A 144,179-nucleotide genomic window follows, 5' to 3' on the forward strand; every position below is an offset into this window, starting at 1 on the left:
TATTCTTTATGCCATGGTGAGTGTTACTGCTTGTTAAAGTCTCTTTGTGTGTGTGTGTATTTCAGTAATCAGTTTCTGTACCTTTACAGTTGATTCCTGTGATACATGGTGTCTCTCCATCCGCTGTATTTTCTATCCAGTTATTATTTCTACATAGGAAGCTTCTCTATTTATTCGTGTTAGGTTTAGATCCTTATACTTGACTCAACTCCTTTATTTTTTATAACAATATTTCTGTTAGTATTTTTGGTGGATAATTTCTAGATATACAATGATTTCTCCATAAAGAGAGAGAGATTCGCTTGGTCGTTTAGAAATTCTGGTATCTCATTGCTTTCTCTTGTCAATTTCCAGTTCAATGCTCAGTTATGGTGGAGGTGGTAGGAATCTTTTTCCTGTTGCTTTCCTTAGCAGGAATACCTCTATTGTTTCACATAATGTGCAATAATGACGTGGATGTGAATTTGTGTGTGTGTGATTGTATGTGTGTATATGTTAAGGAAGTTAAGAAGTCACTTCTTATTTTATTGAATGCTTTTAGCATGAAAGCATTTTGAATATTGTCAGGTGGCTTATAAGATCTGAAGAGATATCATATGCTTTTTCTCCTTAGGTCTATTATGACAATAGCTTAAATTTACGGCTTTATTAATATTGATTCATTCTTGCATTCTTGGAGTAAATCTCTCATGGTCTTTATTAATTTTTAACAAACTGTTGGATTTACTTTGCTAATATTTTAGATTTCTGCCTTGATATCAATGAGAAAGATTTGTCAGCAATATCATTTTTTTGTCCGATTTTGTCATGTTTTTGTGTTGATATTACATTATATTTGTCTCATAAAAATAATTTGAAAGTTTTTCTTCTGTTTCTATGCTATGGAACAGCTTAACATACAATGAAATTGTTCAGTTCGCAGTTCTGGCACAGCCGTGTGTATCTTCCACCCTCCTTTAGCCACTCTCTTGAGGGGTGGAGACACTGTTTTACAGCATTTTCTATTCTCTACTAGAAGTGTGCTGTATCTACGATTAATTTTTTAACCTTTTCTTCTTCCATGACTACAGTTTCTTCTCTATGAAAATTGTTGCTCTTTCATTGGATTCACAAGTAGTAATAATTATTATATTTTCATGGTGAATTATAGTCTTAGCTTTATAAAATGTCTTTTGTCATTTTTAATGTTTAATTTTTTGGTCTAAATTTTATTTTGTTGGATAGCAAAGTTGTGAGTTGTGACCCCAACTTTCTTTTTATTTGCCTTTATCATTTCTATCTATCAATCTATCTTTCTACCTATCATTTATCTATCTATCTTAAATACAGCATAGAATTGGACTTTGTTTTATTAGGCTATTGGAAAAACTTACTTGTTCTTTTAATAGGTGTTTTGTTACCTATTTACAATATATTTGCATACTATTTACAATACCTAATATTATTTACAATAACCTACCCAGTTACATATATTGGAATGATCAATATGTTTGCTCATACACACATATATTTGTAATAAAAGAGAGATATATACACACACACACGTATATGTATATATACATATATGTATACATATGGGAGGGCCATAATATTGTATGTATAGTTTTATAGTTTATTTTATTTGCACACTTTCACTTGCCCTCCCCACTCCCCCTTATTATATCTTTTGGTATTTAGAAAAATTTATATTTTTGTTCTAATGGAGTGTTTTTTTATACTAAGATCTTAACACCTTTCACTCATCATTTAGACACTCTTTCTTGGTTGTTTACTATGAATAGTATTGAAGTTATTAGTATTTTTTTCTTTCTATTCCTGAGTAATCTTTTCTTTACACTCCCTTTTCTTTGTGCCAGCACCTAACTGAAAGTAATGTTCTCTTAAAACTAATAACTATAGCAATCAGTGAGCTTGTTCAACTTTCTATATACACTTCTGCTTCCTTCCCATTTTGCAGGTATCCTACCTATTTTACTAGAGCAAATAAAATCACATAACCATCTGTCACATTTAACCCCAGCCATGTAGTCTTTATTTTATAGTTAAATATACTTAGGGCTCATAGCCAGTATTTATGAGAAACTTTTCTGCTCATTTCTTGGTTGTCAAAAGTATGTTCTCTGGTAGACTCCATAGGAAGGGATTCAGGAACATTGTTCCCTGATTTTTTAATGTTCATAGTTATTTGTGGGGTTTGTATGAAAATGTCAGTTTGGTTGGATGTAAAATTCTTGATGCACATTTTCTATTCCTTGAGTGTCTTAAAAATGTTAATTCATTTTTCTACTATAAAGTTTTGTTTTCAAAATCCAGTGTCCCTCTGATTTTCTTTCTCATATATGTGAATTAACCTTATTGTCTGCAAGCCTATAGTACTTTTTCTATTTATCTTTAAAGTTCAATAATTTTACTGGAATATATCCAGATACCGACCATTCTAAGTTTTTCTAGGTTCACAGTGTGTGTTTTTGGTGTTTAGTTCCAAGTCTCCAACTTCAGTTTTTTGAAACACAGATATTTTTCCTGCTCTATTGTAGTGTGGTCAATATTTATTGAATGTCTACTATATTGATCACTTTCTCTTGATTCAATTTCATCTCATTATTTCTGTTTTACTTTCTCATTTTTCTTCTTCTGTTTCTTAACTACACTTTCTATGGTGTCTGTTCGCTTTCATGACCTACTGTTTTAAACGGTTAACTCTGATTGCCAAGTTCAAAACAGATTTATAAGGGGCAAGGATAAGAGAAGACCTATTGGAAGGCAATTATAGTACTTCAGATCAGAGTTGATGAGGAATAATTCTAAGGGGGGAGTGAAATACATGGTGACAAGAGTTGGATTTAGGATATGTATATATTTCAAATCCAGTGTGTTATATTTGGATTATGAGAGAATGAGATGCGAAAAGGATGATTCAAAGGTGTTTGCACTGAGAAGCAGGATGAGGTTGATGCCATTTCCTGAGAAGGGGAGGACGTGAAATGTAGCAGATTTAGGAGTTAATCAGATATCAACTTTCAGGCATGCTAAGTGTTAGACCTCAATCGGAAATATTGAAGAAGTTGGATACATTACTTTGAAGTTTGGGGAGGAGCTAGTACTGAAGATATAAATTATTATGAAAAAATCATTTTTTTAACAAAAGAGATTCCATAGGGTTTAGGAAGAAACAATTTTATTCTTTCTTTGGTGTCTCTCTGTAACTCTGCTTAGTGGACTAGTTTTTTATTAATCACAGTTAAAATCCCTGGTAGGTCCCTACAATTTTCAAGTTACACTCATTTAAAAGTTTCCAGTGCCTTTCAGTCACAGGAGTGGTCTAATTTTAGTAATTAATATGACCAGTTTAATGTCATTAAAAAAAGCTATGAACTTAAAGTCTCTGCCTTCCAACAATTTTGTACTCCTTGAGGCTAGAAGATGATATGTTTATTTGACATGTGGTCAGCTTCTCTAAATCCTAGTCTTTGGGTCCTCTCTTCCTCCTGCTTGAGCTCTCTAGCCGTGGATTCTGATTTCTCCTATAGCTGGGAAGGGGTAGTTGAGGGAGAAAAAGAAAGAGATGAAAAGTCTTATTTTCTGTTGTGGTCCAGGTGGCTTTTTTTGATGTGTCATCTTGGCCTGTCTATAGTCCTCTGCTGTTCAATAAAACACTAATCAAAGTGTGTTATCATAAAGGGATTTTTGCAGATGTAATTAAAGTCCTGGATGAGTTGACTTTAAGTAAGTGAGATTGGTTTTGAGTAAGGGAGATAATACTCTCGGTGAGCCTGGCTTAGTTAGTTGGAAGGCCTTAAAAAGCAGGGCTAAGGCAACAGAGAGAGAGAGGAAAAGAGAAAGAAGGAAGAAGTGAGAAGGAAGAGGAGGAGGAAGAAGAATGTTATCTGTGGACTGCTGCTTCTTTCCGAGTCTATTTTATGATTTATATTCTTCCTCCCCCAAATTATCACTTTCACTTAGATTTTTAAAGTTTACAATGTTTCTAGACTACATCAATGTTTTGCTCTGTTTGCACAATTCTGCCTGGTACCCAGTGATTTTTCATAACTTTCTTTAGCTCAGAAACTTTTTTTCCTCCTACATCTTTAATTATTGCTTCTTCTTAATCCAATCAAATTGTCTCAGCACCCTCAGTAGCCATCTAGCCAATCACATCCTCATCCACAGACATTTTAAAAAGGTTCCCATTTCCCAGTTGAAGTAACACTTTGTAGAGTCCATCTTCTGAACCTGAGTTCTTAATGTTGTCTCTTAGTTGTTGCTGAGTCTGATTTGGACCTTGCTCTTTCTTGTACTTTTTTGGTTGTCTTGAAAGTCTGAATCCTCCTCTACTTCCTGTAACCCCCTTAATATAAGATGCAGATTTCAGTTCCCCCGAAATGGTCCTCATGTGGAATGAATTTTATGGTCTGTCGTGCCTGTTCCACTTCACACTTAGATTCCTGGTACAACCTTCATGTGCTGAACACCCAGGCTCACTGACTTTCAATCCCTGCCTTCTCTTCTTGCGATTCCTATTCTAAGTGGATTGAACCTATTCTTCATTTCTCATTTTTATTATTATTTTAATTTAGTTATTATTCTCTTTTGAGTTTTAAGAATGTTTTTGTGATTTATTTGAGCAGTTTATTTTCCTGAGTCTTCAATATTCTGCTTATTGTCTCTGACACAAATTTAAAATTAGTTATAATTTTTTCACCTTCATACTATCTTTACTGATCTCAATTTATGTTCTCTTCATAACTGCTGGCCTAATTCGACAGATGCAATGCCATCTTGAATCTTGTTGGAAACACTAAACAGAAATTTTCAAAATATATCTCCTGTTTTTCACCATTTATTTGTTTCAGAAGGACAGACTTCTCACAATACAGGCCCTTATTTGGAACCACACATCGTTTGTGGGTATGGTGACTTGTTTCCATTTCCACATCCTTAAAAAGAAAGATCTGAAGATTTACACATTCTCAGATTTAGCTGGAAGGAAAGTTGAAGTTGAAAGCTTTGCCTCAGATTGATGTGGATCTCAGTCTAAATCTAACAGGCCCAGAGGCACAGAGAGTGGACAATTTAGACTTATGTTACTTGCATTATAATACTTCAGAAACTTAGCTATTTGGGAAAACAGAGAAGTTTTCTGGTTCAGAATTTAAGTCAACAGCAGTTAATACAGGAGCTAATGTCCTTGTTGAAGCTTGTCACATTTGCCACAGTTTGAAATGGTGGTGCCTCTATTGCTAATGACAAAAATGCCTTTATGTCATGTGTAAGCCATAAAAAAATGCTGCCACGAAATCCTTTTTTTAAAAAATTTAGTTTTTCAGCCTCTGCTTTATTTTGAATTTGATTCATGTAATATCATTCTTAATTGGAAATGGAGAATGCTGTGGCAGGAAAATATCACCTATTTGAATTAACATCACAGGAGTGGGAGGGGCACTTTGAGAGAGTCAGTTTGTTTTATTTTATTTTATTGTTTTTGAGGAAGATTAGCCCTGAGCTAACATCTGCTGCCAATCCTCCTCTTTTTGCTGAGGAAGACTGGCCCTGAGCTAATACCCATGCCCATCTTCCTCTGCTTTATATGTGGGACGCCTGCCACAGCGTGGCTAGTCAAGCGGTGCCATTGTCCGTTCCTGGGATCCGGTCGGCGAACCCTGGGCTGCCAAAGTGGAACATGCGAACTTAACTGCGGAACCACTGGGCCGGCCCCAAGAGAGTCAGTTTGAATTAGTGAAAAGTTGCATTATAGGAATTTTTTAAAACAAAGTAATACATGTTTTCAAGTATATCAGCATTTAACTGTTAGAGTATTTTTAAGTAGAGGCTTCAATGTCCAGTTTTAACTAAAATTTTTCATTTCTGTGAGAATAATTTAATCTAAAATTATTAAAACAAAGTTTATCATTAGTAAACTTAAATTTGTGTAAAACATAAATTTGCCATATAAATTATTTGTCTTTGATAGTTAAATTTAATATAACTCATGGTAAATTACTATAGATTCTAAATTGTAGTTGGTTGACTAAAATATTTTCTATATCTATAAAATGTGTTCTGTATATTCCATGTCAAATGACTTTCATCAGTACAGTGAAGCCACATCATTTAATCTAATTAGCTTGCATTATGATTATAGAGCCTTAATCTTAAAATGGAATTTGATAACTTTTGTGGGCCAGCAGAGAACTGGCTCTTACTCCTCATGCATCCTATGGATTTTGTTTTATTTTTTAACCACTTTATTGAAGTACTCCTGACGTACAAAAAGCTGTACCTATTTAATGTATACAACTTGATGAGTTTGGAGCTAGGTAAACATCCGTGAAACCATTACCACAATCTATGCCATAAACATATATATCATCTCCAAAAGTTTTCTCCCACCCCCTTTATTTATGATATCTGGATTCAAAAATATTTATACAGTGGTCATGGGATTGATGGATTCCCCCAGCAAGTTCACTGCCCACCCTTGCCTCTTGCAATGCCTTCTTAAGTTTCGTGTGCCGGATCTGTGACAGTGTGTTCCACCTATTTCTGGGCAAGATGTTCTCTTACAGGATGGCAGTTGAATCACTCCTTCCTTTGGTCTGATCTCCTATGTCCTTTATCTCATGAGAATTCCTTGACATGTTTGCAAGTGGAATCCTTCTTCTCTAGTTTTTCTTGATGCTATAACTTTCCCCTAGTTTCTAGGGAGACAGAATTAGATTCTACATCTTGCTGAATGTTCTAACCCATGAGTTCAAAAAATTGCATTTGAAGTCAGTAATGGAAGATATGTGTATTAAGACATTTCCAAGTAGAAATATGTTCACTCTTTTAACTTTTCAAACTTTGAAATTAAGCTATGTCAACCAAACACTGTCAGATTTGTTGATGATAGTACATGTTTTTCTTTTGTCAATCAATGTGTAATGCTGTATCAGTGTCAATAGTCAAAGATGGTCAGTTCCTTCTAAACATTCAGGCATTTATTGCAAATGATAGTATCATTTATATAACTGAATTTATTGTCTAAATGTTTAATTCAGCCATATACTTCTACTCAATCAGTTAATTTGTTATTGAATATTGTTAAACCACCCCTGAAAAAAAAATAGAAAATATGCAACACACAGTTCATATCATCATATGTAAATATGATTATTATTAACTAATTCACTTTTTCTTTTCCCCAATATATGAGACTGCAAAAAGCTAAAAGTCTTGTATATCAACAAGATTCATATGGCACATGTATTTTCTATTCAAGGTTCTTTATGTTAATAAGCTATAGAAAAACAAAGAACACTCTTTATATTCTATAACTGATTTTCTTTCTGTAATTCTCAAACACAGGAACTTATTCTTTGCCTAGACCCAGAGAATTTGGGGTCAGAAGGGACCTTAGAAACCACGTCTTTTTATTTTATAAATGGGGATATTAAGGTTAAATGAGGAGTGGAATTTGGAGAGGAAATCATGTTTTTTGATTCAAAGCCCTAGGAACTCTCAATTCCTGAAGACTACGCAGCCTTATGTTAAAACACCCTTTGATCAGGGTTTCTTCTTTTGTGGTCCGAATGGGTTCACGGATGGGCTTCGGGATATGTATGAGCCCCTGGACATTGCAGGAAAGTGTCTATCTCTGTCTGTGTCTCTGTGTGTATTTGAGTGTATGTGTTTTTCTGGGAACGGCTTTCATTAGTTTCTTAAATGTGGTCCGTGATTCTCCCAAAGGTTAATAAATATTGCTGTATATTAATAAAAGATTCTACAGTAGATAGTAAAAGTTGTAACAAATTTATCACAGTATGGAGGGAGAGGATTTAAATAAAACAAGAAGTAAATTCAGAAGCCTCAGTAGTCGAATGTCACATACTTTTATGAGGAAAAATAAAGAGAAATGTCATACATACATAATATACTTCACAGGAACCAATAACGTTTTTTAGCAGATATTTCTGATGATAAGCTTAGTATTCAATTATCTACCTGAAAAAAATCCTTTTAACAGATATGAAACGAGCAAAACGTATTTATATATCTTCTTTATTAATATATGAATTCTGTCATCGTGTTTTTAATTTACTCATCTACAGCAGGGGACGGTGCTTCTTTAATCTTTTAAGAGGTGAGAGAGAGATGGGAGGGAGAGAGACAGAGAAGGAGAGATTTCCTATTTCTTGATCTCATTTAACTTTTGGTCTCTGTGAAAACCTCAGAGCTTAAGAGAAAACAACAAACAAATGATAAAAATACTTAGTGCATATTAATCCTTCTGGGCCAAAGGCTCACAACATATCTATTACTCACGGTAGATTTTAAACCAACGAAAAATAAACCCTCAGTCCCAAAGAGTAAACAAGAATTTCTTAGAGTCTTTTGAGTTATCTTATTCTGTAATTCATATTGTGATAGTCCGTTAACAATAACGCAAGCTAATGCACAGGCATTGGTCAGTATACACTCTCCATTGAAAATCACTTCCTGTTAATAGTCCTGACAGTTGACTTGCACTCAGTCATCCAAATGTTTGCAATATCTCATGTCCTTATGTGCATTCACTCAAATCCCTACTCTCCCGCGGTGAACATCATGCTAAATGTGTATATAGTAAAAATGATCAGATGAAGATGACTTGTCACCCTTCTCTGGGTGAATAATATATTATAATTTCCTTACAAAACACTTCTTAAAAACATTGACCTTGGGGCCGGCCCCCTGGCCGAGTGGTTAAGTTTGCGCACTCCACTTCGGCGGCCCAGGGTTTCGTCTGTTAGGATCCCGGGCGCGGACATGGCACCGCTCATCAGGCCATGCTGGGGCAGCATCCCACATGCTGGGGCACTGGAAGGACCCACAACTAAAAATGCACAACTATGTACCCGGGGGCTTTGGGGAGAAAAGAAGGAAAAATAAAATCTTAAAAAAAAAAAACATTGACCTTAACCTGTGAGCTCCAGTTAAAACCCAACAACACCTATCTGAAATATAAATAAATTTCATAATGAAAAAGACATAATCACAGAAAGTCTTCAGAATGATGGCATTGTGCTCTAGGGGCCATGGGATGCACTCATCCAATTGACATTTACATTGTCTTATTTTCAATTCCTCTCTTGAAAATTTACATAACTTCCTAAACTTTCTGTTTAAATTTCAGGCCAACGAAAATGTTGAGTGTATTCTTTCAAAATTATTGCTTTTTATATGTTTAATATGGCGATAAGAGCTAATACTTCTTTAGGAATTACATTGTGATTAGTGATTTGTGTAAATTGTCTCATTTAGTTGTTTGCTTTGAGGTAGGCACTATTATTTCTATCTTTCTTATTATTTCTACCAGATGGGGAAACTGAGGCTCACAGGGATGAAACAGTTTCCCAGTGTCACTCCTTAGGAAGAGGAGAGGCGCGACACTCTAACAGTGGAAACAGGAGGTCACGCTGAGGAGAATTACAAAATTAGTCTTAGCCACTTTAACATACAGGACAGAATTGTTTGTCTGTGATTAATTCATTAAATTGAGCTTGTTGGGGCCGGCTCTGTGGCCGAGTGGTTAAGTTCGCGTGCTCCGCTGCAGCGGCCCAGGGTTCGGATCCTGGGCGCGTACATTGCATCGCTTGTCAGGCCACGTTGAGGCGGCGTCCCACATCCCACAACTGGAAGGACATGCAACCCAGATATACAACCATGTACGGGGGGGGGGGGGGGGGGGGTGGGGGGGATAAAAGAAAAAAAAAAAAAAAAAGATTGGCAATAGTTGTTAGCCCAGGTGCAAATCTTTGGGGGAAAAAAAAATTGAGCTTGTTGGCAAAATTGGTACAATAGCAGTATGTCAAAAATGGGGAATTTGTTTTGCCTTGTGCCTAATTTTTCACTTCTGTTTATCTTCTAACAAAGATCATCAAGTGGCAAATAGGTCAAAAATGCCTTTATTTGCAAAAGCCTTATAAAGCATATTTCTACAAATTTTATGCTTGTAAAATTAACAACAAATCGAAATATCTTTAGTGTTGATTTAATTTATTCTTAATCTTGCTTGATGTTGACCCTATATTGGTGACTGGTATTAGAAGGCAAAAGCTAGCGTTCAGTAACTTTGTAGAAATATGGAAATCACACAGTATAATGTATGATTTTGTAAAATAATTTTACTTTTTAATTAGCGAGATCAGCTGAACTGAGCACGGTATTTGTATGGTACAGCTCCGGGGGCAGACGGTTTATCTATAATCTTTAGATCTTTTCAGTTATCTTGCAAATGCAGCTTGCAGGAATCAGTCAGAAGGGTGAATGAAACAACTTGAATTCATTACTATTCTTGGGGGAAAAAAGTGCTGGACCTGGTAACAGTGACTGAGAAACAGAAGATTTATAATCTGAAAGTATTTAATCTTTACTTTGGTTTTTAGTATTGTATGGGAATTCACTATTTTCTATTTATGAATGAGAAGGTAAGAAACCTTTTAAAATTATTGTACGTAATGTGTGTTCATAGGTATTATCTGACCAGTTTGAGCCAGTGGCTATAGTTCTGGATAAACACTAGCTTGTCCTGAGGGTCTCTAAGTGTGTTTCTTTGTTCTCTGTTGTGTTTGCCTTCTGAACAATGAAGACAAAATTTAATCGAGGTATTTTTATATGCGTGGCTAATTAGCATGTGGCTGAAGAACAGCAGTGTGCTGCCTGCAACATATATTAGTGCCTCTGCCTCTTTTCCAAACATTAATAAGCATTTTAATATTTCATAAGGCAAGCTCTAAATTATGAAAAATAAATCTGAACGCTATTAATACCCAATGGAACACATTAAAAAAGGAGGACAGCATGAACTACTGTGTAGCTGAGTACTTAACTCAAGAAATGATAATTTCTTGCTGATGTTGGAGACCTTGCTGAGGCTTAAGAGTGGGCTTGGGCTTTCTAGAAAAGAACTGGTAGGTCATGAATGAGTTTGAGCACTGTTGACAAGGATAAAAAGTCATGCTTAATTCAGCTCTCTGGTTTCTCAAAGAGAAGCAGTTGCGGAAGCTGTCTGAAAATCATAGAGTCTGACTAATTTTGTGCTTTAATCCATCACGTGTCAGGATTTTCTCTGAGCCTTAATACTTATCACTATTTTTAATCATATCTTGACAAGTGCCGGGAAGAAGGGCAGTACATGGACAGGAAAGCACTTCAACATACATTTGTTTCTAAACTGAAGGCAAAGAGCTGAATATAATGACTATGTGTCATGCATCTTCCAGCTCCCCTTTATATCGGGGATATTTATGCTGGGATATGTTTAGATCAGTGTGAGAATAATTCATAATCAGTGGGTTGAAATTGAATATTTAAGTGTGTGCCTGGGTACTTGAGTGTTGGGACTCATAAAGCTCAACTCAGTACAAGTATTTCACAGAAACTGATGAGAAGATTCTTCATTTTACCTACATTTAATCCAAAATAAAGGCAGGAAAAAAAAGTTTACAGATCTCGTACACTTCTGCTGGATCTAAAAAAACATCTTTCGTGGTTTAAAAAATAGCATAATATTCTAGTGAACATGGTTAGGTATGAAAATTATAGAGTGGATTTTAAAAATGTCTTCTTATTTATCTGTCTACCATTAGTCTAGTTAGAACATGTTTTACTGTATACTACTTTTCCCTTTAGTACCATTATTTATCTCATTGATAGTGATGTTTTATATAAAATATATTGATTTCCCATTGTTTTGTAACTCAAAACATTTAAGTAATATTCATCAGATTTGCACATAATCTAGTTAATTGCCTAACTAAAATACTGTGACTTGCAGATAGGTCATAACTGTAAGTGACCTTTCTTCCAAAGGCCTTTGCACATGCCACAACTCCTGCTTCCTATTCAGAAGCAAACTTTCTGAGATGCCCCTCCTGATTCCCAACACTGGAGGAAGAAGGGACCATGTGATTTACTTTTCCAGATTGCTCATGCACATGGATGACAATTTGGGCTTGGCAGTTGGCTGGAGCTCAGGCTGCGGCTCAGGGACATGGGCTCTTGTCTATGTAGATCTCTCCATGTGTTCATTGGGCTTCCTTACATTATGATAGCTGGAGTCTAAGAGTGAGAGTCTAATAGGAATCAGAAGCTGCCAGTTTCTTGAGGTTTGGCACAGTGTCACTCCTGCTGAGTTCTCCTATACGATGTCTCATGGCACCATGAATCTTTCCTACATAGCCCCTTTTACAATTCATCATTACACAGATATTTGTGCGATTTTTAAAATTTTCTGTCTCCCTGTTAAATTACGTATCATGTGGGTAGGGATCTTTGATTTTTCTCACTGCTTTATCTCCAGCATTTAAGTCAATGAGTAGCATATAAGGATGGTCAATAATATTTTTATGAATGAATGAAATACATTCAATATTTTGCTTATTTATTTGAGTGAGAAGCCATGCTTGTGTAGTGTTAAATTAATATCAGATTCTGACTTTTGATTGAATTCACTTCTTGATTAGAAAAACATTCTTAGTTTCGCCAAGTTGAATAGATCATTTCATTTAAAATTTTCTATACATCATTGAAGTTTTCTTTCTAGGAGAATTCATTTTCCTTAGTGTTAAGAAGATGTACTTAAAAGAGTATGTAGTCATATTTTATGTTAATTTAGACTGAATTGATAATGGGAATGCAAACAATTATTATATAGAACTTTTAATTTTTTCAAATCAGCTTTATTGAGGTATAATTCACATAACATACAATTCACTCATTTGAAGTGTATAATTCAGTAGCTTTTAGAATATTCCCAGTTGTGTATCTATTATTGCAATCAATTTTAGAACACTTTCATTTAATTTTTAAAAGTATTTCCCTATGTTATTATAGTATATGCAACCAATCAGATATTTTGGACAGTGGTTCTCAACTTGTCTGTACATTGGAAAAGTCTGGGAGCTTTAAAAGTACTGATGCGCGAATCCTGCCCCCAGAGATTCTGGTTTAATGGGCCTGCAATACAGCCTGGCAATTTGTATTTTAAAAGCTCCGCAAATGATTATAACGTTAAGCCAAGGTTGAGAATCACTGCTTTAACGAGTGGTCCTCATCCCTGCCTCCTTGGATGTTAATGCACATGCCTATTTGTATTTTTTTAAAAAACCCTATATGATTCTAATTTGGGGTGATCGCTGAGAGTCACTGTTTCAGACAGGATTATTTGCCTTTTATATTTACTTCACATCAAATGATCTTTCACTTTATATCTTTTGGAATACATTTTTTTACAAATAATATATGTGTGGTTTAAAAAATACCTACCTATTTCTTACTATATATTTTGCATGGTCATCTTGTTAATATTTGATGCTCAATAAATGGTTAGCAGCTATTGTTTATATTAAATATGAATGAAGCCACTAGTAACAGTCTTAAAATAATTTCTTTTCTCTGAAAATGTTATAAACACTTTGCTATACCTTTGTTACACTGATGGGTTATGCAAAACATGTAGAATAATTGTTGAGACCATAACTTTGATTTGCCTGGTTCAGTGACTGAGGTAATTGAGCCCCGGCTCAACTAGTGAGAATAGTCAACCAAAGTAAATAGTCACATACATGATCTAATTTGAAAAAGCAAACGTCCCAAGAGATGAGAAGAACATGTTACTATTTTCTTAAGGCCTGAGTCTGAAAACACTATGTCCCTTCCAGTGTATTTCACTGTTCAAGCCATCACAGGGCCCAGATTCAAGGAGTGGCGATGTGACTCCACTTCTCAGTGGGAGAACGGTGAAAGAATTCAGGGCCATTTAAAAAATTGCTACAGGAGCACACTGAAAACATGTGTGCAGTTACTTCCTTTTCTTGCACTATAATGAACTAGGTCCCAAGATTCAGCCTCTTACTAAAAGCAACTACAAATTTGGATCTCATAAAAAGGATGTCTTAAAGGCATCAGATTGCTGACAAGAAATGAAGGCATAGTCCGGCCAAAGCCTAAATGAAGGTGTATACTAAAAGGAACTGGAGAGACACTGAAGCTGTTTTTTTTGCCTTGAAGACATTTGCAAAACCAAGTTAATTTGAGTGTCATGGGCCTCAGGGGATAGGACATAAAAAACACAAGGTAAGAAGTCAAATAGGAGATTCCCTACAAAGCTGCAAGCACAAAGGACTTCACCCTGGATGTAAAGGCAAACTAGAAATAGCAACCACCCAAGGAATGCCAGAGAAAATTGCCCTGTTCTGAACATTGGTGCTGACTGGAGGTGTTAGAAACTTGCTCTGAGAATTAGCAAAAATAAGGTGATTTTAGCAGTACTGTGGTAATCCGAAAATGTTCTTAAGACTTCAACGGCTATTTCAATCATAGGATGGTCATACAACGGAGTGGTATACGGTAATTTTGAAAAAACAAAACAACCACTTGAAAAGGTGAATTGAGAGAAAGAAGCCAGATACAACATGATACATAGGCTGTCATACAATTAAGTGAATTTCAACAATAGGCAAAGCTAAACTGTATTGTTTAGGGATGTGTAATGAGGTAGGAAAACTAGAAATGAGGCTATAGGTAAATTCCACAAAAATGAGAACCGTCTCTATTTCTAGAGGGGTGGAGGAAGGTTTAAATTGGTCAAGACATATTAAAAAATTTACAATATTGAGTCCAACCTGGTGGCGTAGTGGTTAAGTTTGTGCACTCTTCTTCAGTGGCCCCGTGTTCCCGGGTTCAGATCCTGGGGGTGGACCTCTACACCACTCATCAAGCCACACTATGGTGGCATCCCACATACGAAATAGGGGAGGATTGGCACAGTTGTTAGCTCAGGGTCAATTTTCCTCAACAACAACAGAAAATTACAATATTGGTATGAGATTTTATTTTAACTCACCCTTTTCAGTACCTGATAAATCAAAAGATGAGAGGCATACAATTAACTGGTTTAATTAGAGAATTTAGAAAGTTTTTTGGGTAAAGAAATTCAGTATTTACAAATCAATCACATTTCTGTACACGAGAAAACACGTAGTTATAATACAAAACACAAAGAATGTAAAGTACCTGGGAATAATTTCAGAGAAGTTATGCATGCTTTTTATGGATAAAAAAACAACATTTTGAAAACTGAAAAAGTACCAAATAATGGAGACATATATCATGTTTATTGACTAAAAGTCACAGTATTAGATTAATAGATCCAAGAAATTCTAATAAAAATCTTAATAGGCTTCACACTTACAGTGTGTATGTGTGTGTGTGTAATTTGACAAACTTATTTGTAAATTTACACGGACGCACAAAGGGTAAAGAATAACCAATTTATCAGGAAGTAGAACAAACTGGGGAGACTTGCCTTTTCATATATCAAGAATTATTTTATTACTACAGTAACTCACACAGTGGTTTACTGGTGAAGGAATAGCCAAATTAACCAGTAAAATGAGAAAAGAACATAGAAACACATCTACAGAAATAGTAGCTTGATTTATACAAACTAGTGGAAAAACATTTCTGGTTAAATGAAGTTAGGACACAAAATTGTCTGTATGGACTGAAAATGAAGTTGGAATCCTACCCATTTTTAGGTACAAAAACCAATTCCAGTTGCCTCAAGAAGATAGATGTGAAAGGCAAACTGCAAACTTTTATAAAACTATATGGGAGAATATTTTTTAAGCTATCAAGGTAAAGAAAGTTTTCTTAGACACACACACACGCACACACACACACACAACAGAGACGATGTAAGGAAAGGTGGATAAATTTAATAATATTAAAGATAAGAATTTGTGTTAATTAAAAGACATCATAACTAGAGTGAAAAGAAAAACCACAAATTAGAAGAAAATGTTTGTAACGAATATATCTGACAAAGGACTGGTATCAAGAAATATTAAAAAGTCAAGAAATCAATTAGATAAAGATAAACAATAAAATTAAAAATAGGCAAAAGACTTGGGCATGTATTTCACAGAAAGGGAAACCAAAATTACCAACAAACACAAAATAAGACCACAATGACACACTTAACACTCAGTGGAGAAGCAAATATCAAAAGGCGGGAAAATACTAAGTGATGGTAATGAATATGGAACAAACAAAATCTTTATACCCTCGTATAACTACTTTGGAAAACAGGTTGAAACACCCTAGTAAAATTAAGCACGATCATTCTTATGGCATTGACTCACGATGTCATATATAACCTTCACTCAACTCTTATACAAGCACTAGGAAATATGTATGAGATGTTTAAAGCAGTAATGTTTCAAAAAAAAAAATCTCTGGAAATCAACCCATCAATCTTTCAACAGTCAATGATTAAATGGGTTTCGTTGTATTCACATAGTAGAACACTATGGAGTAGTAAAAAATGAATGAACTAGAGCTACATCCATCAATAAGGCTGAATTTACAAAAAAGCATAGTCTTAAGTAAAAGAAACAAGGGGAATACAAATAGCACAGTTCAATTAATATAAACTTCAAAAATCATGCAAAAATAAACAACGCAATGTTAGGAAAAACATAAATTCAGGATAGCTGTTCCTCTAAGAAGATAAGAAAATGAATGGCTCTAGGAAGGAATATATTACAGCCTTTGAAGTAATAATAAGTTTTTTCTTTCTTAATCTGGTTGGCATATACATGGGTGTGGTACATATTGTTTTCTTTATCCCTTATAAGTATCGTATAAGATTTATTTTAGATCTTTTCGACATTTAATAAATGTCTTTTTAAAGGGAGTGCTAGGTGAGCCACAAATGTATGCTTGAGAGATTTTACATATGACAGTTTTCTACCAATGGGAGAATTGCTCAAGTGTTAAAGGAATCATTATATTCCTGGTATTTTGAAGTCTAGCTACTATGGCTGGAGTTGTGTCACTCCCCAGCCCCCCACACACAAGTATATTGGAATCCTAACCCTCAGTACTTTAGAATGTGGTCTTATTTGAATATAGGGTAATTGCAGATGTAATTAGTTAAGACAAGGGCATACTTGAGCACCGTGGGCTTCTGTGCCAACATGACTAGTGTCGTCACAAGAAGACAGTCATGTGAAGACGTAGAATATGAGGAGAATGTCATGTGATGATGATTAGAGTTGTAGTTATGCAGCGAGTGCCAGAGATTGCCAGGAAAGCACCACAAACTAGGAAGAGGCAAAGGAGGTTTCCTTTATATTTCAGAGGAAGCTTGGTTCTGCCAGCAGCTTGACTTTGGACTTGTACCCTCCAGAACTTTGACATGATAAATTTCTGGAGTTTTGAGCCACCCAACTTGTGGTACTTTGTTATGGGAGCCCTAGGAATCGAGCACATGAGCAATTACTTATGGCATCCTTGCAGGAAGAAGGAGTTCCGGCCTCTCCAGGAAATAAGGATAGTCAGTAACTTATGCTCATTTTGCTTGGAGTTGAAGAGGAAGAAAGACAACTATGGTTTTGGCAGCCTCCAGAGTATAATAGATGCAGTGATAATGCATTTTTTTAAAGTTAACTCTTTAAATTTATTTTGAATAGGTAAAGTATGCATATGTTTAAAATTTCAAAAGGCAGAATATAGTATACAGTCTAAAGTCTCCCATCTCCATCAATTACCTATGTATCTTTCCAGAGATGCTTATGCATAATTAGCACATCAGTATACACACCATGATTATACTGCCCTTTTTTCACACAAAATCTATTGTACACTCTGTTCTGTATATTTCCTTTTCCACTTAACTTTTTATCCTGGAGATATTTTCGTATCAACACGTCAGTGTTTCCTTTTACTCATACTTATGGCTACGTGGGCATCCAACAATTTTTTAACCAGTGATATTTAGTTAGATTTTAAAAAGTATTCCAATTCTGCTTTTTTAAAAAAGAATTAAACTAATGGAAATTGTTAGGTAAAAATGATTGATGAGGCTTCATCACATACGTTAGCTCCCCTAGTGAATAACAGATAAGAGGTGGTAAAATCTTATGCTAAAAACTTTAAAAAAATTTGACCAAAGAAACAGAAGACTCTACATCAAAATAGTTCCTAATTCTGCTGCCATCCCGATCTCCATGCCAGAAGGGTCAGTGAGAATAGAAAGCCAGCTGACAAAATCCTGGGATTTCTCCCTGAGAGCCCCATTTGGGGAGATGCAGACTGATTGTGAGCAGGGTGGGTGGGGTAAACTCAAAATGACACCCTTGAGGGTGGGATCTCAGCAGAACTGAAAACGACCTCTAGGAAATTGCCTTTTCCAATGAGCAAAAGTCTTTTACAGAAGGAAATTCCTTTGGGTTGTGCTCTTTACAGGACATTTAAAAGAATACCAGAGACAACAGGAAACACTTTCCTTAGAAGATATGCATTTGTTTTCAGGCGTCCTCTTCCATTTTTCAACACTACAAACTCTCAGACTGTTGGTAAATGGAGAGGAAACAAGATCTTGTCCTCAAATTGCAGTTCGGATAGATGTGAGAGTGTCAAGAACTCACCCTCACTATGTCAGAGAAAATTAATGTTCAGGTAAGAGGTACATTCATTACCAATAGCAAGATTTTAAAAAATGGCCAAAAACTAAACAAACATATTATAGCAAAACAGTGAGTAAATGGAATATAGGAATGCAGACAGATAAGGGACCTAGTCAGGAAAATATATTGTCCAAGGAGAGGTAGAAAACTTTCCAAGTATGTTTTGAGCTATAAAGAACTTAATAAAATACAAAATCAATAAAACAACAGGTCAAAGACAAGGCAGTAAACAAGAGAATAAAATGAGAAGGGAAATTTCAGAGCTAGTAAAACAAATCAATTCAAAACATCAACATTTACAGCTCTAATAAATAAATTAGAAACAACAAGAGACAGGAAAGACAGAGTAAAATACTGAATTTCTGCCCTGGGGAGAAATACGTAAGATAATAAATTCAATGAACAAGAGTAAAGAGGATTTTAAAAATTACAGAAAATGAGAGATTTGCAGGCCAAAGAGGATCTAATATAAGGACAATTGTGCTTTAAGGAGAGAATCTAGTTAATGAAGAGAAAAACTACTAAGAGATATAAAAGGGGAAAGAATAAAAAGATATAGTTTAGAAAATTGAATCTACATCAAGAAAAGAAGAGCATTAGAAAAAGAATAAAGGTCAATAAAATCTTTTATTTTTCTTATCCTTAATTGATCTAAAATACATTTTGTTTAAAGTAATAATATAAAGAGTGTAGCAGATTATTGTGGCATACAGTTAAGTGAAATGAATGACAGCAATGTCATCAGAGATGAATGGGAGGAATTGGGAATACTGTTATAAGATACTTTTATTACATAGGAAGTGGTATAATGTTGTTTGAACAATGGACATAGATTAGCTAAAGATGTATACTGCAAACTCTAGAGCAACTGCTAAAAAATTAAAAAAAAAATTGTCATAATTACTAGGTGAAGAGAGGAGTGAATATGTAATCATATAAAATACTCAATTGAAGCCAGAAGATAAAAAACTAAGGGGCTAAAGAAAGAAGCAAAATGCAACAAATAGACAAACATTTATAAACATGGTAGCTATTAATCCAACTATATCAACAATCACCTTAAATGTCAATGGACGAAATGCGCAAGTCACAATACAGAGACTATCACAGTGGATAAAAAAAACTCAGCTATACGTGTCTTCAAGAAATCTGCTTTAAATTTAAAAACTTGGCTAGTTAAAAGTAAAAGGGCAGAGAAAGATAGCCCATGCTAACCTGCATCCAAAGCAAGCAGAAGGTACTATGTTGACTGCAGATAAATCAGGCTTTCTCAGCTGTGTCCATTCAGGAATGCCTGAAGCATGAAAGAAGTTAGTTATACGGAGAGTGCATCAACTTTGGGTTAAATATCCTGGTGCAAAGAAAACAGAATGTATAGAGGTCTTGAGGTGTTCAGGGTCTGAGAGAAGACCTTGTGGCTGGAATCAAGTGGAAAAAAAGAGACAGAGGGAAATAGGTGGGAGCTAAATTATGCAGGACTTTAAAGGTCAGAGTAAGATACTGAATTTTGATATAAGTGTAATGAGAAGAATTATTGAACCGTTAAAAGTAGGGGAATGGCAAGATCTGATTTATGCTTAAAGACGAGTCCTCTTGTTGCAGCAGAGAGAATATATTGTTAGAGGAACAAGAGAGGAAAGAGAAGGACAGTCAGTACACTGGGAAGTAAGCGAAAGAGTGAGGATGGTCGTTCCCACCAGAGAGACATCGAGGGAGCACATGGAGTTAAGATAGATAATGGACGCAGAATTTGCAAGACTTACCTTCAGATTTGATGTAAAACTTATTTGCAAGGAGGAGCACGTATGATTCCTAGGTTTCTAGAATTGACATCACATATTTGGAAAGATCCAGCAGAGGGGAAGAGAATGGATTAGAGGGGTGAAATATTGTTTAATATTACCTTCTAGCGCTCCCATTCCATGTGTGTTACAAAAAGTAATTGTCTCACAGCTCTTAGATGTTTTGGTTTTTTAAATTCCTTTTTCTCTTTGCATTTCAGTTTGGGAAATTTCTATTGATACATCTTCAAGCTCACTGGTTCTCTCCTGGGCTCCGTCCCGTCTACTGGTGAGCCCATCAAATGTATTCTTCATTTATGTCACAGTGTTTTAGTTTCCAGTATTTCTTTCTTTATTTTTTTAGAGTTTCCATCTTTCTGCTGACATTACCCACATGTTCTTGCATGTTGTCTCCTTTTTCCATTATAGCCCCTAACATATTAATCTTAGTGACTTTAAATTCCTGTTTGATAATCCCACCATTGGTGTCATTTCTGAGTCTGCTTTTCCAGCTTACGTTACCTCTTCAGACTGTGGTTTTTCCTGCCTTTTACCATGTCTTGCACTTTTTTTGTTAAGAATAGGACATAATGTATGGTGTAATAGGAAGTAAGGAAAATAGGACCTTTGTGTGAGTTTTTATGTTAATCCAGCTAGGAGTTTCACTGTGTTTTATGTTTGTGGTAGCTGGAAGAGCTTCAAATTCCTCTTGAATCCTTGTTTGTACTTTGTTTTTTGAGACTGAGTTTCCGTAAATACATCTCCTCAGAGAGAGTCTGTTCTTTGCAGTTCTAATCTACTGCTGTTTTACTAGAGCCCTGTTGACGTGGTGGTAAGGTGTTAGGGAGGGGAACCTCACTCTGAGTCTTAGGAATAAATCTCTGTCTTTTAGTGGGCCTGTGCTCCTGGGCTGTACCTTCACAAGCATTTCTTGCTTCCCACACCCCTCCCTTTGGGGAGACAGGAAAGCAAGAGGGGGCAAGATGGAGAGATGGCCCTTCTGCAAGTGGGATAAGACTCTGGTGATGCCCTTTCTCTTATAGAATAGGCCTTTGTTATAGAGACTACTCTACACCTATTTCGAAATGGTTATTTTTTTTTTAAAGATTTTATTTTTTTCCTTTTTCTCCCCAAAGCCCCCCAGTACATAGTTGTATAGTCTTCGTTGTGGGTCCTTCTAGTTGTGGCATGTGGGACGCTGCCTCAGTGTGGCCTGATGAGCAGTGCCATGTCCGCGCCCAGGATTCGAACCAACAAAACACTGGGCCAGCTACAGCGGAGCGTGCGAACTCAACCACTCGGCCACGGGGCCAGCCCCTCAAAATGGTTATTTTTATCTTCCCAATATCAAAGCCACAAAGGGTGCTTTGTTGGTTCTTCACCATGAGAACCACGTGGAATTTCCGAGGTAAAACTCACTGAAGTGTGGTGGCCTCTTTTATGACTGTAGCCCCTAGGAGTTTCTCATTCTCAAGCTTGTTCATTCTCAGCCTCCAGCGATTTGTCAGAATAAGCATTCAGCCATTACCACTATTTTATGCCTCCAGTGACTTCTGCTTTAGGTAGGCAGTTCTTGGCTGTCACTCTCTGAATTCACCTGTCCTTCCAGATTTTAGGATGGTAATTTGCCCTGAGACCTCAGTTTTTTAACAGGTTCAAGAAAAATTGTTGACTTTCACTTTGTTCAGCCTTTTCTTGTTGTAAGGAAGGGTATAACAGCTTCCAAACTCTTTACATATCACAACCGAACCAGGAAGCCCTCCTGCTTATTTTTAAGTCTTGGGCATAAATGAAATCACAAAAGGACAGATATAACACAGCAGGATATAAGAGGGCCTTAGACAATGTAATCAGCCACCCTGTTCTCTGAGGCAAGTTTCCTAGTAGCAGATAGAAGGAGAACTCTGACAGGGACATAGCCAAGGACGTGAGCACATGTGGCTAAGGTATTCACAACACTCTTTCTTGTACTTTCCTCCTAACTTTTCTCTTCTCATAAATACACTTTCTTAAGTTTTCTCTATGTCTACACATGGGCTTGAAATTCCTCTCACATAGTCCTTTCTTCCTATCTTAATATGTGTCAGGATACTCTCTTCGGATCTTTTATCCCCTAATGAATTTTTCAAAAAGAATTTTTCATGAGTAGTTGCTGATACTGCCATGCTCTTATTTTTCCTTTTCCTTTATTCATTTTTCTTAATTCTTCATGAGTGCTTTTACTTTGAATAATGATCATGAATAATAATGATAATAGCTTTCCTTTCACCACCTAAAAGTGAAAGAAACCAACACAAGCACTTATTTCTCAAGAAATGTTTCTGGTTTCTCTATGTAAACAATTCCTCAACTTAAAAACATAACTCTGAAACAAGGTATGTTTTATTTGACTGTGGATGCATATGAGGTAGAAGTCTCCACACAATTTTGTATAGAGGGTTATTCAAATTTTATCAGTAAAGAGCAGCAGCAGAGGTAAAACCAAGAACCCCCCAAGGAAAGCTTGGCAGCTTCAAGGCTGACCCACTGGGATGAAAGACAATTCATTCTGTTTTAAGGAAGTGGTCTATGCAGAATTTTTTTTACTTTTCACCACACTTTATTTGCTATTGCTTGCCCAGATTCCTTGGCATAGATCACACAGTCTCTTGGGAAATCTAATTCTTCTCTCTGACTATTCTAATATTCTCTCTGACTTGTATCTAGAGAGACATCGTGCTTTATGCCTTACACAGACATTTTCATCACTGAAATTTTAAAAATGAAAGAGCAAAGAGCTAAAATTCAAAACTAGGATTCACCTTGAGGAAAGAAAACTTAAGGAAGTGCAAGCAAAGGCACCCTAGTTTTAGCCTTTTTTTGGCTACCATTCATTTCTCATTTATGGAAAGGGGAGAATCAATATTTCATCAATACTTTTTGTAAAGATAAATTTTGAAAGGGGATTAAGAAACCTACTGACAACTTCTAAATGTAGCTATAAGTAGGCTTATCAAAAGATAGGTATCTCATTTAGGAAGTGAATTTGTGGAGAGAAATGATAAATGCTAGCAATAAATAATGTAGTTCTAATTTCACAATGCCGACAAGTGATATGAAAAACAAAAATGAAATTACACTTTTTTTATAGAGAGATAGGTAAACTAATTTCTCTCCAAAACATCTTCAGCCCAAATGCTCTTTGGTATTTAATAACATGACCTCAATATCAAAGCTTCTAGCAAGATGTTCATGTGCTGCATTTGTAAGGACATCAAGTTTTATCTTTACATTTCCAGGAGTTTATTTGTTGTATTACCCAGGATAACTAAGGGATATGAAAATAATCCATCTGTCCAACCTGATTTTTCATTTATTTATTTTTATAATTTTCTGTACCATGCCTGCAGTGTTGGAGTTCAGAGTTCAAAAAGGCTCTTATTTAACAAGACTGAGGTCCACAGAGGTTATGCTGCTGCAATCGATGAGCATCAGAGTGAGGATTAGGACCCAGTGAGCTTGGCTCTCGGGTCAGAGCGCTGTTCCATGTTCAGAATAGTTTGCTTCCTCATGAGGCATAAATAGATAAAAAGCATTTGCTAATAAAATACAGTAAGAAAGGGATAAAATTATATGCCCTCGCAAATTGACCTCAAATAATAGCTCTGCTGTGGTGCTTTTCTTGACATCCCTAGGCAAGGCAGACACTTCTTCACATTCCCAGAGCTTGTGTTATGTTGTAACATATTTTCTTATCTTTATATGTGTCCAACCAGACTGTGAGTTATTTGAAATAAAAAAAAAAAAATCTAATCCCAGAGATCAACATTGTTGAATGAATTCATAAATGCACAAATGTACAAATTAATAAATACTGTAGCGCAGGGAAAGAGAAAGCCAACCAGCATCTACTGACAGCCTGCCATGGACCAGGCTGTGTGATTTACATGTAATATCTTGTTTGTAATATCTTGTCTCTCATGGCAAACTTATGAAATTGGTTTTTATTATGCTTTTTGATAGATGAAATTTAGAAGGATTAATAATTAAAGGGATTAAATTTCTCTTTGAAAGTCATACAACCAGTAAACCAGTCTTTAACCCCGGGTCTGACTGATCCAAAGCTCATACATCCATCTCAGACATAATACCTTGGGGTAATAAGGATGGGTACTTATTCTCCCTAAACCACTAAATTAAGAATTGCCCATACAATACATCATTTATTCTTTACAACAATTCTAAAGACGTAGGTAAGGTACTATTAGCACCATTTTACAGATTATGAATGATTTAGAAAGATTAAGTAACTCCATATAGGTTTGTAAATGCCAAGCTGGGATTTAAATGCAGGTCTGGATGACTTTAAAATCAGCATATGTAGAAACTGAATGAAATATGTAAATACATGACTGTTGAAAACAACAAACAAACAAACAAACCAATGTGCCAGGCGCCTGTCCTGCCCTGCACTGTGTCCCCTGACCTCAGCATAGCTGTGGTGGACAGTTCCCTGTACACGCCAGCTCCTGTGTCAAGAGCACAGACTTCCCTTTGTCAGACACCAGAAACACCACTCTGCAGGGCAGGTGCAAGCTGTTAAATACAGATGATTTAACTCCCTCAGGGTCAAACCTTAACCAATGGGGCTCAAAATTCAGTGGATAACAGCTCCTATCCTATACTAGGACAATTCTGGGGCTCACTCTTCATGGTTCCTCGTTGAGTTCCTAGTGTGGTTGAGTCCAGCTGCCAGGGTGGTAAGTAGCTAATTAACACACCCTTGATTGATTTTTCTCCCTTACTCTCTCAGTTCCTCAGCTCCCTCACTTATGCTTCCTTGACCACCTCCCAGATAGATCACTTGTACTCACATCGTTGTCTCAGTGTTTGGTTTAGCGGAAACACAAACTAGAGCAGGGGATCTAACAGAAGGAGGGAAAAAGTAGTTCCACATTCAATGAGATAGGTTATATAGTTTACTTGAACATGAAAACATGGTGGGTACTACCAACTACTAAAAAGTGAATATATGCGTGTCCACATAGATAGATGTAGGCACAGGTGATATAGATATAGATGGTATTTCCCCTTTTCTTTCACTATGAATTCCTGGGAAGTTCTTCCCTTTGGTAAGGGTTAAAAATGAGATTAGAAGTTCTTATTTCTTTACCAAACACCATGGAGATGAAATTGACAATAAGATATGTTAAAAAAAAAATGAGAAAAAGATAACCTCTGCTTTTGAGCAAAATAAGACTTTGCTCAACTACCTGGATGGAAGAAGTTCTGCATGACTACTAGTACTGGCCTCAATACTAGTTTTGTAACCTGAATTATAAAACAAAGCCCAGTAATGGAAGAAATTGTTAACTGCCAGCGGCCTATTAATCTATTCACCTATTAAAACACAAAAGCATCTTAACAAAAGTTCTATCCTCTCTTAACCACTGCAGCTTTCTTCCTTCTACCTGTTCCCCACCCTGCCTACACCCAAATGCACAAGCACACAGAATCAAATTTTTTCAGTTATAATGAATCCATGCATACATATCTATAATTATAAGTAGAACCTATGATGCACTTCAAAAAATTTCTAACAAAAGTTTGGACATTCACAAACAATAAAAACACAATCAACTTCTTTTAGTTTTATAGTCTGCATATTCATAACGAATTTAGTCTGCTAAATTAAAAAAAAATTCCAACCTTCAGCTTTTCAGAAGAAAAATTCTTATGAGAATGAGTCTTCCTCTGCACTACTAAATTTGTGGGAGCTGAAATTTCTTGAATCAAATTTATTTTTAGTGCAAATATTTCAACATTCGGGTTTCAGACTTATAATCTCACCAATGTTCTAGAAGTTCAAGCAAGCCTTCCAGACAGTTTCAGTGACTTTAAGATGGTGTCTTACGAATGTTCCTGCCTCCAATACTGTTTTATGCCTCTCACCCTCCAAGGCTTTCCCACAACTTGATCGAGAAAAGGAACCCTAATTTATCTGTATGAGGTTAATATCCACTCACAGTTTATTCTCTTTTGGTGATATAGTTTTTTTGGTTTGTTTGTTTGGTTTTTTTTAAACAAGAATGCTTAAGGGCTATTCCAAGGTGAAGGGAATTATGTCTAAATTGTTGTCCTAATGCAGTTTTCTCATGTTTATTTCTTGGATGATTTCAAAATTCAAGGTCATGTTAAAGCACATTCAGTTTCATATATATAAAAAATGATGCAATGCACCAGACAATTGCATCAGATACTTTGAATTTCAAAGATGTTTCCTAGCAATTTGGGAATGTTAGATAAGAAATACAGTGACTTTTAGGGAGGATCATACTGTAAATGAAATGCTAAGAAAATGTCTAATGTTGAAAGAAGGAAGAAAGGATAGAAGGAGAGTTAGTTTTGATAGCTTTTAGTTTTCTTCACTGTTATTATAATCACCTTTATGTTGTATCTGAGTGCGTCCTCCATATAAAATATTGTAGATTCTATATGAAAACACACTGAAGGCATCATCTAGAAAACAGAAGAGGTTTACTTCCACCCTTTTTCTTTCCACCCATGTCACTCTTTCTCCAAAATAAAACTTCACTACATGCTATTAGAATCTCCTTTGTATTCAGAATTTTGAGGTTCTTTATAAACTGATTGCTTGTAACATAATTTTTTCCCCACAATTCATCAACATATATCCCCTACTCCTAGAATCTTCCCTGTCCTGTATATCAAACAGACACCTTTGTTTCTTCTTCCTTGTTTTGACTCTCCGTGGTATGAATTACTTCTCTCATATACCTACTTAGTACTTCTGGGCACTTTCTCCATGACCTCTTCCGTGAAGTCTCCCTTTCTGTGTTTTAACCCATAGTCATCTTGGCTGCCAATGGCAAAAAGTTATTTTACAAATGAAAACATGTAACTGATGTAATTTAGTTCTTATTTAAGAGTGAATAGTAGCTTGCTGCAGTGGCAAGAATACTTGCTATGCAATTCTTTTTTCAGTATACCTACTCTCTAATTCTCAACATGCACATTTGTAAAAGAAAAATAATAATACCTAGTATGGCTCATCATGTACTTATAGAAATGCTTGAACTATAGCAAAAATAGAAGGCACTTATATCCCTGTACTATTTTTTCGAAATACTTTATATATTTACATTTCATCCTAGGCTCTAGGAGAACAGATATGTGCCAATATATATTTGTTGAAAACTTACGCAGAATGTTGGAAGAAGCATGTGATAACAACAATAATAATGAAATAATAGCTAGCATTAGTGAACTGTTTATATGTGCCAGGCATTGTGTTAAGCACTTGGTACACATCAACTCTTTTAATTTGTCATTATCTTTATTTTGCTAATGAGGAAAGTAAATAGCTTAAGTTCACACATGTAGTTAGTAGATGGGAGGATTCTAACAAGGTTTTTTATACTTCAAAACTTATCCTTGCACATCTAAAGATGAGGAAAAACAGTTTTTGGGAAAAAATGGATGGTTTTGTAGATGAAACTTTCTATGGACTGAAAATATCTATGTTCGTGGCTGTAACTCTCTGAACTCAAGTAAGTTGCCAAAACTGGAAAAACAACTCAATTATGGCTGTGCTCATATAACAGATGGGCATGTAAACCTAGTACTTAGCTCAAGCACTGGGCTCCATAAACATTATTTTTAATGTTTACTGAAAGCAGCCCAATAGAGCAATTTGCTTTTCATTTGTATGGCCACACTGTCCAGTTAACACCTGAGCAGGCAGCAAATTCCGATGATGCAGTGAGTAGGAAGACAACCATGCTCAAAATACATATCGATCGGTCGAATATTCCAGCTGTTGGTTAAAAATGAACTTATAAACCAAGAGAATTATGGAGCTGGATTTAGCCAAGGCTGAAATTGAACATACTGAACACCAAATAAAATCACTAATTTTAGAGCTGGAATAATTCTTACTGTTTCTATATTTGTATTTAGACTTAATTTTTAAATCAAATAATAAAGCATCTCAGATTAAAATTTTAAAATTTCTAAGTAGTTTTATTCTAAAACGAAGGGTATTTTTACATTTTCATTAGAATTCATAGGAGGAATATTATGTATTTGTACATTTTTCTGAAATATAGGGATGTTCAAACTCAGTGTTCAATGAGAATGATCATTTGACAACTGCATAGATGACATGGGAATTTTGACTTCATGGAAGGGCAAACATGAGAGACTGTTGATCAGCAAAGTTAATTGTCATCCTATCTCTGTGCTGTGCGAAGAAATCATTTGCTCAAATATTGAGCAAAAAGTTTAGACAAAAAATCTGTGGCAACTTTGTTCAGTTTCAATAGATCAATGAAAGATTAAAAACTACAATAGCGTATTGCCTATGTTTTTCCAACCCTCATATGAAAAATGTAATTTAATATGCATTTATAAAAATAAATATGATAGTAAAGGAAATATCTTTTAAATGGGCTATGGTGAATTATTTATTTAATAGGAGCAGGTAAATCTTTGTATACTAAATATATTTAAAATAATATTTAAAATGCTAATGATAATTTTTACAATTGGAGAATTTATTTTCCATAGAGAGCTTAAATGAATTTTTCTCTTAAACTGATCTCTTGAAAAACACGTATTTTATATGTATATGTATATATGCACATATAAAATTTTATAAGAAACACTTTGTTATGAATTCTTATTTTTATAATAAACTTTGAAGATTTGTGTACTAAATACATTTAAAAAGTAATAATAAATTTAATAATTAAAATAAACTTATGAGCTAAATGATTTCCCTTTTTTATTAATGAGTTAAAAAAGTAGTGTTTGCCTGATAAGACACAGAGCAGGGATTAAAAAACTCCAAATTCATGCTCTTTCATGACAGCTTGTTACCTTCCAATGCCTCCACATTTGTCTTACCCTTTCTTTTCTTAAAAAAAAATTACCTTTGAATATTTACAAGTGTAGAGTTGAAAGGGAGCATAGAGATCATCTAAGGATCCTCAGCATTTATTCCCTCATTCGTCCTTCTCATGTCATGCTTCTTGAGATTACCTACAGAAAGTGCATAACCAGTGTTAGTATACTTCTATCTCTGTGAATGCTCCACTATTAATTTATTGTCGTATTCTAGGAGCACTGACGCCCACCAAATTCTGCATTCTTTCACCTGGATTGTTGGTATGCTTTTTTGGAAGAAAAATATGCTCCACTGACTTATATTTAAAGCCAATCATTTTCGTTACTCCTTTTATTTTGCTTTAACGTAAAGATACACGAGTTCATCCTGCTTTATAAAAGAATTCCAAACTCCTTGTCTTCTTAGTCTCTCTTGTAGGGAGACTCTTGTTGTCAATATTCCTTTTAAGATTAGGTACTTAGAACAAATGCAATAGTAGACCTGATGTTTCGCCTTTGCCTGTGATGATGGCACTGTATTTCAATATTTTAAATTCTTTCTTATTAGCAATACTAAGATTATGTTAGGAACCATATAACAAACTCATGTTGAATTTCAGGTCAGGTAAAACCACTAGAATCTTCTTCACACTAGCTATGGATACCCAGTTCTTATCTAACCTATATTAATCCCTCAGATATTTTTATATGAAAATAGGATTTTGTGGCTAGCCCAGTGGTGCAGTGGTTAAGTTCATGCACTCTACTTTGGAGGCCACGGGTTCATTGATTCAGATCCCAGGTGTGAACCTACACATCGCTTATCAAGCTATGCTGTGGCAGGTGTCCCACATATAAAATGGAGGAAGATGGGCACAGATGTTAGCTCAGGACCAATCTTCCTCAGGAAAAAGAGGAGAATTGGTGGTGGATGTTAGCTCAGGGCTAATCATTCTCAAAAAAAAAAAAAAGTCATTCTGTTAAAAAAAAAGAGAAAAAATAGGATTTTAATTTTTTCTATTTTATCTTGTAATTTTTATCAAGGTTTATATCATAACAGGTATGTGATAGCAGCAAACAATACTCTCAAAACTATGGTTTAGAACACAAGCTTACTTTTTTTTTCTCCAGGTTTATTGAGGTGTAGTTGACAAATAAAAAGTGTGTATATTTAAGATGTACAACTTGATGTTTTGTTATATGTATTTCTTGTGAAAACAGTACCTTAATCAAGCAAATTAATACATCTATCACCTCACATAGTTACTATTTTTCTTTTGTGGTGAAAACATTTGCGATTTACTCCCTTAGTAAATTTCAAGTATACAATGCAATATTATTAGGTATATTACCATACTGTACATTAGTTCTCCATAATTTTTTCATCCTGCATAACCGTAACTTTGTACACTTTGATCAACATTCTCCCATTTCTCCCACCCCTGCCCCTGGCAACTACCATTCTACTTTCTGCTTCTACGAGTTTGACGTTTTTTGATTCTACATATAAGTGAGATCATGCAGTACTTGGCTTTCTTACCTGGCTTATTTCACCTCGCATGATGTCCTCCGGGTTTATCCATGTTGTTGCAAATGATAGGTTTTCCTTCTTTTTAAGGCTGAATAATATTCCAGTGTGTGTGTGTATATATACATGTGATATAAATAACTTAGGTTATTTTCATATCTTGCCTCTTGTGAATAATGCTGCAGCAATGAACATGGGAGTGTGGATTTCTCTTCAAGATACTGATTTGATTTCCTTTGGATATATACCCAGAAGTGAGCTTGCTGGATCATATGGTATTTCTGTTTTTAATTTTTTGAGGAAGCTCCATAATGTTTTCTGCAATGGCTCTACCAATTTACATTCCAACCAACAGTGTATAAGGGTTGCAAATTCTCTTCATCTTTACCAACTCTTGTTATCTTTCATCTTTTTAATAATAGTCATTCGAACAAGTGTGAGGTGATATCTCTTTGCGGTTTTGATTTTGGTTTCCATGGAAATTAGTAGATGTTGAGCAGCTTTTCATATACTTGTTGGCCATTAGTATGTCTTCTTTCGAAAAATGTCTGTTCAGGTCCTTTGTCCATTTTAAATGAGATTATTTATTTTCTTGCTATTGAGTTGTATGAGTTCCTTGCATATTTTGGATATTAATCCCTTATCAGACACGTGATTTGCAAATATTTTCTCCTATCCCATAGGTTGTCTCTGCATGCTGTTGATATTTTCCTTTGCTTGCAGCAGCTTTTTAGTTTAATGCAACCTCATTTGTCTATTTTTGCTTCTGTTGTGTGTGCTTTTGGTGTTGAATCTAAAAGATTATCGCCTAGATCAATGTAAGGAAGCTTTCCTCCTATGTTTCTTATAACAGTTTTATAGTTTTATGTCTTACATTTAAGTCTTTAATCCATTTTGAATTGATTTTTGTATTTGGGTTGAAAAGGGTCCAATTTTATTCTTCTGCATACGGGTATCTAGTTTTCCCAACACCACTTATCGAAGAAGCTGTCCTTTCCCTAATGTGTGTTCTTGGCACCTTTGTTGAAGATCGTTCGACCATTATGCATGATTTATTTCTGGGGTCTAATTTCTGTTCCATTGGTTTATATGTCTGTTTTTACACCAGAATCATACTCTTAATTAATATAGCATTATAATATATTTTGAAATCAGATAATGTGATGCCTCCAGCTTTGTTCTTCTTGCTCAAGATTGCTTTGGCTGTTCAGGGACTTTTGTGGTTCCATATGAAATTTAGGATTGTTTTTTCTATTGCTGTGAAAAATATTATTGGAATTTTGATGATGGTTGCATCAAATATGTAGATCACTTTAGGTAGTATGGACATTTTAACAATATTAATTCTTCCAATTCATGAACATGGGATATGTTTCCATTTATTTGTGTCTTTGATTTTTTTCACCAATGTTTTATAGTTTTCAGTGTACACACTTTTCGCCTCTTAAATTTATTCCTAAGTATTCTTTTTTAATGCTATTGTAAGTAGGATTGTTTTCTTAATTTATTTTTTGGATAGTTTGTTGTTAGCGTATAGAAACACAACTGATTTTGTCACTGATTTTGTATCCTGCAACTTTACTGAATTGATTTATTAGTTTTTTGGTGAAGTTTTTAGGGTTTTCTGTATATAAAATCAGGTCATCTGAAATTTTACTTTTTTGTTTCCAATTTAGATGTCTTTTATTTCATTTTCTTGTTTAATTTCTCTGGCTAAGACTTCCAGTACTATAGTGACTAGAAATGGTGAGCCTTTCCTGGCCTGCAAGGTTTCTGATGAAAAATCCACTGACTGTCTTATGGGGTTCCCTTATATGTGATGAGTTGCTTTTCTCTTCCTGTTTTCAAGAATCTCTGTTTGTCTTTACCTTTTAAGAACTTAATTACAATATGCCTTAGTGAAGATCTCTTTATGTTTAATCTATTTGAAGTTCTTTGGGTGTCATGGATCTGGGCGTCATGTTCATTTCTCTTTGCAGATTTAAGAAGTTTTCTGTCAATATTTTTTTAAATAAGCTTTCTATTTCTTTCTCTTTTTCTGCTTCATCTGGGACTCCCATAATGCATCTTTGTTTTATTTGATAGTATACAATACATAAGTCCTCTAGACTTTCTTCACTCCTTTTTTGTTTATTTTTTGGGGGAGATTAGCCCTGAGCTAACACCTGCCACCAATCCTCTTCTTTTTTGCTGAGGAAGTCTGGCTCTGAGCCAACATCCAGGCCCATCTTCCTCTTCTTTATATGTGGGATGCCTACCACAGCATGGGTTGACAAGTGGTACGTAGGTCTGCACCTGGGATCCGAACCAGTGAACCCTAGGCTGCTGAAGTAGAACGCATAAACTTAACTGCTGTGCCACCGGGCCAGCACACTTTCTTCACTCTTTTTAATTCTTTTGTTTGTTCCTCTGACTGGTTAATTTCAAATGACTTGCCTTTGAGCTCACTCTTTCTTCTGCTTGATAGAGTCTGCTGTTGAAGCTTCCTGTGGAACTTTTTAGTTCACTCATTGTGTTCTTCAGCTCTAGAATTTCTGTTTGATTCTTTTCAATGGTTTCTCTATTGACCTTCTCATTTTGTTCATGTATAGTTTTTCTGACTTTGTTTAGCTGTCTGTTTGTGTTCTCTGGTAGCTTGCTCAGCTTCTTTAAGATAGTTTTACTGAATTTTTTGTCAGAAAGTTCATAGATCTTTTCTTTAGGGTCAATTACTGGTGCTTCATTTTGTTTCTTTGATGGTGTCATGTCTCATTGATCATTCATGATCCTTGTGGACTTGTCTTGTGTTTGTCCACTTGAAAAAGTGGGCACCTCTTCCAGTCTTTAGAGACTGGTTTTGGCAGGGAATACCCTTTGCCAATTAGCCTATACAGAGATTCTGGGTGGGCCATCTAGTGGAGTCCACAGATGGGCTTGCTCCTAGAGTCTTCAGGTGGCCTAGTTTGGTGCCCGAGTCGTTGGATGGATGGACCTGACATCTAGATACATAGAGGCTGGCCTGGCACATGTGTTCATGGGGGAAGACTTGGTTCCTGGGTCCACTGTGGTGGACCTGGATCTTGAGTCTGTGAGGGTAGGCCTGGAACCTGGGTCTGTAGCGGCTGATGTGGCACCAGAGTCTGCCGGGGAAGATCTGGCATCTGGGTCCATAGCAGTGCGCCTGGTTCCAGGGACTATGGATGCAGGCCTGATGCCAGAGTCCACTAGGGTGGACCTTTAGCCTGAGTCTGTGGGGACTGGCCTGGTGCTGGGGCAGACCTGGAGCCTGGATCCTTGGGAATGGACCTGATCCTGAGTGTACAGGAACTGGCCTGGCACTAGGGTCCACTAAGGTAGGTCTGGCACCTGGGTCCATGGGGTGGGACTGGTTCCTGGGACTGTGAAGGTAGGCCTGGAACCTGGGGTCACAGGAGTTGGCCTGGAACTGGAGTTTGCTTGGAACCTGAGCCTTAGAGATGAGCTTGGTCCTGAATTCACAGTGGCTGGCTTGGTATGGGGGCCCATTAGGGCAGGCCTGATATTTGGGACCATGGAGGTGGGCTGGAGCCTGGGACCATGGGAACTGGCTTAACACTGGGCATGCCTATAGCCTTGGGCAACAATGGTAGGCCTCTAGCCTGGAGTTGTAGGGCCAGCCTAACACTGGTGCAGAACTGGAGCCTGGGGCCCCAAGTTCAGCCTGGTTGTATAATGGGTCCGGAGCTGGGGTCCACGGGGGCTGGCCTGGAGGCTGGGTCTGTAGAGGCTGACCTGGTGCTGGGCAGGCCAAGATAATTCTCACATATTATATATAATCATGGTAATAGTCACTATTTATTGGGTACTAGATATTTTGCCAGCTGTTTTATTTATTTATTATCTTATCACTAGTTTTTAAAATCAAGAAAAGTTATCTCCATTTAATAGACATGAAAACTGAAACTCAGAATTTAAGTTACTGCTCCAAGCTTCAGCTGGCTAAGTGGTAGAATTCCAATTTCAACCCAGGACTATTTTCCTCCAAAGCTTATGTGGACTCCACTTCAAAAAAGACAAAAGTGCTTTAGTGTAGCAAGTAGGTCAGCAATCCAGTATTTTTAGACATTAGCTAAATTATACAATAATCAGTATTATATGAGCTTTAGAAGGAATGTTATTTTTGTTTTGGAGGATGCTTTGAGTAATTGAAGAAACTCTGATGTTACTTACCCAAATTTCTGAATTATGTCAATACCTATTTGATTAGAAAAGTATTGAGGGATGTACTACATCAGTTTAAATTCATTTTTCCTCAGCCATACACTGAGCCCACTTAAAGAGTGTAGAGAGTGGTTGTCTTTGAGAAATATGCTGTGTAAAAACCAAGTCCTTTCATCTAGTGTAATCTATATGTCAACATCTGGAGCATCATTCAAAAGAACTTTAAATCAAGTGATCCTTGTCATGTGTGCTGAAGTTCTGGTCAATAGTGGAGCTGATTGTTTCAAATTGCTGAGATTGTAACCCAAATCTCACAGCAGCTGTTGTACCCTCCAACTGGAACTGGTGAACTGCACACTTTCCAGGACACATATTAAGTGTTTTTGCTCAGCAAGCACTAAAGTGATTTCCCTGTACAACTTGAAACACAATTCCCACAAAGACCAAACCAAACATCCCTCAGTCAATAAAAAATGGTACGATTCACATTTCATAGAATAGTCTTGGGTTGAATAATAAATTTACAACTTTAAAGCATATTCTCTACCTGAAATTTAATTATAAAAATATAATTATAAAGCAAATGAGTTGCTTTCCAACTATATTTTGAGGGTATTTGGTGACTTCTAACTTTTCGAAGAGTTAAAAGAGGAGGAGGAGGAGATGGAGGGAAAGCACTAGAAGGGTAACCTTATTTGTCTCTTCACCACCATTTTATGAGGAGGAAAAATTACCTCTGATTTACTTTCTGGGCTATTCCATAACATAGTCATAAAAAACAATAGAGTTGTACTTGTCAGTGGTTTTACCTGTGGGACTTTGAAACTGATGTGAATATTAGGCTTGAATATCACCAATCTGAATCCAATTGGTTTCCAATACTAGTTACCTAATGAAAATTGTGACAGACTCAATCGCATCAAGCAACGAGGATATAAGAATTAATATTTCTTATTTTTTGTTCCTTACTTTGATGCACCTTAAACTTTGAATCAACTTTAAAGAAAACTCTAGTACTTACTTTTTACTTTAAAAGAAAAAGAGTATCTCCACAGGTTTTTATTTTATTAGAGACCTGGGCTGGATAGTGTGAATTTATAGACAAAGAGAGAGATTATGCTTAAAAGAACACTCTCTTAATCCTCTGTTGCACTCATAATTTTATTACTAAAGCTTCTTCATATTCTTGACGATTATTTATCTGGTGATAGTTTCTGTTCTGGTTGTCTGTTATTGCATAAATAAATCACAATTATTATTGCATAAAATTGCAATGCGGCAGGTTCTGCAGGGAAAGCTCACTGCTTTTCTGGATGATATTATCTGGGACCACTCAACTGGGCGCTGGAGGATTCATTTCTAAGTTGAGTTACTCTCATAGGTTGCAAGTTGGTGCAGGTTGATGATCACGAGTTCAGCTGGGGCTGAGGGGAGCCTTGGTTCCTGTCTACATGACTCACTGTGTGGACTTCTCCACAGGCTGCCATCCTTACAGACTCGTGGCTGGGTTATAAGAGCAAGTATCTCAAGCAACAGAAAGTGGCAGCTGCCAGTTTCTTAAGGCCAGAGACTGGCACTACATCAATTCCATTATATAATCTTGCTCAGACGCAGAGATCAGATTCAATATGATAGGATATGAATGCTGTGTCTTGATAGGAGGAATATCAAAGAATTTCTAAGCAGTGTTTTAAAATGACCAAAACTTATTTGCATTTCTCCCATATGCATGATGCATTCACTCCCTCCCAAGACCTCCCAGAAGTCTCATCTTATTAGAACAAGAAGTTAAGGCTTGAGATACAAAATCTCGATGTATCAACCAAATCTAGGTACAAATGAGCATCCTTGAATTCAGTTCTTTGCGTAGAGCTCCTGAAGATTCTTTCTTGATCTGAAGTCCTTGGAACTAAATAAAAAGTGATTTGCACCCCCACCACATACATACCCCATGAATAATGGTGAATCAGCATAGGCTAACTGCAATGGACATTATAATTCAAAAGGGAGAAAACAAAAGGCATACAGCAGTCACTGGTCCATAGCGATTCTGAAATCCAGCTAACTTTAATCCTTGCTTAGGCTTAGTGCTGCTTCCTGAGAATGATTCCTCATAGCTCTTGGCTCTGTCCTCTGGAGTCTTGGTTTCATTCTCTGACTTATCATTCCTTTTCCATAAAATATAGTCTATATTTGAATCTGAGTAGTTTCCTCAGCCTACTCTTACCCGCAGGAGCTTGGAAGTCCTAAGGTCTCTTTTCATTTTGAACTGATTCTATCCCTTGAAATTCATGTTGATGGTGTTTCCATCAGAACAATTATCTTTTAAAACTTTACGGAGCTTTTAGGAAACGTTTTAGAGTTCTGTTTTAGACAGCTCGGGCTGCTTCAGCAAAATACTATAAACTGGGTGACTTAAACAACATATCTTTATTTCTCACAGTTCTAGAGGCTGGGAAGTCCAAGATCAAGGTGCTAGCAGATTTGGGCTCTGATGGGAGTCCTCTTCCTGGCTTGTAGACATCCACCTTCTTGCGGTGTGTTCACATGGCCATTCCTCAGTGCATGCATTCACAGAGAGCTCTCATAGCGCTCTTTCTTCCTATAAGGGCATTAATCCCAACAGGAGGGCATCACCCTCATTACCTCATCTAAGCCTAATTACCTCTCAAAGGCTTCACCCAAATACCACCACACTAAGGGTTGGGTCTTTAACATATGTATTTGTGAGAGACATAAACATTGTCTAGAACAGAATCACTTCATTAGACAAACCTGTAAATCTCTTTGAGATAAGTCTGTCTCTACTTTGGGATTCCTGTGATCTTGCTATGAGACAACACCCTTAATGTTCTAAGAAGCCATACTGTTTAAAGGAGAGATATGTCCTTGGGATACTTAGAAATTCAGAGAAACTCCGTTATTAATGGAGAGGTACACTCAAAGCATGTCTTGTCTCACTGAAAGTTTCTATGAGACATGATTTTAGACCTTTATGAGATCTTAGCAAAGGATCTTATTGTCTCACCCTGAGTTTTACCTTTGACTTGAGATACTTTCTTACTTTGAGAATATTCTGCCACCAGAATGGTCTCTAAATGAAAAGAGTTTTATTTTTGACCCTAAAGAACTGTAATGGACTAAATGTTTGTATCCTCTCAAAATTTATATGTTGAAATCCTAACCCTCAACTGATGGTATTGGTGGGGGGCCCTTTAGGAGGTAATTAGGTCATGAGGGTGATGCTCTCATGAATGGGATTAGTGCCCTTTTAAAGGAGACCCTATAGAGCTCTCGAGCCCTCTTTCTGCCATGTGAGAATACAATGAAAAGTCAGCAGCCTGCAATCTGGAGGAATATTTTCGCAAGAGCCCAGTTGCGCTCACACCCTGAGCTTGGACTTCCAGCCTCCAGAACTGTGAAAAATAAATTCCTGCTGTTTATAAGTCATCCAGTCTATGATGGTTTGTTAAAGACTAAGATAAGAGCCCTGGATCCTTTATATTTGACACATGATTCTTTAGTTTATCCCCTCCTCCCACATTTTATCGTAGTCAGTAAGAAGAATCCACGAGGTAATTGAAATATTTTGTTTGAAAAGCTTCTCATGATTAGGTGTATTTCCTATATTATACATTATTGCATGTGACAGTTTTGCTAAAATTTCTGCCACTACATAATGAGGATCTATTTTCTAGTTTTCAATAACATTTCCTTACTTTTCTTTAAGCCTGCAATAACAACTTGTCCATTAAAACTATGCTCACAGCTTTTCAGCTTCTTTTAAAGGTAACTCTATCTAAGGCATTTCTAGTACACTTTTCACTACCAAGTCCCAAATTCATTGCCACGTATTCTAGATTTTTGTTAAGGAAGACCCCCTGCCCCTTACACACAAATACCAAAATACCTTTTGATTATTTCTTGCTGCATTAAAAACCAAAATATTTTAGTGGCTTAAAACAACTACGATCATATACTTTGCTGATGAATCTGCATTTGGACGGAGCTTGTCAGGGATGGCTTGTATCTGTGCCAGGATTTGTCTCTGGCCCAGGTTGATGGGGCCTGGAGAATCCACTTCTAAGCTCACTCCCGTAGCTGGTATGTTGGTAGTGATTGTGGGCTAGAAGCTCAGATGAGGTTGAGGGCTGAGCACTCCGTGTGGACTTTTCCGTGTAAGCCTCTCCATAGGCTGCTTGGAGACTCCCTTACAACGTGGTATCTGGGTTTTAAAAATGAATGTTTCAAGAGAAAACAAGTAAAAGCTTTCAGTTTCTTAAGGCCTGGCCTTGGTCTTGGGCATTGGCAAAGTGTCACTTCTGCTGAATTGTATTGATGAAGCAGTGGCAGAATGAAGAGTGTCTGTGAATTTGGGACCACATTTAAAACTGTTTAGAAAAAGAGAAATCTGAAGATAAATAGGTAAATAGAAAGAGCTTAGTTCTTTCTAACTATCTGAGCCATTCTTGGATAAATGTTGTGAAGGAAAGATGAACATAAAAAACAAAAGAACACTTTTACCTATATGAGATGAATGAACAGAAAAGGAGTTAGGTTTTTTATATTTCTTATTAATCCTTCTTATTGTTCATGTTGCTATTCAGAATTCTGATAATCAAGCTTATTATAGCTTGAAATCCAATTGCTAAAACATTGACTCACCATCAGCTACTGGTTTATAAGCTGATACAGTCTAGAAACTTCTTATTCTTGGAACAATCCTATTAAGTTCATTCCAAAATCTTTATTTATAAAAGCACACTAATGGGGTTAGTACCTTGATTGCTCACAAAGGTTGTATGAGCTCAAGAATAGTATCTCAGCTGTGCACTTTCTTCAGTTTCCTTGAACATTTATTTTCTGATCAGAAGTACAATTGGGTTACTTTTAGGGATATTTTCTATGGTGTTCAGAAATAGTTTTTTAACATTGTTAAATGCCAAACAGTTATGTATTAATGTATCTTAACTATAGCCATAGAAGTTTGAATATTTTCATAGTTTCCCATATCCTCATTGAAATATTGATTCAGTGAAACATCTATTATGTTACAGAATCAGATATTACTAGTCTTACCTCATTCAAAACTAAAACACTGAAAATTAAATCAATGACTGCTATAATTGCCATTGTGGCTAAATTGCATATTGAAAGACATAAAATGACCTGGTGCACAAGTCAACTTGCATTATGAGCTTCTAAATTTCCAGGTTTTGACAGTTATTTACCAGGATTTTCGGCCTCAGCCTTGATGCTGCTTTCAACAGATGCAGTTGTAGTTACCCGGACCACTGCTAGCAGATGAAGATTACCCCTGCCTTTCCCCTCTCTTCAATCTGCTCATTAACTAATTAGAAAGAGGAATACTATATTTTATTTAGCTGAATTTTCAGTGAACCAGGATTTAAAGGGTTTATGGTGAGATTAGGGCCACCACACAAGTACATTTTAAATTTGAGAGACACAGTCTTAATCTTAAAAGGCCAAATTTATGAGTTGTTATATAGAAAGCAATGATGATGATTACAAGCATAAAATAGTGTTCTTTCTCTTCAGGAGAATATTTTGAAGAAATCACAGGGCCTCTTTCTAGCTGTGTTTTTTTTTAATCTTGTCTGTGTTTGGGGAAAATATTTGAATACTTGAATTTACGAAACTTTTCACCACAATAGAGGATAATAATATCATACAAAATTCAAAAGAATTATAAATGAAGCAGGAATGATTTTGAGAAAACCACTATTATTTTTTTAAATGTTGCACTGTGTGTTTTATCCTAGAACCTATAAAAGTGCCTTTCTGGCAGTTAACAGATGCCAATATGTATTTTTCATTAACTAAAATGATCTCTAATTATCACTGTCTTCATTTGGCTACTCTTAAACACTATTTGAGTGAAATACTACATCCCTGACTTCATTTTCTTAAAAGATTAATAGTCAGAGTTCTTGTGTATAACCATAAACACACGTTCCTTTTAGTATTGACCTCAGTATATACTTTGTTTCTTTCTTTAACTCAATGTTTTGTCTGAAGGAAATCACCATAACAACTCGTGTCTTCAGTTAATACACTTATAAAAAGTATTACATGCTGGTTAAAATATGCCAGCACGCCCAGGATGTGTTCACAACAACTCAGAGCATTGTGACACAATGGCTGAAGAATCCTCGCTCTAGAGAATATCTCAACAAAGCCAGAATGTGAGGAAAAAATTCTTCCATTCCACTAGACCTAATATTTTCCAAGTACAGATTGAGTGGAGTTATTTTCTCAAATGTAGAAGCTCCTCTTTCTCCTTTTTGGAATCTGTTGTCCATCACTTTAACTACGCTTGCCAAAACCCAAATTCCATTATCCTTACAAGCCTATCAAAACATCAATTCCTGGAGGGTCCCACATATAGACTCTCCGTGCCTGCAGCCTTAGTGGATGAACTTGTTATTCTTAAATAGTCACTTCTGTTGCTTTCTAAAGTTCCAAGTCAAAGACCCCTTTCCAGCATTGTTCTGTAGACGTTGCTATTCAGACTGAATTTGCAGTAAAAATTCTGGTGCCTACAGATGAAGTAAATGCACTACTTGTAGAATTGCCTTTTAGTGAGGCATATTTCTTTTTGTATGTGTTTTCGCTATATTCTCACATTAGGATATGGTGTATAATTTAAGCATTGATTAGATAAAACTCCACTGAGATTCTCTCTCCTCCTCCCTCCACCAAAACACACAACTGCAATGATTCTAGATTTTATAGTAATTCTAGTAACTGGTTAGATTTGTGGTAGGTAACTTCTTTAGATTAATGTGAAATGGAGAAATAATGCAACATTTATTTCAATTTTTCAATTTTCGGTGCTTTTCATATATGAATTCTTACATCATTTACTTATTTATTATTTACTTACTGACATTATTCATATTTTGCTCTTTGAGAGTTAGCATTATTTCCTATGCCCAAATTTTTACCCTACCTTGGGCACTTGTGTTTGTTTCATTATTTACACTGCTATTTGTCATACAAATGTAATATACTTTGAACTCAATTTTCAGCTTGAAGAATGCTTTGTTATAGGGAAGGCAAAAGTGGTCTTGCTAAATATGTAGCATTTCCTTCTTTTGCTTTCACACTTTCCAAATTCTTTATTTTTTTTTTTTGTGGAAGATTAGCCCTGAGCTAACTGCTGCCAATCCTCCTCTTTTCGCTGAGGAAGACCAGCCCTGAGCTAACATCTGTGCCCGTCATCCTCTACTTTATGTGTGGGACACCTACCACAGCATGGCTTGCCAAGCGGTGCCATGTCCGCACCTGGGATCCGAACTCGGTGAACCCCAGGCCGCTGAACCAGAACGTGCGCACTTCACCGGTGCGCCACTGGGCCGGCCCCGACACTTTCCTAATTCTTTAAATTCACAAGGTCATCAATTAGCTGCTGAGGCACCTAACTCTCAGATTATTATTAACATTAAACTCATTCTTATTGGATGCACTAATTTTCTAATGAATTACATTTTTACTCGTGGATAAAAGTGCTTAATTATTAGAGACACCGCTAGAAATATTTTGAAATGAGGAGAAATGGCCATTTTCTCTGGCTCATTTGGTTCCATTTATTTATTTATTTCATTTAATACTCATCTCACCCTTATTATATGCTAGACCTCGTCTTAGCACTTTATAAATGGTAACTTATTAATCTTCATAGCAATTGCATGAGGTAAGTATTGCTTTTATACCCATTTTACAGATGAAGACACTGGCTAAGAGGCTTTAAATGACTTCGCAGAGACTCACACAACTAAGTGCTGGAACTTAGATTGCATGCTTTTCCCCTGTGCTAACAACATAATTTTCCCTTCCCATTATAAATCCTTTTTATGACCAATATTCCTCATTGATTTTGTGACATAACTATAAAATATAGATTTGTGATATGAATTATTAATATGAAATATTAATATGAATTCAATATTGCACACACAGTATGCTATTCTTTGAATTTTATCTCACAAAAGGCAGCAGGTTTACTAACATGTTATGTTTGAAAAAGAGCCCTAGAATTATTAAAACCAAAGTCAGTTTCAGTTAAATGGGGTTTTGTGTCTTGTATATTCTTTCAACCTATACGAAGATGGGCAATGGCTAGAGATTCAGTTCCCTTTATCATTTTACTCTTCTCAGAAAATTCCTTTAGGAGAAATTATAATTTCACCTAGGTAGATATGGCCATCCAGTCTTGGTTTTCCTGGAAATTTTCTTTCTCACCAAAATTGTTAATAAAAGAAAAAGCATTATTTTAGCTGATGTTATACTGAAAATTTTTGTGACTTTAGAATTTGTCTCTTTCTATGTTTTTGAAAGCAGTTATTTTGGAAATATTTTTGAAATCAATTTTGTGTTTGATTAACATGACAGCAAAAACTCAACCCAACCAATAGAAATGTATGCTATAAATAAACCATGGCCACATTATCATTTTCATTATAAGTTTGATGAAATATTGTCTTAAGGAGAGATACACTACTGACAGCAATGAAAAACAAGACATCAGAAATTCCATTTAAGTGCAGGTGGCAGTGTTATTTACTGCCATCCACTTAGGTTACCGGCAGGCTTCTTAAATTTACACAGAGGAAATATATCCTCTCAGCTTGTGACAGCTGGAGGGGAAATCACTCTGGTGAAAATACATTCTCATAAATGGCTAAAGAAGACTTGCTTTTCTTCTGTTCAACTTGTACTTAATCGGAAAGGCAGAATACCAAGGATTATAACAAATAAAAATTTAAAAATTCCAAAAAAGCTTTCTTTTTCAATTTTTGCTTTCCAGATTAAATTTTCCCTTCCTTATCATCTTTCCTTTCTTAAGGTTAAAAATGACCACCACCACCACAAAACTAATCCAAATAAAATTTTCCATTATCACCTTTCTTCCTTATATTTTTCTAATCTTTACCAGTTATCTTTCTTAACTCAAATTTAAGTTTAGGGTTCTTTCCTCTTTTATAAAATTTGGTCTCCTCATCCTTCTTGCTTAACTAATTCGCCTTTCTCCCCTAATCTCTAGGATGCTAGACTACTTCCAGAGCAGTTCAGAACAACAAGGTGGCCTACAGAGAAGAATCATGGGGCTTTTCTGAACCATTTCTTAGATGAAAGATAGGAAAAAGACTATTTGCACATAAGGAAACAGTAGTTTGATCTGTCATTTGTCTTAGAGTAGGGACAGAGGCAGCATTAGGATGTACCATGTCCATTTAAGCTATAAATACTTCCTAGAGATACAAAATCAAAGCAGAAGTGTAAGTGACTAAATCCTCTACAGGGAGAGCCATTGCACAGCCTGTTGCTATGAGGCTAAGGCAGGAAATGGGTGTCACTGCGGGGCATCGGGAAGAGTTGATGATCAAGTAACAGAATAATTTGAAACTTAGGGTGCTTAAGGTTTGATAATGCTCACAGTAAAACTCCGTAAAAACATAAAACATAAAAAAAAAGTAAAAGATGGGGGCAGAGGGGGCATTTAAATTCTCAGGAGCTGAGGATTCTCAGCTGGGCCACCGGATTGGATTAGAGCAGTGGTTCTTATTTGTCAACAAGGCATCGGAATCACCAGGAGAGCTTGTGTAAACAGCTTGTGAAGCCCCACCTACAGAGTTTCTGATTCCGTGGGTCTGAGGTGGGGCCTGAGAATTTGCGTTTCTACAAGGTTCCTGGTGGTGCTGATGCTGCTGGGCCAGAAACAGCCTTTGAGAAGCACTGGATTAGAACTATTTTCCCATAGTGCTGTCCAATGGACTCACTTCCACAGATCTGGGAAAAAAACAAACCAAAGGGAAAAAATAAGTTTTGTGCGCCTATAAAAATCTATGAAATTCTGAATAGTAATGATTTATTTTTGCATAATTTATCAGGTTAATTAATATGCTAATATAATCATATGAATTTTTAATCTCAAAACAGGGACTATAGTAGACAGTGTTTTACAAATCTATTTGACCATGAGATCTCTCTGAAAGCCCTCTATCTATATCTTCCTTATCTTGCATTTTATGGAACACACTTGAGGGTATTCTTGAAAAGACGGTTTTAAGGTGGCTTTCAGCTCTTACATCCTAATGAGATTCATAATTTCTTCATAGTCTTAGAAGATGTCCAATAAGCACATCATGAGGTTCAGTAGGAAATTACAGACTCTCAAGGGAGCACCTGAGTCTGTTACATCAACGGGCACTCATTAATTGCTGACTGATGGACATGCACAGTGTGATTATCTCAAGGGATAATTATAGTGGCTCCAGCCAAATGGAACTATTCCTTTCCCCTGAACAGCCCATACTCTTAAATCTTGTCGGGCTTTGCACGTGCTCCTTCCTTTCCCTTAGTCTGCAAGCTTCTTCCTCCTGTCTGCTTTATCTGCTGGGGACTCTGTATTCCTTTAGTCCTTCGGCCTTCCAAGAGTCATCTATTCTCTGAAGCTTTCCCTGACCAAATCTATTTAGCTCCTCTCCACAATATATTGTACAGTAAATATTTGTCTCTTTGTCTCCAAGAGTTCCTTAAGGGCAGTGAAAGAAAGCGTTCTGTCACCCTATGTCCTTCACAGCTAGCACACTGCCCAATAGTAAGAGATGAATGATACTACAATTTCTGGTGGTGTAGCCTGTTACAAATTTATTATTGGAAAAACATGAAATTTGAGAATTTATTCAAACTGGCCTGAATTTATTTACTAGTTGTAGTAGGCCGAATAATGGCCCCACAATGAGGCCAGTGCCCAAATCCCCAGGACCTGTAAATATTACAGGTAAAAATGTTACACGGTAAGACAGACTTTGAAGATGTGACTAAGTTAAGGATATTGAGATGGGGAAATTGTTTACCCAGCGGGCCCAATGTAATCACAGGGGTCCTTATCAGAGGAAGGAAGAGAGAGATTTGACTATAGTAGTCGTAGGTCAGAGTGATGCAACTTGAGAAAGATGTGACCAACCATTGCTGACTTTGAAGATGGAGAAAGAGGCCACAAGCCAAGGAATGCAGGCAAATGAAAGGCAAAGAAAAGGATTATCACCTAATGCCTGCAAAAGGAATGCAGCCTTGTAGATCCATTTTAGTCTTCTGAACCTCAGAAGTGTAAGATAATAAATTTGTGTTACTTTAAGCCACTAAGTTTATAGCAATGTTACAGCAGCAATAGGAAACTAGTAAACTATATTACAAAACATATGAATAAATCTTCTAAAGAATTTGTGTCCCAAAAAGAATTACATATTCTAAATTCCATCATCAAAAATTATTGTAAATAATAGTACCAGAAGACAATATTTATTCATTGCTTACTATGTGTCAAGTGCTATACTGAGTGCTTTACATGCTTAACTTAATGAGTTGTTACACAACCATATGAGGTAACTTATATTTAGGATCTCTATTTATGGATAGAGAAAAGGAAGCAGTGATTTTAAGTAATTTGTACCCGACCACTCATTACTAAGTGGTTGAAAACGGCTTTGAATCAGGTCTGTCTCTTCCAAAATGTTATGCTGTTTACCACTGCAGCAGATGACATTCATCCACAGTTAAGGACAAGGTGATGTCACGTCTGGTTGGAAGTACTATGGTTCTGTGCAATGCTCAACAGAAGTATGGGACAACTTTTAAGGCAATTGGTTCCTTTTTATTATGGTCCAGCTAGAAAGCCAACACTTCTGTTAGTAACACCTATAAAAACTTGATATGCATCCATCTGTAAAATTTGCATCATGCGCCTTGATATAGGAATTTGTTTTAGGGATTTTGTATAGTGCAGTCTTGATAAGCTTAATGAATTCTACGTGCCTGCAGCACTGACTTGTTTAGAATATAGTCTTGCCATTTTTCTTGAATGACCTGTATAACCAAATTTCAGCACTCCTCAAGGCATAAGTTCTGTGATGAACCATGATGATATTTAGGACTAGAAAACATATATTTATAAATAAATATTTTTAAGTGACTGAAGAAGTCCAGTTGTTGAAAGCATTAAAATGAAATCATCACCTAGCACACTGTCGGGAACATAATAGGCATTAAAATAAGTTATTAATTAAGTAAAACCATTTGAAATATCAAAGTGAAATGATTGCTCTTCCTTCCCCCATTTGAAATGCACACTTGCGGCTTCCCCAAGCATATTTGTGCTACCAGAATGGACTGCTTTATAGATTATTCTATAATTTTTTTGTATGTTTTTCATTTGTTTGTTGCTTGTTTATTTGCATTTTGGGGTTGTCTTTTCCTTAAGAGTAAGTATGAACTTTCTTTTTCTTAGTACATCCAGGTGTACTTTATTTTTTACAGCATTGCTTTATAGTCTGTGCTATGAATATACCATTATTTAACCAGTCTCATCTGATGAATGTTCAGATTGACTTCATTTTTATTGCTAATAAAAGTAATGCTGTTATGAAATGCTGTGATATATCTTTATTTGCTTGAGTGATAATATTCGTAGACTACATTCCTTGAAGTGGAATTCTTGACTCAAATGTATGCACACTTAAAAATTTTGACAGATAATGACAAAATGCCTCCATGAAAGGTTGCAACAATTTATATTCACACCAAATCTATGAGATTTTCTTTTCCCCTGTACTCCCTCTGGTTCTGGGTGTGAAAAAAATCTTTAAAGTTTTCCAATGAGATAAATTTCACATAGACTAGAGAGTGTTTTCTGTGTTTCCAGACTCATGCAGAGTAATATAAAGAATACTGAAGAGGTGGAAGATATAGTACTTTCTTTCATACTCTTATTCTTATTAGGGAAAGAATCTCTAGTAAGATTCCCTATATATTCCCAATTTATTGTACTTATACAGTATATTGTATGTATAAGTACAATATATTCTATGTATAACACACAGGGTAAGGCTGTAGGACTCAAATATTGGGCACTTTCAGAATCCAGTAGGCAAAGCAATCGTCATGGGTGAATTTGGTGAGAGGTCCTAGCCATCATGAGAAGTAAGCTGGCTCTAGGGGAGATGGAGAAGAAGACAGTAAACATTTCAGAAACATGCCTGATGGTAGAAATGAATAAGCTTGTGTGGCTTACGTACTGTGTTATAAAGGAGTTTACTTCTGTTGCCACAAAAATGCTGTCATTTGCCAGTGAACTCCCGTGAAGATGATAAAGGAGCAGCCTCTCTGGTGACTTAAATCTGGGTTTCAAAACTTCAGTATTTACATTTTGGGCCTGACACTTCATTAATTCATAAGAATGCAGGAGGGAAGTCAGAGGCATTGGAGGCCACCACTAGCTGTAAATGAGATCTTAGGTGATAGGCAGCCAACACACATCTGTCATGTTGTAGCCTCAAGCCAAGACCACTGCGGCTTCTCCGAAGCAGCTGTAATACTCCTGTTCTTATGAATGCCTAAAAGCAAACAACAACAAAAAAGTCCAAGAACAACTAATGTGTGGAGAAACATAACCACAGGCAGCTACTGAATGCAGAAAGCGTATTTGGAAGACGAATTTGGAAATTATACCTGGGAGTCACTAGTTCTGAGGGAAGGCTCAAAGCAAAGTGCATCAAAACTCTGAGGGAAAGTGTGGTGGGAAATGCCCAGAGAGAAAAGCATAAAGACATCCCACCCTCAGGCACCAAACAAATCAGCAAAAGACACACCCTGTATCATAAAGAGGACAGATGCCCCGAACTCCAAGAAAAACAAACGTGAATAAGAATTGTAGCTTCCACAATCACCTTCTGTATGCCTGTCTCAATTGAAAAAGGGAGACATGTAATGCGATGGTTGGATAGAATATTTAAAATGAAATCATCCTAAAGCAGCCCCATATGTTTAAGATGTGCATATATACATATTTATATACATACGTATATGATCTCCTCACTGGTGCTCTTTCTAATGAAATACTGATAGATCTGCTGGTGCAATGATCAATCAGCTGCTCAAGGCCAGTATGTGAGTTCTTCATGTTTCCTTTGAGGAATGTGTCATTACATCCCTTCAAGAGTCCACCACCATTTTCTTATTCTTGTGGCATTTACGCCACAAACATAAGAGTAGGTTTGAAATACTCTACAAACCTCGCAGAAATCCCTAGTTGAATGATGTTTCTTTATCTTGCAGAATTCTACTAAAGTTGTCAAAGGGCAACACAATTCAATTATGTTTTTGTTGAGGATCTGCTATGTTGAGGATGTGTCTTGCTTCAGAAGACTCTGAAAAGGAAACGTTATCTGCCCTGAAATTAGATAAAATCACATGGAGACAAATCAGATGACATAGTAAAGGAGTAAAAAGACATAACACAGGCTGCAGTTCAGTGCCAAAAACATACAGTGCCCTGTGATTACTTGAGGTATGTCCGAAAAGGGTGGAAAAAACATGAAAGATAGACACACACTCAATTTTGAACTCTCACAGTTGAGACTTGTGAGTCGTCAGTCAGGTTTAGCTAGTGTAGTTCTAAAATCTTAGACCATTAGCATTTTTAAAGAATATTACTTTTTTTTTTTTAATGAAGATAAGAAAACTAATGCAGAAGGATATAAAGAGCATGTCTCAAGGGGACATGGCATGTCAGTGGCCGAATGAGGTCACACACCCAGGTTTCTTGATTCGTAGTTCCACACAAATATACTAGTTAACATACCCTGAACACAATTACAGTTGCTATTCCTATTTTTCCTGTGATGTTAAAATGTAGCAGATTAAAGAAGAAAAAGCACAGAAAACCTCTACCTAACAGGCAGACAGAGAATAGGTTGGGTCTGCCTTCCTGGTTCTTGTCCAGTTGTGCCACTTACTGTGTGGCACCAGACAAGAGGCAATCTGCCCGGTGCATCCCATCTATAAACTTGAGATAATAATAATCCTCCTTCATAGTCTTTTGGGAAGGATAAAATGAAAGAATATAAGTAAATATTTTAGAACAAGGCCTAGCATGGAGTGATCGCTCAATGAACTATTATTATTATTCTTGTCAGTATAGTCTTCCAGCCACGAAGCTTTCACCAGCTGTAGGTCTGTGAATACAAATAGGAAAACTTAATCCAAAACAGTGACTTTCTTCCAAACCTATGGCAAAGTTTACTTCTCATTCAGATTAGAAAACAGAGCTCTGCAGTTTTAGAATTGCAGATAGCTTTTACTGACTGTAAATCATCTAGAATGGATGGCTTGGCCAACCCCCAACCTTAACAAGCCGTTTCGGTTGAAGATTCTTTTTACCATTTGCGATTTTGCTGGGTCAGCTGTATGGAACATTTACTTTTTTGCTTTTTCCTTTCAAAATGTAGGGTCTATTTAATTTTGTGCCATGAAATCAGAAAGGTTATTAAAAAAATGACATAAAGCTGCTTTTAGCATTCTCCTATTGTCAATATTTTCCTAAAAAATATCATCTGCTAGAAAGGAGATATATTTATCTATATATTACTCACTAAAACCCTTGCCTGCCCTTAAAGTTTTCTGAATTAACCTGTGTGAACCAACCACTTTCCACCCATTTCTTTCCATGATTACTTTCTAGGAGTAAATTCTACCAAATGACTTGGATTTCCTTTGTTCTCCTTTGGTCCCTCGAGGTGCCTCCATCCCCCAGGACCACAGGACTTCACTATCCTCTTGCCTTCCTCATGGACCCCCTGGGGTCTACCTCCTCACATCGGCCATCCGCTCTGTTCCTTTCCTTCAGGCTCTGAGAGTCTCTGCTTCTTGTTGCTCTAATAAAGTCATCCTTCTTTGTCGGTAAAAAAGGCTTGACTCTGCCAGGGCTTTGTTTTGAAGATGCAGCCAGGAGCACTATGGCAGGTCAGTGAGGTAGATGGTCCTTGGCAAGTGAGTCTATAAGTTGCCTACTGTAATCATATATTCATTTACCTGCTATATATGTTACTTGTTATACTTGTTCCTTTACTTCTCATCATCAGACTGTGAGGGGTATTCTGTTCCAATCTCTTGAACAAAACCTGGTTCAGATTAAATACTTAACTGATGTTTGACAACAGAACAATAGTTTCAAGGACATATTAAGGGTTTCATTTTTATATAGATAGTTGTCTTATTTTTTTTTTAATTTTTTTCCTGAGAAACAAATAATAAAACAAACTGTTTTACACAGGGGTTTGGGATCATCATACACAGGTTTGAAAAGGAACTACAATTGTGATTGGAGATTAAAATGAGAATTTTGAGACCTTCTGTGGAAAGTTAACGAAAAGTCTCCAGATGGCACTCCAAGTCCCTGGCTTTCAGTCTTTGTCTTACCTTAGAGTGGATGGGTGAACTCTTTGGAACCAGACGTTAACCAGTTGGTATGTATTAAGGTCCTCGTATAAATTAGGATACTTTCAATTGCAAACAAGAGAAAACTCAGCTCAAGCTGACTTAAATCACAAAGGGACATTTTTCTGCTCATGTACGAGAGGGCTTAGGTGAGGGGCTGCGCAGAGGCTTAGAATGCCAGCAGGACTTGTCTGTCCAGATTTCCAGCTCTAACTTTCAGTATGGTGGCTCTCATCAGAGTTTTAGGATGGGTCCCAACAGTCGCCTGGGCTACCTGCTTCCTTGTTCACCTTTCTTCCCATAATCATCAACAAATTCTCTGCTTCCCTCTGATTAGTCCAACTTGCATCATGTGTCAGCTGTCAACTCCTGAAACAATCATTGTGGATTGAGATAGGTTAATAACTTTTACAAATATATATATAATATATTTATTAAAATTGATTGGCTTGCATCATCAGGGCCCTCACTTGGATCTGGGTGTATGGGTCAATTCTACTAAAATTCCATAGTTACTGAACAATGGCCAAGGGCTGGAAACAGATGTAGAGGGTACTGCAATGGTCAAAATATTCCCATACAACTCTAAAACACTATAACATATAAACTGTTACAAAATAGAAAGCATTATATATTTTATATTGGAGCACATAGTCTGGGAACATGTCTGCTATAATTCTCTCATATTAAATATAGAGCAACCCAAATTACTAAGCACCTGAGAATTATTGGAAGTCTCCAAAGTTAGAATGTCCATTACCTCCTAGGAGGAAATGCTGTCTCTACTTGAAGACATTATACCTTTTTTCTACATAGATTTGGAATGCTTTGGAAGTATCTAAAATCACAGGACCTAGGGATATTAGAGGTCAAGTTAAGGAAATTTTTAAGATATTAAAAAGAGGTTGGTAGGAGGAAAGATGGGAGGAATACTTTAAAATTCTTTCAATTTGGCATGGTTAGATGGCATGGGCCTCAAGAGCCTTAGAAAGACTTGGATTTATCAGTCTATTATACACACTTCTAGTATGTATACAGTTCTCAGACTAGCAAATTCCATTACTGAGACCAGAATTATGGTTTACACGATATTGCACTCAAGGAATCCAAGGGACAGTGACTTTGCTTTGGTAGGCTAAGACCAAACTTTAAGTCAACACTTATTTTAAAAGGACATGTGGAGAAAAGATATACATCTCCAAAATTACTGCCATATTATTAATAAAAGGAATTTATTTCCTCTAGCACACATATTAAATATAGGTCATTCAGGAAGAGTCATAAATTCAGAAAGAATATATTTGTCTCCCCTCTTCTCCCTCAATCTCACCTAAGATACGATTTCTGTTTCTATTGATGTGCCCAGCATTCGTTACTTACAGACCACAGAATTTCAAATCAGAAGACTTGAAGCTGACTCTATTTTGCCTAGTAATAATTTTGTCAAAATCGTGGCAGTGCTATCAATGGTGGAAAAGATAGATGTTGAATAAGGGATTGAGGTACATGGGATTTCTTATTTTTTTCTTGAGGTAACATTGATTTATAACATTCTATAAATTTCAGGTGTACATGATTATATTTCGTTTTCTGTGTAGACTACATCATGTTCGCCATCCAAAGACTAATCACCATCCATCACCATACACGTGTGCCCAGTCACTCCTTTCGCCTTCCTCCCTCCTCCCTCCCCCTCTGGTCATCACCAATCTAATCTTTGTATCTATGTGTATTTTTGTTATTCTTGTTGTTGTCTTTACCTTCTGTTTATGAGTGAGATACAGTATTTGACTTTCTTCTTCTGACTGACTTCAATTAGCATAGTACCATCAAGGTCTATCCATGTCCTCTCAAATGGCAAGACTTCATCTTTATCTTTATAGCTGGGTAGTATTCCATAGTGTATATATGCCACATTTTCTTTATCTATTTGTCTCTTAATAGGCACTTAGCTTGTTTCCAAGTCTTGGCTACTGTCAATAATGCCGCAATGAACATAGGGGTGCATGTATCTTTACACGTTAGTGTTTTCTTGTTCTTTAGATAAATACTCAACAGTGGAATAGCTGGATCCTATGGTAGTTCTACTCTTAATTTTTTGAGGAACCTCCATACTGTCTTCCATAATGGCTGCACCAGTTTGCATTCCCACCAGCAGTGTATGAGAGTTCCCTTTACTCCACATCCTCTCCAACACTTGCTATTTCCTGTCTTGTTAATTATAGCCATTCTGACGAGCATGAGGTGGTATCTCACTGTAGTTTTGATTTGCATTTCCCTAATAATTAGTGATGTTCAAAATCTTTTCATGTGCCTGTTGATCATCTCTATATCTTCTTTGGAAAAATGTTCAGATCTTTTGCCCATTTTTTAATTGGGTTGTTTTTTTGTTGTTGAGATGTCTGAGTTCTTCGTATATTTTGGATATTAACCCCTTGTCAGATATATGGTTTGCAAATAACTTCTCCCAGTTGTCAGGTTGTCCTTTCATTTTTTGATGGTTTCCTTTGCTGTGCAGAAGCTTTTTAGTTTGATGTAGTCCCATTTGTTTATTTTCTCTATTTTCTCTATTGTTTTCCTCTCCTGGTCAGATATGGTATTTGAAAATATGCTAATAAGACTGATGTTGAATAGCGTACTGCCTATGTTTTCTTCTAGAATTTTATGGTTTCAGGTCTTACATTCAAGTCGTTAATCAATTTTGAGTAAATGTTTGTGTATGGTGTAAGATGATGGTCTGCTTTGATTCTTTTGCTTGTGACTGTCCAGTTTTCCCAAGCCCATTTATTGAAGAGAGTTTCCTCTCTCCTTTGTATGTTCTTGGCTCCCTTGTAGAAAATTAGCTGTCCAGATGTGTGGTATTTTGTATTCTGTTAGCTTTTTGACATATTTACATATTTTTATATCAAGGCTTAAAACTTTTAATTTGATTGAATGCTGAATTATTTTTGCATAGTTTTTCTATATGATTGATCACACCATTCTTACAGATATTAAAATGAAAGAAATTGAATTCAGGAATTTCGTGTGGATTTTTTAGTTATTCCAGTGACATGTCAGCTGAACTACCATGCATTTCCATGGATGAAAAAACTGAGACTTTTAGAGACAAGTTTATTTTTCCCAAGACAACGCTCCTTGTCCTTAATAGACAGGGTATTTACACTAGGTCTTCTGACATTTTCACTACTGTTCCTGACATGGAAATGGAACATTCCAGAGGCTAAGTTTATGACTTACTCTCTTCGGTTGGTGTGATGGTTAATCTTAGGTGTCAACTCGACTGAGCCATAGGGTACCCAGATATTTGATCAAACCTTATTCTGAGTGTTTTTAGATGAGATTAACATACAGATTGCTAGACTTAGGAAAGTCAATTGCCCTCCATAATGTGGGTGTGCCTCATTCAATAAGTTGGAAGCTTGACTAGAACAAAGGATTGACCCTCCCTGCAAATTACCCCAGCTCGATGGCCTTCGAACTGGAACATTTGTTCTTCCTAGTTCTACAGCAATGTGCCAGCCTTTGGACTCGAACTGGAACATTGGCTCTGCAGATTTTGGACTTGCCAGACTCCAATATAAAGAGCAAATCTCTCTCTCCCTCTCTCTCTCTCTTTCCCTAATGTTATATATATTATGTATATGTGTTCGTGTGTGTGTGTGTGTGTGTGTGTGTATTCTCCTATTGGTTCTATTTCTCTGGGGAACTCTGACTAATACAGGCGGTATGCAGCCTGTGTTTGTTCATTATTTGGAACTCAGACTCATTTCTTGTGGTAAGAATGCAATTAATGGTGGATAGGAGCTGACACCATTCCATAAACACTTGTTTAATAAGTACTGCAATATGAGTAACATCTAACCACGACTTAGTATGATGTTTCTATAATAAAATATGCTCTGAGTTTGGGTTCCACAAACATTTTTATCCCTTTTCTCAGTGCAGGAGTGGGAGAAGCTTTTCTTAATTTTCATTTATTTGTCCATTTATTGAATAGCTACTGAGCGTGTGCCCTATAGAGCGCTCAGTTCTGTGGCTGTCTTATCTCTGCCTAGACCATCTTTTGATTCTGTTATTGTTCCTTCCATAAAGCCTTACTCATGGTTAACAGAGGCAGTGCTGAGGGAAGGGTATTTTCCTTTTATAGAGTAGAGCAGAACTCTGGTTTTCCCTGTTCAAATAAAAGCATCTGAAGCTGCAGTGAATGCTAAACCCTGGCGGTGGAGTCGGGGTGGGTGGGAAGATAAATGTTTCCTACTTTGGCGAGTAAAAAATATATTGTTATAGCAAAAAGGGCAAGGAAGCCCCTAAAACCAAGACGAGATCCTGTTTAGTGTATAAGAGAATTACATAAATGAAGGTAAATTAGAGACTTCCTACTGGGTAAATTGTTTTATGAGATATTTACATTAAGCAGACATTCTAGAATAATGTAGGAACTCAATTGGAGTTTTGCTTTAGTGACAGGTAAATATGGACCAAACTTAGAAATAAGACAGCAAAATCAGGTTAATGACAAGATACTGGAAAGGTTAATCTCTCAGAAATACAAATTACTGAATTATACCAGTTCTAGTCGTTTTAAAAAGCATTTCAAGAAAAAAGCTACCTTGTCTTCTAGGTCGAGTATTGCTTCTATGATATTACTTTCTCTCTTGCAAAGGAAAGTAATCTCAGGTATTAGAAGAGTTGTACATAATTCTTAGATTGTTATTGTTTTAAAACTATTTCCCCTTTAAAAGGTTCTACTTAACTTAGTTAATGCACTTTAAATTTCTTTCATGTTTTAAAATTCCCGTCCTCCATATATTTCTTTGTTTTTAATATGGAGTGAGAAAGAATGATAAGCTAAGGCGTTAGTGATCTGGTTCTCATTTTTACTATTGATCAATAACAGCTGTAGAGAATGTTTCTAATTCATACAGATTTTTAAAAGTGCATTCAAAGTAGATAAGGGCAGACCTAATAATTTACTTTTATCTTTTAGTTAAATTCTGGATTTCCAAAGTTTTAGGTTAATCTTTTAAGGAATAATCCTTTACTAATTAATGTGGTCAGAACAGTATTTTCTCTATGCTTTTTAGTAGTCATCACACATATTCCTTTTGAACATAAGCTATAATTTTTAATGAAAGGTAATCTGTCATTAATACAGCTACGTTGATATCATAAGAAGCATTTAGAAAAAAGACAAGCATTATTTTCTTTTCTAACCCCTCTGGGGAGAAATATGTCTGATCTTTTAGCTATCTTTCCAGCAATCTAATATTCTTTGGAGACTTAAGATTGTCCAGACACTTGAATTCAGGAACATACTGAAAGGCTGGGTCATGATGCTTTTTGAAATTCTTACATTTCTGCCCATTAAAGAAAAAAATCTTTTAACCTGTGTCCTCAAGTTGCTCATATAGAACACATAAAATGACAACTGACACTTGTCCCATCAATTCAACTGATCTCTTTAAAAATGTCTAACTCATTTAGCTCACCAGTTCATATAACGGGCTTTCAGAAGGTGTTAAATCATATCCATTCAGTCACAGTTAGTCCCGAGTTTGAAAACTTTCAGTTCACACCCTTTTTACTCAAAATAACTGTAAAGAAACTTATCCAAACTATTGCTGGGTCAGTTAATGCGTTTTTTTTCAATCTAAAATTCTCTGAAATAGCTACAATATCTGTGTTTTAGTTTCTTTAACAAAAAATACACACACATGCATTTTAAACACATATTTTTTATAACTATAAAGGGAGATAAACCAATTCTTCTTATGCTTGTCTCTAGCATCTGCTTGTCTCTCCAGTGAATTATGACTTAGTCAAGGTCGCTGGAAGTTTTAACCATGGTGAGTGGAGTCCAAAGTACTGAAATCTCTTTGAATTCCCAGGGGACCTACTGCTTTCTCTAATAGGTATGACATTGACCCAGCCATGAAACTTAGCTCTTACCTTTACTTCTGCAAAATGATCTACTCACCTGAAGCACATTGTCTCTAACAGACACTACTCAAAATACATGGGTGTTTGAGAAGGGTCACGTTGTGTGCTGCTCAACCAATAACTAAAAATTTCATGAAAGGTAATTCTGTTCTTTAAATTCCTTTTCTTGACCCAGCCAGCCTCCAGCTGTTTTTGGCTTTTTCGTCTTCTCTCTCCTCTGCCCTGTCTTTTTCCATTTCCTCAATTCCCCACACAATTTTTGAACCATGTGAAAATGGAGGATTCATTTACTGACAATTGAGAGGAGGTTCTGTAGAGGTAAGAGCAAAAATATTTAAACTTAATGGGAATAAAGATGAGGTAATTGAGTGTAGACACTATCATACTATAAAAGTTTGTGCAGCAAACTTTTGTTAGGTAATTAGAGGGAATATTTGCCCCTCTAATAATCTTAGAATGGGAGAGTAAATTGAACCTGCCATCAGAAAGTCTTATTAAAATATTTTATTATGAGGACTGGCCCCGTGGCCGAGTGGTTAAGTTCACATGCTCCGCTGCAGGCGGTCCAGTATTTCGTTGGTTTGAATCCTGGGCGCGGACATGGCACTGCTCATCAAGCCATGCTGAGGCAGCATCCCACATGCCACAACTAGAAGGACCCACAATGAAGAATATACAACTATGTAGCAGGGGGCTTTGGGGAGAAAAAAAAGGAAAAAAATAAAAATCTTTATAAAAACATATTTTATTATGTTTGGGGGATAGTTTTGAGTCTGAGCTTCTCCAACCTTCTAAACAGATATCTTTTCCTTTTCTAAGTTGTACAACTATTTCTAAAAACAGCAACTGGGAAATTAAAATGAGATGAGAAATTTCAGTGGCAGTTATTTTACTGAGATGATGTAGATCTTTTTAGTGTCCTGGTTCTTCTTGGACCATTCATGGTGACTATGATTGCCAGCAATATCGATTCTTTAAGGCTATCTTTGTCAAAACACATTTTCGTAGAATAATCTTCTTAATGACACTTATTACAAGGGGCTCAGTGTTCAGAACAGGGGCAGAGTCACCTGGCAGCATTGCTTATTTCCAGACTTGATGGCAGGGCAATCCTGTGTTTCTCCACCTGAGGGTTGACTCTATCCATTTCTGAGAGAGCTATTGTGGAATCAAAGGCAAAATGCTGACCCGAACCAAGCATTAGGATCAGATACTGCCAAGACTGTGTGTTAGAAGCTCTTTCCCCAATTTCAATCAAGACCTCCAAGTAGCTGTCTTAGAAGACTGCATGAAAAATAAATCTGTTAAACCCCTTTGGCTATATTACTGTGGATAAAATTATCCATTTTGACAAAAAGAATGTGGAGTCAGTTAAATCAAGTAAGAGAGGATGTGTACTAAGTAAGCTTGAATTTCATATCAGGACACTAACCTCCCCCCTCCCCCGACTTAGTTTTGATAGCAATTACTGTTGAATCCACAGGCCAAATCAGTGCAGAGAAGATTGTATCAGTTAGGGATTCATTGAGCTGCCTCTAACTGAAATGAGACTTCAGTGGCCAATTCATAGGGAGCTTTATTTATATTATGGAGGTGTATGGTAGCCATCTATGGCTAGTGCAGTGGTTCCCCAATGTCATTTAGGAACCAGACCCCTCCTAACGTCCAGAGCTACAGCCTGGTGATGATGGCTACAACTCTCACCTCTTGTATCTATTCCAGGAAAGAAGGAAAAGGAAGAAGAAGATGCAGAACCCTGTCATTTGTGTTTATATTTCATTGCAAGAACTGAGTCACATGACTACTTCTCCTAGTAAGGGGCACTACAACGTTGAATATTTTATTTTTTTAGACTATATTATTGAGGACGGAGGGAAAGGGAATTGATGTTAAGTGACATATAGCATTTGCCACAAATTTGTACGTAACATTTTGATAAGCCAATTATATATATATATTCTTTAAAAATGTCTTTTAAAATAACAGACTATATGGGGACGGCCCCATGGCCTAGTGGTTAAGTTCTGCACTCTCCACTTCAGCGGCCTGGGTTTGGTGCCCGGGCATAGACCTACACCACTCCTTAGCGGCCATGCTGTGCCGGCAACCCACATACAAAAAGAGGAAGATTGGCAGTGGATGTTAGCTCAGGGTGAATCTCCCTCAACAACAACAACAGAAATAACAGACTATATGATGCCATTAATTATTACAGTATTTATATTACTTAGATAATAACTATAACATATCTTGTTTAAATAGATATGTCTAAATATTTCCTAAATGTAGCATTAAGAAAAACTTGGAAATTTAAATAATGGGATAAAGTAGAAGGAGCATACCCTTTGTAATTCAAGTCATGGAATCCTCATTTACTAGCTGCATAATTTGAGGCGTGTTTCTTAACCTTTCTGTGCTTCAATTTCCTCATGTTGGAAATAGGAATAATGGCACCCATACGATAAGCTGTGGTACAGAGTAACCAAGATAATATATGGAAGCCTCTAAAATAAAGTCTGGCAAATAGTTGGAGCTCAATCACCCACTTACCCACTTTCCTTTTGTGAAGATACTGTTTATTTAAATGTCATTGTCTAATTTTAAATGTGCTTATATCTAAATTGGGAAGATACCAAAACAAGGTTTACAAAAATGACGCTGATGATTTTCATAAAACTACAAACTTGTTTTAAATCTACAGGAACCAACAACACATGTGAGCGTGTTTCAATGATAGATTTTCTTCTCTATCTACTTGAAAATAAATTCAATACTCTTATTGTATAGCCTTATAGTTCAAAGTATATGGCCAGCTGAATTTTAGTATGTATTACTGAGTCTTAATCTAATTAAACAAAAGATATCTGAAAATTTGTCATAGCCTATAGAGAAATTTCAGGGGGTCATTTACATAAACCATTTATTTTTACAAAATATGGAACGCCTAAAGAAAAACCAAGCAGTGAGACACAGGGCATGAGTTTTTAAAAAACATTTTCCCTTCTCTAGGAAGCTGTGATTCACGAGTTCTGGCTGTTTATGGAACACCAAATATGCGTTCTTTGACCTCTGTGTAATTTATTTAAACTCAAGCTCAATAACTTTAAATGCAGTTATCATCACAAGGCTTCAAACAATGGTCAGCGATCTGTGAAGATGCACTGCACTGTCTCATTAAACCAAGAAACTCCGACAGTCTGAAATAAGCACAGTCTAACTGCCTAACAATTAGATATGGTAACTCACAAAAATATGTGCAGCACAGCCGTGACCTTTGTGATAATTAAACCTCCCTGGCAGCCGACTCTTCTTCCACACACACCTCTTAAATAGTCTTGAATGTCAAATATCTTATTATTTACAAAGGCAGCCCTGTCAAATACCCACTAGTATGCGATTTTCTTCCCAGAAGATCTGGCTGTCTTCCATGGCAGGCTTTGTGTTCTCACAGCTTTGAATCTTTAAGGAAGATGTCAAAGTCAAGTAGAAGACAAGATATGGGAATCCCAGAGGAGCCACTGAGTCAGAGAATGCAAAAGAGGGAGCGTGCCAGGGAGTGGCATCTTACATGTGGCCATGCAGGCCTGTGAGCCAAAATGGAGCTGTGTGACGTGAGGATGTGGAGGTATGAGCTGGGAAAGAGATGGGATTGGAATACTTAGAAATGATTCACACCAGTTCTAAGATTATTCTTTGATTTATGTACTGGTAGATATTTATTAAATATGTAACCAAGTACCAGGCACGCTGCTAGCTGCTGAGAACACTGGGGTAAGCAAGACAGACATGTTCACTCCCCTAACAGAGATCTCTGTTAAGAGCATCTAAGAGCAGGAGTGAGGGAGGTTATCAGTCCAAGTCCAGCAAGGTAAATGGGGACATGCTATAACTGGAGTGACTTCCTACAATGGGGATGCCAGAGATGGGCATGAATACTAGGCAGGGAGCTCAGTAACAGGGTAGATAACTGGTATATAAATGAGAAGCTTTCTTAGAGGATTCAGTCCATATTTTCTATTACTCTGGTTTGCCTCTGATGTTATAATGTTATACTTCTCTCTCTCTTTTTTTAATGCATTGTGATTCCTTGTCTCTCTTCCTAATGGATTGTGAACAGTACTTGGCCCACAGAAGGTGTGCAATGAATAAAGTCTGTTGAATAACTGAATGAGTTAAGGTCCAAGTTGGATCCTAACAAAACAACGTCACTGTCAGTGATGAGCTAGTAAAAAAATCCTGTAGCTTCCTTGCCTTGGACAGAGGGGTTTTAGGGTCTGGGGGAAAATTGGCCTGCGTGGAGAGCCTGTCACCCAGCAGCCATATGAGATAACAGCAGCTGTACCATTAATAAGTACATGTGATGGCTCTTTTTCAGAGAGAAGCAAAGTAAGTAAGGAAATAATTTTTTTGTGTGTTGTACTGATTGTTTTTTTCCTTTCTTTTTCAGCAGTAGGCCCAATCCAAATTAGGTCTGAAAGGCTGCAAACAGAAGGTCAGATAAAGGTAAATAAGTGTCAAAATTATTTAAATGGACCTTGTGCTGTGGTATGTGCATGGCTGCTGAAAAGAGTCAATCTAGGCGACTCGGGGGCTCTTGCAATCATGAATCAGGTCTAATCTAAACATGGAATTAAAAATGAAAGAAAAGAAAAAGAAAAGAGCTCTTCTAGTTCCATGGGATTTGGGCTTTGGAGCAGCTTCCTGAGAAGTATCGTTTGAGGCTCTGATATCAAACCAGCAGTTTCATAAATGGCTGAGATGGTAGGTTAAATAAAGGAGTTGAATTTCTGATGAGTTTCACACCAGGGGACTGTCCCTGTCACCCTTAGCAGTTTCAAAAATAGCAACACACACATGTTCTTCCTATCTAAGAGGTGCCAGGGTGCAGACAGGCTGACCTGGAGTGCTCACCAACAACAGCTGGAAATGGAAGAAATCATGTGCACGTCTAACAGAGATTTAAAACCATTAATTTTTCCTTCAATTTCAAAGCTGTTCTGCTTTCAGAGTGCACCATTTATAAGAAAGAAAGTACAAGAAAGAAAATACCTTCAAAAGATTCCTTTGTTTTTCTATTTATCATTTAATATATATTAGAACATCTATCACATACTAATGCCAGGTGTGGTCTGACGACGCTCCAGAATTTAATGGAGATATTGGGGATAATACATAGGAAGCTCTTAGTACAGTAGCTGCACAACTGGTTATGAATCAATGTTTGTGGTTATTATTAAAGACAACAGGGGATTTTAAATCAGGTGACCTGGTTCTGAGTTTGGCTCAGTCCCTTCCTATTTGGGTGACCTTAGATACACAGCTATACTCTTTCAGACTTGCCTTGGTATACTTATGTAAAATATAACACAAAACATTTAAAAGTGAAAAATGTAAACCAAGAAAATACAAACCAAGATAAAGCTATGTGGCTAGTCTTGTTTTTGTTTTGTTTTGTTTTTAGCTAAATATCTAATAAGACAAAAAAGAACTGGTTAGAAAAATTGGTCAGTAAAATAAAAGATTCAACTCAGTTGGAAGACATGGCAATTGTAAACATATACATATCGAATAAAATACTCTCAGCATAAATAAAGCAGAAAGGAATAGAACTGCAGGAAGAAACTAGTAAATGCACCACTGTAGCGGGAAATTTCAACAAATGTCTCGAGTTTATCAGGCAATCAAATGCCCCCAAAATTAGTCAAGATGCTGAAGACTTGAATTTCACAATTGACAAGGCTGAGTTAATATTTGATTTGATAATAATTAATGCTTATAACCAAAAAATTTACGGCACACTTCTGTGAGTGGGAGGAGAGCTATAAATGATTACATCGGGCTAATAAGCATAAACTAGGATTCACCCAGCCAACTGGTCATATGGGAATCCTGCTTATATAGAACCTACTATCTAACAATTACAGAGCAATCATTAACAAAAATGACCATTTACTTGGCTATAAATCAAGTATCATCATATGTTTATAAACATATTATAATACTAAACCTTGTTTTCTGAACATAGTACAATTAGTTCAGAAATCAATGACAAAATATAAATTTGCCCCTGCCCCCCAAGTTTTGGCATTAAAGTGCACACTCATTTCTAAACTACTCCTAGGTAAAAGGAGAAAGCATAATGAAATTTAAAAATAATTAATGGCACCGCTCATTAGGCCATGTTGAGGCAGCATCCCACATGCCACAACTAGAGGGACGCGCAACTAAAATGTACAACTATGTGCTGGGGGAATTTGGCAAGGAAAAAAAAAAGCAGAAAAAAAAACATTGGCAACAGTTGTTAGCTCAGGTGCCAATCTTTAAAAACAAAGAAAAAAAAAGAGAAAAAGAAATTAAAGGTTAAACAGCCAAATAAATCCAGAGAAAGTAGAAGAAAGAAGACATAAAAGGAACACCTGTGATTAATGAAATAGGAAACAGAATTTAAAAAGTATGAAAAAAGCTGAAAGTCGATTCTTTAAAAAATTTAAAAACAGACAAACTTTGTGATATTGTTCAAGAGAAAAAGAGAAAAAATGAATGAGCAAAACATTAAGAATAACAAAAGGGACGGAAATACAGAGATAGAAGAAATTAGAACATAGTAGGAATATTATGATCAACTTCATGACAAAGAGTTTGAAAACAACAAAAATTATATGTGAATGTATATATATATATAAGTTTAAATCTACATATCTATATATGAAAATACTTTTAAAATAACAAATCACCACACTACTGTTAGCTTAAAAGATAAGCACTAGATGATAATGGAGCAACAAAGGTGGATCACAGAATCTCCCCTTATCCAACACTTGACACAATGAACAGAAATTAGTAAAACTAGCATATTATTTAAGATTGTTTAACTCCATGTGGTAGAAAGCCCCCAAATAGTAGTAGATTTAACAATGCATTGTTTATTTTCTCCCACTTAAAAGAATTTTAGTGGGTTCATGGAACTGCCAGTGAACCGTTATTCCAGCTTTTGACTCCTTCATCTCTAGCGTGTGACTGTTGTTCCCAGGTTCTAAATTGGCGGCTAGAGTTCCGTCCATCGCCTCCTTGTACTAGGCCAGGAGCAGGATGAAGAGGAAAGAAAACAGCAAAGAGAGTATGCCTGCTGTCTTCTAAGGAGGTTTCGTAGAAAGTGCTAGAAAATATCTCTGCCTGCATTTAATTGACCAAAACTTAGTTACATGCCTACACTTAGCTACAGCAGATGCCAGCATGATTTCTATTCTGAGCAGCCATGTACACAACAATAGAACAAATGTTCTACTACTAGGGAAGAAAGGAAGAAGATATAATGAGGGTAGACAGCCACCACTCTCTGACACAACCAGCAACGAATTCACTTGCAGCATCCAAATATGCAAAGTGATTCAACCTCATAGTATAAATTTTGAAAAGTGATTCTGGTATGATGCTTAATTCTTACCCATCTTTCCAGCTCTCAAATGCCATAAAGAGGAAAGAAGATGAATTAAAAGCATTCTAAAAGTTCTCAGAAAAGCAGATAGAGGGGATAATTAAATAGCCTAGAGAAAATTTAAGAAAGGCTCCTTAAGAACAGACTCTTCTCTACGCCACCGGCAGGATCTCAGGCTCTCAGCAGAGGCAGGAAAACCCACCAGGGGTCACTGTGTTCCAGGAGAATGTTCAAAAATCTAAGTGGATCATTCCACAGGAATAATATACACCCGAACACTGTGAAATGAATTTTGCTAAAGACACTTAACAAAATCTCAAAAGAAAGACCAGAGCCCTGGCTGTTCAAAAAAGATTGCACTCAAACGAACAGAGCTTTTTTTCTCTAACCTGCCAGCATCTTTAAAATACCAAAAGTACATATAATAGCAAAACTCCATTTCTTAAACTGTGGCTCAAGAGAGGGTACCAACCAGTTTACATTTTATCATATAAAGTGTGAGCAGTGTCAAGGAAATTTCCCCTTATTATGTAGGAGAAAATAGAAGTTCTGGACAAAGCTGCCAATCGTAAGCATGAGAAAGAAGAAAATATATAGCCTAGCAGCTAAACAAACTTTCTAGAAAAAGATAAAGAAAAGGAAAAGACAACAAAGATCCCAGAGGGTGAATAAACATTACCCAAAGAAAAGAGAAAAAACAGTGATTTTTGCTACAGAAGTTATAAAACTTGTTTTAGTATAATAAATCACTGATGTAATAATATCATATCAGAATTACCTGATTGTAGGTCGTTATATATATATATAGATAGATATACACGCAATAGTCTATAATATTGCTTAAAATTGAATTCCCAATTCAGAGCAAAGATGTGGTCTAATTAGAATAAAAGAAGAAGAGAGGCAAAGAGATTACAGCAGTTAAAAAGAAGATAGAAGAACCAATAATTGTTATCAGAGTCCCCAAGATAGCAAATCCAACAAACTAAGAAGAACTATTCACAAAAATATAACAATAATTTCCCTGAAATAAAGGGAGAACTGAGTTTGAAAATCAAAGGCACTTGTATTATTCTAGGAAATCTTGGTATGGAATGGTCAGCATTAAGACATATCCTTCTTAGGTTATTGAACCACATTGATAAAGAGCTCTTCAGGCATTCAGGTAGAATAAAGCAAGTCACTTAATGAGGAGACAAATGAGGAGCAACTGAGTCAATGCCAGAAGACAACTGAGTTATTTCTACATCGAGGGAAAGAGAGCCAATTTCTTGTTCAATTATAGATATAAGACCATCCAAAATATGAAAGAATGAGAGAATAGACTGCCCATGATCTCTTCTTGATAAAATAACTGGAAGTGATGGCTGTAATCCAGGCAAGAGATGATGGTAGATTGGATCAAGGAGGGAACAGTGGACATGGTGGAAGAAGTCAAATTCTGGATATATTGTAAATGTAGGGCTAGTAGGACTTTTCTGATAGGATGGATGAGAGAGAAGAGTTAAAAAGATCCCAGGATTGTTTTGCCTGAATAACTGAAAGGATCGTGTTCCCATCAACTGAGATGTAAAAGGCAACAGATAGAGCATGTGCTTTATTTATTTGCTTATCCATTCATTTATTTATTAGTCAGTTTATTGTCTATTGAAATTTTGGTTTGGGACGTGTTAGATTGGAAGTCTCTATTAGGCATCTGCATGGAAGTTCAAGTAAACACTTAGATATATGAGTTTGAAGTTCAGGAAAGACCACAGGGCATGAGTTATTAGGGAGTCCGTATACGCTTGGTTTTAAAGCTATGTAAGTGGATGTGAGTGTAAATAGAAAAAAGGTGCAGAGACTTGAGTCTAGGAATTCTACAATATTGAAAGATCAAAGTGAAGTTACAAGCACAGGAGACAGAAAAGGAGCGACTTGTGAAGTCTGATGTCCTTGAAGCCAAGTGAAGCAAGTATTTCCAGGAGGGGAGGATCAATTGTGTTAAATGCTGCTGTTGGTTCATGTAAAATAAAGACAAATAATTGAGCGTGGGATTTGGCAATGTGGAGATCATTAGCAAAATGATTTCAGTAGAGTGGTTGGAGTGAAAGCATGATTAAAGTACATTTAAGAAGAACTGTGGGAAGAGCATTTGGAGACTAAGTGCAGTAAAAATAGTAATATAATATATTTGAGAGGTAGATGCATTTCTTCATTTTTTCTTCCTAAGTAGAAGGTCAATAAATACTCTCTAAAATTGAGAAATCATGTTAAAACACAAAGATTCCATTTATTAATGGTTTTACTAAGCTTTTTAGATCTTTTAGGAAAAACTCTTTTGCTAAAGAATTATTATTACTTCTGTCTAAACCATTATCTGAATGTTAGCAGTTTTCTTAGCTTCACTTAAGATTTTTCTTCCACCACGAAACTCAAGTGAAGTTAAAAGCCTTATATAACATGATACCATTTACAAAGTTTTACAGCTTATCTGTTTATTTTCTCTCTCTATATATATATGCATAAAGAGATCTATGGAATAATGTTCTCTTAATGTTCACTCTTCTTTGTGATTTACTATGTTACTCCAAATTTAATAAAGAATGTATATTATTTTTATACAATTAGTACATTGTTCTTTAGAAAATTCTTGAAAAGAAGGCAACATGGCAACCATTACGTCATGATGGCATAACACATACATGTTAAATCCTGCTACAAGGACCGTTAGATGAAGTTCGACTGGCTGCCCTCCCAACTCTTTTCCTGCATCCACGTCTGTTTGCTAACTACTGGTGCCCAGTTCAAAGCACAGGCAGGGCTGTGCTCTTGAGTCATCACCACTACATTTTCACTCTTTATCTAAGACTTGCTGGCTAGTAGGAGATGATGGCTAGCTTCTGAAGTTGCCAGAGCTCGTTTCTGAAAACAGAATTTATTTAAGTAAGTCACATTAAGTTTTGAATCCTTTATAAGTGGTACGTTATATTTCCAGTTAAAAGAAGAGTTTGTTAATGACAAATAAATATCTCTGAAGGTGAAATTTCAGCAGAGATATTTTGAAAAAAGATACCCTGGGTGAGGTGGGGGATGCATTGTTCGAATGTATTATTGTTGTATAAAATCAGCCTGGAGTCTCCTTCAATCTGTTGTGTTTATGAAAGTGTACTGAACTCTTGACACATTTTCAGGCTGAAGAACCTGGGTGTGTCTAGAGTGAATATAAATGTCATTGTAGTTATAATTTCCTATACTGAATATGAATATAGATTGTAGGGATGATTAAATATATGGGCAATTTAATAATATTATTTTGATATAAGGGAGAACTGCCATCAAGGTGAATATAATAAGGAAGTATACTGCAACCTTTGAAAATTCAACACCAGTAAATTTTTAAGGAGAAAGAAAATAAAGTTACATACAAAATTCATTTTTAAAATTTCTTAGAAAATCACTAATTAAAAATGTATCCATTATTACTCATAGTTTACTCACTTTCTTAGCTTCATGAGAACAATTTGTGAAAAAAAGAAAGAATTCCTGAAAAACAAGATTCCACTAAGGAAACATCATCTTTTTCTCCTGTTCTTTGAATTCATTCAGCTTATGTGACATTAAAATACACTAGTAATTCAAAAGGTGACACTTTTAGTTGTGAGTGTGTGATAAGTTATTATGGGGATGGAGAGGTTCTATGATTTGACACAAATGAACTCTAGATGAGCAGTGCTCTAAACGGCAGAGAAGATGCTGGAAGATTTAAAGAAACACAACTTTTTATAACAATTTTAAAATATTTCATACATTTTTCTAAACTCCACTAAATCTGTTTTCTGCGTTTCTCTTCTATTTTTAATTCAAAATTAAGAGGTTAATCTCAAACTTAATATTAAAAATCCCAGTTTTATCTAACATATACCTATTTATTCTTTCTTTTGTTCATATGAGCTAAGAAAATATTATCTGGACTAAGAAAACAATATCTGACAAAAAATTTCTGCAGAACTTTATTAAATGGTTGAAATGAATGGTCAGAAAAAGAGTTGACTGACTTGCTGTTTGAAATCAAGGTTAAACACAATATAGATGAAGAGATGGGATCCTTTGCCAATGGAGAACCAAAAGTTGCCTTTTGAGGAAGCATTATCTGAAGAAAGAAGGTTGAAAAAATACAAATGAACATGTGGGTGGCATTTCTAACACTTTAGAAATTGATGAAGATAATTTTTTTTTCAGCCTACTGTGGAGAATAAATTATTTAGTCTCAATGTCATAAAGACATTGTGGTGTGCTGGAACTGAATTATGACTCTAAGCTCCACTCATGCTGAACTTTTGTGTATTCTTTATCTGCCCAGGCTGGCCATTAAACCCCTTTCCCATCAGGTTAGGTAGGCTATAAACAACGGAAGTAAGCTACTGACAAGCTTCAATAAATTTTTCAAATGAAGAGCACATTCCCATATGCCATACATAATCAAATAAATGTACGTTCCCTCTCAGCCCCAAATCCAATGCCTCACATATTTCATGTACTTTAGATTAAAGACAACCCAAATTCCCAAATATAGCAACGAAAGAACTCTCAAAGATTTACTTGTTTTTGTGTATCAGTATTGTAGAAACTGGATGTGCATTGTTGAAATAACAGAGGTACCAATGTTATCTCAGACATACGTGCAAAATTCTTAAAAGTACTAGCAGACTATAGTTTGATCAGTGGGTTCTATCTTTTCTAACAACTTATTTTATTCCTGTGTTCTTCCCAGGTTAAAAGTCTAAGATTGCTATTTCTTGTTGAAAATGAAAACTATTGTTCTTTCCTAATCTAATTTATTCACACGATAGTACCTCATAAACTTCACTTTGGATAGTCACATCCCAAATAGATGCATTCTGGTCAATGATTAAGATCTATGGATTCCAACATTAAAAATTTAATAGCCACATTATCAGGCTAGTTAAGAGAAATTCAGCACAAATTTTTACAATCGTAGGAAAGAATGCCTTGCTTTAAAAAGAGTGAATTGCTTTTGTAGTATCAGTTAGAGTATTGAAGAATATAGTTTCCTCATTACATATTTCTTATGCATGAAGTTTTTCTCTTTTTTTTAGTCAAAAGATTGAATGCAAATTTACAATGATTTGCAATGTAGTTTTTCTTTCTAATTGAATTCTCAAAGAGATTTTAGGTTTCCAGAGGAGGATTTTTCTAAGCTATTCCTGTTAGAACCTTTTTGTGTCTCATGATAATAAACTTATTTTCCTTGGTTTTAAAATTAAGAAAAATGAAAGATATTCCTACTCTGTTCTCGTCTTCTTTTATAAGGCCACTGTGGTTTGACATCACTTGGCTACATAAAATTTTAATAGTTTCAATGAAATCTTTTAATCCATTTAAGTCTTGATAATACTATTTGTTTGTTTCTGAGATAATGGAAATTGCTGAGGCTGATTTAGTAGATCCACTTTTTTTCTCCAAAAAATGACTATCAAAGAAAGGGTACATGAAGGCAATTCTTTGTTCACCGAAAATGTAAAACTTTATGTAATGATTATGTGAACATGCTTACTTATCAGTTTGTATTCACTAAAAGTTTAAGCACTAATTGACATCTCAAAAAATTATCTAAATATTGCAGAGAGCAATTAAAATTCATCAGAAATATCTATGGAATCTCCAAAGGGCAAGATTAAAAAAAGATAAAAAGAAGTTATCTAAATTGGCAACCCAACTCCACTAAACCTTGTTCTCTGTCAAACATCCTTATTTACTTTTTCTTTCATAAGAGATTTATGAATTAATTGCATCTATTTATCATTTTTTCCTGATGTGAATATTTAAATTACATCACATTCCCAACGTTCATTGTGATTATAGGAGAATAAAAACTTTGAACCAACCTCTATATCTGATGTCCTTTCATTATAAACAAATAATATTTACAAAGCATTGTCAAAAGTTGTATGGATAAAATGATGTTTATACACAATTCCTGCATTAGGGAGATTTAAACTTGAGTTTCAAAAGCAAGACAAAAATAAAACAAGAAAAATAACGACGAGGGTCATCTGATATGGTAACATGATAAGTGAAAAACAAATAATAAATGTTGAAAGAGTTTTAATAAGGCATTAATCTTTTGGTTGTGGAAAATTGAAAAATGGGTCACAAAGAAGGAATTAGAAAATGATCCTTGAAAGACACCTAGGTCTGAAATATCCTGTCATTGGAGAGCATTCTAGCCCAGAAAAACATGCGAAAATTTTGGGGATCCAGAATGATTTTGGGTAGTATAAAAGGCTTCTTTGAGTCTGTGATTCTTTAGTACAAAATGGAGCTTGTGTTAAATTAGATAATGTATCTGAAATGCTTAAAAGTACTGAATACAGAGTAAATGCTCAATACATGGAGATTTTTATCTACATTGTGCAAGAAGATTGTAGAGGTAGTTTGTGATTTCATTAGAGAGAGCATCCAACATCAAGCTCTAGAGTTTCAATTTTATTCTTTAGGAAGCACAAAACCATTATCGCTTTTTGATAAGGAGTAGATGCGTTAAAAACAGGTATCAGGAAGATCAAGTATCCTACCCTGGTGTTGGCCAATACTCTAGTGAAGTGAAAACATGACCAAGGTTAATATTCAGCAACAAGTAGTGGGTTATTGGACAGGGACAAGGGTTAGTGGACAGAGACGAGCAAGGATAGCCAGTTTAAGAAGTACTTATGGAGTGCCCTCTTGAGGCCAAATCCTTTCTATATCCTGGGGACAAAATGGTGAGAATAATAGCTTTCTTCTCAGAAGGCCCATGATACTAGAATTATGTGTTTCCTAGGACAAATTACTTTTCTGTGCCTAAGTTTCTCCATCAGAAAAATGGGGATAATGATGGACTCTTTCTCATAGGGTTACTATGAGGATTGAAAAGTATTACACTATAAAAGCACTTTGGACATTGCCAGACATGTATAAGTGTATGTGGCTATTACTGTTATTACTGTACAGAAAATGAGAAAGCAGACAAGGTACAGAGTCCCTACAAGAGGAAATTATAAGTGGTTAGGACTTGGGCATAGTGGGTGGGAAAGGAAAGACTTCACTGGGACAGGAAAAGGAAGGGCTTCACTGAAGAGGGTATAAACAAGCCCTGTGGGGTCAGGATAGCTCAGTACAACTTTGGGATCAAGCCGAAATGAAATTGGAATCTTAACTCTACCAATATTTAGTGAGTTTCTTAGTCTCTTTGTGCCAAAGTTTCCATATTTATAAGATGGGAATGATGACAGCACCTATTTCAACAGATTGTGGTGAGAATTTAATGGGTTAGTGAATGCACGTGGTGCCAAGCCCTTAGCATGTACTTCAAAATGAGGGAGCCATTCTTACTAATAACAAGATTTTGAAGGGTTACTAGGCTTTTTCTAGGCACACCAGTAGGGAAGCATGTTCTGAGCAGAGGAACAGCATGTGCGAAAGCAGAGTTATGAAAGGTATGGAGGATGTGTAGCATTGCTTACAGGCTGTAAGGCTGGCGGCTAATAGCAGGGGAATCTGGTTGCATGGTTTACTTTGGAGAAGGGACTCTGCTTATGAAGGATGTTCTTCGGTATGTGCTCAATGTCTTGGTTCATCCAGAGGCAATGGAGAGGGTGTTTGATGGACAGTGATGTGATATGTGCAAACATCAATTTGCTGGCACATACTGAGTGCATTGCAAATGGTGAGGGTGGGTACTAAGTGCAAGAAAGATTTGAAGATAGGAAAATGGGTATTAGATAAGATGATTTTTAGAGGGTTTTTTTTGTTTTTTGTTTGTTTGTTTATTTAGTATTCCAGGTGTGAGACGATGAACACTGGAATTAAGGTCGAGATGGATGAGATTGACATTAAGGAAGTAACATAGATGAGTCAAGGATAGGCAGGGGCAGAAGATAATATGGTTTCTGGTTTTAGAGGTTGGGTGGGTGGTGGCCTCATCAATGAATTAGGGAATATGAAAAGATTTGCAAGCTTATAGGAAGGTGGGATGACAGATTTATAAATGCTGAGTTTGAAATTCCTCTAGGGCATTCTCTAGGCCAGGTGGCAATAAAAAACAGGCAAGTTTTTAACATGAATCTGGTTAGTAGTATAGGTGATTGGTTTGTCTGAGACACTGAATATATCGCAAATATTTACAGCAAGCATTTGGTGATATAAAACTGCAGTTTAGGAGAGAGTATAAAGGTATAGTTTCAGCTGGACCATGAGAAGTTTTACATCCCTACAGGAGAGAAAACATAGAGAATAAGTGACATCTGAGGACTGAGTCTGGGATGTGGCCTAATATAAGGATGAAGTGGACTCACCAAGAAAAGTGTAAATGGAATGGAGTAAGCAAATGGTAGGACAGAATATAGATAGTGCAGCATCACAAAAGTGGAGAGAAAAGTGAGGACTAGTCAGAGTGCAAACTCCTGTGAGTTCCATTTCTATTTAATGTCTAGTTTATCTCTAAGGGCTAAGAGACACTTGATTATTTGCTAAGTTGTTGAGTATGTAGATAATGGTTTGGAGATCGAAATTACCATGCTTACTGTGTGTCATATATGAGTTAGTTAGGGGTTTTACTTAGGTTATGCTGTAATCCCAACCACAATCTTCTGAATGTGGCCACAGCTATTTCCATTTCACACATAAGAAAACTGTAATGAAGAGAATTTAAGGTATAAGTGGGCATTAGAATGAGAAATTGCTTCTAATTACAGAGCTCAGGTCCTATCCACTGAACCATGCTATCTCAACAGCGTGGCATAATGACAGTAGCACTGGACCAAGAATCAACAGACACAGACAGTCATTAGTCATGTGATTTTGCAATCTTGCTTTTAAAAGTACAATGAAATTAGATTCTGCAAGTGAGAGCACTTCAAATAAGGAAAAGTTTTGTCCTAATAGAAGATATCATAAGGAAGAGGTGGCTGAGAAGCTGTGCCACATGCTATAGAGAGCGCCAAGAGATAAGATCTAAGAAAAGGTCATTGCATTTCAACATCTGGAAGTCACTGGTGGTCTCTAAAAGGGCAGTTTGATAGAAGAATGGAGACAAACTTCTGAAGCAGTGGATTAAAGAATGTGCATGGGAGGGATGAGGTGGTGGGGGCAGTGAATGTGGTGTACATTGTAAGAGTTTTAGTGTAAAAACAAGATAAACAAGATAGAAGTTTGTGGGCAGGCAACAAGCTTAAGTCAAAGTTTGGAAGATCAGGGAATTCTGAGTAGATTTATAGATGGAAGGGAGGCAGACTAGAGCAACTGAATCAGCAGAAAAAAATGGGAGCAGTGTGATAGAAAAGATTTTGGCATTTACCTCAAATATGCGGAACGGGACTATGGTCTTTGACTCTAGAAGAAAAAAATAAAGGTAGAGTGAAAAGGAGAATTTTGACAGTGAGGAGAAAGGAGCATAATGATGTGCTTCCCATCTTCTGTCACTTAACTAAAACGAAACGATTTTAGGTTGAAAATGTGCCAATCTCTTAGTGTTATTCCAATTATATTATCATTCCATGTGGTATCCATGCATTTTGAGGGTCAACTATGATATCAATGAGTTGCTGAAAATCTCTTTTTTCTCACTTTGCATTAATGCTATCAATTCTATGCTGGTGCTTTAATTTCTGCGACAAATGGACATAGCCTTTCAAATATAAACATAATGCTTTTGCCAGGGGTCAGCCCAAATTGCTTTGATTTTCACTAGCTTTTCCTTCTGTTCACCAACTTTACTTGTCCGTCAACCCGCAAAATCAATTCCTGATTTCGTATTTCTATAGAGACCAGTTGCACTGATTGTAGTCTTGGTGTAATGACCAAACCTTGGAAACAGCTCACAAGTTTATTGTAGGGGTGGCCAAAGAGAAAGAACGGTGGAAGCTTTCTGTAATTAGCTGCATATCTCAGATCTGGGGATTCAAATGCAAAAATGCAAATGCCGAAGCTAGAGTGGTGGTAAGGGTGAGTGGGGAGGAGACTTGTTGTGGGGACAGGGCATGGAAAATTAGGCCAAAGGTGGAACTGAAGCTCTCATAATGCCATTGGTAACTGGCCACTTTTTGAAAATGCATTTTCAGGCTGTTGGCCCAACCAAAATTTTGAAACATACTCAGGAACTCTGACTTATAATTGCCTACAATCTATCATCATTATCTTCATAGAGGCATGAGCCTATTCTTAGAAAACATTTGAGTTTGTTAGGATGGCTCCCTGGTCAAAGACCAATGATTAAAATTTCTCTCCTTAGGTCCTTACATTTTATGCTAAAATCTCTGGCACTAGGACTTACCAAGACAACCTAAATGTTCCCCTTGGCCTGACTAAACTTTAGACAGCATTCTTCTTGACTTTAGGCCGCCACCTCCCCTTTTTTAGAGCATTGATTTTAGGAAACTTGTAATTGCAAATTCTCTCTCTGCCCCTTTGAGATGTATACAAATCTCATGTAACGTATATAAACCTCTTGATAGTTTAACTATCTCCCAGCTTCTATGGGAAGGTAAGAACCTAACCTCAGTGGGCACCTTGCTCCAGGTGGTAAAACTACCTCCTCTCATAAAGATACAAGAAAGTTTACTTTTCCGTTGGGTAAAGCCAATTAGCAAACACACCTGACTTGTGTTCTTCCTCTCACCCAGTGCTTAAAAATCTTCCTGCTGTTGGTTTCAGCACAGTTGAGTTCAGACTTTAGTTCTGGTCTCTCTCCTCTATTGCAATAGCCTTCAATAAAGTCTTTCCTACCTAAGGAACTTTGGTAAGCCTTACTAACTTACGAAACTTTTGGTTTACCTTACTGACTTTGTTCAATGTAACTTTTGTCTTGACAGAATTTATGGGCCCTCATCTGATATCTAATATCACCTAATGTCCTTGTAGTTGGTTACTCAAGACCCTTTGAGGTTGAACACTATAAACAATTCTTATTCAAGACCATTGAATTAGTAACTTTTTAGGCAGAACTTCACCAACAAGAATTGGTGGAAAAAAACTCTGAGTCCTAGATCACTGAGCCTTTGGGAAAATTCTGAAATTTAGACAACAAAATTATTTCTTAAGATCTGGTACCCTCAAATTTATTTATTACAATCATACTTTCTTCAAACCTATCTTTCTATTGTCCGGTTCTTTATACCATACCTTTATACAAGCACACTCACAGAGAAAACATACTTTTCCCTATTTTTCTTGTCTTTATTTTTGTTTAACTAATATCTTATTAAACCTAGTATTGGGCATCATGTAGACTGAAAACTTATCAATTAACTGAATTTTTAGTTTTCATCCAGATGTTTGAAGTAACAGCTATATTTTTCTACCTGTCTGTCAGAAAGTCGATGGTTAATATTGTTAGATTGACTTCAAAATATTATTTGCTTGCAATTTGCTCATTTCCTTTGAAATCACAGAGGTATACGAATTTAATGGATTGTAAAACGCAAGTCTATCATGAACATACTGGATCTAGTCTGCACACTCTAGTTAAATATTTTTGATCCTTACACAGCATGATTAGTGGATTTTCAGAGGTTGTCCTTTCCTTTTAGTTTTTATAGTGCAATGTTTTCTGCTTTTAAGTTTAAGCTATTTGCACATTTATGTTTTTTACTGCAGCATTTGCATTTTGAAGAGTGTGTCTTAGTCTCTGAATATGTGTGCCCTGGTTTGCAGTCTTCTTTTTTTTGAGAATGATTAGCCCTGAGCTAACATCTGCTGCCAATCCTCCTCTTTTTGCTGAGGAAGACTGGCCCTGAGCTAACATCCATGCCCATCTTCCTCTACTTTATATGTGGGACACCTGCCACAGCATGGCTTGCCAAGCAGTGCCATGTCCACACCAGGGATCTGAACTGACGAACCTCAGGCCACTGTAGCAGAATGTGCGCACCAACCGCTAAGCCAACTGGGCCAGCCCCAACAGTCATTTTTTCAAGCAACAAAGATTAGGCTTTTCTAAACTTGCATGAAGAAAAGACACAGTAAACATTTCTAAACACACTCACTGATAGACTTTTTCTTCAAATGTGTGTTTTTCTTTCAGAATCTTTGCTCTATAAGTGGCTCATTCAGGAAGATTTTTTTTTTTTTCCACCTAATTTAAAGGAAGAAAAGAGCAGTAGTTGGTGTTAGAAAGTTTGGATTTTAAAAAGCTCTGGACTTAATTCCTGACCTCCAATACCTATTAGCTGTGTGATCTCGGACAACTTTAAACTTCTTGAGTATGTTTCTTTATTTGTAAAAGGGAAAATTGATGGGGCCATTTATGTTTAGCAGTTATAAATGGGACTAGGCTCTCAGCAAATGTTAATTCCTCCTCTCCTTGGGAAGAAGATACCTAGCACCTCTGAGAAAATTAACTGATTTGATCTCCAAATTGCCCATCCATCTCTTGCCCGGAATTAATAATGAAAGCTGTCACATTTGCAGGAATGAAGAGTTGGTCACCCAAATTTAAGAGTATGTTGAATGGTAGAGGTGTGTTTACTTCACTTCCACCCAACAAGTATACAACTTGTAATACAGCTCTGGATTGATGTCTTTGTCACCGTTAAATATCAGTTGTCACAATGAGCTCATTAGACAATTTCCCGGGGAGTTCCTGAAGCTGCTAGACCTTTGGCAGGTCAGAAGTAGCCCTCTCAAGGAAGCTTTTGGCTGAGGGAGAGGAAACACTGTCACTCCTCTGAATAGAAATGACACACAGTGAATTACTTAAACGGAGACTGCCAGGCCAGCATAATCTAGTGCAGTGAGGGGTCATTGTCGCTCCTGGAAAATTAACCACAGCTCCACACTTCTGTGATCAAGAACAGAGGCTGGGTCTCTCTCCAGAGGCTACTCACTCTCCAGAAAATATTTTGGAAAACATAATTGCCTCTCCAACTATTGTAACCATTTTTTTTTCCAGAAGGAGAAACAAAACAGAATAAAAGTTTAGTAAGTTTGTGGAAGAGATAATGGACATTTAAAATACAATGTTAGTAACCACTTGCTTTTTCCTTTTATTTTCTTATGTGCTTTTGTTCCCAAAAGAATATATTTTCTTCCTTTTTTACATTTTTGTGTAGTGAAATAAATTCAGAAAAGTAGAAATAACACCTATGAACCAAACTGAAAGAGATTTACAATTATGAATTTGGAAAATCTTTGTAATATAAATCTTTAAATTGAGATTAGAGCCCAGACTCCCTTCAAAACTGTCCTGCCTAGGTCAGGGTGGGGAACTCTTGGTTCCCTGAAACAGCTGGTTTTTAACAGATGAGTATTCACTATTGAATGAAAGTTTGCATCCTAGCACACCTCATTCATCTGGATTTTCAAATCAATGTTAAAAAATTGGCATTATTATGATGATAAAAGAGTTCTTGTATAAGTCTTTTTTTGCGGATATGTGTTTCCATTTGTCTTTGGTAAATATCTAGGAATGGAATTGCTGGGTCTTATGATAGAGGTATGCTTAATTTTTTAAGAAATTGCAAAACCTTTTTCCAAAGTGGTTGTTCCATTTCACATTCCCACTCACAACATATGAGATTTTCAGTTGGATCACATCCTTTTAACATTTGGAGTTGTCAATCTTTTTCATTTTAGCAATTCTAGTGTTTGTGTAATGGTATTTCACTGTGGTTTTAATATGCATTTCCCTAATGATATTGAACACCTTTTCATGTGATTATCAATTACTTATACACTTTCTTTTGTGAAGTATACGTTCCAGTTCCTGACCGTTTTAAAAAACTGTATATTATTATTCACTTGTAGGATTTTTTCGTATGTTCCAGAAACAAATCCTGTGCCAAATATATCTTTTGTGAAAATTTTTCTCCAGTCCTTTGTTTGCCTATTTATTTTCTTAACGATTTCTTTTGATGAACACAAGTTTTTAATTTTGATCAAGTCTATCAAATTCCTATTCTTTTCTTTTATAGTTATTTCTGTTTGTGATGTGGCAAAACAATCTGTGGCTATACTTACATCATGAAGATATAATTCTGTGTCTTCTAGACATTTTATAGTTTTAGTTTTTATATTTGGTCTGTGATCCATGTCAAGTCGATTTTCATGTATACTGTACGGTAAGTGTTGAAGTTCATTTTCTTTCTATATAACTATTTACTTGTTTCAGCATCCTTAATGAAAAGACTTCCCTTTCTCTAATAAATTGCATTGGCATCCGTGTTAAAATTAAGTGAACATGTCTTCTAAAATGTTTCATTGATCTATTTATCTATCTTTATGCTAATACCACCCTGTCTTGATTACTGTAGTTTTATAACAATTATTGATAGATAGTATAAGTCCTAAAACTTTTTTTGCCTTATGAAGACTTTTTTTCTACTCTACGTCTTTTGCATTATCGTATAAATTTTAGAATTGATTGTTACTTTGTGTAAAATAGTACAGGGATTATGATCAGAATTGCAATACATCTGTCTATCAATATGGGAATATCTTAACAATATTGAGTGTGTCTCTTCCTGGACGTATTCTCTCTCTCAATTTATTTTGGTGTTCTTTAATTTGTTTTCAGACTATATTGATTATTTTGGTTTAGAAGTCTTACACAACTTTTATTAAATTTATTTATAAATTTTTTTGTGGTGATGCTATTACAAATGGGGTCTTTTACGTCCTTTTTCATTTGTTTGATATGCCTACATAGAAACAAATAATTTTGTATATTGTCTTTGTATCCTGGGGCATTGCAAAATTCACTTTCTAATTCCAGAGGTTGCTTTATAGACAGGTTAGTCACATTTAGTCATTCTACATAGACATAATCATGGCTCCTATGAACAGAGTTTTATTTTTTCCTTTTCAATCTTTTTGGTTTTTACTACTTTTCTTACCTTATTGCATTGGCTAGAACCTCCAGTAGGATGTTAAACTTAATGGTGAGAGTGATGTCCTTGACTTGTTTCAGATATTAGGATGCAAGTGTTTAAGATTTTGTCTTTTGTTTGGATGTTAATTGAGGTCTTTCACGGTTGCCCTTTATCAGATTGAGGAAGTTTACTTCAATTCCCTGTATGCAGAGACTGTTTGAATTTTGTTAAAATGCTTTCTTTGAATCTATAGAGCAACCAAGGTTTTTTCTTTCTTAGTTATCAATATAGTGAACTACATTGATTGCTTTTGAGATATTAAATTAACCTTTCATTCTTGGTATAATCTCTTATTTGGTCACATATTATCTTTTTATGTATTCTGATGTTGATTCTCTAATATTTTGTAAAGCAATTTTAAATCTGTGTTCTAAAGGGATGTTTGACTATAATTTTATTTTCTTTTAGTGGCACAGATTTTGGTATCAGGGTTGTACTGGCCTCTATTTTCTGGAAAGTTTGCTTAATATCAGTATTACTCATTTCTTAAATTTTGATAAGCTTCACTCATTGGTCCATCTGGACCTAGAATCGAGATGATTTTTTATAATAAATTCAAATTTTAAAATAGAGGACAATTTTGATTTTTCTGTTTTCTTTTAGATCAGTTTTGGAGTACTGTAATTTTTTTCAGGAATTTGTCCATTTCATATAAATTATCAAATTTTTTGGCAGAAGCTCTTTATAAGATTCCTTTGTCTTCTTTGAATGTCTACAGAAGCCTTAATTCTGTCTTCTTTTATTCCTTATATTGACAATTTGCTTTTTCTTTTTTATTTAGACAGCTTGCTAATTGTTTATAAATTTACAAAAAACAACTTTAGGCTTTATTAATTTTCTGTAGTGTTCTTCTGTTTTTGAATTTTTAAATTTCTTTCCTTCTACTTTGTTTTCTGTTTTATTATTTCTTTCCTTCTACTCATTTTGAAGTTAACTTGCTCATCTTTTTCTAGAGTCTTAAGATGGCAAACTTAGATCATTCACTTTAAACTTTTTTCTTTTATAATACAAGCATTTAAAGCTACAAATTTCACCCTAAATGCTGCTTTAGTTGTATCTTACAAACTTTATTATGTAGCATTTTCATTATCATTTAATTGGATTTATTTTCTAATTTCCCTGGTGATTTTATATTTTACCCATGAGTTGTTTAGAAGTGAGTTGTTTAATGACCAAATATTTGGAAGTGTGGGAAATATAACTAAAAACACCTCCTTCCAATCTAGAAAACCTCCTCACAAAGGTAGAGGAGAAATAAATCTGCTTTATTATTATATAAACATTAAACCAGAATGATGTGCACATCACAAGCAATCCAGTTAGAAACTGCAAAGATAGACAGAAAGAAATCTCACCTTTTATACAGCCAAGGAGATACAACCCATTACTTAGATACTCTCAAGATAAACAATAACTAGATAAGAGGGCTTGACGGCACCATTTATCAACCATAGTTTATCCTAAAATCACTTTGTAATTGAAGAGATCGTCTGTGTTAGTCCATTGGCTTTATCCAAAGGAAAAATAAGCTTCTTTATAACAAGGGGTAATTTTGAAACTTGGAGCTAGGCTCCTTCAGAAATTAGGCTCTTACCTGCCCACAGAAGCTGGGAAATAGGCGCACTATCTTCTTTGATGGTTGTATTTTAAGGAGGTCATTATCAGGTCCTTTGGGATGTTGCAGCTGTCTAAATATAAAGCAAGTTCATAGCAAAGCAATTATCAGAATTACTGTAGAATAACATAATTATTGAATTTTTAAAAAGTTAGTATATTACTTGCCTTGAAGGAATAACCTTGGAATGCATCACACCAACGGTGAATGGTTAAATCAGATTCTTGGTTAACAATGCACAAATGTGGCGCCAGCCCCCTGGATGAGTGACTGTTTGCGGGCTTTGCTTCGGCGGCCCAGGGTTTCGCTGGTTCCTTCCTGGGTGCAGACATGGCACTGCTCATCAAGTCGTGTTGAGGCAGCATCCCACATAACACAACTAGAAAGACCTACAACTAGAATATACAGCTTTGTACTGGGGGGCCTTTGGGGAGAAGAAGAAGAAAGAAAAAGAAGATTGGCAACAGATGTTAGCTCAGGTGCCAATCTTTAAAAAAAAGCACAAATGTTTCTCTTAGTCATACACTAATTTTACAAATTGTTGTGCTATCTTGATTGCTTGAATTTTCACATGATTAATGATCTAAATATTATTTGGTAGTTCCTTATGAAGTCTTAGCCAATCCAAGCCTAAGGAATAGCTTAACTCTAGAGCCTGATGATCTAAAGTTTTAATTAAGAGATTTCCTTGCAAAGTCTAATAAATTTCTCCTAAATCTCAATCAATCACATAAGTAGCATCATATTCATGTGACAATTTAGGCCTCTTGTAATTATTCAATCTTCCCCAATAATTTTTCCCAAATGTGAAATACAAAGACATCTATGGCCATCATCCAGTGTCAAAGTTTTATTATGAGACATCCATTGAAAGGTGCAAATTAAACTTCCAGTGTTTAATTTATATGTCTCTAATTATTTTAAGTATGGAGGACAAACCTACTCTATGGGACATTTTCTTTTTGCTTCCAGTATAAATCAATATTTACACTATTGTAACAGTCCACTAACTCTCAATGAACGACAAGCATTCTCTTTTGTGGATCTACACTGGGCCTACAGAGAACTGACATCCCAAAGTTAGTCAAGTGATATTAGATCTGACTTTTACAGTTTCTATCTGTAAATGCCAGCTTGCTGTTTGTCTGTTAATTATATGTTTTTCCTTTTCTACATCATCCTTCCAATCCAACCAGTTAAAATATTTTTGTGTAAAATTTAAGGCTTGAGTGCTTGGATGCATATTTTTTACTTTGTTATTATAAAAAAGTAATGAAGATGAGGTCTGTCATTGTGGAAGGTTGTGGATAGTCAACTTTCCTGGTCACTATACTCCTTGACACGGTGATCTGGCCCCTGACATGCTTACTCCATCAAAAGAGCAAAGTCTGTACACCGGAAATTAGGCAATGTTATAAACCATTATAATTCCAATAAAACTAATTAAAAAGAAAAAAAGAGCAAAGTCTGCTGTTTGCAGAACTCCATACAGGAGCCAGCGCATCTCGCCATGCATGGGGTTGTAAACTGAAAACATGCTTTGGGGTGCTTATGCAGAGTTCTGGGGCACAGAGAAAAACAGACTTTAGATGAGTAATATCAACTGGTCTGGAAAGGATGTGATGACTGGGAGTCCTGGGTAGCTTCTCAAAAGTGATCCAGGTAGGAAGGGCTGGTTTTCTTCCAATTGAGATAAGAAAAATCAAATTGTGACACTTTGGTTTCGCTTTGTTCATCAGCTTAATACCTTGTTTGTTTGCTTTTTCCCAAGTGATTAGTACAGCTACTCTCCATCCTATTGCCTTCACACAGGGACACAATCTTTAACTCTCAGTGATTCTCTGATCAGGTCTGCTTCCCTAGCTACATGGTGAGTGGCTGACAAGGACTCTTGGAGTGGAATTGGGCTAAGACATGAGGTGGACTCAGGGCTGGGCCACAAAGCACAGGCACCTGCCTGTTTCCTCAAAGAGAAGAGGTAATTCATTACTAGCTAAAGAAGTTGCACCCTTGTTCTTCTTTACAGGGAAATCCACCAATGGAGGGAACCACTTGTTTAAAAGGTCATCACCTCATCCTTCACCGAAGTCAGTTTGAGGCAGAGAGGCATAAAGAGATGCAGGGGAAGAGAGAGAGTAGGGACAGCAGAGAAAGGAAGGGGAGGGATCTGTGAAAGGCAAGCAGCCTTTAAATTCTCTCATTTCCTGTTCAGTTTTTCTCAATCTTTTCTTCTGGCAATCCAAATCATTTTTAATTTTTTTCTTAGAATTATACTCATCCCATAAATACCAGTTATTTGCTTTCTTGGAATGAGGCCTAAGAGCCTCAGCAAATACATTAATTTATCCACATAGAAAGAATTGTCCTTGGATCACTGCAAGACTAGATTCTCATATGCCCCTCCCAGATATAACAGAGAGATATTACCCCTTTAAGAGAAAGACTTGCAGGAAACATTCCTGGCTTTGCATATTTTCCAATCATATGGTGATCCTGACAGGATTTTAGAGCCCATAGGACCTATACTATTCAGAAGTAAAATCTTGAATTTGGAGAGGGCGCTTCTTCTGACTAGTATTCCAAAACAGCAGAAATCTAGGGAGGACACTGTATTTCCGGATCTCTTACTTGACTATTGTGTGGCCACAGACCTTCAGCTGTTCCACTCAACTCAGGAATTGCCAGGCATCTAAGATGACTTGCACTGACTAGCTTTCTGTCGCCTCAGTGGAGGCATTCCATTTCAGATCAAGAGATGGAATGAGACACTCCTCATCTTCCTTTTAAATATGGTATACCCTTCCTTTAACCTAATTCCGCAGGTGGACTATCCCTTTTGTGAAGTTCTTAGTTGTGTGAAAGTGGATACTAATTATGAGTCTTATGTTAGTCCAAACACAGCTATTCCTCACCCAGAGGCTATAAAACTGCTCTTTTATCACTAATTCTGATAACCATCTTAGTATAGGCTCCTGAGGGAGCTATTTATGCGGAGTAATACACTGGCTGAATTCTTAACTGTGTATTCTTTAGCTTCTGTGTTTTTTTTTTTTTTAAGATTTTATTTTTTTCCTTTTTCTTCCCAAAGCCCCCCGGTACATAGTTGTATATTCTTCATTGTGGGTCCTTCTAGTTGTGGCATGTGGGACGCTGCCTCAGCGTGGTTTGATGAGCAGTGCCATGTCTGCGCCCAGGATTGGAACCAATGAAACACTGGGCCGCCTGCAGCGGAGCGCGCGAACTTAACCACTCGGCTGCAGGGCCAGCCCCAGTTTCTGTCTTTTTAATTTAACTAAGCCGTTAGGCTCTGCTGTATTTTGTCCACCCTGAGCTTCAGTTTGGACATTGCCTTCATAACCAGCAGTAAGCTGGGACAACCATGTGGCTCACCTCATTTGTGATCCTTCTGTCAAGGAACCAGTCCTGGGCTGCCTGAATCGCATTGTTTTATATATATATGCACATTTGTTTGTTTTCCTAGTTGTTTAGGGTGGAAGGAAAAATCTAATCCCTTTTACTCCATCTTGGTCAATGACTATAGATTTGATATTGATAGATATAGTGATCCTAGTAATTCAGAGAGGGCTTTTCTTACAAAATAATAAGAATCATATGCTCTTAGTGAATAAATTTCCTGAAATTGCGATAAGAAACTACACAAAACGTCTTACAAGTTTCAGGATGCACTGCACAGCTATTACTTGGATTAAAAGTTAATCTTGTATCTTTTTCTGTTTATATATTTATGGAATCGAACTTAATAATTCATCTGCATATTATTTTATTTAGATGTTTTAAAGAACTGACTTACTCAAAAGAATTTGAAATTTTAAATATTCTTTTGATTCTTCTTAGACTAGTTCTCAAGAACTGTAAATGCATTATTTCACTACTCTGGGTGGCGAAATGTCTTCCATAGTTAACGTAAATTAGGTTAAAGAGATATTCATTAACTTTTACAGGGGAAAACCTTAATAGAATAGTGTCTGAAAATGGGCATACATAACATCCATGCCTAAAATAAGTCATAGAATCCTGCAATCCATTGATCTTCTTATACCATCTTTTTGGTTAACAAGAAAACAATCATGGAAAAAGCAATACTCGAGAGTAAACTAAAAGCCTCGTTCAAAAAGAAGACAAATCTCTCCTGCTGTTCTAGATGTACCTCGGAACGTGATTTTGCTTAATTCTAACTCTTAAGCTTAAGCAGAAATTCCAGTGAAACTAAGTGATTGCATTTTAATTATGACCTACTTTCAAACAGAGCAGATTGGCAGAACTCCATGCACTTAATAAGTAGCTGTATCTCCTGAAATGCATTTGGGCTAGCCATGGTATTGCACACATATTCAATGAGTATTTCAGCTTAAAGCAGCTGGCTCCATGGATAGGTTAAGTGAAGATCAGTTTGCTCTCTTTCACTACTCTTCTCCTGTAGTTCCAAATGTGAAACCAAAATGGCATGATTTCTCACTATAAACAGAGCAAATCTAGATATTGAGACCCAAACCATTCCAAAGGTATTCGTTGTTCTTTCCCAGTCTTGGACTGATTATCAGATGTGGCTTACAAAGGCATCTTACATTTTAGATTGCTTTTTTATATTAAATTGGGGGTCAAAGACAGTAAAACTTACACATGTCTACTTGTTAGCAGTTCTGCCAAGAAATAATTGGTAAATATTGGAGGAGATATGTACAAAATAATAAGGTTAGTTTCGTTGTTTTTGAGTATCAATGACCCATGTTATTTCTCTTCTCACGTGAATAATTAAGATCTGATTTTCTTACAATCAAAGTAACTAACCACTTTGGTGCGTGAACAAACTAAGATTATAAAGAGAAGTAAGATGAAGTGTTGAGTAAAATCTATTTTATGTGAAATCAATATAAACTGTTCATTGAGTTCAATCAACTGAAATTTTAAACTTGGGAATATAGCTAATTAATAATTACACAAAAATGTTTTAATACAATAAAGATGAGGAAAATATTTGGCATGAGAAAATCACGAACTTGTCAGAATAGAGTTTAACTTGGTCTCAAGAAAAGTATGCCAGATAATTTTCTATAGGAGCAGATTTTTCTTTTCTCAACAAATTATAGACTAAACAAAAATTAGTTTTCAGTTTTGAATTTTATTTTGAAACTAATAATCAAACCTTAAAGAGAACATGAACTGAGTAACCTCTTCATATTTCGTACGTTAACAATATTTTTATCTTTTCCTAAAACAGCATTTTCCAAAATACTTTCTGTGGTACATTGATTCTAAGAGATGCCAGTAGGTGTTTATGATTAAAGAAAAAAGGAGAAAGGGCTCCATATTTAAAGAGACTTGGAAAACGCTAGATTAAATGTATTTCTTTACAATGGAAACTTAAGTATGCTTATAATCATGGTAAATATCCAAGTGGGGGACACTCATGTGCATGTTTCCTAAATAGATTTTGCCATAGTATCCATTTTTGGGCAAAATACCTTGTGGATTAGGTTCTGTGGAAAACTAGTTAGAAAAAAGTTTTTCAAAACCTTTTGGAAAAAGTTTTTTCCAGCTTGATATAAAAGTACTTATCTGAAATGACAAATTGAAGTGATTTATTTACATTATCTCATAGCCCTCTTGCTGACTCAAGAGGCCCTGAATAAAATTTCTATAAATATCTTAATTTCTTAGTGTATTATATCTGAGAAAAACAGTTTTACCTTAAACAAGTTAATGTCTTTCTCATGAACATTTCTTGTAAACTTTACTGGCAAAGTACTAAATTAACATGTTTGGTCAAAAAATAACGTTTAACATTCACATAGTTGCTGATACAAAGCTGGCAGTTTTCTTTTTTCTCTTTCTACGAAGTGCCACGATGTCATTGGTCCCAAGAGAGTAATTTTCTTGCTGAGACTGGCTGAGAAGAGGAAAAGTAGATGAGAAGCTTCTAATTCTTGACACAGCAAGCAATTGCTTTTTCTAGTGCTTTTGATGAAAGCTGATCTCTTCCCACTTTGCAGAAATCTGAAAGTTACTTTGTAATTATCAACGTCAGAGCTCTTTGGAATTGTCTTTCCTTCTCCTAGGAAAGCAGGGATTAAATAAAAAAATCCTTTCACTTTTAGGGAAAGAAAAAATTATTTTCTCTCTCTTTATATTGTCAACTCTTAATTTTTCTCCTCTTTAGTTTTTTTCTTTATTGGCCTTCAGTCACTTCTGACCCTCTCACATCTTATCTTCCAGTCAACCTTCTAACAGTTATAGCCTATGGTTACTGCCCTTATTGATGGAAATTCCTCTAGACAGATAGAATGTATATTCAGCTAAGAGGAGTCCTGCGGAGCAGGTAGGTGGGAGCTACAGTCTCATGTGCACACCCCCTGAGTCAATCCAGAAGTCAAGTATATACCCTGTTTCAATAATGTTACTCAGCCAGTGGCGTGGCCACAACCAATCACAGGGTTCTAGATGTTTCTCTCCAGATACCATGATTCCCACAGTCTACAACAGTGTTGTCCATTTTATGATTCTTAAGGTGACATTTACTTTCCTTCTGAATCTTGATATTCACTTCAACATAATGTATTAAAATTTGTAACAATAATACCACTTGCATAGAATTTTGGCCAAAATACCTGCTGTATTATTGTACTTCTTTAGAATCTTTCTATTGCTTTCAAGAAAAAAGAAAGGACCTCTTCAAATCAAATTTTGTCAGTTTTTAAGTCAGATAATTATGAGAATATCAAAATGTCCTTGTATTTCAACCTGCAGTAAATTGAATTCAGGGCTGATAATAATTTTGCGCATAGAAGGCTGCCTCTTGGAAGTAAACATCTTTTTGAAGTATCTGCCTCTGTCATCTGAGAAAGCGAGCCTTTCCCTCCGCCTCTCTCCTGGCATGTCAATCTAATCTCAATGTATTGTCACAATTTGGTACCTTGAGTGGGATTTTAGCTACAGATCCAAGAAAATAAAATTATTATCATAAAAACAGAAACAGTACTTAAGAGCTCATTTAATTCACTTCATTCTACTTAAATCTTTACAAGGTTGAAAGGTGGGGGAGGTGAGCAGGAAGAAAGGAGTCTAGTAAAGTCAATGGTCTTTTATGTCTTGCCTTGGTTTGCAAGGTAATATTTTGACAACAGGACATTGGTAAATAAAAGGAAAGAAACAGGTTTGGAACGTGTGGACCAGCACAGAGAGAAATAAGAAAGCACTGCAACGAGCTAGATTGTCACTGATTTGGTGCGGAAAGAATGACTTTGAGCTTTAACTAAACAAAAATCCTTAACACTTTTTATTTTCAGCACACATGGCTCACAGTTGAAATTATAATCTTTGTCTTTCCTTTGGTGGAAAAAATAGCTTTTTTTTCATGGGGAGGGCAAAAATTAGCAAAAGAGGTGAAAGTCTCTCAATTTCCTAGGGCCCGCTCTTTACTGCAGGAGTATACTTTTGCTCCAGATCTCCAGAAAAATCCTAAACAAACAAAACCTGAGACCATCACTTAATGCTTTATTCTTCAGAAAAATTGGGTCAGTGGTAATAAATAATCCTCATAAATACATTTTTGAAACCAATGTTTTTATGAGAAACGTGCTCCCTTTAAAACATATTCTCACAAATTGCTGTGTAGACCATCAACTGTCATCTAACAGTGGCAGTGAACTGCGCAGGCAGTCTGTGTGGTCCTCCCTATACTGGAGCTCTTAACAAAAAAAGGTACATCAAAGATGAAGATTTTTTAATCATTAATTACGTTTTCTGTATATCCAATTTCTTCCTGTAAATGTTATCTAAGCTGCATTTTCACAATGTTTGCATTGAGAGATCTTGAGATAGAAACATAGTTATTTCCTGTCATTTCATCTTGGATGGCAAGCAGAGGAAAGTCTTCCTTGCCACCCACTCAGAGATGCTCCGATACCTAAATTTTAAGACGAATTCCCTTAGTTTTTGGCTTTGCCCTTCATTTATTGTTGTTATTGATAATTATTATATTATCATTGGTAGGTATGTTACCAATATTATGTCAATATACTGATGAATTTATTGATATTTTATTACAATAGCTATTGATAATTTTTCTTATAGTTAATAACAATAGTAATCCAAAACAATATTAACAATAATGAATACCATAAGGGAATGCTCACAATGTGGTTATAGGTCATACTGGTTATATTTGATGTTAATTTAACCCTCAAAATGACCCTGTGAAACAAATAATATTTCTCTTTTTTGGATTTGGAAACTGAAAATTAGAAAGGTTAATTAACAAGCCGAAGGTCACCTAGCTTGTAAGTTGCCATATAGGATTTAATTGCAGTTTTCTTTGCTTCTCAACTACTGTGCTATGGTCTCTTGTTTTCCTTTCCTTTTAAATTTTTATTTATTTTTGTTTTTGATGCTTACTGGTCTTTTACAACCTAGGAGGGACAAATGTATTTGGTCATTTCCAGTAAATTTTGTTAATAGTAAAAAGAGGTTGAATCTGAGTTTAAAAGGTAGTTAAGCTGGGGAATAGAGATTCTTCCAAAAGTAGAAATCATACACAAAGATAAAATTGCCCACAAAAGGAAAGCTAGAGACATACAACCGAAAGTTTTAGAGGGATTTTTAAAGCACAATTTTATAGAGTGCTATTTAAAACAATTTTTATTCATTCTATTCATACTGACTTTATCCAATTATTTCATGCTTATAATATGCAAAACATTCTGATGGACGTTTAAAGTGAAACAAAAAAGCATAAGATATGATTTATGCCTTAAGTAACACACCTTGTGATGGGAGGGGGGAGACAAGACAAGACAAATGTCGCCACGCCATCAGGTCTCCTAGACAGCTGTAAGTGCCTTAGCAGACCAGAAGCCAATGGGCTGAGTCATCACAAAAATGACAGGTTACTACGTTTATTCATCTGTTTCCGCTCACATGTAATTCCACTGATTGAAGAAATAATTTGCAGGAATAAAATATTTCTATTTACCATCTACAGACAGTGTGAAATGTAGGGAAGATACTAGTAATAAATAAACAAATAAACATACAAATAGAAAGTATTAAATGAAATAATGAAACATTTACACAACACATTAAATGTAATTAACTCTAAATCCCCTATGCTTTATATTTATGTAATATATCAATGGGAAACATATTGTCCCATCAAAAAAGACAGAATAAAACATGTTCCTTCGCCCACCGATGCTGTGACTGAGTTGTGACACTGCCAAGGATGGGGGGAAGCAGTGCTAGGATTATTGTGAGGACATGTGTGAGCCAAGTAGAACTCAAAGGTAAAGTACGGTGACTATGGAGGAAATGACCACTTTTCTTTGGCCATTTCCCACCCATAGGATGGTTGCCCAGCATCATGCCACTCTCTCAAATTTTTTTTGCCACTAAAATCAAGTCTATTTCCTTGCAGAACCCTTGTTTTCACTACCTAATTCTCTTATCTTCTATCTAAAAATAACCGCCATCATCCCCAAGCCCAAGGCCAGAGATCAAATGAGTTGAAATGGAAAAAAAAAAAAAAAAAACCAACCCATGTTTCAAATAGTTGTATGCTTCAATTCAGTCTTGCTAAGTGGATTTTTTTTGAAAGGGAAAAAACTACTATTTGGAGTGCTCAGATATGAGTCATACTTCACAGCTGATGGTAATTTTCATAATCTCACAAGCAGAAACCAAAGTGTCATTTCTTAAACTTCCTCTCCCTGCTTTGCACCTTTCCGGATATAACCCTCCTTGAATATTAAACTCTACTGTGGCAATGATCCTGTTTATCTAACCGAGGCTCTGCTGGACAGACAGAGACTGCGCCGAGTCATTGTTAGTTTTTTAGAGAAACAATTAGGAAACGGATGTGTGTGTGTGTGTATAAAGATAAGAAAGATAATTGTTCTTCATCGATTTTTAAGAATAATATCTTTATTTAAAACCTCATATTTTGATTATTGAAATTTAAAAGAAGAATATTTGCAAATGATGCTTCCGTGTTATACGTAATAATTAGCTATAAATAGCTAGTGGTTATGAGCATAGACTCTGGATATATAACACTTGGGGTTAAAGCTTCACTCTACCATTTACTAGCTTTGTGACCTAGGACAAAGTGCTCAGCCTGCGTGTGTCTCAGTATATTCATTTATGAAATGGGGAAAGCAATACTACCCATCCCTAGAGTAGTTGTCAAGTGTAACTTAGTTGATCATATAAAGCCAGTGCTTGTCTCATAGCAATTACTATATAAATTCTATCTTTTATCAATATTCATATTCCCATGAATATTAATTTTAACTGTCTGATTATCCAGGAAAACTAAACATTGTAGTCTTTTAACTTTCTCATAGATTCTAGTCTCAAAGAGAGGACAATTTTCTAATTTAGCTGTTTTGTCTGTTAAATATGTACTATATATAGCTATAGATATATAGATATTTATATATAATAAATATATGCAATACATAAAAATAGATATAGATACTGATACAAGACGCATTTAAACTGAAGCTTGGTGAGGCATGCAAATACTTTGACAAACCAGATTGTGATGTGGTGGTAGATAATATATGTGGTATTTCTTCAGAGGGAAAATTTTTACTCCAAACTTGATAAGATTAAACACGTTGAAAGTTATAATATAGTGCATAGTGTACTAGTGTATTTTATTTGATTATCTACAGTTAGATCTTCATTTTTCAAACATATAAAGCAAAAGAGAAAGAATACATCCAAGAAGTCTAGGTAATTAAAAGGAATTTGAAAGTATGCAACAAATAGAAATATCTTTATTTTTATGAGCCTAAATTGTAAGTCAGAGCTTTGTTCAAGTAGGAGAGGAAGTGAATCCTGGGACTAACAGATCACTGTTTTGTTCGTTAGACTACCCCTCCCCCCATTCCCGGTGAGTGTTCATTTCACAGGCAAGAAGACAAACGACACCTGGTCTTGAGACTTGCCTCCTTGTACTATACTAAGACCATCTCAGTTGTCAAGATGAGAAAGATGCCAGGGCGTGTGGCAGTGTAGGGAGATTTCAATTCCCCGAAGGGCCTCTGTGAAACCCTACAGGGGATGTTTTCTAAAGGGCAGAGAGACAGGTGGTATTAGAGGAAATGTATTTTTGGTCACTTGTTTTTAAATGACCTTATTGTCAGAATCTCTTGGAGAAACTTTGAAAATGCAAATTCCTCATTCCCACTTTCAGTGAATTTAGTAAAAATATCCAAAAATTATTTTGTGAGTGCCCGCTCTATGCCAGGTGATATTTTAGAGCCTGGAAACACAGAGGGAAAGGAGACTGTCCATCCTCTGATGGTGCTTAAATTCCAGTAGGGTGTGTGTGTGCCTGGGGTGGGACAGGACCTGGTAGATAATAAATACTCAAAATACATAAACTCAGAGAGATAAAGAAAATAAAACAGGATAATGAGATGGCTGATAACCAGATTTTTGTTCTAATTTTGGTTGTTAGAGAAGTCTTCTCTGGATAGGTGACGCTGGAGATAATGATAAAAGTAAACCTTAGAGAGATTGAGGAAAGAGAACTTCAGGTGAAAGGAACTGATCGTGTAAACAACCTGAAGCGATAAATATGGAGTTTTGGAGGAAACAAAAGAAGGTCAATGTGAGAAGCAAAATAATGGGGGATGTGGTCAAAGAAGGAGAAAGGGAGGTTAGGAAGTCACAGCTAGGAAAGTTTTGGATACAATGTACTCATAGTCTATTGCGACTTTTTCTCTAGGCCTAGGAAAAAATCACTTTACTATTCCCTTCACCGGGACCTCCAGGATGTGTCCCTTTCTTGCTCATCCTTCCTTAGAGTATTCTGGGAGGATCTTTCTGTTGTATGTGTATTGCATTCATCTTATTTTAAATTTATTTTTAATATTATAAAATGTTTCATCATGAAATATATTGTTCCTGATCTTTTCTGTTGTGAATATGACAACTATGAACATTCTTGTGAGTATCCCATAGTGAACATTTGCAAGGAGGTTATGTTGAGTATACGTAGGAGTAGAATTACGGGATTGTGGGCAGTGCCTTATCAACCCTTCTTGATCATGCCTAAGTGCTTGCAGTTGGAGGTGAGGATTGTAGCAATAGATTGTTTCCCAAATCTTTCAGACCACACTGCACAGAAGTCTGTCTACTTGACAATGATAAGATGGGGATGACTTGGGCCAGCCTCCTCAGTTGTTGTCGTCTCTGGCTCTGTACCTGTGGATAGTGCTTTGATGCCTGGACAGAGAATCCTGTTTCCAGTTGCTGATGAAACTTTTGAAAATGTGCTTCTGGTGCTTACATTCTCTATGTCCTAGCTCATTTAGTTTTTTGTTGTTTTTTTCTGTTCTAGCCTCTTTACTGATCGGGTGTCTATAACGGAGACTGCTGTGACAGGCTCAGAACGACCCTCTCTCACTCACTAGTGTATTGTCCTTGAACTGAATGCATTTGCCTAAGCCCTCCTCCCTCAAGATGTTTTTTTTTTCCTTGTAAACATACCTTGTCCTCAAGGAAATAAATCCTTCTCTGACCTGTTTCTCTACTTTTCCAGCTACATTTTATATCATGGATTAAGCTTAACCTAACTCCCCTGCTTCACTATCATGAAGTCTGAAATGTGATTGAGAGAGGACACTAAGCAATGTTTCATTTCAATGGAAATATTGAATAGAATAACAAGGAGAAGTAATGTAGAAGCCCTTGTTTGTGTGATGGTTTGTTTATTTATATTTATTAATTTGCTCCTGGCAGCTCGTTCTTTTCCAAGCTACTTGCTGCTGCCCACTAAGGGTCGGCTGAGAAGTGAACTATCTGTACCAGAATCAATTCCTTGTTAGAGAAAAAACCCAGTCAATCAACTTCAGGATGCTGACTGAAGTTGGACTTTAAGAGGTTCCATCAAAAATTAACTTTGAAACTTCCCTCCATTCCACTGGATATTTCATAAATTGAAGTTATCTTACACAAGCTAGCTTTTCAGGTTAAACACTAACTGGCTTACACTGACTCAGTCTCGTACTTAGTGCACAGAACGACTGTAATCCATGATGCTCAGTGATCTAAGCGGTTGTGCTTTGGGATATGAGGGAAACTACATTGTGTTTTAGAAAAGTGTTATGGAATTCTTCCTTCATGCAAAAGCACAGAAAAGGGAAGAAAGGATTATATAAGTACATATTATATGTGATCCAAGGCAAGCCAAGAGTACAATATATGAGATAAAAATTATTTCTCCCCCTCATCCTGAATCAGATGACAGAGAGTTTCATACAAAAATGTTAAGTTAAACAAGAGAAAACAAATATTCCAACATCAATTGCACTATCCAAGTCTTGAAGATATAAATATATCGATACAAAACCTGGTACTTTCAATAATATTGTAAGAATATTTATGAAATAATATGCAAAACACTTTTGCACCTTTAGGTTATAATATTTATGAATGTTATTGGATCTAGGTAGTCATACTAATTGGTAAGAGAACCTTGCTTTGGAATAGATTAGGGTCTACAAGTGAAAAATAAAGCTAGCAGGTATTGACAAGTATTGATAAGTAGAATGTGGTTTTAGTCTCTTTTCATCAAGTTATTATTTTAGCAGAGGAGATTTTGAAATTTGTGTATCATTTTCGGGGTTTAGAAATATAAGCAATACAGAGAAGTGTTTCCCAGGCATCTCATCCTTGTCACCTAGCAAGGTCTCTTAGAAGTCCTTTCTGCAATTTGATTGAGAAAGGCTTGTTTTTCACTGAGTTTCTGCAGCTCTTTCCAAGTTCTCTTGTAACAGAAGATTCACAGCCTGGAGAAAATTCCCTGCTTCTTTTATTTTGCCGTGTGTTTATTTCCATCTAATTTTCTTAATTATTTAATTAAAATTAAAATATGATGATTGTAACAATCAAAAGACGTGAAGAAACCTCCTTGCCCCCTCTCCATGCTCCCTTGGCATGTACCACTCCATACCTTTCCCTGTACTCAAACGTGTAAAGTGCTCTGTAAAGTGCTCTGTGATTTTGACAAGAGATCATTCTTCATTTCATCGTGATATTCTTCATTGTAGATGATTGTTGCTTTCTATCAGAATAGTTTAAAACTAAAGACAGGAGCTTCCTTGATGTTTCTTTGGGAAAATGGAGTGATTCGGCATTGTGAGATGAAGAGCCATGCCGTCGACTTGGAGGTTTCCAAGTCCCCTGTGAAAAGAGCCATCGGATTGACAGAAGGGGCCCAGTGACCCCGGCAGGTAGAGACGAGCCTGAGCAGAGTCAGGGGAGGCAGACAGGGGCTTGACTATCTTTAGCTTGTTAGCCACAAAAAATCCTTTAAACCTGGAATCAGCTCTGCCCAGATGATGCTATCCTGGAACAAAAAATGTACTAAGCTATTATTTGTCACTGAACGGTATACTAAAAACACATCTAACCTGATAGCCCCGTTCATTTTTATTTCCAATAAGAAAGAATAAAAATGGACAATGCTATTGGATGATACCCTAAAAGTTCAATTATGTAACACTGATTTTTCAGTCTTTTAAATGTCAATAATAGTTGTTCCAAGTTTACAGCATATTGTAAATATTACTGTGTGTGCATTTATATTCTGCATGCGTATCTCTGTATCTGCAATCAAAGACTCTATCCAGCCTATCAGCATGAAATGCAAACTTTCCTCGGACCACTGATGCTATCAAGCGTCTTAAGCTATTTATTAAAAACTAGATGCTTACTTTCTGCCCTATGTATAATCAGTGGCAGATTTCTCACTGGTGTTAAAGGTGTTTACTACCTCAATCTACATATTTACAAACACAATTTGGTTTATGCATATTCAGTTGTTCTTATACTTGGATCACTGCTTCCATAATGTTGATTTACAGGTGCACTGATAAAGAAATATGTGCCTGAATGTAAATCAAAGTAACACGCGATTTAAGTATTAAATTTCAATTTTGATTGCAAGCTTGTTTTCTGGTAGCTTTACTTATTTAATAGAAACCTGTAATTTACAAAATGGCAGTATGCCTGTGATTTTATCAAGCTCAGTAAGAGTAAGTTGAAAGAGATGCATATAGGAACAAAAGTTTAACTGAGATAAAAGAAATCTTGGGAGAATGGACGTCTATATAAGACTCTGCAGAAAGACATAAAACAGACCTTATAGTGAATCACAAGCTGAACTTTAGTCACACAAAATTCGCTGTTCGAAAAACAAGGAAGAGTAAGCATGACAATGAGAGACAGTGAAAAACAGAATACTGACAGGGCCCATCTATCAAAAGTCTATGAAAACCTTTGTTTTCATGATTTCTGTAGGCAGAATGCAATTTTTTAGAAAATGTAGGACAATATTGTCTTAGCATCCCAGGCCCTCACCATCATTTACTACTCTTATTTATTTTAAAGAAATGTTAAGTTTTAAATGATGTCACATTTTACCTCCTACATCTTGGGAATGTGCTATCTGCTTTAGCCATTTCTCATAATTTCCTCTCTTTCTGTTTTCTTTCCTTCCATATCTCTGCTCCCTTCCTGAACACCTCATATAACCCTGGCCACTCACAACCTTTCATCACAGCAGGCCTTCAGGAGTCTATTCCTTGCTTTTCTCCAGTGACTGCAAGTGGCCCTCTTAAGGTTGTTGGATAAAAATACACGACACCAGGTAAATTTGAGTTTCAGAAAAACATACAAATATTTTTTTAATGTAAGTTGGTCCTGTGCTATATTTAGGATATACTGAAAGTAAGTATTCCTTACTTTTCTGAAATTCAAATTTAACCTGGGCTCCTTTATTTTATTTCCTAAATCTGCCAATCCTACCTGCAGGGTCATTGTCACAATGCAGTGTGAAGACACCACCCTCAGCAGGCCTGACCCTGGTATACCATGATATATCCTTATGAATGACTTTGCTCTAAGGAGGGTGTTTCACACGATGATCCTCACTGTTCTGTGGAAGTGGCAGGAGTGGATCACCAGAAAACACCTTAATTCAGTTTCCCGCTGATTTTATAAACCCACCTTGAGGAGTTGGTTAGTCTTTCAGCAACTTAGATGAAGCCTAGGATAAGTCTCATGACATTTGTGGTTATTTTTAGGTAATCAAAAAGTTTGATGACCTTTATTCACAAAAAAGAAGTCTCAGTTCAGTAATGACAATGTCCAGTCTAGAATAATGATCAAGTGCCTGTTGCTTTTTAATTTATGGCTTCACTCCTTCTCTAGCACAGGCTGTCTGAGGATGACACTCCTGAGGAAACGATTAAGTAAATTCTCCTCCATTTGCCCGCCTCTGCTTCCCATTCAAAAGGCTGCCTCTGGCTTCTTTGTTTTGAAGGTGGTTGGAGGGTGAGCAGTGGAAGAGAAGAAGTGGCAGTAAGGGGTGAAACATTTATGAATTTTCCAAGACTAAATGGTTTGGCCTTGCCTCCTCTGGACTTAACAAGTATTCCAATTAGGAACTTTAAGGGACACTTTGAGACTCCTCACTGATAGGAATTTCTAACTTGAAGCTCCCCTAGTCACAGGATCTCCATCTGCATAGTTGTTTTTATACCTATCGCTAGCACTCAACAAGCTGTGGTCCACTTCCACCTGCTTTGTGCTGAGTTCTTTCTACCATTCTAGGGGATCTTTTTGGAGAACAATAAAGATGAGGATTATTTCATCATGCTGTGGGCACATTTGGTCCATTGCGACCAGTTATCTATCCTTATCCCTGACAAAGCCTCAAAGTAAAGCCTAATCCCAGTGCTACTCTCTGAGCAGCTACGGTGACTGTCCCTTAGATTGTCATACATGTGTGACTATTAGTCTACTCTGAGCCACAGCTCCAGGGGTCACAATACAAGCTTTTTGCATGGTCTCATTGAGCCCCTTCCCCTGGCCTGACATACAAAAAAGCCATTCCAGCCTGCCCTTTACTCATGGTGGATCTCAAAGTGCACCTCATTCTCCTACCACACATCTTTAGACCCTTAATGTGGATGAGGGAAAATAATTGCAAAAATATTTTTTGAAACTGTACTTTGCAGATATTGAATTACCAGCCTACATTGGATACCAAAGGTTTGCCTTCTATTTCCTTGGGGACTTGATTGAAACTGAGACTAAAGCCAAAGACTTGTATGGTTTAATTTAAATGTACTGTTAAATGTATTTACCCAGATTCTTTGACATTCTTAGAATTAGCAGGTAAACGTTCTGGATTGAGGTTAAAATGATCAATTAAGACAATGTCCTTGGACACAAACTATCAACTGAGACAATGTCATTGAGCACAAAACGGATTGCCACTGATCCATGATTTACTCTAATTAAAATGTATATGGATGCCTCAGCTGCATTTCTGAATTAGTGGCTTTTGTAAAAGTAGTGAGGACAGAAATATTTTACAGATTAGTGCTTACATATACACAGACCATTTTCTAAAGAAAGGATATTTAGATGGGGTCATAATATATAGGTCAAGACTTGATCCATTTGCCCTTTATTCTACGAAAGGGAAAAATTCAGAGTGTAAAAATATCAAATAGTGCATTGGCATTCATGGCAGGATGCTGGCATTAACAAAATTTACAATGTTTTTGAAGAGAAGTAATGAGAACTTCTCTGCAGCTTCAGTAGCAATGTATAACACAGCACAATGAAAAATGGTATTTTAATTTTCATGCATGACCTCTACCAAAGGTGTTAATCCTGTGCTAGACCCTATAATTCTCCAACTGTTTGAGGTGAAAGAAAAATGATATTCCATATCTTTCATAGATAGATCATATATTTTGGAGAATCTAGAGGCTGGGAGAATCTATTCATATATTAAAGAGCAAGGACCACGTGGCAAAATCCAGCTGTTTTGCAATTGAACAGGACATTAAACAATGGATTATTCTAAATTTAAGAGAGTATCCTGCCCTTAAAAATAGATTAAAATGTAAAATTATTAAAATGTGATCATATTTACATGAGACATTGCTGCTGTGATTAAATTTTTGAAGATGTTTAAAATAGTCAAAGCATTTGCCAACAGTCAAAGGTTTTTACAAAAGGTGAATTTAAAGGGTGGATAGGAGTTTCGGGGCAGATAGGAAAGTCAAGTCTATAAATAAGAGATGCTAGTGCTGAGAGACCTAATGTAGGACTTGGAAGCTGAATGTGCCTTGCGTTGTTATTATGCTGAGGACAATAAAGGTCATTGTGGGGATTAAGATAGGAAATCAAATAGACAACAGGATTATTTAGAATTACCCATCATATCAAAAAGTAGGATGGGATGCAGAGGTCATGAGGAGTTTTCAATGTGAATGGCAGCTGGGCAGATGACTTGAGGAATAAGAAAAATAGGACAGATATTGGAATTATTGTGCAGAAAGGAATAAAGATAAGCGACAAGATGTGAGATGTCAAAGTGTGCCTGTAGCGTTAATGGCTTCTTGTCTCTCTCTCAGACACACAGATGAGAAGGCTGCCTTGTTTGGAGCTGTGGTGGATCTGGGCAGCAGCAAATTTTTAAAAAATTTCCCTCTTCATTTTCCCAAATATAGAGGGTAACTAAATCAGTGGATATCAATACTAGTGTATGTTAGATCAAACTGGGAAGTTTATAAGAAGCTCTGAGCCTGGGTCTCACTCCAAATATGTTGACAATTAATTTAATTAATTTTATGAAAGCTCTTCAAGTGATTCTAATGTTGATTTAGGGTTGAGAACCACTGCTTCAGATGAGGTTAACAGTGGATGTGCAAAATATCTTTCCCTGAGTGGACAGATAAAACGTAACTCATGCTGTTGGCTTCCAAGTCTCTGATATACATCTTTCTTCAGGATGAGCGCTGACATCAAGTCCATCAGGGAAACGGTCAGTAAGACACCCAAACTCACCTCAGACTTTGTCATCTTAAAGACATTCGTGTATGAATGTCAGATGAAGATCAGAAGCTCAAAAGCCCACAGAGCCCATTTAGGAAAAGTAAGAAAGCAAGCCACCTATGAGTTGGTGAAGGGCACTAACTCTGAGCCCAAGGGCGAGGGCAGCTCTGGGAAATGGTGCAACCTGGAAACCACAGAAGGAAGCCCCAATCACTCAACTTGCGCTGACTACAGTCATGTAGGCTGACAGCCTAGCATCACCACATCTTTTAATTTTTCAAAAAAATCAGGAACTTGGATTTTTATATGAAGGTTTTCAGCAGTTGAACATTAGGAGGGAATGCAATGCTTTTTGAACACAAGTGGCCAAACAAAACACGTCTGTGTGTTCTGCGTGGCCTGGGAGACAGCAGTTTGAGACCACTGCTCTACATTTATCCATGTGTCTCAGAATGTGATCCTTTGGCCCATAAGCCTCAAAATCACCCCAGACTCCTGAGTCTGCCGAAATGCTCTCGCCCTGTGCCATGAACTCTTTATTCCTGTTTGTAGTCACAATTCTTATTTGTATAACTCTGAAGGAAACTTTTGAAAAGTTTGCAATTCAGTCAATTACGTAGTTGCTCTTTTTGTAGGAAGAAAATATGTCTCAGTTTATATCTCCTGTTTCAACATGAATATAAATAGTGCCCCCATTCACTCTCAAAAGAGAAAGTTAAGAAAATAAATCATGCCCATCTATATGTGATAACTAAAACGACAACAATAACTTGTGGGTTTGGTGTTTAATTGTTGTTCCACTGACTTGATTAAATTAGTTGGATATTGTGACTCTTACAATAGTATAGAAAGTGAGGCCAACCTATCCTTGCCAGGAATACCAATAGTAAATCTCTACCTGTTTAGGAAAAGGGTATAGGTGAGTGGTCCTCTCTTTCTGTTGAAAACACAAGCCAATTCTATGCTTTTTAAGAAAGACAATAAATTTATTTTTAAAATCTTTGAGTATGCTCTTTCATATTATATTTAAATATAATATCAAGGGCCTGGCCCAGTGGTGCAGCTGTTAAGTGTGCACGTTCCACTTTGGTGACCCGGGGTTCACCGGTTTGGATCCCAGGTGAGGACTTCTGCACGTCTTGGCAAGCTATGCTGTGGCAGGCGTCCCACATGTAAAGTAGAGGAAGATGGGCACAGATGTTAGCTCAGGGCCAGTCTTCCTCAGCAAAAAGAAGAGGATTGGCGGCAGATGGTAGCTCAGGGTTAATCTTCCTCAAAAAAAAAAAAAAAATCAAAAGATTAAAAAAAATAATTCCCCCTCTAGGAGTTGGAGGTTAATTCAACTTACCTTGAGCGTGGTCTGGACTTGGTGATTCACTTCCACCAAATAGAGATGGAAAGGGAAAAGTTATCAGATACCACCTTAACCAAGAGATCAAAGTTAACATTACCAGTATAAATAATGTTGATATCATCTATTCTCTATGATATATCAGTGGATGAGAAGGGCACCACACCTCTATGGCATGTAATTAAGAAAAACATCACACAAAGCCAAATTGATGAATATTCTACAAAATACCTGACTAGTAATCTTCAAAAGTGTGAAGGGCCTGAAAAAGAAGGAAAGTGAGAAACTGTCACAGACCAGAGGATTAAATGTAATGTGGTATTCTGAATAAAATCCTGGAAGAGAAAAAGTGGAAAAACTAGTCAAATCTGAATAAAAAGCTGTAACTTAGTTATTAGTATTCTACTAATGTTAATTTCCTAGTTTTGACAAATGAACTTGTTACTGAGCAGGGATTTTCTGCCCAGCTCATGTAGAAGCCAATACTACAGCGCTGACTTTTGAGAGAAGAAAGCTGACCTTTATTGCAAGGTCAATCAGCAAGGAGACAGGAGGCAAGGCTCAAATCTGTCTCCCCAAATGGAAGTAAGAACAGACTTTTAAGGAGTTGGGAGTGGGAGAGGTTATTCGAAACACTAGCTTGGCAGAATCCGATTAGAGGCTGGCAGTGTAACAGTCTTATAAGTCTGGTGTGCTACAAATCAAAGGACTCCTCACTTCTTATTAGATTCCCCATTCCGCTTTCTCTTCACGTTGAGTTCTGTAGTTACGGAACTTTTGGTTCCTAGGTGGCTCGAGATCATCCGAGGATAAGGTTTCCACCTTCTGAGCATCCTCCAGAGACATGACTTGCAGTTTTTGTTCATGCAGTTTTGCTCCTCGCCCCTGGAAAATAACTTTGACATTTCGTTATTGATACAATAGGATACAATAGGGCCACTGCGAATTGGTCTATGATTGTTGCAAACTGTGGTTGGCTCTATAATAGTTTAATATTAGGGGAAGCTGGCTGAAGGGGATAAGGGTACGCTCCATACTACTTCGCAGCTTTTCTAGGACTCAAAAATTATTCCAAAGTTAAAAGTTTTTTACTAAAGATAATACTCTCACTCATTGTTTTTAAATATAAGAATATGTTTAAAATTATGAAGCTGCAAATATATACTTGAATTTTATACTACCCGTAGCAACTTTCAGAGCAATGGTGATATTCACTGAAAGAATGATTTGAATTGTTAATGCTCAGCCCTGTCTAGTTCAGAATAGTTGCTAAATAAACACTTCTTACATGAATAAATAGATCATGTTTGGTTTCTGTTTAAGTTGCAAATTCAGCACTTGGAGCTCTTGACCTGTCATTTATCCATCCACTAAACTGGATCACCAGGCTTCATTCAAAAGGTGTGGTTAACTGCCAGAAGCAAATAGCTCTCTTTCAGATGAATTACCCTTTCAAATACACACGTACGTCTTTATGAAAATAAGCTAGGCAAAAAAATATTAAGGAACATTATGTTTAGAAATGAACATAAAATCTTAGGATAAGAATTCAACAAATGAACTACGTCTGTGGACACTTTTCTCCATAATCTGTACTATCTGCAGATTTATTCCCAGGCGTGAAGGAAGTGATTATTTCTAATAATTTATGATTCTTATCTTAAAGTGAATCTCGTAGAAGGATAACAGCCTCGGGCCAGCTTATATTAAATTCCTTCCCTGTGATTTGGCCTGATAGAGCAACCATTTTCTTTGTTTCAGCTGTCACAGGCTTTTAATAAAAGTAAAGCTTTGAATAATAATTTTCCCCTAGACTTGTTCTCTTTCTGGGTGGATGAAATAAGGGTGTTAGAGACCTGTAATGCATCACCTGCTGCACCTCCCCCACATCACTGTTTTGTTGAAACATATGTGATCATAACTTTTTGGGAAGGGAATTGATAGGATCTCTTCCAATTCTCCCTTAATTTTTTATCTCAAGTTTACTTGTTTGCTTGAATGAAATTAGCATTGAATTTCTCAGTCCTCTTTAGACACTGTTTGCAACTTATCTCTTACATGATTTGAAATTATGAAAAAAAAATTCCCGGGGTGATGTGTATTTTTCAGGCACAAACCATTTTTAAGGAGTTATGAGGAAATTACTGCTTTTTATGTTGTTTTAACTTTGCCGTGTTTTGCCATATCCATGATATGATTTTAAGTCATTAAATGAAAATGGCTGGTCCCTTTGAAAGCTAGTGTGTCAGCAAAATACTCAAATTGCAAAAAAGCCAAAATTGTTAGGCTAGCAGCAGAAAGAACATATTCCATACTAATAAAGCTATTAATTAGTAAGATAAGGAACTCAGTAGTGTGGACAGCCTAGGGAGCTATCATGTTACAAACGTGCAGCTTCATTCTAACTGGCAGCTGGAACTCGCAGGTCGCTTACTCACAGTTGGAAGTTATGATTCATGGGATTGGGACTGAGAAGGAGATACTAAGAAGGTATGTAGCGTACTCTATGGATATGTAATGGGTTTAAATCCAAAAAGAATATTTTTGTTTTGTCTTACTTTTTAAAGTTAAACTTCAAAACAAATGAAAAAAAGAAAAGGGAAGAAAAAAGAATGGTTTGAGCGCTGTGTGAACTTCTGAAGATCGGCTTCAAGGATGCTGTAGAGAGAAGACAAAATTACATCCTGGGAAGAGCATGAAGCAGAGATCTGTGGACTCCCACTGAGAAAAGTTGACATCACTGCACACTTCCCCCATGAGGGTGCCTTGTCTCTTTGTCTCCCAAGAGACTGAGAAGGAGCTGGGTGGCTGGGTCTCCGCATTGTCCAAATGCCAGAAGAGCAAGGAGACAAGGGAACAGTGGGACTTGCTGCCATTACCCCAGCAGGGGACAGCAGTCTGCTGCATCTACACTAGCAATCCCTGGGGGTAGAGAACACTTTACCTCCCAAAACCTGGGAGGTGATGAAATACAACAAGATCTGTAAAATTACGGAGAAAAAAGGCAACATATTAAGGTTCCATCTGTTAGAGTGCGGAAATTTAGGTGGAAGAAACTACGTACATCCAGTGAAATAAGATTGTTGGGGAGATGTATGAAAGCCTGAATAAAGAAATATTCGAATCATTTCAGTGATTCAGATCCAAGTGTGGAATGAAAAGGACTTTTCAAAACCTAACAATAGTTCCCTACTAAACAATTCAATGAAATAATACAAAGAAAAACAATTAATTCTAATTGGTGGCCTCAAATATTAAGTGCAAAACATATTTGAAGCAGTGAGCAAAAAACATAAAGAGATAACAAATGTAGTGGAAAAGATGAGCAATCTGGGTGGTGGTTCCAGGAGACCAGGGTTCTGGAAAGAAGGAAAGAGAAAAAAAATAAAACATACGGAGATGTCAAAATCCAAAAACTGTTTTAAAAAACCCAGATCAATAAAATTGTATGTAGTGAAAGTTTATTGTGTATGTAGTAACAGTTCATGAACTGAGAGTCTCCGAACCAGCAGTGGAATGAAGCTCAGAGGCCTGTTGCTGTAGGAAATCTTATATACTGGAAATGCAGAAGGTGTTTAATCTTCATAATGATTGGTTATAGCATTGGGGTTTTTCCCCAGACAGAGGATCGGTTAAAGGTGGTAATCTTATGCTATTTTTGGAAAACAATTTAGGTTTCATTCCTGACTTTCAGAAGCTTTTACAAGAAAACAGCCACGTTAAGTTTCGCTTATATCGCAGGATAGGCTAAATTGGATTTCAACTTAACTGGTTTTGTCTGCCCAGGGAATTTTCAAATCTGGTATCCATTTTGTATTTTATTTTACTAGAGATGGTAATTAAACACATAATGAAGCTAATTCTCCTTGGGCCAAATAAAGTTCTAAGTCTGTGGTATGAATGTACCTGGGCATAGATTGTGATATTCCTAAAATATGACAAAGATAAGACAAGGATGCAGAAGCAGCACAGCAAAGATGCATGAATTTTCTATGCTTCTGGGAAACAATGCGAAAGGTTGACTGGGATTAAATAATCATGGTGATACTTAGTTTTAAAATGAAGATGACTGGGTCTTAAGGACTGGAATGACACTTTTAAAAAATGAAGGTGACAGAAAAATGTATATAATCAGACTGAGCTGTCACTAAAGATGAGTGCCATTCAGCTGAAAAAGGGTGAGGGATGGATAACAGATCAGAGTGCATAGAAGTTATTGGAAAAATAAAATTGTCCCATGTTTATACCCTGATGAGTCAAGACTGTTCAGTCAAACTGATTATACTTATTTGCACACTGTCTCTTGTGATTTGTCTCTTTGCTCTAAAAATAAGTGTCAAAACAGCTCTGATTAATTGTAGTCTGGTGAATGGGTTCCATTTCCTAGAGGTTTTATTGGTCATTGATGTGTGGAGATGTAACCTTCAATATATAGACTAATTGTCCCCATCACTCATGGAAAACACCAAGACCCGGAAAGGACACCACATAGCTCTTTGGATTATAATGCTAGCAAACATATATAAAAATTACTGCAGGGGAGAAAGAGCTGAATTTACAAATGTAAAGAGGTATTAGGCAAACTTTATAGGTCAGTATTTTTGTGTCTGTGAGCCTGCTGATATTTTTAAGCTATAGTCAAGGTAAATGAGCTAAGTAAGAAACTGATTTTTAAGATATGTTTGTCAGCTAATATAGCAACAAATGACTCAATTTAAAATCTGAGGTGAAAGATACATGTGTCTAAATTGGTAATAAACTACATCTATATTCTGGGTCTGATCTTTAGTATTTTGCTAATTTTGATGTGAATTCAATAAATATTTTTGAACACATGATCAAATTTTATCATACTATCATAACTCCTTGATGGTTCAGGATACCTGATTCCAAGAGTCTATTTTGATGTCCCCAAGAATTTACTCATTTCTATTGTTCCAGGTATCCTAGTTTTTAGGTAAAACTGCTCTAGCAAGATCTTTTAGCCAGATATTTTACCAATTATATTATTTTAATACAAGATGTTCTCTATCAAAATTCCACCTTACGGCTAGTTTCACAAATCTTATCTAGAAATAATTATTCATATAAGGTTATAGTCATAAAAAAGGATTAAGCGAAACTGTTTTCCTTCCATTTTGGAATTTTATTATATCTGTGCACTAATTTCCAAATTATAAATTTCTCAGTGATAATACTTTTATATAAAAATGATTTTTTTAAATAAAATAAAAGAAACACAAAGTTGTGTCATTATGATTTGGTAAAAGACTGTAACTTGTATCTCATTCTTGGTAGTGAGGATCTGTACCTTAGGAACTAATTTTTAGGCGTATGCTAGTAGACTGATAATTTTTCAAGATGAATTTCTATGGATAAGCACTTTATCTGTAGTGTAATCAACATTATCTATAGTGTAAAGATACATTCCAAAAACACCTCAAAAAAACTCATTGTTGAATTTTCTCTGATAACTTGATTTAAGTTCAATAAAGCTAATGAGAAGCCAGCTTGGTGGCACAGTGGTTAAGTTTGCACGTTCCACTTTAGCAGCCCAGAGTTCACCAGTCTGGATTCCTGGTGCAGACCTATGCACCGATTTTCAAGCCATGCTGTGGCAGGCATCCTATATATAAAGTAGAAGAAGATGGGCACCGATGTTAGCTCAGGACCAGCCTTCCTCAGGAAAAAAGAGGAAGATTGGTGGCTGATGTTAGCTCAGGGTTAATCTTCCTAAAAAAAAAATAATAATAATTAAAAAAATAAAGCTAATGAGGAAAACGAAATAATTCTCCTACATAACCAGAACTAATTTTCCAAAGTTCACTGGAATAAAAGTTTGCAACTTTGGGTGTTCATAAGAGATAACATAACATAAAATAAGAGATATTTTATGAATATTGTTCAGTTAGAAATTTGTAAAGCAAGAGGACTTTCTAAAAAAATATTTAAAAAACAGAGTAATCAAATGATATTTTTTTACGTAATCATAATTAGAGTTGTGGATGAAAATGATCACAACCAATACAATAAGAGTTAATATACTTTAGCTCTTAATATGTGCTAAGCAGTGCAGTTAAGTACTTTGCATATGTTTGCATGCTTAATCCTAGCAATAGCCTTATGAGGTAGATATAGAGATGTGTGAGAGCAGGCTTGTTCTGGCTTATGAGCACCAGTAGTTAAATTTTCAGGGATTTTGTAAATCAGTTGATATCAAATTGTAGTAGTTTGAATGTGGCCATGGTGGAATTATTTACACCATGGAAATCAATAAACACTACAATGTATAGCTTTTTTCCCCTCAGAAAGCCAGTTGGTAAACATTTATCAGCACACCACTAGATAGATTCTTTTATTATCCTTATTTTACTAATGAGATTGAGACGTAGAGGGGTCAAATAAGTTTCCCAAAGACACAAAACTAAATCAACATGGTAGACATGGAATCAATCCACGTGGTTTGCTAGCCGGCTTCTGTAATTAGAAAACTTAGGAAATTCTGCGGAAAGATCTAATCAATTTAGGCTGTAGCTGACTCTTTCCAGAGACGCTTGTATCTTCCCTTTCCCTATGGATAGCAGTTTTTTCCAACAACTGGTGAGAGCCTTTCTGCCCTTAGACTAGGATTCCACTGGAAAGGTGGTTGATCCCTTCCACGGCCGAGCTGTTGAACATTTTCTGCATACTAAAAATACAGCTTGACAAGCATTACACGTTTTGTGTATATATATCATATATTAATATCCACATAAAGTCCTTTTCTTCTATTGTATAATAATGTGATGATTTGATAAATAGTAGCCAGTGGTTTCTCATTCATAATTATTGATTCCTGTTTAGGTAATTTGCATTTATATGTACTTGGTTCTTTTTTCCTCTCTCTATCAACCCTCTACCCACCAATAAACTGAATTTCAGACAAATGTGGAAACATACAATACTAGGGGAAAATTATTTCCTACCTCTATTTCTTGTGAGTGCATTTCACTTCTAATATTGCATCCTGAGGTCCATTTTAGCATTTCAATCTAACTGACACTATTGTTCAGCAAATATCTATGGAATCAAATAAAACACTAAAACTTCCATTCAATCAGCTGGAAAGTTGTGTTGGCCCCCTCAATGCTCTCAGTTTTTTACAGAGCTGTCTAAAATGTCCAGATGTCTAAGTACTCATATCTTAATAAATAGATGAAAGGAGATTAAAAACAGTTAATAAAAAAGATTCATAGAAAATCTCTACATGACTGAAAAACATCTAATAAAAAAATTTTAAAGAGTACATACAGTGAGTCTGCAGTCACTCCAGACTGGTCACATTTACCGGTGAGAAAGGGGATGTGCTGAAAATAGGACCTGAAAGAAGAGACATGCAAATGTGAATCCTGATTATACCTGGGTCATGGGCATATCAGGGAGTATAATTTGCTTGGTGCTTTTCAAGAGCAGATATATTTGCCTGTTGTCATCTGTATACAACTATAATACAGGAAAAATTTTAGTTACATGCACACAGAAAAAAGTATTTGCAATTAAAGGAAAGCAAGAGAACATGAAAAAGTTAGAAGACCGATTACTCAGATTAGTACCCAAAACAATTTATTAATTCAAAATTAAGCAATAAATTAAGCTGTTAACTCCAATGTAAAGAAATCCTCCTAATCTTAGAATTGTAGAATATTAGGATGTTAAAGGATCTTTAAAGCATTTACCACTACTTACTTCATGATGAGAAATGTGAGTTTGAGGACAGAAAACTGGGATGCTAAGCTTAATGATGGGAAAGAAAAAATGCAAGAAAAGAAGAAAAAAAATACTTCTTAGGAATGGTGGCAAGATGTGTCCTGGCAATATTAAGCCTGGAAAATAACTTCTCCTCCAGATTCAAGAAGGTCTTTAATATTCCTTCCATTTCACCTGCAGAACAAAAGATATTTGAGAAAGTTATTCAAAGATTGAAAAGATTTTGCAGAGCACATTTGAATCGAAGGTGGATTTTGCATATCTTGAGATTTTTAACTTGCCGCAGGTGAAATAGCAAAATAGGAGAAGAACAGATAAAACCATAAAATACAGCAGATGATCAAAAGCTGTATTCAAGGTATAAAGTCTCTATATTGTAAAGAATAGATATGCAGCAGTTTCCCAGTCTCTTCCATTAGCATATGGTTTCTGATATTGCCATAGGGCAGTGTGGTCGAGCATAGAAAGGAGAAATAGGCAGGAAGGATTAGAGGGAATACAGAACCAGCACAAATAAAGAAAAGGATATTGATTATCCCTGAGCCTTCACCACTGCTGGAATTAGCAAACTGGTAAATTCTATTTAGCACATATTCACACACACACATATATTTGGGTTTTTGTATAGACACACACAAGCGTGTATATATGTGTGTATGTGGAGAGAGATGATGCTGATGTCTACATCTACAGACCTGGTCAGCTATCTATTCCCTCTGTTGTCAGAATAGCATGCTTATGCTCAATTTTAGGACAATTTGCTTATGTCTATAGTCTATGAAAAAAGATGATTGGGGGATGAACCAAGACCATAATGGGGATCTAATTTCAAAGAGAATAAATTTGAGATACTCAGGATGTAAAATCAATAGAATAAGCGACTGAGTCAGTGTGGATGCTGAAGAAGTCCTCCATGACTTCCATATTCCATGTTTTAGAAGTGGATGGCTCAGTAGGTATTTGTCCCCTACGTTTACAATGTGCTTGAAATCATGGTGGAAATAGGTTCCAGTGAATCAGCAATGAGCATATCATTCTACATTGGGGGGATGGAGGTCCCTCTTAAATTATAGCCTCAAGTTCTACAATTGCTCTAAAAAGACACCTTGATAAAATTTTGAGTGAGAAAGAGCGTGTAGCAGAATTGACTCTCTCTGTACTGCTTAATTTTCTTCTGTAACTTCAGAGTCCTGAGGTTACTTAGCATTCTGAGTGCGGGAAAGCATAGGGTTTACACGGAACGCTGAAATATGGGAGTACTCCATGTTTCTCTTTGGTTGCCCAATGATCAGTAATGATATTATTTTTGGTAGACCAAAAGAATCCTTTTATTTTTTCAATATATTTTAAAACACAATCTTCAGATGAATGAGAGTATTGTTAGTTTTTTAAAATTAATTTCATCTTTGTGTTAAACAAAGTGATTTAAACATCTACTTAACTTAAATATGGGCTATGATAAATGGTAAATTAGTGGCTGGGTGAAGAAATTGCCATGGAATTATCTTCCTTAAACAAATACTTGACTGCTTAACCTGTATTTATAGTACTACTTATATGAAGCATCAAGAAGAAGGGCAAATTGATTTATCAATATAAAAATAAGTTCGTAACCTATATTTGTGAAACTCATGTATTTTTTTTCTTTATGGGGAAATACTAAATGAAATGAGAAATTGGTATTTTGTGTTAAAATGATGCACATTTTATGGGCTAAAATTTTCATTATAAATGAAAGAGGAAAATTGCTGCCTAGGTTTAACGGCTCAAATATTTCCTCCCTAATTCCTCCAAATAAAGTCAATAAAATAAACTTAGTAAAAAGTTATGAGACATTTTCTTAACAGTGGACAATTCCTCAATAGACAAGTACAAAATGGCACCTCCTACTCTTCAGAAATCAAGTCCTTATTAATCAAGGCTAGAAAATCAAAAACATTTTAGTTTATAATTTAACTAAAGGAATTTGATAAAGATTATATTAACCTGAAAAAAAGAAACAAAGAATAACTTTGGAGTAAATTGTAATAAAATAATAAAAAGAAGTAAGAGTGCCCCAAGATGACCTACTTTGTATCTCCCTTGGCTATAATGATGGATGATTTAACTGCTATCTTCCCAAAACCTATCCTTTATTCAAGTTACATCTCATCTATGAAACCTTTTCTCTTTTCTTCAGCCCTCATTTCTTTCTCTCTGTAAAACCATACAATAACAATTTTAATGCTATACCACCTTGTATTGTACACTCTGTTTGAGTTTTAGTATTTTTTCCCAAGTAGGTTGTAAATTCTCTCAGAACAAGAATGAAATTGTATATCTTCCTCCTCCTCAGGGCCCATCAGAGTATTGAGCAAAAAATAGGTACCCCATAAATCCTCTTGATTATCATCGTGAATATTAAAGATTCATCAGAAGTAATTGTTTTCTGTTGCTAAAATATCACTGTCCTATAACTCAGGAGGATAATGTAGAGTTGGAAAGTAAAATACTAGAAGCAGATGAACTCTGTGACTAGAGGATTTCTAAAGCAAACCTTTACCAGCTGTTCACGTATTAAAATAAGAAACGCTAAACAGCAAAATCACTTTCAAAGAACACAGCAGGTGTTGAGAGAAGCCCTGGAGGGTTGACAATAAGCAGTAAAATAACAAAGGAAGCACAACCAATAAGAAAGGCAAAAGATTCCTCTATAGGATACTCCCACTTTCAGATTAACAGATTAAATTCCTCAAAATAGTGCTCTTAATACTCACTTTCTGTGGAAAACAAGCAGGTGTGAGATGAGTCACATTTGCATGCCCATATGATTTTATATAATTTACATCTGTCTACATGGGCTGGGAAATTTATTTAATTGGTTTAAATTTAAGATTTTGTTGTAGCCCCTCTAGAGATTTTTTAAAAGTTATCATATTTCATTAACTAAGATGACTTACCATCATTCATACGTCTTTCCTGTCAGTCACTAAACACCTTGGTTCTTCTTTTCTTTGAACAGCGTCTACTACCATGCATTTCTCTCTCTTCCCACAGCCTTAACCACGGCCAAGTCTTCTTTCCTATTAAGTTTGAATCACCGCCATTTCTTTCAGCCCCCATTCCATAATTTTCGCTACCTACTGTATTACCCAATTAATCTTTTTAAAATAGCACTTTCATCCTGTTAGCAGCACCTCAAATTACCTTCATACAACACTTATTTAACTTATGTTGATTCTCTCTCACCTATTACATCAAATTCTTGTACTTTGGCTTGACTTGCAAAGATCTCAAAACTTGGTATTGACTCCAACTTTGTTTTCCAAAGTGCCAATGCAATACCCCAGGAATGTGTCATGCTTCTTTCTGCCTCTGGGAATTTACTCAAATGCTTTCTCTCTTTACATCTAAATTGTTCTTCAGGGTCCATTTCAACTTCATGATGCTGGTTATGCCTACATTCGCCTTCAGTGATGTTTAACTACTGTGTATAATGACCACACATGTCCAACAGACATAAATGTATGTTTATTTGTTGATTTGTGGTTTTGTACATTGTTGCCTGTTTAATTATATTATCTATTTATCTTTACCTAGACTATATATTTTCAAAGATAGAGGCACATTAAATATTTAATATATGTGAGCTAAATTATATAAACCTTTATATCATTTGGCAATAGAGCATTTTATTGTGCCTCTTGTTTATACAACTGAGGTAAGCATTGTATAATAATTTATCCTCCCAAACTCTTTTCTTACAAAGTTAACAGAAAAGTGTTATACCTACTGACAGATAAGATAACGAAGTTTTCACCCTAATATCAGGTAATACAAAAAGTGAAATACCCCAATAAAATTTCCCACTACAAAAGTTCTAGAAACCCATATTTAAAGCCAGTTAAATACATAGCTAAGTGTCAAAAGAATAGGATTCATAAACATATATCCGAGAAATGGTTGGTGTCCAGGATATAAAGTGAACTTCTAAAACACAACAAAAAATAGGCAAGCAATCCAATAAAAAAGAAAAGAGCAATAAAATTGAAAAGATATTTGGCATACAAATGGCCAGTAAGTACACGAAAAAACTAATAAGCGTCATTAGTCATCAGAAAAACGAAAATTATAACCACAATGAGACATCACTATACAATCATCAAAATGACTAAAATTGAAGTCTTTGAACAGTTGCTGTCGGTGAGGCTGTGGAGCATCCTCTCATGGTGGGCATGTAACTGGTGGAACCACTTTGAAAGCTTTTGCAATCTCTTATACAATTAAAGATGCCCTACTCCATTACCTTGCAATGCCAGTCTCAGGAGCTTAGCTAAGAGAATTGAAATTGTCCACCCCAAAAGATGTATATATGAATGTTTAGAGTAGCTTTAAGCATAAAATCCAAAAACTACACAAAAAACAGTCCCGGTGTACCTCAGCGTGAGAAAGGAGAAACAGACTGTAGTCAATGCATACAATAGAAAACTACTCAGCAATAAAATGAAACAAATTTCTAATACATGCAACAACATGCATGAGTCTCAATAACATTATACTGAATGAAGGAAGCCTTACACAAAAGACCAAATACAATGAAAACCCATTTTATGACATTCCAGGACAGACAAGCACAGCCTATTTTGAGAGGGAAAAAAAGAGTAGTTTTTGTCTCTGAGGGTGAAGATGGAGGCAAGTACCGATTACAGAGGGGAGTAAGGAAACTTTCTGTGGGGAGGTTATTTTACGTTTTTTTTTTTTTTTTTGAGCAAGATTAGCCCTGAGCTAACTACTGCTAATCCTCCTCTTTTTCCTGAGGAAAACTGGCCCTGAGCTAACCTCCATGTCCATCTTCCTCTTCTTTATATGTGGGACGCCTACCACAGCATGGCTTTTGCCAAGCGGTGCCATGTCTGCACCCGGGATCTGAACCAGTGAACCCTGGGCCGCAGAGAAGCGGAACATGCGAACTTAACCGCTGCACCACCCGTCCGGCCCCTCCCTATTTTACGTCTTGATGACAGGATGCATTACACAGATACATGCGTTTGTCAAAATCCATTGAATGTTCACTTAAAACTTGTGCAATTTCATGGGTAGTGAAATAATAAGATGGATGACAAAACAAGCCTAGTAAATTGTTAATAATGGGATATAGGTGGTGGGTACACAGATATTAACTATAAACTTCTTTGAAATTTGCCCTTTGTTTATATGTCACTATGCTCTAGAGACCAAAAGTGAATCAAAAACAACAATCCAAAGAAGTAAGAGAGTGTGTTAAACCTGGTCCCTGTCCTGAGAGAAGCTGTTCATCTTGGGAACTTGGGCTTCCATTTTACAAACAAGAAGATGGGACAGAAGAAAAATCCTTAAGCATACACAAGATATGGGGAAAAAAACTTGTGCTACCCTGTCAATGATTATATGAATTAGAATAAAAAAGAAATAAAATGAGATTGCATAAAGGGAACTGGCAAAGGAAGTTGCCTGCTTTGACCATTAATCTATGTCAAGGAAGAAAAATTTCTGAAAATTCAAAATAACAAACTGACTCTCTCGTAGGATTGAGACTCAAATTTATACTGCCTACATCATCTGCCTACATCCCAAATGTGGGATAGCATAAGAGTACAGAATTTCTTAGAGTCAAAGACACAGGGAAGTTAACAATTGCTTGTAGGCTTTTCTCTATGGACCTCTGCCAGGTGCTTACAAGGGAGGAATTGGAGAAAGCTTCCTTTGGTTGAGCAAACCTGGAGATAGGAAGCATCTGCAGCTGTGGGAAGGGCATGAAGCAGTGTTGGGACCCTTTGCTTTAAGGAACAAAAGCCGTTAGTCGCTAAGGATGAGCAGCAATCCCTGTTGCTCCAAAGCCCAGTGAAGACTCATTGTGGCTAAAAGAAGGGAACAAAAAAATGCCTCTGCCTCTGGGAGAGGGAAACCATCCTGGGTGCAGAGGACTAGAAATCACCTAATCTCAGGGGCAAGGCAGGATCATAGAAAACCCCGCCACTGAGACATGGGGATACACGGCCTGTGTAAGTCTGAGGCTGTACCAGGAAAACAAAGGAATCCCCCTGCACCTCACCAGCAGTCTACCAAGTACCAAGTACCAAGCAACAGCCGTCTTTTTCTGGGACAGGTGCAGGGACATGGAGAGAGACCGTCTCTGAGGATCAAGAGCCCAGGGAGGACCCACAGTGGAGAATGGAACAGGAACACTATCTCATTGTTTACCGCTAACTCCTTGGAAAAACAAATAGCATTTGTTTTAGTCTGTCCTGTCCTACCCTCAATGTCAGCATTCAATCAAAAGATTATGAAACATACACAAAAACTAGTAAAGATATCTCACTGCCTAGAAAAAGAGAATCAAAAGAACTAGACGAGTACCTCAGATACCTCATAACTATTTGAGGTCATCTTCCGTTTCCACACTCAGGCAATCACTAATTTACTTTCTGCCTCTATGGATGTGTCTTTTCTGAACATTTCATGCACATGCAATGAAACAGTATGCAGTATTTTGCATCATTCATATGGAATAAAGTTTTTGAGATTCATCCATGTTGTAGCATGTAATAAATGTTGCCAATACATGGAGAGACAGGTACCTTCATACATTCCTGGTGGGAATGTAAACTGGGGAAGCCACTTTGCAAAAGCACATTTTGACAGTTTCTTTTCTTTTTTTTTTTTGTGAGGAAGATTGGCCCTGAGCTAACATCTGTTGCCAATCTTCCTCCGTTTCTTGAGGAAGATTGTCGCTGAGCTAACATCTGTGCCAGTCTTCCTCTATTTTATGTGGGACACCACCACAGCATGGCCTGACAAGCAGTGCTAGACCTGCGCTTGGGATCTGAACCCGCGAACTCTGGGCCAATGAAGCAGAGCACGTGAACTTAACCACTATGCCCCCAGGCTGGCTCCTTGACAGTTTCTTTAAACCTTAAAAACATAAAATTACTGGGGCTGGCCCCATGGTCGAGTGGTTATGTTCGTGCGCTCCGCTGCAGGCGGCCCAGTGTTTCGTTGGTTCGAATCCTGGGTGCGGACATGGCACTGCTCGTCAGACCACGCTGAGGCAGCGTCCCACATGCCACAACTAGAGGAACCCACAACGAAGAATACACAACTATGTACCGGGGGGCTTTGGGGAGAAAAAGGAAAAAATAAAATCTTTAAAAAAAAAAAACATAAAATTACCATATGAACCTCCAATTCCATTTCTATGTAGCTACCCTACAGAAATGTAAGCCTATGTCCACACACAGACTCATATTCGAAAATTCATCGCAGCATTTTTTATAATAACCAAAGATTGTAAACAATCCAAATGTCCACCAATTCATGAGTAGATAAATAAAATGTGGTATATTCATAAAATGAAATACTACTCAGCACTGAAGTGAATATATAGTCTCAAAGCTGCTGCCACAATCAGATCCTAAAAGTCAATAGACTCATGCATTATGTTTTATTTCATTGATACTTATTCTGTAATGACAGGCTTCTATTTCTATAAATTATACACTTTTTATTTTATAGACCCATCAAGGTATCTAAAAGGCTTTATCAGTTTAAAAAATGGGAAACTATAAGTTTAAATTTATCATTAATTTTGCAGTCAGAAAGAATGTGCTGGAGAGTCATGTAGGCATCTATGTGAAAGGGAAGTCCAAAGCTTGAAACTTCTTCGCTTTCAGAAGATGTCATGATCGGAGTGATAGTTAATATAAAAGCCTACTTCCCTTTATTTTGTACATGGTGATTCCATTAAGCTGCTGTTCAGAGAAAGGCTTCTTACACCTGGCTACACATCGGAATCTCCTGGAATGTTTGTGTCTAGTGTAATTTCCAGGGCCTCGTCCCCAGAGAGTCTGATGAGTGGGTCAGGCATGGAGGCCGGCAAGCTGTGAGGCCAATGAGCACCACAGGTGATTCCAATTTAGCCAATCTGTGGCGTGTGGGAGCCGCTGTTCTAAATGAAAAGCTTCCAGCGAGGACTAACATCACACAGCATTCCAACCGCACGGCTCAGGCAAATGCCATTTAAAATATTCCAGATAGAGTTTGAAGGAAAGCCGACTATCTCCAAAGAGCTTCTAATGCATTTTGAGCATTATATGCAGCATATACTAGTAGAAGAAAGAAAACTTCATGGCAATTCAAGTTTATACATTTTCTGCACAATAACCACTAATTACGGTTTTCCTGTTTCTGGAAGAAACACACTCACAGACAAAGCTTCATTTTGAAAACATGTTCTTTAGTCAATGCAATCACTCAAGTCAACAAATAGAGGACCTTCTTTACACAAGAGATTGTGGAACCTGATCAGAATAGTGTATTTTCCTAGATTTTTAGGAAGTTTGTAGTCTCTTTGTAGTTCTAAGGCAGATAACCAAATAAATGTGATACTAACTAAATGTGAGTTCTAGTATGGTTTTGAATAATGAACATTTATTGAGTACTTAATGTATGACAGTAATCACTATACCTGGGAATTACATGTATTAGACGTGTAATTTAAAAAAATATGATGATGTAGGCATAATTTTTATTGTAATTTTATAGATGAGGAAACAAAGATCCCCAGACAGTAAACGGTGGAGTCAGGTGGGGTAGCTAGGATTCTCTAGCTTCAATGCTTGAAAGCACTCCTCTATATAAAGTGATATTTCAAAGTCCACAGGAGATTTCTATTAAAGTCAATTAAGTTTCTTTGGAGGAGGACAGGAAGTAATGGGGAAAGAACAAAGGCTTCCTAAAGCCGGTGTATATGTACTTGAAATCTGCACAATTTGGAAGAGTAGAGGACTTTCAGGCAAAAGAGAATGATGTGAGTAAAGATGTCATATCATGGCAGGAACACACTGAAAGTGTTACAGTGACACAGGTGTGCTGGTTTGTAGAATGTTTAGAATAGGTTTAGGAGAGAAGGGAACCAAGTAAAAGCTTGCCTGAACCTTGAATGATGGACTAAGGAATTTGAAGTTCACCTTATCTGAAATTGGAAACCATTTTTATTTTAACTTGGGGAACAATACAATATACTTAACAAATAATTACTGGGATGCTACTATGTCCTAGGCCTCATGCTAGGTATTGGGGGTACAATGATGAAAAGATGGACGTAATCATTATTTTCATGGAGTTGGCATTATAATGAGTTAGAAAACAAAAGGGTAACTAAATAAGCAAAATGATGATGAATTATAATAATTATCATAAAGGAAAGAAAAAGATGTTGAAAAAGAAAATAAAGCAGAGGAGAACAGTACATATATTATAGTTGGGAGGACATGGCAGTCCTGTCTGAAGAGGTGACCTGTAAGCTGAAATCTAGAGGGTAAAAATAAATTAGCCGTGCAAGCTGAAGAGATATGGTGTATTGGAAGATGGAAAGCCCACGAGGAAGGAAAGTCATTTGAAGGTTGAAGGAAGAGAGCAATACCATGGAACTGCAGCTCAGTGACAGAGAGTAAGGGTGGCTCAAAAGGAATGTCAAAGGATCAGCAAGGGCCAGATAATGCCAGGTTTATGGGCATGGTAGATTTCAAGGGTGTTTAGATGCCACCAAAGAGTTCTAAGTAAGGGAAACACGTGATTTCAATTCCCATTTTAATAAAATTTCTTTGCTTCTCCATGGAGAATGGTTTGGGTGGGGACGAGAGTGGAAGAAATAAGGAGAGTTGGGTCAATTCCAGGTACAGGATGATAGCGGCCTAGTTTTAGTTGGTGGCAATGCAGGCCTTGAGTCATATTTTTCAAAATAAGTCCACCCACCAGAAACAGGAAAAATATTCCTTAATAATCAACTAAAGTTTCCATTTAAACGTTTGATCTTACCCATAGGTAACTTACATTAGTAACTAGAATTTCATTCATTTGTATAATGTCATATACCAGCCCAGTGATTATGGCAGCGAGTTCTGTAGTTTGGATGTTTGGGTATAAGTCCTGCTTTTCCACTTTGATGTATAATCTTGGGCAAATTACCTGAAATATTTTGGTTTAGTATCTTCTAAACAGAATAATAATATGATCTATATGACAGACTTTTTATGAGGATTCAGCAGAATAATATCTATTTTATAAAGTGCCTGTCACCCAGTAACAGATTGGTAAATGTTAGCTGAGGGACAATGCTGTATTTTGATAATAGGAAGATAAATAAAACAAGAATAAACCTTATTTCTTTTATGGATGAAATCATTACATATGCTTTCCTTTCAAAACATCGGAGTAGTTAAGAAATAATTTTCCTTAACAAAGCATGTGTCATGGTGCGTGGCCCTCTCTCATTCTATCCTGGGGAACTCCAGACTGATGACATTTCATATAAAAAGGGGCAACTATTTTCAAACCCAAATCTCAAATTTTTCTGAGATACCATCACTGCTATTGAGATTTGAGATTCATTTGATCGTATTTTTCTTGCTTTGATAAAATACTAGCTGGAGAAGAGAGCACATTCTACTTATAAGCAAGACAGTGGTATAGAGAGGAAAGAGCCTTTGCCCTAGATGTGCAGTTACTCTTTCCTAATCTCTTCATAACCCGGTCTCTCCTCCTCCCATAGAACAGGACCATCAGAGCTGTAGGCAGCGCCTGTTCCTTTAGGAACCCGCGGCTCAAATGCAAAATTTAGGTAACTGAAGCCGCTCCGATGAAGTGATTCCAATGCTTTCAATGAGTGTCCTGTGACAAGACTTTCTTTATATCGTATATTTTATTTTGTGGGATGGAAGCCAAAGCTTGAATTCCCTTGTTGTCTCCAACTCCGTTTGCAACCTCCCTCTACTGCCGGGGCTCTAGCTGTGTTCTGTACTAAATAGACGGAGTTGGTATTTTCTTCAAGGTATCGGATTCTGGTTAGCATATTTCAAGTGGTTATTACATATTGATCTTCTGTCTGAAATATTTTAATAGGCATATGCTCTTTGCCAAGGCATAATCTTTTCACGAGACCTTCATGCTAATTGAGGACAGCCCAGGTTTAAATACCACATCTCCACGAGCTCTACCTTAGTGTGGGGATCCAAGGGAACAAAGCAGCTGCTTGAAACAGCAGCATTTCCAAAGGTTTATGAGAGCCTTAATTTATGGAATTTTATTTTAAAAATTGCATTGTGTGTGGAGACTGTAAAGTCTGTTTCTAATATCCCACTGGAAACATATAGTCACTGAGGTTTGAAATATCTTAATCTCAAGGAGTCATAAAATGCCTATAGCACAGGGACTGCATGAAACAACACAGAGGAGAGAATTTCTGATATAGTGAAAGTCATAATATTGACTTCAATAGAAACTTAGAAAAGAACATAGCAATTTTATGTTCTAGTTCCTAGAACACCAAACTCAATGGGAAATCTAAGGTATTGCAGTCACAATTAAAATACAGACAATGTTTTTCAGAAGAAAATACACTTTTGAAAGAGTTTAATTTGGGGATATGGATTATAACTTGGGTAAATAAGCTATGTTTTGTAATGAATTCATTAAATAGGCATTTTATATTAATGTAATGCTTTGGGGAGAAGATAGGGTATAGCAAAGGAAGTGACATTCTTCCATTCCTTTATTTTTAATCACTGCTACATCAACATGGCTCTGAACTGGAGGCAAATGAAATTCTTTAGCTGAAGGTAAAATCACATAGGCTCTAGAAAGTGTGGGTACAGAACTCCCCAATTTCTGAACTCCCTAGGATTATGTCCCCACCTTTAAAAGCAGGAAAATATGAGAAATATATCAAAAAATTGTTGAGAGGATTAATTCAGTTAATGAATTCAAGGCACCTAGAAAAGTGTTTAGTAAATATGTTCAAGTCTCAATGGCTGCTAATTATTGTTGTGGTTAGTGTTCATTTTGTAGTTAATTATTGACTTTCTAATATTTATAGACTCCAGAGAAAGAGATTACCTGTAACCTTTCATTGGCAGATAATATTTTATCACATCTAATCCAATGGTTTCCATACCTGGATGAAAATTCAAAACATTTAGGGGGACTGTTAAAACCCCCTGACGTCTGGATGCACCCCAGACCACTGGAACCAGAATCTTGGGCAAAGGCTGCTATCTGCATTTTGTAAAGAAGTCTGCAGTTGATTCTTAGGCAGTGAGAGTTGAGAATCAGTGGCCCAACCTATATTGTTCTGACTTCTGATTAAGCCCATTTTTCCCAGTTCCGTCATCAGTAAATGTAATGAATAGTTTATCAGCTTTTGTAGAATGCCAACTGTGAGATGATTTTGTAAATGCTTTCATTTGACAAATAAGGACAGCAAGTCTGAGAGACACGAGATGACTGTGGCCTCTGGTGAACTGGTGACATTGCTGTAACCTCAAGAGCACACACGCCTGCCTTCCCTGTTCACCGTGCTTTTCACTGTGCCACATCACCTGAACTTGCTTATCATTTCCTGAGTGCTCTATTTTCTAATCCTTTTCACAATTCAGCATCTGTGCTGAGCTTCAGATAAACAGTATAGTTAGAGAATTATCATGCAGCTTCTCTAATCCAGGCAGTATCTTTCCTTCCTTGTCAATCCTGCTGATTCAGACTTCAATCTGGAGTGGTCGCCACACCTTTTCCTGTCAGGTTAGCACTTTACCGTGTAGTCCTCATTTTGCGTATAATTTCTGCCTTTGTCTCCTTTAAACAATGTGATATTTCACACTTTACCTTGCTGTATTTTTTCTACACATTTCTTTATACTTGTGACCTTAAGCTAAATGTCATTTGATATCATAATCAATGATTTCTCTATTTCCTATGCTAAACAATAAAAATCAATTAATGCTTTCCTGATGTTCAATTTTATAAACTCAAGTCATCTGAAATGTACAAGGTTTTCATTTCTTATTGAAATCAGTAGCGTCTCTATAAATCAAACATGATTTTAATAAAAATCTCTATTCACCATGGACTCTCACATGCACAAGAGATTCAACTTTTTTTACAATTTAAATTCCCTGCATTTCTTTATCCAGAATTAATTTTATATTGTTTCTCACTATATTTCTATAATTTTAATAATACTGTATAAGCTACCTCTGGTGATTGAAATAGTACCTAAAAATCCTATGTTTATTAAGTCAAAGATACCAGAAGCTAACTTACCCTGGCCGACTTAGTTCTACGTCTATTTCAGTGAAATTAAACACTCATAACTCTTTTATTAAAATAGAATCTTTATTTAAATCAAAAGAACCTAACACGTTAACATGATAAAATTGGATTTGGGGGCCAACAAATATATATCGTTAGGTAAAATACTATTAAAGAAATTTAAAATAATGTTTGAGGGAATATAATCACTTCTGTTGTAGTATTTCTGTAGTTTAGAATGCACATTTTTGCCCCTGTTATTCAGAAAAGTGAATGTCAGGCTGAAGAGCAAACTCCGCTACAAAGCTTCAGTTTAGGCTTGCGTCCGAAAGTTTGGTGTCAAAATCTCTTCAATATACATTAAAAAGAAAATTTGTCAATACTGAGAGAAAATAGGCCTAGCTAATTAAAGGAGTCGAGAAACCCCGCCTCAAGAACTCGTTCTTCTGAGATCCACAACAAAGGGAAGGGGAAGAGAAGAGAACTAATAGGAAAATGAAGGAATGAGAGGGGCCAAGTTAAAATGATGGTTCCCATCAGGAACACAAGACTATAAAATATGGGAGTGAAGTGAGAAGAAAGACAAAGCCTGTTACAGTAAGGAAAGCAGGGAGAGGAATCAGATGAGGGAAGAAAGAACTTGGAAGAAACCTTGACAGTCTAAATTCATTGAAAGAAAGCAACTAACTACGTGAACACGTAAAAGAAATGGCAACAGGATAAGAGGCATTTTAACTCTGAAAGAGGAAGAATTGAATGGATTTTAATACCGCCACTTTTTATTGAAGTATGAAGTATACTTAGAAAAGTGCACAAAACATGACTGTAAAGCTTGACGGATTTTCACAAAGTGAACACACCCGTGTAACAAGTGCCCAGATCAATAAATAAAATGCTACCAGCGTTCCAGAGGCCCCCTTCTAATCACTCCCCACTCAAGAGCAACCACTGTTCAACTTCTTACATCATGGCTTAGTTTTGTCTGTGTTTGAACTTGATATAAATGAAATAATAAAATGTGTTCTCTTTTGTATATTTCTTCTGCTTCTTAATATTATGTTTATGAGATTTTTCCATATATTGTGTGTAATTGTCATGTGTTCATTCTCATTGATATATAGTATTCCATTGTGCAAATGTACTTCAATATATTTATCCAATTTGTTTATCCATTTATCCAATGAACATTTGGATAGTTGTCAGTCTGGTGATATTATGAATAGTGCTACTCTGAACATTCTAGAGATTTTGTTTTGGTGAACAAATGTTTATATATTTTTTGAGTACATGTTGGAAGAGTTGTTGGAAGGACATGACCACTGGTTGATCCTTGTGCTGGACCCAGGCAATTGGAGGCTCCTCACCCCCTCCTCTGTCTTTGGAATGTACACTCTAGCCACCATTCCCAGATTAGGAGCTGTTTCAAGGACGTAGCTGTGAGAGGGTAAGATGTTGAGAACATCTGGACTAAATGCATGACTGCACCCAGTTACAGCTCTATATAAACTTTTAAGATTCTGGTGGGCGGGTACAGGATCTACTCATCTTGTGGCCACCCAAGACAAGCCTCCTTTGTAAGTTTCCCTGCTTATTAAACCTACTACCTACCAATCTGGAGTGGTCTGCCTTTTTCTTTAGTCTCTTCCTGCCCTCCCTGTGTGTGGGGTCAGTTTTTGAACCAACAGCGTACACTTAGGAGAAAATGACGGGGTTATAGTGATGGATATAGTTAGATTTAGTAGATACCAAGAGCTCTAATTGCTTCACATCTTCAGCATTAATTGGTACTGTCAGCGAGCATCGATCCATCCATCCATTCATTCATTCATTCAACCATTATTCATTCGTTAATCTTTGAAATTTTAGACATTTTGTTGATAGTGGTAGCCTATTATGGAATTAATTTGCATTTTCCTAATGACAAATGAAGTTGAGCTTTTTAAATAAATTTATTAGTTATTGCCTGTTCAATTACCATTTTTTAGATTGTGTTTTCAATTTTTTCTTATTGATTGTAAGAATTCTTTGCACATATTTATTTCATCTTATGGATTGTCTTTTACCCTTTTAGTGATATCTTTTGATGAACAGAAGTTGTTAGTCTTGATATAGTTAAATGTATCCATGATTAGTAGTTTTTGTATCTGGTCTTAGAAATTTTGCTTTATATGTTCTTATGATAGGCTGCTACGTTTTCTTCTAAAATTTTTATTGTTTTGCCTTTCATATTTATATGCCCTATCCATCTGGACTTGATTTCTGCAAATGGTGTGAGGTAGGAGGCAGGATTCAATTTCTCTACGTGGACATCCAATTAGCCAAACAAATATTTATTGAAGAAACCCTCCATCCCTTACTGCATGCACTATCATCTTTGTCATAAATCCAGAGAACATATATGAATAACTTGTTTCTTGAATTTCTATTCTGTTCCATTGGCCTCTTTGTGCACCTTTGTACTGATTTCACACTGGCTTAATTACTATAGTTTTACAATGGCCTTTATATTTGATGTTTTAAGTCCTCCAGACTTTTTTTTTCTTCAAGATTACCTCATCTAATGGTGGACCTTCACATTTGCATATAAATTATAATAGAAACTCACTAATTTTCACTAAAAAACTTGCTGGAATTTTTTAATGCAGTTGTGTTGATTTTAGAGATTGACTTGGGGATAATTAACATACTTACTACTGAGTCTTCCAATCCACAAGCATGGTATATCTTTCAATTTATTTACTTAGCTGCCAGTCCATCAGGTAGAGGGATTGCCCCTACTAAAGAGAGCTGCCTTGCCCAAGATCATGATACCCTTTTCAGGGACAGTATACATCTAATAAGTGATCAATGAGGGAGAAGAAAGTCCTGGCCATCTCGACCAACTCGGGTCATTTCAGCTCCCCATGGAATCAGTTGAGGCTATCACTGTACCTACATTACAGCTTGACTTTTTTCTCTGCCTAATCCTGTCTCCCTCCCTTCTCCCTTTCTTCCCTGGACATTTTTGCAGGAATCACGTTGCATGGAGCTTTGGCAACCATTTTGAGACTGTAAAGAAGAATGAGAGAGAGAGAGAGAGGGAGAAAGGGAGAGAAAGGGAAAGAATGAGGACTGCAGAGAAGCCAACAGAAAGCCCTAATGCACTGAGCCACTGAATTAATCACCATGGGACCATCCATTTCCAGAAAGGCTGGTAGGTAGGATACACTAATGAACTCCTACTGTTTAAGCTGCTTCAGTTATTCTTTAATTACTTGCAATGAAAAAGTATCTAACTGAGAACTAATTTCTGTTTCAGTTTTCTTTCCAACTTCTAGGTTTGGGTGGCAAGGAAGAAACTTTCAGAATTCTTACTAAAATCCAGACTTGTGCTATCTATCATATTTCCTGCTCTTTCAGTTGAGTTTGCTGTTAAATAAAATTGGAATAGTATGGATTTTTTAAAAGATTGAATTAGTGATTACCATTCCATGTCTACAATTGTTTAGCTCTTACTTCTGTATGATTTTAAGAAATCAATTTAACAGAGAGTTTTTTTTAAAAAAACAAATACTAGTATATTGCCTTTTATTTTCAATAAGAGGAAATTGCTTAGGATCAGAATTCAGATCCAAAATTTATTGAATATATACTCCTCTCTTTCAAACTAGGCCAGACTGCAAAACATTTGCCCAAGTTTGAGGAACAGTGAGAGTAACAATTTAATCTTTGCCTATTTTGCTCATTTTATTACTCAGCAGTCAGTACAAAGAATACATACGAAGTCAAGATTTTAGTTGAGGGTGCTCTCTATTGCTTCCTTGATGCTTCCTGAAAGCACACTCCCGAATCAGTGGCCTCCACAGAATGAGGAATGTCTTAGGTGAGGAGACTATAAATAAGACCTGGGCCTGATGCATTTTTACAATTTTAGATTCGTTAGTGGTGATGGAGATGGGAGAAGACGTCAGTATTCAGGGGTCTGCTATTTTGCTGTATAAAGAAATTTTTTCTGGGTCTTAGAGACATACTTCTGCATTTTATTTCTTACTGTGTCATCACTTGACCACTCAGGGTTTAGTGCTAGTAATGTCCTAAATTATGGCCAACATAATTAGCATTTCCTTCTGTTAAGGACAAACAGGTGAGGAAAATAAAAAGTAGCTTCTGTTATGTAAATTTGAGTTGATCTCAGATGTAGATAATTTTGCAAGCATTTGCTCCCTCTGGTCTTTCCTTGGCTATTGTTCTTTGCCTGTGAACCATTCTCTGAAGTTTCTCAGACCTTTAAGGGCCAGGCTGAGAAAGAATTCTAGTTTGCTCATTTGCATTTTAGTATGCTTAGTTTTCTTCTACCATGAACTTTAAACGATATGATCTTCTTTTTTTTTTCTACTTTTACTTTACTAACAGATTCCTTTTGATTAGAGTATCTCAGGGTGATGGAATTACAAGCAAATTCAAGAATATATCAGATTCACTTATTTTAACTGAATGATATTTCTAGAGATATCTAGACAGTAAGTGGAATTCTTCTAAACTTCTTTCTTTTCGTGTGTGTGCTAGTTTTATAGCCTGTTATAAATGCCATTTATTTCTTTCTCACAGAAGACGTTAGAATGTGTAAAGAGAAGAGAAAGGATTCTTTAGAGATCAATTCAGACAAATAGAACCAAATGAGAAGCTGAGGCTGATAGAACAGACTTTTTATGGAAATATTTTAGGATCTGGAAATAACTTAGTAAAGGGATAAGTCTATCAGTTAGTACAAAAGTTCCAAGGTTGAAAGAATTTACAGTTAAAATTTTGAAGAGAAAAATAAGAGTTTTGTAATGCATTTGAGAATGCCTTCATTTCTTCATGAAATTAACATTTATTGAGCACATATGATGTGCTAGGCAATGCTCTAGTACCAATAATTTAAATATTAATATTAAAAATCAAGTAGCTACTTTTAATAATGCTTACAATGCCTGGCACTATGTAATACACTGTGGACACAATATAGCAATGGAGGGAGGCACAATTATAAGGATATACTTCCAGAGGAAGGAAGCAACCAAACATTTAAAAATTAAAACAAAGTGGGAAAAAGACAACAAATATCACTGAAGTGTAGAATGCATCCATATTTTTATATAGACAGGGGTACACTGATAGTTTTGACTATTATGTAATGAGATTAATATATAACCCAACATGAATTTTAGCATTGTGATTTATAAAGTGGTCCCATTTGAGGTCATTCAAAATGTCATGATGTCACTTTTGACCTGTTTACAGAAGTCAAATTTACCTAAAAGGTGGATCATAATTTTTGAGCAAACATTAAGTGCAGTCGAGTGAATAAATAGCTAATATAGTTGAATAATGCCACATGATTTGACATCGAGGTGTGACTATACTGTGGCAGGCTACACACAGGCTTGTGAATGAGACTGGGAGGCCTGTGTGAGGGGCCGGAGGGTGGAGTAGGATAGAAATCTGAGGCAGGATGGTTCAGCAAGAGAAGACAATGCCCTTGGATAAGTCCCTTTGAAAGGGCGAGTCGGAATGAGGCATTCTCATGAGGTGGAACACTTAAATTTACGCACTTGCCTGGCTAAAGAGATTTGAGATTTGGCTTTTTATAGGAGAAAGAGCACTATATAGTATGCATTCTAGGAGCTGAGAGATGCTGTGGTTCACGTGTCTTGGTTTTCCATGTTTATAGGACGCTTCTTAAAATCTAATGTCTATAAGACATTGATTTTCTACATAGCTTGGAAATCTAGCACCGAAGACAATTTTTAAAAAACACAAAAATTAGCCATATATGTGTGCTTGTGCATGTAATAAAGATATCTTGAGATGTCTTTATCTCTCCTGGGGATTTCTGAGGGAGACCACTTAGTTTAATGTACAAGTTATAAAAACTTCATTTACATCGTGAAAATCCGTGCCCCCCTGCTCTTCCTCTCTAGTCCCTGTTGTGATTGTCATCTGCTCAGGTCCTCTTGAGCAATACTAGCTACAAAGAAAACCTGGCAAAGGCTACTGTCAGAGGGTCTAATTTCCTTCTGGAATTGAATTCAATAGCTGGAGTTCTTAAATATAATTATTAACATTTTCATTTTTCTTTATCATTAAGAAATATATAATGGCTTTATTTTATAATGACAATGGGAAATTACAGCTCAGAAAGGGGAAAACTATAAATATTCCCATTGGCAAAATTTCTAGCTATATTTGTCTGTATAACTATAATTAAAGTGAAGTTACAGCGGTGATTTGTCAGTCTCGAGGATTTGTGGCAAAGGCCTCCGGCAGCCGGGGATTTCAAGTGCTTTTGTTAATCCCAATCGTATCTTTGGTTGTTTCTCTTAGACTGTAGTTTCTGGGGACTTTCAATTAGTGCAATAAGTTTTCTGGCCACAGATACATAGGGTACGTAAGTAAGAAATTTGTCTTTCTATTTGGGGCTATTTCATGCCTTTTGTTCTTTTCCTCAACTTGCATATTATTCCATCTCCCTCAGCCCTGGCTGAAGATTTTGAGCTTCCTTATCTTTCAACTACCGAACGAGTCAACCCAGAAACCTCTGTTTCTTCAGCCTTTTCCTCTCCTGTTATGAGTGGATTGTCCTGTCCCCTAATACTAACCTAAGTACTTGCGCTCTGAGTCCCATTCTCGTTCATCTTTTGGAAAATTTTGTTTCAGCGTAATCCACTTCTCTCTGTTCCCTCATGAATTTCTCTGTCCCTACTAAATCATCCTCACAAGCATGAAAGCACACTATTCTCCCATTTTATATGAGAAATAAATAATCTCTACGTGCCTCCTGCCACCCTTACTCCATTGTATGTTCTGCGTCATGGTCAAGCTTACAAATGAGCATGAGAGTGCTCCTGCCATCACCAGTGTGCTCGTCCCCTAGCCATTCCTGGTCTCCACACCATCAGGCCAGCAGGAAAGGAAACCATCAGGAAGCCATTATCCTGAATTTTATGATTATTTTTCTCTTCATTAAAACATGGTTTTATCATATATATGCTCACATACGTACATGCGTGTATAAATATCTGCATATCCACACACATAAATATATACACTCTCTAACTTTAGTTTGCTTATATTTGGTCCTAAGAGGACTCCTTCCTGTCAACAAAATGTTTCTTAGATTGGTCTACATTGTTGCTCACACTTGTGATTCATTTATTTCTATGCTGCAGACCATTCCTTTGTGTGAATATACCTTGATTTATTTATCTCTTCTCCTCCATTTTCAGCCACTTCTGTGTTTTTGCTGTCCTAAGCAGTGCTGTTTTTAATAGCCTTATATATCTCACAGTACCCTTAGACCATGTACGACACCCTGAGATAAAGGGATGAAGCTGTTCACAGCCTGAGGAGACCAGACTGGGCTAGAAGGCCACCTGAGTTCCTAGTAGATCAATTTCTTAGCACATCTTTAACCCAGTCTCTGCACAGCTGTGTGACTGCAGGCCCCTTGGGAATCTCTGTGAGGATGTATACCTGAGTGGAGAACTGCTTGTTTGATGGCTGAGAGAACATATTTTATACAATAAGGCCGAATTGTTTTCCAGAGTAGTTGTACCAGCACAGTATCCCACCAACAGCTCGGTTTATGCACATCCTCATCCATACTTAATGTTCTTTGAATTCTTAATTTTTGACAAGCTAATCTAATAGTTGTAAAAGACATTTCACTGTTATTATAATTTGCATTTCCCTGAGTATTTGAGATTAAACGTTTTTCCATTATTTAAAAGCCATTCATATTGATTGTCTGTGGAAGTGTCTGTACAACTCTTTTGTCCATGTTTTAATATTGATTTTTTTCTTTTTGATTTATAAGCGTCTTGATTTTTCATGCTATTATTACTCTATGATGCTGTTACGTGTTGCAACTACCTCCTGCCAGTTCATGGCTTGTCTCTTCTTGTCCATTGATGAATAGAAATTCTTCATCTTAATGTAATCAAAATTATCATTTTTAAAATGATTAAAATCTTTGTATCTTGCTTAAGGATCTTCTGACTACATAGGAATCCTATAGAGGGATTTCTATAAGGTTTGAATTTACCTTTCATATTTAAATCCACTGTAATTGATATTTACTTACATGGAAAGTTAAATAGCCACTATTTTGTGTTTGTGACTAAGCAATTGTGTCCACACTATTTGATAAGTAGTTTCTCCTTCCTCCAGGTACATGCAATGACAAACCTGACATAGGTACATTTTCAAATAAGCGTGGCTGTTTCTGTGGTTTCTGTTCCATTCTATTAGTCAATTTGCCTCTTCTACCACACTTGCTTAATGAATATATCTCGATATACATGGTATTGAAATAGAGTGTTTCATCACTTTTCTCTGCCCTCTTCAATAGGGTTTTGGCTATTAATTGGCTGTGATCACATGTTTGAATTTTGGAATCAGCTAATTCTGTAAGAAAATACTGTTGCCATATTAATCAAAATTTCGTTGAATCTACCAGTCAATTTGCAAATAAAAGGATTTCTATGATATGTTATCTCTTCTATGAATACGGCATATCACTCAATTTATTTAGGTTAATTTTAATTTCTTTTGATAAAGTTTGTAATAGTCTCTATGAATTATATTTACCTTTAAAGATTTATTCATAGGCAACTTGTATTATTACTGAAAATCGAATGCTGTTTATAATTACATTTTCTGTTTATTGTTAGTGTATAGAATTGCGATTAATTTTTAGCTCATAATTTTATATCGAGCCACATTCCTAAACTCTAAACTCATTACTAAACATTAATTTAAAAAATTTTAGATTATTTGTTTTTCTGTCTTTTTATTGTTCATCTAGTAGAAATCATAGCTTTGTTTCTTTCTTTAAAAATTTTTGTCTTTCTGAAATTCAGTTAATAAAAATTAATTTATAAAAGGATATAATTTGCATACAATAATGTTTTACAAGTACTAATAAATACAAGCAGCCCTTACTTTGCATGTTTCCCATGCACGCAGATTTCAGTTATAATAGTTTAGTTAAATAACACCAGGCCCCAAAACATGGTTCAAATTTCAGCTACCATGGTATGTTATCTGTGAATAGCTGCATAAAGTACAAACATCACGGCTATCTCTTTAGTCCGCAAGTCACTCTTTTAATAACAGATGAGCATCATGGCCGCTGACCAATCACATCACTTCTATCAAAGTCTATCAGTGATTGAGTACTGCAGTCTATTATTCAAATCATAAACAGACAGCAAAGCATGTAGTTGTATTTCCTCCTTTTCTCCAGTGAAACCCATGTGGCATTTTACAAAAATGGATGGTTAAAAGAGGAAATTAGCTAACCAAGATGGAAATGCAGCAAAAAATGAAAACTGACAACTCTGGAATCTGGAAGTGAAACTTGAATAGAACATAAGTGGAATTATAGAAGAAATAACTGACTCTAGAAATCTTGGCACTACTTCTATTCAATAGATTCTAGATAAGAAGTCATATCTTAGTGAAGGTGAACTTATTGACGTAAATAAAGAGTGGTTGTGATGAAAAGGATGAAGTTGTCCCAGAGGAAGTGATACTGGCAAAACTTCACTTTAAGAAAATATCCTAGAGATATTTCATGACATTAAAACAAGGAATAAAATGTTGGAAGCTGTTTCAAACTAAGAAAGGAATAAAATTTTCACCATGGCATAGAAAAGATGCAAACTCTATAAGTTACATGAATAGATGAGGAAGGCCAGCACCATTCAAACTACTTGATGAATTCTTACAAAGAAATAAAGCACTTTAATTCTCAATGTTTCTAATGTCTTAAATTACAGTGTACTAAATAAGTATTAGTTTTATCTCCATTTTTCTACACATTTATAATCAACAATAAAAGTTTCTAAGGTTTTGACAAAAATTTTAAAGGTCACATAACAATAATACTTTTTCCCATTATTATTAAGATTACTTTGCCTGGTTTCAGATGAGTGGTCCCACATTACTGTAAAAGTGAGAATTGCCTGTATATATATTATATATCTGTGTAACCATCAACCCATTCAAACCTTTCCCTCACTCCAGAAAGACCTCTTATGTTCTATCCCATCAAACCTTACATATGTACTAGATGCCACCTCTGACTTCCCTCACCATAGCCCAGTTTTACTTGTTCTCATACATCAGATAAATAGAATCATACATCATCTACACTTTTGTATCTGGATTATTTTGCTCAACGCAATGTTATATTTCAGAGTATATCAGATGATTGTTCCTTTTTAGTGCTTTTATTTTCTTGTATGCATATATCACTATTTGTTTATACATTCACTTCATGATGAGTATTTTTCCATTTTTGATTAATATAAATGAAACTGCTGAGAAAATTTTGTACAATTTTTTGGACATATGTTTCATTTATCTTGAGTATATATATATATAGGAATGAATTAGCAGGTTATGGGGTAAATTAAGTTTAACGTTATAAAAAATTTCCAAAATGTTTCAAATAGTGGTTGTAAAATTTTAAACAACTCACTATCATTGTTTGAAAATTTGACTTGTTCCATGTCTTCACCAGAATATGGTAATTCTAGTTTTTAAAAAATTTAGACTTTCTAAAGGATAAGTATTGGTATATATTTCTATTTCCATTCCTCTGAAGAATAAGGAGTTGAACATATTTTCGAATGCTTATTTGGTATTTATATATGTCTTATTTTGTGAGCAACAAACCCAAAATTCTGTTCTTTGAAAAAATTAATAAAATAAAATAGTGGTTCCCAAACATTTTTGCTTCTTGACAGATCTAGAAAATTACATAATTGCATAGCATTCAGGGCTTAACTGAAAAGGCTACTCAAAGCCCAGAGACAGATGCCTCATTGCTGCTGGTTCTCCCAGTGTCCGAGTCATGTGGGGATTTATATCCTGCCGCACATCTCTCTAACCCTTTCACTGCACACTTCTCTGCTTCAGCATTTCCATGGAATGTACTTAGAGTAGAAAATCCTCTGGTGAAATGATGGAGAATAAAAGAGAAGATATAAATAAACAATATTAAGAATGGAAGAGAGAGTAGCTACATATAAAAGTGGTAGTAACTACATATAAAACAGAGATTAAAAAGAAGCACAAAACTCTGTAACAAACTAGAAGAGTTAAAAGAAATTGTCATAATAATAAAGATATATAATTAAACAAAACTTTGAATGTCCCTCTAACAATTCCAGAAATTAAATCAGAAGACAAATATCATTTCACAAGAAGTCACAGGCCCGGATGGGGTCACATTCAGTTCTATCAAATATTCAAGGTGAGATTCATTCCAGTCTTTCATATACATTTCAGAGAACTGGACAGGAGATGCTTTCTATTTTCTGAGGCCAACATAAAATTGATATAAAATCTAAACTTAGAAGGAACAAGAAAGGAAAAGGAAAGGGCAATCCCAACTCTCTCTAACGAAGCCGTGAAGCCGCATACCAAGCCTCCAGGAGCTCAAGAAGACCTGCCAATAATTTAACTACCTGCTAAACTAACTCAACACTCTCAAAGGAATATAGCAAAATCCAGAGTTTCTAAAACACATAAGCTACAATATTCAGTATACAATCAAAACTTTAGATATGTATGAACAAAAAGGAAAATGTGTTTCACAGCCAAAAGCAAAATGCTTCTAACAACTGTTCCAAACCATATATGAAAATTGGACTCCCAATTTAAACCTTTCTGGAATTTCTAAGGATTGATCTAGATTACTAGTAATTTTTTTCTAATTTATTATTACTACAAAATTAGCTTCAAATTATAAATTCTAATTTTGATTAACCACAGGAGTTCCAATTTAGATTTAATTAATCAGAAGCCAGCAAGAAGGCATGTAAATCACTTGTTTCCTCTCAAAGCACTCAGAAGGAACCAGACATCCAAGAGAAACCAAAAAGTAATTTGTGCTTCCAAAATTATTTCATATATTTAGTTAATGGGTGAAATTACAATGAATGTATCATTTTCTCTGACACATTTTATATGCATATGTGAATGAATGGTTTTATAATAAATGTAGACTTTGTCGACAGATAAGAGGCTTCAGCCAAAAATGCCTTAAATTTATTCAAGCTAAAATGATTTAAAAAAACCAAGGTTTAAAAATGCTTACTCCATTGGTTTCCACTTTTCTGACGAATTGCTATTTTTCTTTTTTTTTTTTTGGTGAAGAAGAATGTCCCTAAGCTAACATCTATTGCTAATCTTCCTGTTTTTGTTTGAGGAAGACTGAGCTAACATCTGTGCCAACTGTCCTCTATTTTTTGTATGTGAGATGCTGCCACTGCATGGCTTGATGAACAGTGTGTAGGTCGGAGCCCAGGATCCAAACACATGAACCGTGGGCCACCAAAGTGGAGCTCATGAACGTAATGACTACACCACTGAGCTGGCTCCACTAATTGCTATTCTTAATGTGACTAAGTTATGAAGAATTAGTGCATGTTTTCCCTGATACTCTGATTTATGCCAAATGGCATGTTATCTTGAGCATAAGGCAGTGTTGAACTTGAGTTAAATTTTATTACTTTCACAACCTATAATAATGGCATAGTGAATCATAGTTATTATTATCATCTTTAATATATTTTACATTCCTTAAAAAGGATTTGAGACCTAATAACAATGATGTTACACTTTGTACATACTATTCTCAAGTTTGAGGAAAATAAAAAAATTGTAAAAATACAAAATAAACATAATGCACAGGTTTTTACATTTTTCACCCCTTTCTCTCATTGTAAAAACAATTACTCATATTAAGTTGTTCTTACATGATACACTAAGATATCAGGAAAAAAATTAAAATGGCCAAAAAGGAAAAAATTATGATTAATATTTTAGATATATGGTGAATATGGGCACATATTGTTAGCTGTGTAATTTGTCTTAATTGTCAAATACAACTGACCTGTAATAAGTGACAGGTCAAGGGACAAAGCATATGGTTATAACTAAGCAAAGTGACAGACACAGGCATATTCCAATGACAATGGCATTATCTATACAATATTAATACAGTCAGTTGGGCCACTTGAATTAAACATCCTTTTAAAATAAACTGAACGGTGTTTTAAATTGACTTTAGCCCTTAGTTTACTAATAAGAGCCACTGCTTTCAGCTTCCTTAAGCCTCCCCTCATTAACAGCAGGGAGATTGGATAGTCTACGTTACTTTCAGGAAGCATCATAATATAGCTAAAGCATCTGATGATTTGGGTACACTCTACAGACATCTATTTATTTTAGGTTAGTTTGTTCCTGGCAACATAGCAATTCAGAATGTAAATTTCCTCTTGAAAATATTTTAAGTTAGTTACCCCACAATTATCCATAATCTGCTACACAAAGTATTATGATGCAAAAGTAAGGTTGACATAAATGCACCACTCACATATTAAATGTAAGAGTCACAATATTTCCTAATCTTAGCACTCCATCTCATATAATACCTTCATAAATATTTAGTTTCAAGTTAAAAAAAACCACCTCTCTTGTGTTCTTTGTGGTCGTCTGAGAGAGAACTCACTGCAGGAGCTGCCGTGCCGCGTGTTTCTATGGAGAGAGCGCAACCGCTCAACAGAAATTTAAAAAGCACAGCTGTTATTAGTGTCGTTGGAAGGTTTAATTTAGATCTGTTAATTTGACATCTTATAAACAGCTTGTGTTTTTCTGTAAACTAGGCCACCATATTTAGCAACACAACAAATTTGCCCAGAATCATAAATCAACAGTGCAAAACATTTATATTTTTATCCTCTTTCATGACAGACAAACATGCTAGTTTAAGGAGTCGTTGAGTACTTCAGCAAAAGATCCCCCCACTTTCATTGATCCAATATAACTCAATATAATATGTTCTACTTCATTTTACATTTTTAATCAAATATGGTAAAGATTTGATTTAGCTATAAGGAAAGAATATTTTTTATTGTAGAATGATTAAATACTGGTACTAATAACAGTACTACTGAATACTACTACTTATAAGTTAGTTTTTTCAGGAATAGGGAATAGGGAAATATTTAACTTTTAAAATTTTGTGAAAGTTTCATTCAGGCTTTTAAGGCCATCACTTAAACCACTTCTATGTGCTAGGAGTTGCAAACAATATGCAAATGGTATTTGCTCCAATAATAATTACATTTTAGAAAGCAAAATAAACAAATTAAAAAAAATCAACAATGATATAATTTATCTTGTGCATATCTATTGTGTTCATATTGTATGCTAATGATAGAAATGTAAGTGGAAACCATTTTTGTCATTAAGGAAGTCCCAATACAGAGAGGAATAAAAGAGATAAAAAATAGCCAAAATAATGTGAAATCACTCTAATTATTAGTCTAAACACAGCTGTATAAAGTGCTATGTGAAAGTCATGGAGACACTAAAGAGCATAGAATAAGAGGGCTATGAGCTGGAGCTCTGAGAATGGAGACGTTTCAAACGGTGTCCAGTATAGACAAATGGGAAAAACTTTTGTTTGACATTTGCTTTGAATATTAGATAGAATTGAAGAATAGTTTGTATCTATACAGACATAAACGTAAGAGTAGTATAGATGGCTGACGAATCGATGAGATACTACAGAACAGTTTGAAGCAATGAAATAGTTGTATAGAAAGACATATGAATAAATGAAAATAAAACGATGATTAAAACTAAATGTAAGAAATGAAATGATATGTATAGCACAGTGCTGTTATTTTAAATTATAAAATATGAACACAAAATGACAAAAAATAATTTTGGAAAACAAATACAAATTAAAATACAGGAAAAGTTTTACAATGTGTGGTTGTTAGTTGCCACGTGTAATTGGAACTAAAACTGGAAATAAAAGTAGAATAAACAAGTAAATAAAATGGAAAAGCAGTTACATTTGTCAATTGTAAAAATATTTCATGAACTGGCATGTCTAATTAACCATCTTAACTTGAGACTTGAGGTTAAAAAGAGATAAAAGTTGTTTAAGAGCTTTAAATCTGTATGAAGTGAATCTTGGGTCACAGGAAAAACATAAACTGAAAGTACAGAATTTCTAAAATTAATAATAATAATGAACACTGACATTGTGCAAAAATGTTAAAGCTGTGATAAAAATTGTGGTTTTAAATACAAAAAACTGATATAATTAAAATATATGAATAAATTCTCAATTTAAAAAACTAGAAAGTAAAATAAAATAATCCATTTGCAAACATAAGAAAAGAAATATAGACGTAAAATTAATCAAGTATAAAATACTAAAATTAAAAATTAATTTCCACATTTTTGTTTTTCAGAAAAGCCAAAGTACTTTGATTTAGTGACTCCGATCAATGAAAGAAAGAAAAAATATAGAAAAATAATCATTGAAGCAGAGTAGTAAGAAGGAAAATGAGATTAATTTGCACAAATATCAGCAAATAAATCTGAAAATCTATGAGATGATACATTTCTGATAAAAAATTGATCTCGAAGCTAGAAGCTTAAAAGACCAATTCCCGTAGGAGTAACAGAAAATCCTTAAAGCACCATGACAAAAAGCCAAAGGCCAATGTGCTTTCATAGAATCCGATTAAACCTTCAAAAAGCAGAAAAATCCATGCCACTTTAAGTGATGCAGAACATATAACAATAAGGAAAATTTCAAATTATCTTTTGAAACAAGTATAATATTGACATAAAAACCCAATATATAGACTGCGCTATTACCAAAAAATATAGATCAATCTTGCAAATTTTAATGTGAAAACCCAAAATAAAATATTAACAAACTGAATTCAATGCTCCAAAATCACATTAAAAAATAATTCAATATGACCAAGTAGGATTTCTTATAGGAATTAAAGAATGGCTTACTATTAGGGAATCCATTAGTGGAATCAGCTACATGAATAGATCTAAAAAAAAGAGCCATAGCATTATCTCTATGAATTCTGAAAAGGTATCTGACAAAATTTAATACTCGTTTCTGTGAAACACTGAATGAAATTAAAAATAAAATAAAATAAGAAAAGAAATAATGGATACTTTAATATGTTCATGAAATGTATGATTTAGTATATATTATATATTTTATATGCTATGTATTATGTATTGTATATTATATTTCACATATTACACACTAAATGCTATATATTACATATAACAGCCACCAAAGCCATCATTATAATTAATAGATAAATAAAAGAGACATTTAGGCTTTTCTTTTGTTTTTTACTAAGGACAGGACATCAGGAAAAATGCATTGTACTAAATATAGTACACAGTGCATAAGAACGAACAAACACTGATATAAGAATTGGACACACAAGTAAAACTCTTTCCATTTGTATATGGCATGATAATATAACTTGAAAACCAATAAGATTATCAAATAAAGCAAAAATACAATAAAATAATTTAGTGAATTATCAGGAAATAACATTAATATTCAAAACTGATAGTTATATATCAACAAATAATAACTAAAGACATTTTTATGATAATAAATACATATTTAGAAATAAATAAGTTTAGAAATAAATTTAACAAAAATATACAATACATATACAATAAAAAAATTGAATACTTGTGAAATAAACCAAACAAAAGAGAAGACATTCCTCATGTTTAGATTGCATGAATGAACATCATAAATATAAAAATTATGACAAATTAAATATATAAAGTTAATACAATCCCAATCAAATGCTATGTGCATTTTTTCTTGACCCAGAAAAAATTAATTTATTGTGTGTAAAATTAAACATGCAAGGAAAAAATTAATGAATAGGGACTTACCCTTCTAGATATTAAAAGATACTTTAAAGATTCAATACTTAAAACTACATGGAACAAAATAGAAAGCTCAGAAATAAATACAAGTATGTATATAAACATAGTGTATGATAAAAGCGTCAGGTAGCTCAAATCATTTGTGAAATAAGTATGAAGTGTTTGATAAATGGTGTTCACATAATTGGGTAGTGGTTTGGAAACTGAAATAATAAAATTGGACCTATGCTTCCCATCATACCCCAGAATAAATTTCAAATGGATTAGAATTGTTAAAAGTAAACACACAAGTACTAGAAATAAATATGAATTTTCATATTTATAGTAAAGATAAATTTATTTTTAACCTGCATATGGACAAAGCCTTTCTGAGTGTAACTCAAAATCTGAAACCAAGAAAAGATTGGCCCAATTATACATTCAAATCTCAATCTCTCTCTCTCTCTCTCTCACTCTTTTTTTCTCTCTTTCATGGATGTGTAGATAAATCAATGCTTAAGTAAATAAAAGAGTTGAGACAGAAAACACGTGGCAATTTAAGGGCCAGAAATTTTCCAAAACAGACAAAAACTACAAACCTATGGATTCAAAAAAACCTGAATTCAGTAAATATGAAGAAAATTCCACCAAAGCACATGATAATCAAATTGCTTAAATCCAGAGATAAAGTCTTAAAAGCCATAAAAATTAATCACACGTTATATACAGAGAAATAAAATTAAGGATGACAGCAGATTTCTTATTAGGAATAATGCAAGCAGAAACACAATATCTTTAAAATTATTTTAAGAAAAAAAAAGCCAACACATGATTCTTTACTAAATGAAAATATCTTTTGAAAAAATGAAGACTAAATAAAACTTTTAAGACATGCAAAAGCTGAAAGAATTCCTCACCAGCAGACCTGAACTACAGTTAATATTAAAAGAAGTTCAAGCAAAGAGGAAATTGAATCTAGTGAAAGTAAAATTAATAACAATGTACTGTGTGATTTATAACATAAATAGAAGCAAAATAAATAGGAGCAATAGTGCAAATCCAGGAAGGGAGAAATGGAGTATATTGTGGTAAATCATAAGATTTGAAGGAAGCCTGGGATAAGTTTGAGATGTACACCATGTGCGTTAAAAGAGCTGCTAAAATAATTATACATAGAGTTACAACTAATTAGTCGATAAAGAAGATAAAAGGAAATCATACAAATACTCAATCCAAAACAAGTTAAAAACAGAAAAGAATGAAAAAGGAACTTAGGGATAAATCTGACAAAAGATATCTAAGACCCATACATTGAAAATTACGTAACATTACTGAGAAAAATTGACAAAGAACTGAATAAATGGGGAGATAGATTGTGTCTATGCTTTGGAAGACTAATTAGTTTTAAAATGTAGGTATTCTCCAAATTTATCTTTGGATGTAATATGATCCCAATCAATACCATGGTGGACTTTTTAATAGAAATTGACAAACTTATTCAAAAATTACCATGGAAATTCAAAGTATCTAGAATAGTAGAAATTAATTTGAAAAAAAAAAAGGTGGAGGATTTATACCATTCCAAGGCTTATTATAAAGCTATAGTAGTCATGAAAGTATGTCACTGGCATCAAGATAAACAAATAAATGGAATAAGACAGAACGAAGTAAAGAATCATAGATATACCGTCAGTTGACTTTCAGCAAAGATGCAAAAGAATTCAGTGGAGAAATGCTCATGTTTTCAACAATTGGTGCTGGAACTATGGAGTATCCTTATGGAAAAAAAATTAACCTGGATCCATACCTCAAAACTTAACTAAATCTTTTATTCAAAACTTAACTAAAAATAGATAATGGACGTAATTATGAAACCTAAAACAGCAAAGCTTTCAAGACAAAAACAGAAGAAAATTTTTATAGTTTTGGTTTAGACATAGATTTCTCATATATGAGAGAAAAAGAGCATTCAGAAAGAAAAAATAGCATTCAGAAGGAAAAACATGATAAATTCAGTTAAAATTAGGAACTATTGATCTCCAGAAGACACTACTAAGAGAATGAATGTACAGCTATTGATTGGGGAAAATATTTGAAACTTACATGTCAGATAACAAAATTGAATCCAGGTTATAAAACACTACGAAAACTGAGGAAAAGTTTTGAACAGACACTTCGCCACAGGAGGTTGTATAAATAACTCCTGGGATAAAAGCTCCAAAACTCAACATCATAAGTCACTGGGGAAACAATAACGAGATTTCCATATACTCCTATTAGAATGGCTAAAATTTAAAAGATTGACCATACCAAGCGTTGGTGGTGGTGCAGAGGACCTGAAACTCTCATACACTACTGGTGGGAGTGTAGACTAGTACAACCTCTTTAATAAACATGCAACTACCATATCATTCAGCTATTTCACTCCTAGATTTCGACCCAAGGAAAAAGGAAACATTTGCCCACATGAAGACGTGTGCGTGAAAGTTTATAGCAGCTCTGTTTGTAATAGCCCCAAATTGGCAACAACTCAAACGTTCATCAAGTGAATGGATAAACAAATTGTGATATGCTAACTCAATGGAGTCCTGCGCAGCAATAAAATGGAATGAACTATTGATACATTCAATAACAGATGGATCTCAAAATAATTGAGTGAAAGAAGCCAGACAAAAATTGGTGCATACTATTTGGTTCCATTTATATAAACGTCTAGAAAAGGAAAACTATGTATGTATTAATTTTCTATTGCTGCATCACAAATTGAGCAGCTTAAAAAACACACATTTATTATCTCAGTTTCCATGCATCAGGAGTTCTAATATGGCTTACCTTGATCCTCTGCTTAGTGTCTCACAAGGCTGCAATCAGGGTATCAGTGTGGTCTGGGTTTCATCTGAGGCTTGGGGTCCTCTGCCAAGCTCATATGATTGATGACTGAATTCATTTCCCTGCCATGTAAGATTGAGGTCCCTTCTTTTTGACCAATCTCAGCTCTTATAGCTCTAACCCATAACTTACCCCCCACCCATTTCCTTGTTATGTGGCTCTCTCATGACATACCATATGGCAGCTTATGTTTTCAAAGCTAGCAGAAGAATCTCTCACTCCAGTCTGCTAAGATGGAGTCTTAAATAACATAATCAACAGAGCGATTATTTCATCACCTTTTCCATATTCTATTGGCTAGAAGCAAGTCACAGGTTCTGCTCACAATGCAGAAGACAAGATTATAAACGGTGTCATCTTAGTATTCTGCCCATCACATCTATAGTGAGGGAGAGAAAGCAAATCAGTGGTTGCCATGTGATGGGTGGTAAATGGAAAAAGTCGAAAGATAGGCATTATAAAGTCACATGAGGAAACTTTTGGGGCAATAAAAACATTCATTATCCTGATCATGGTGATGATTCCATAAATCACTATGCCAAATGTCGAACTTAAAATAAGCATATTGTTTATTTCATATCAATTATACTTGCCAATTATACTTCAATTGTACTGTTCACAAATAAACACGTGCACTTTCTTGTTTTTACAAAAATAATGTATTACATAAACCAGAAACTAATGAAAAAGTCTACAAGATACAAGACAGGTGGGAATGGGGTACAGCACAAGACTTCTTTGTGTATGATTTCCCAGATATATTTTCTTTTCTACTATAACAATATGTTAGATATTCAAAAATAAAGTTAAGTAAGATAAAATTATTTACAAGCAGACAAAAAGTATAAATTCATTCTTTTCGATCTGATATTTGGACTGGACACACAATTTCATATTCTAAGAACAAAAAACTGAAAAAAAAGTTGAATTTAACTAAGTGGATTAGTTTTTAGTTGTGCTATAATATGATTTCAAAACACCTTTGTGTATTGTAGGATAGGGCAATGTGTAGCTATATTGGTATTTAATAATTTTTAAGTGTACAGTTCAGTGGCATTAAGTACATTCACTTTGTTGTGCAACGATCATCACCATTTGTCTTCAGAACTTTTTTCATCTTTCCAAACTGAAACTCCGTACTCATTAAATAATAACTCCCCATTCCCCCCATAGCAAGTCCCTGGCAATCACCATTCTACTTTTTGTCTCTATGAATTTGACTACTCTGGGTACCTCATATAAGTGGAATCATATAGTATCTATTCTTTTCTGACTAGCTTATTATACTTAGCATAATGACTTCAAGTTTCATTGTCATGTTGTAGCGCGTATCAGAATTTCCTTTCTTCTTAAGGCTGAATACCACTTACCAACTCACTTGTTGATGGACGCTTGGGCTGCTTTCCACATTTTGGCTATTGTGAATAACATTACTATGAATATAGATGTAAAAATATCTGTTTGAGTTTCTGCTTTCAACTTTTTTAGATATTTTCCAGGAGTAAAATTGCTAAGTTATATAGTAATTCTCTTTTTAATTTTTTTTTCAGGAACCACCATACAGTTTTTTATAGTGGCTTCTCCATTTTACATTCCCACCAGCAGTGCACAAGAGTTCCAATTTCTATACATCCTCACCAACACTTGTTATTGTCTGCTTTCCTTTTTTTTTTTTTTTTTTGGATAGCAGCCACCCTAATAGGTGTAAAGTAGTATCTCATTGTAGTTTTGATTTGCATTTCACTAATGATTAGTAGTATTGAGCATATTTTCATGTGCTTATTGGCCATTTGTATATTTTCTTTGGAAAAATGCCTATTCAAGTCTTTTGCCCATTTTTTAAATTGAGTTGTTTGTATTTTGGCTATTGGCTGGAGTTCTTTATATATTATGTATATATAAATACATACATATCAAGTATAAGTAAAATATATATTATAATATACATTATATACAATATATGTTTTATATGTATGAATATGTATAATATAAAGACCTCAACTCAATAGTGAAAAAACAAATAACTCAATTATAAAATAGACAAAGGATTTGAATAGACATTTCTCCAAAGAAGACATATTGCAATTGCAAATATTTTCTCCTGTTCTATGGGTTGACTTTCTGCTCTGTCAACAGTGTCCTCTTATGCACAAACGTTTTTAATTTTGATGTAGTCCAATTTGTCTATTTTTTCTTTTGCTGCTTGTTGGTGTCATATCTAAGAAATCAATGCCAAATTCAATGTTATAAAGCTTTTTTCCTATGTTTTCTTCTAATTGTTTTACTATGGCATTGGATTTTTATTGTAGGTATCATTATAAACTTGAGAATGTGTGTGTGTGTGTGCGTGTGTGAGTATGTGTGTGTTTCTTTCTACTCA

This window comes from Equus quagga, chromosome 11 (assembly GCF_021613505.1).
Source record: "Equus quagga isolate Etosha38 chromosome 11, UCLA_HA_Equagga_1.0, whole genome shotgun sequence".
Lineage (NCBI taxonomy): Eukaryota > Metazoa > Chordata > Mammalia > Perissodactyla > Equidae > Equus > Equus quagga.